Below are 113,816 nucleotides of genomic sequence, written 5' to 3' on the forward strand. Positions count from 1 at the left end.
ACTGTGTGTCCCTTATTATAGTCCTGCACTGATGGGATGAACAGAGGAATCCAAAGAGGGTGGCAGCCTGATGCCTAATCAACAGGACCTGTGTCCAAATGTCAAAGCCCATAGAGTGGATCTGGAGCAACCTGCTGAAATGTTGAAGTCAACACCCAGCTATAAAAACCGGCGAAAGAGTAGCATTGTAAGATGTCCAGGTTGCTTCAGTAACGTCTGTCATGCTGCCAACAAAAAAACAAGCAAATGAGGTCATTTATGGTAAAAAAAAAAAAAAGGCGTATAGGACAGTAACTGGGTTTGGTGAGTTAGGGCTGTTCAGGTCATCTACTGACCTATTTTAGTATCCAAACTGAGATAAACCAGCAGTGTAACATATCAGTGTACACATTTGAGTTTTTTTCATTTCAGTACATCCATAGCAAGAAATATTTCATTACACGTTCCATAGTCATAGATATGTGTTTGCAAGGAGTTGTCTTCTGGAAACATCTCAAAGCTGACAATAGGTTTCTGTGCACCATTGTTTAGAAACTCTGGCTCTGATGTTCCCCTCTCATCTTCACTTTGAACCAAAGCCTGACATGGTCTCACATTTCAGCAGTTCTTTTATAGAGGTTTCCTGATACAACCTGACCTTTCCCGGTTATGTTTTGTTGGATCGAGCCCTTGAGTGTCTACTGGATCGTGAACATGCTCTACACAGCTTTTGAGGAGTCCAGTGCTCCCTGCACATTGAACAACTGGCCAAAAAACTGCCAAAGTGCATGCCGTGGAGCTGACGGAGGCTTGTCCCAGGGTCTCTGAAGGACAGGGCTGTGTTTGAGAAACCCAGACGATGACAGGTGTTTCAGAATTATTCCATCGACTCATCACGCAGAAGACAAATTAATCTTAGTTCTGCAGATTTTAACAAGGCCACAAGCTTGTGAAATCAAAATTTATGACATTATGAGTTTTTCATGCAAATTGAGTTCTGGTATATTTACAAAAGAACTTTTGGTCATTGAACAGTTACGTAGTCAAAACCAAGCTTATCCTCAAGCATGGCGGTCACAGAAAAACTCTTTTTTGCCAGAGACTGAACACATTAAGGCTTTTTTAGACGTGAAACATGGGTCAACTGTTACAAATACCCACCTTTCAATATGACATCAAATAAAAGCACAAGACCAAAGCTATACTAGAAAAAGCAATTTAAGCAGCAATTTAAGCCAAGGGTTTGACAAATAATAATACTGCCCACAAGCGATTGGAAGACAGATGAAGTGTTTCATTTTATTTATTAATTTGTTTGTTTATTTAAATTAACTCACCGTAACTCCTACCAATCTATAGCATATTCCTGCAGGATGTACTGCAGATGCAGCCATGCACATTAGCTGTTAGCAGAGTTGAGTAATTCAGGTCCAGAGAGTAAAAATCCAGTCGTTGTCCCTATCCTAAGGTTTAATCAGAGCCTAGTCTGTGTGCACATGTCTATTCAGTAGTATCATGCAGTACAAAGAACATAATCTGAAAGAAGGCTTCTGAGAAATGATAATTTCCATGTAAAATGAGTCCATTAAATCATCCCCACAACAGTTTAAATTACAACTTTATTCCATCACACACTTAGAGGTTTTTCTTTTTATTAACCTGGCTATGCAGGTGACAGGAGAGCACTATATGGTACAACAGGAAAGTCCTCTCTGAACCGTACCAGCCCCCATGTTTGGGTGGAGAGCTCCACGGCTGATGCCACATCACCAGTTCCAGAAGAATAGACGGCTGCCATGCTTGGCGGGCTGGAGACCACCCTCGATGACCGGGTTGGGCTCGGGTCGAGGCCTTGAGTGGTAGGGATTTTCAGGTAGAGGCCGGCTGGTCTGCACCTTAGTAACCTGAAAAGCAATAAGGAGGGGTACATATTTTTAAATTAGACATACAGTTAAATGTGAGTATGAAACTGGGAACACCTGAAAGCACCCGTTAGCTAACAGGATTCCGTACCCTGACCTGTAAGATCTCACCTTGGACAAGTCACCCAAGCCGGGTCGCTCCCAGCCAAGCTTCTCCAGGACACAGCTGTCAAACTCGTACTGCTGCTGACGACAGCGGCGCAACTCGGTCAGGTTGGAGTAGTCCAGGCAGGTCCAGTACTCTGTGAAGGACTCCGCACAGTTCGTCTTTATCTGCCTGGGAGACAGAGAGCAGTACGGCTCCTCCACAACCACAGCGACACAATGCGCAGATATATAGTCTTCTAAGGAAGTCTATAATACACACAGAATATACATTAACAGCTGCAATCTGACCAGCTCCTTGGACAGGAAAGGAAGTCAACCTCTTACTCACGTTAGGGCTCATTTGATTCATTGATTCGTTTAAATATTATTACCATTTAGTGATTAGTGTGCATTTATTTATGCACTCTCTGACTTTGTTTGGATCAGTTGCTGACTTGTTGTGAACTTACTTAACTTGTAGTTAGAAAGGAGCTTAATGGGGATGACGTCTGGCAAGCGATACCAATACAGCTTCACAAGCAAATGACAGGGGTGCAACAGACCCGAAACGTCATGGCTCAGATTGCATCACGGTTTTAAGTCAGGGATTGGGCTCACAAGCGGATGGATGGATATAACTTTGCTTTCCATTTGTTATGTGTAAACACCTAAAGCAAGGAACTTAACAGGGCCCATTCATATGAACACAAAACTGATTTGTTTCTTTTCCACGTTATATTGAAGTCCATAGAGAACATCCATCATTATGTTTTTCTGTCATATGTCAAGTACACAACTTATTTTTCTTGTGATTTCAACATAGACAAAGGATGTTTTCTCCAAGTCACAGGTTATTTTCTCGAGATCACAAAATAGCATCATCTCTGGAAAACAAAAGTGGTAATTAAACACACAAACAGCGTTTGCCAAGAGAAAGGGGGGAGCAGATTCCACTAAAAAATGCCATGGGTAATGCTACTGAATCCATGCAGTTTTTTTTTTATATTTTTTTTATTACATTCCAGATGAAAATCTATAATTCCTCCCATGTTCTACATAAGGGAGGAATTCTCCCCCATTGTGATAAATGAATTTCAAACACTGAATGAATGTGAATGTCCTCGATGAACTTCTGCAGCATTGCGATTAAGGCAATTACTACTTTAAAAAAAGTAACTGCTACAGTAAAATTGAATTTCACACTATTATGGTTAAATTTTGTGATTAATCCGTGGTTCACATGCCTGACGAAACGGGGGAGTTTGGGATACCGTATCAATCATGGATCAACCACGATCCATTACACTACTAGCAAATGAAAGGATAAAAAAGTACAAAGCTAACAAGGAGCACAAGTCCGTCTGCACAGGCATGTTGAGTACCTGAAAAACTGCAGTGCACACTCGTTGACCTTCCTGCCTTCCTCCAGACACTTCCTGGGATCTTTCTCCTCCCAGCGGCACAGCATGAACTCCTTGTTGGGTTTGTCACACTGAGAGCCATAGTGGTGGGCAGCTGCCTTCAGCACCGCTGATGAAACATTCACCTGTTGCACGCAGAGGTCCATGAGTAAAGTGAATGCACATACATGCACAACTGCTAACATCCCTGTCAGATCCATAGTCACCTGGCCGCCAGACTCCAAAAACACTTCCGTTATTCAAAATGTAACCATGTGCAATTCAGCAAAACATTCACGTTTATAAAATATTTTAATAATGCAAAAGCAACAGACTCAACCTGGGTACCTAATGAAGGATCTCACCTAGTGTTACTCAAGCAACAACACTAGCTGTTGTGTCCCAAAGCAAGGACAGTAACTGCACACAGACTGTTGGTATCTCAAAACTTAATCTCAATCAGCCAATATCACGTGATATTTTGTGCATTCGTGCACGTATGGTTTGACCTGCCGATTTTCATTTAAAAGTCCACTTTAAATGAGGTATGGTTAACATATCCCAGGCAGACAAAAAAAAAAAAGGAGTAAAGCAAACCTGACGGACATGCCCCCCCTGGCCCGTTCTAAACATATGCAGAGATGCAGATGAAGAACAGGTGCGATTTACTGCAGATATTTTCCTTAAGTAGCATTTTTCCTGCCTGTGCACCCAAGGTACAAATACATTTCAACAGGTAATTTAAGTGACATTGTAGGTCTCCATGCCTTGTCCAGTCTTACAGCATAGAAAGTATCTGCTTTTAAGATGCAAATCTTTGTAAAACACAGATTTGAACCAGTGTAGTTCAGCCAAGTATAACGTGAAAGTTATCGTATTACTCTTGACACTATAATGTTTTCAAGTTCACCCTCCACAAGTACATAAGGTGCAGGAATGAGGGCATAATTACACAGGCGGGGGTTCTTTCTTAAATGACTGGTTCTGGTGGCAGCTCGCACAATTAACACATATTCCACCATCAAATATCATCGCTGCGTATAAAGTGTTGAATAACCATATAGTTGGATGATAGATATATCGGTTCTAGCCAGCTAGTCAGGGTTCACATGCAAATACAGGAACATACATCAAACTCGATATTTAACTCGTTGATACCAAGTCCATAAATCTGGCTGGTCGGGTAGCTAACAATAACAATTATTCCACGCTGAATGCTCTTTACACGAAGCTTAGATAATGACAGGACTATGCAAAACGACTAAATGGAGCTTGTTAGCTAATACGGCGCTGGCTAACTAGTCACACATACCTCTTCAATATTAAGCTCCTGTAGAGTGGGGAGCTCTACCGTACCCGGCATGGCGCTAATTATTTATCCCCCTGTACAATAAAAGAAAAATACAACTCAATTAAATTGAGAAAATGAAATATACTCAAGGTCCCCGTTACACAAGAGGACGAAACTTCGTACCGGCGTACAAGGCCGCGAGAGGAAGGTCAAGCTACAGCGCCTGCGCAAGGCGGATATATCCGCCTCCGTGTCGAATCAGATTACTACTAGGAGACTGTGCGCTTATGTCCGCCATGTTGGCTCTGCTGAAATTTAAAATGCATCTGGGACTCAAATAGCAGCAAAAGCAACGTATCTCTACTGTACGTCATCCTCCTACAGTCGTTACAGGTATTGGTCATTTAGTATTATTCTTTTTTTAGAATTGTTCATATTCATATTATTGATGCGAGTATAATGTTTACTACCTTTATTAGAATACTATCATATAATTAATATATTAATATTTGTCACATCGACATTACATATACCAAAAAATTTCAAATATTTTGATGTAGAAGTGAAAAATATACTACCTCTCTGCATTTGAAATCAATAGTTTTTAGTTTTTAAGCTAGTTATTTTTAAGATAAGCCAGGCAAGGGCGTTATGCAAGCTAATATTATGAGGGGGCACAATTTGAGTAGGGGAGTCCTCCCCCCCCCCCCCCAAAAAAAAAAGAAAAGAGAAAATAATGTCACAATTTTCTGTAATTTGACAGGACTGTGGCTTTCTGTCGTTTTTGTCAACAATGTTGATTTTTTTTCCTCTGCCTCTGGGGGTAACAAATGGAATTCAGTTGTTCCGTTTTGCCATCAGCCCTTATAATCATGTGATATTGGTGATAAACACTTTCAGCTCACTGTCATGATACTCACAGAGCTCTCCTTTAGTAATGTTAAATAGCATGCTATGCTATTGAAAGCCAAGACTAGCTAGCGAGCCAGAAGGCTAAACAATCGGATTGAGGCATGGCGAACTTTAACAGGTAGCAACCCACTATCTTGCAAAGCAAACTATGCGTATATTTCACAAATACAATTATGTATAAATAGTTGCAATTAATTTTCGCACACTTCTGAGGAAGTTTATGACGCGAACGCTCCACAAACTACTTCAACAACCTAATGTCTTGCGACATCAAGTTTTTTCTTTTCTTTTTTTTTTTTTTACTCAAGGCAAAGTTCTGAGCGCGCGCATACCTGCTGTTAAGAGGTTCAGAAGAAACCAATACCACAAACAAGGGGGTGTGTAGCTTTTAGAGGTATGATATGTATGACATAATTAAAAGAATACGTTTGACTAATTGTATAAAATGATCATAGATACATAATAATTAAAAGGTAATAAAATTAAATAAAAAAACAACTTCAGATATCAAGTGCCCCCTCAGCTTCAGTGGACATGATGACACAGTGGTTAGCTTTTTTGCCTCATACCTCTGGGCCTGGGGTTAAATTCTCCGCCAAAATTCCATCTGTGTGAAATTTAGATGTTCTCCCATGTCATTGTGGGGTTTCCTCTAGGTACTCCAGTTGTCCCCTTCAATCCAAGAACATGCTAAGGTGAATTAGAGCTGCCAAGCTGTCCACAGGTGTGAATGTGTGCGTGTTCTGCAGTGGGTTGGCACCCATTGAGAGCTGTTCACTGCCTTGTGCCTCTAGATTCTGGGATAGGTTCCAGACCCCCGCAACTTTGTATAGGACAAGTGAGTACAGAAAATGGATGTGTATGGAAGGAAGACCACTGCTGTCTGAAATATCTTGGATATTTCTATTGAAATGTTTTTTTTTTTCAAAGTAATTGATACTGTGTCAGCAATGAAACTGCCTGAATTGCTTGCAATGAAATTGGTAGCATAATTACTGGTACAGGTTCTGTTTCTAAAATAAACCAGTTGATCCACAGGTCAATTAGGATGATCATTTCAGTTGCCCCAAAAGCAATGTTTAAACCAAATTACATACTGTAGGCAAGGTATTTGAGAATTCCGTTGTGTTTTTGCAGTACATGATTTTAATGAAATTCCCAGTATTCTTATATACAGCCTTAAGTTACATTGTCTACATCAAAACTTTGGAATCCTGCAGATAATTTTGGCTACATTGTGATGGAGAGTTATTTATGTGTAGCTTTAGATAAGTGTTATATTGCAATATTTCCTAAGTAATGGTACCTCGCCAAAGAAGAAACAATGTATGATACTGTGAATGTATAAAATATCTATGACAAAATATTTTTTGTTATGACCAAATCCATTTATAGCAAATGAAATTTGAAAATCACAAATTATTATAGTACTCCATAGAACAGTCTATAAAGATGGAAATTTTCTGTGAAAGATCATCTTAAAAATGACATCACCTGAATGTGTTAAGGATGTTTCATTAGAATGGAACAGGTTTCAAGAAAGAGTTTCTTAGAATATTCTGCTACTGTTGTAGAAATATTTCCATTAATCTTAAGCACTATTCTAAGCTTCCTATAATGTCATTATCTAACAAGGCAGACCTAATGCATATTGCACTATGTCTGTTCTCTGTTACTTAAGTAAAACATTTCCAAAACAGAAAATTTCCACATTTTATTTTCAAGAATGTAAAGTGTAACATTCCAAGAATGCTCTCATAACCAGTAATTTTCAGCCAATTAGTGGTTTAAGAAGTTGTGTGAAACACATCAAAACAGAAGGAATTTAAAATGAGGACTTGAAAAATTGGTGGGGACACCCAAGGGAAAACATTTTTTGTTTGGCTCACCTGCTGTTTGAATGTTCTATTCATGTTTTGACCATTTATATATACGTGTGTCGAGCAACATTATTTTAAGAGAGAGTTAGTTCTTTCAAGTGCTTTGAAAGGGCCGCAGAGTAATTTTTGGTTCTCATTTTGGTATTTTTTTCTATTTTATTATTCTTTCTGGGAATTCTATTTTGAACTCCTTTCCGAAATATAGTACTTTTTGCCTCCTGCAAGGGCTAAAACCTTTTCAAGCAATTTCAGTATTTTGATATTGCTACTAACTGTTAACTAATCTACCTAATCTTACTTTAAAAGATTCATTTAATATATGGAGCAAGGCTTAGTTTAAAATGTAATTGATTGAGTCAAGTTAGTGACAAGAGAAAAAATTTAAGTATTTCTTATTTTTATACATCATTATTTAGACATCCTGTGTGTCATATGTGAGAAGTCATTTCATTCTTAAAGCTGCATTACTGAGGATGTTTAAAATGTTCATAATGGTAAGTAAACTGATAACAACTTTCAACCTGGTCTGGGGATAGTCTGTGTCATATTGGAGTTAATCAAACTTTTTGTATTTTGAAGAAAATGTAAAACACATTTTTCCATTGATGAGTGCTTTAACTCTGGGATCATTGATTTGAAGTGAATCGAGTCTGTCAGGTTTTCAGTGAAAATTTCACTCTAAGAGCCAAACGTTTCCTTGCTAAACATGTCAATACAGTTTCAACTCCATACAGTACTGGGCGATGTCATGGACAAGGAATGACTGTGGTTTAAATCTAATTTCTGTGGTAGGAATGAGGTACCCAGTTGAAGAACAGACTAGCTGGAAAAAGATGTAGGAGAACAGGGTTGTCTTGGGTGAAGGAAGGGCTGGACGCCTGAAATATGTCAGGGGAAAAACACAGGCTTTAGGATTTGAGATTTACCTATAACAGCGCTGCATATGCAACAATATCCTTAATAACAAATGTTACATAGCATTTGGAGTCATTTTTTTGCATTTTGTCAGAGATAAATGATACTTTAAAACAGGTGTGGAGACACTTCTGGGTCACAGGCACTCAAACTGAAATGCAGCCTGGTCAGTGTACCTCCCTGCTAAGACCTCATGATGGTTCTTGTATGGCAGAACACCCACATACACACAGAGTCACCGGACAGCTGGTAGCTGGGACAACAGACGGGTCAATGTAATAATTGGAAACAAATGTATCACTTCAACAATATATATGACTGCCATGTAGTCAGTCATTATTCAAGGTTTCAGTGGGCTATATTTTAATGTGAACAGGAATACGGAGCAGTTATTTTATCCTAGTGTTTAGTTAACTTTTAAACAAGATATCACCAACATCAACAGTCTGTGTAGCTTGTATTAAATATTACCGACTGATAGGAAATGGCGGTTTAAAATTGGCCCTTTAAGGCTAATTTTCATAATGACTGTAATTTAGAGATTAAGAAAAATACTTTTTAACGAGGACCCTTTACCCCATTGTCCTGATGTTAAGTCTGCCAGGTGTCCCTTTGTATTAAATCTATTTTCGCATTCTGACGGACCTCATTGGAGAACAGTTAAGCTTTAGTGTTTAATCATGGGCGTCGCCGCCATTAAATCACACATTCAACATAAAATATTAGTTCACCCAGCGATGTTTCTATTGCTTCGCGAAAGAATCCCTTCCACTTGATCGATATGAGAATACACATGCCACTGAAAGACCACTCCGGGTTTTGCAGGAAATGGTATCTAATTAATTAAAAAAAACCCTGGGGGAGGGTCCCCAGACCCCCCGCCAGTGTGTCCCCCCCACATTCAAAATGCTTCTGACGCCCCTGCGTTTAATGGCACTGATTAAGCATATTTCAGATATACTTTAAAAGGTTTATCAATTTGGTTATTGGACTTAATTAAGTAATCAAATGTGGTCTGAGGGCAGATGGCAGTAAAAGTCATTAGCATGCGCTGATGATAATTGCAATCAGGAACTGTGTGATAGTTCCTTACTAAATTCCCGTTGAGTTTGAATAGCAATTAAAAAAAAAAATTCTAGATTGTCGCCCGGCGATCTGGGTAGGTGGCATCGCATTATCTTAAGAGACCACGTTTCATTAGCGGGACCCTGAAAGCCGCTCATTTGGTTACTAAACAGCCGCAAGGTACAGTGGCTCCTGGGGAAACGATATGTTGACAAGGCTTAAGCCATCGTACATAATAGCAATGGAACTTAAAGCCTACTTATAAAAGCAGATTAGGTCTGAGACAGGGCGCTCAAGTGCGTGCAGCTGCAGACTGTGAAGGGAAACACCCCGGCTGTTTCTGGGATTAATGCATCTTTTCACTTTTAACAGCTGACAGCACAATAGCCGTCATCATACGTGTTTGAAAAATGGGAAAACGTGTTGAAATTGCCCGCGTGCAAATGCTTAAAATTAAAGCGCACCCAACAGGGCTTCCACTAAGCTCGCCTCCAAACACTATACCACGTTAACTGAATCCCGCATGCAAATACACCAGATGGTGTATTTTGTGTGTATGGTGTATATGGTTTTGTTCATTTATTTTACACTAAGCATTTTATTTTAATAAATAGGTCTAATATAATAAGATCAAAGGTTTTAGAAAATAGGCCTATAACTTATTTTAAAGCAAGACATATGAGCTTAATATTAAAACTTTATAATACTCATGGGACATTTTTTACATTAAACTTTGAACCTGTGAAAGTTACTCATTTCCCATAGATCAAAAATCTTTCAATGTTTGATTATGATTGTGCGTAATTTACCGTTCAAAATAATGCATCCAATGAATCGCTGTATAGTTACGCACGTATGTGTTCACATTTGAATGTAGAGTTAAAACTCTTCAGTGAAGGCCAGAGTGTATTTAATAAGACGGGTGAGTGCGTTTCTTCGCAAACCATGGCAATGAGATCAGTCCCATCAAGCAGGCTGAAAGTCAGCTTCCACTCTAGAAATGACAGCAGTGACGTCATTACTGGGCACAGTGACCCATGAAATACGCCGAGAACTGTAAAATGAAAAATCCAAAGGCAGTAAAGTTGTTTAATTTGTTTGTATTATATAAGTTGCTGTGATTCTTTTTTATTTATTATTTTATTATTCTCATTTAGTTTTTGTTTCCTATTTGTATACTTGATTCTCTTTCTAGTTTCTTGAAATATTTTGTTATACACTGCATGGAATCTAATTTGGTTAGATTATGTTGAGCCTTCCATACTAGAATTCTTTTTTTTGTACACAAACTAATGCCAATTTGTTGTATTCACTTTTTTTGTACTTAATAATAATAAAAAAAAAAGAAATAGGCCGAGAACTTGCTTACCGCTTTCGATTACTTCCTTCCTGACAAGACGCTTGCTGTTTTGCACTTTGCTGTCTCTCTCAAACAAACCGATCAATCCTAGTGCGGCCTAATTTGCTGGGGAGTGGTGGTGAAGCCACATGGGCTTCGAGGGACACTACTCACAAAAGCACGCATGAAACTCTAGCCTACTCGTGTATACTTCCGCAAGGAGGCATGTGTTCAGTGTATACAGTACTCGCTAATTTTGCTTACTTCGTTTGCAAAATGGAATATGGAAATAGACTGGAATTCCACAATGAATCATTTACATGAAATAATGTTTTGTTTGGTTTAATTTAGTGTTGTACAGAAAATATGGTGACAATGACAGTAAATGGGTTGATTATGATGAAGCCGCTCACGTATTTTTTCCTCCAATAAAGGACCCGCGAAGCCTTGCCTTCAGTCCAGCGGACCGCTGGTTGACAGTGTGCCGTTCGTGTGTGTTGTGGGTCCGCTCTCCCATCCAGCAGAGAAGCCCTGCTGCCTTATTTTATGCTATTACCGATAGTCGCGATCGCCTCTCCATCAGTGCTGGAGCAGTTCACAGCTGAAGTATCATCCACCTTCCGCTTCGAGAGGTCATTTAAAGAATTGCCGCTCTTCTTTGACTGCGCAGTGGTTTTGGCGTTCAGAATGGGACGAGGCAAAGTGTTACCGAGATTAGTTTGATACATAAAAAACCAGATTTCTGAGTCAGAGACAGATGATATATGGTATGAGTCAAAATGCTTCAAAATGGTAAGAAGTTCATATCTGCACTAATCCATTAGTCCTTAAGTGATCAAATTGAATAAATAAATTAGAATATTTAGGAATTCCGAAACAAGTTGTCAGTTAAAATTATTAAGAAATGCCAAACATGTAAGGAAATAAAAGATTGAGTCTTTTTTTCCTATGGACTGTAGACAAGGTTATTTGGGTTAAGTATGAATTCCAAGTAGAATATTATATGTCTCTACTCACATGCAATACAATTGTGTTTTCCCTGCGGAATATGGATATTATGAATAATGGACAACATAAACATTAATTATGGACAAATGCAACTCCTGAGGAATGCCATGAAGCAGTCTGTCATCAGCAGATATCCATGTGATTGGCTCCCTTTTGTATAACCAGCAGCCTAAACCCTGGTGGTTTCCCACTAAGAACAGGCATCTCACCACCTTGCTATGGCTTGCATGTGAAACTGCAGAGATGGAGGAGGTACAGTACAGGGTGTGGAAGGGACACATTGGTCTTGTGTCTACTGAGGAGCCCTTAGAATAAGGCTGTGATATGAGAATCCTGGACTGTAAGCTCAATAAATGGGGAGACCATTTGAGTACAGGCAGGGAAGGTCCACTCCTTTTGGAAAGTTCTTCTCCATCTGGAAAGCCCTTCTTTATCTGAAAAGTTCCCAGTTGAAACAAAACTCCAAAGAGCTCAGCTCAGTCACTGTCAATACAGAGGAGAGTCCTTCTCTTGAGGCAGCTAACGGCTGATTGGCAGCTGGGGCAGGGTGAGGACCTGACGGGGGCGGGGCGGAGCAGTCAGCACAGAGAAGGGTTGACCTGCAGGGGGCAGCACAGGGTCACAGTTAAAGGACAGTGTATCAGGGCTACTTATTCAAACATACCTCATATCGACACATCTGTGGACTGTCATGAATTGACTTAGGATTGATGCCTGCAGTTTTAGAGGTGGTCTGTAATGTTTTTTATTACTTATTATTCACTTATTTTTATAGTAGTGTTTTGTATTGCACTACTCTTTGTCTTGCAGTGTCCTGATTTGTTTTGCACAAACGTTTGTCTTGCATTGTCTTGGGTTGTATTCCACTACTATGTGTCTGATTCTCTGTTGCACCTGTTCCATATCCTGCAAGTGTGCCATAAGAATTTCACTTTGTTCCTTGGAACGCATGTGATAATAAAACTTGAAGCTTGAAATTACGACGGGATAAAGGAATCGAGGAGGAGGATGGGCATGGAGGGGTGAAGCTGCCACTCACTTTCGATGTATCCGTGCAGAGCCAGCATACGTGCTCTCTCAGGGCTGCCAAACGGTAAGTAATGGAAATCCTCGGGCAGACACGGCACCAAACGGACCTGTGGGCTGGGCTGCGAGGGCCTGTTGAACTGGGGGGAGTGCTTTTTGTGCCTCGCCCTGCAGTTTTGAAACCAGACCTAGGACGAATGCAATGGCATGATAAAACACTTTTGTCTGGAATTAATTCAGCGCATACACTGCGAGGCCTTAAAAAGTCACATGATGGAAAGTTGAAGTCACACGATGATGATCACCTGGATGACCCTTCTGCTCAGCCCGGTCAGCTCCGCCAGCTTCTGCAGGGTCTGTGCATCCGGGTTGTTGTCCTGGGCGAACTGCGCCTGCATCACCTATTCGCACACCTGAATCAGTCACACATTGGCGCCCGTGTCTTGCATGCACTAATGCATTCTGTTCAGAGTGAACCACACTGCCCCCTTGTGTTAGCCGTGTGCACGCATGAATAAAACATGCACTCCCTACATCAGCTGGGCAGATACCCAAACAGAGAGTCTTGCACTGCAATCTGTCAGCGGCACCCGTGCACATTTCCAAACGTGCAATAAATCATGCGGCTATCTCTCAACAGCTCTTACGCTGCTGCTCATTCGCACTAGTCGGCACCTGCGATGCATCACTCGCTCACGCACATCCAGTACGCATCCTACCTGCAGTTGGTCCGCTGTGAAGGAGGTGCGTGCTCTTTTGGCTGGCTTGGGCTGACAGACCAGCTCTGAAGGTTCTGCCCCGTCCAAAACGATCCCGTTGCCTGTGTACCGGTAAACAATGCGTAAACCCTACGAGTCGGCCCCCGTTGGGATCCCGGGCGACCACAGCTATCTGAGATGGTCCTTACCGTTTCCAGTTGCACACTGCAAGGTCTCCAGTGTGGCCGCGTAATGGCTCCTGCACAGCACCTTGTCCTCCACCAGGCCGAACTCCTCCCCCGTGGAGAGTTGCCGCTTGCAGGAGAAGCAGGCGAAGCACGCCAGGTGGTAGGCGTGTCCCCTGGCCCTCCGCACCCAGTCGCTCGCGTGGATGTGGCGTCTGCAACGGGCACACCTTGTACCGAACCTACTGCGAGGGAGAAAGGGCAGGGGTTTGTGGGAAATCGTGATGGCTAATCTCCAGCCTCACTGACCCCTTTCTGATTTAGTCATCTGATACAGGGTCACATGAGCCCAGAGTCCATCCCAGGAAACTCATGGCACTAAGCAGGGGACTTCAGCAACAGGATGCCTATCATTACCAAGACACACACTCACGCACTGAGCCCAGTTTAGAGATGCCAGTTCACATTAACTCAAGTTTTTGGACTCATTAATTTATTTAGCAGATGTTTATCCAAAACAATTGGGAAATCAAGGTCAGTCTCTGTTGCAACTGGGGTTAAATCACTCTGCTCTCAAATCATGGGATTTGAACCAGCAACCTTCTGATCATAGGGACAGTATCCAGTCCCATCCTATCCCATTGAGCCACACACTAGCCCCCACCTTGACCAACCGTTTGCACAAAGATTAGCCCAACAGCACCTTTGCTGGCTACACAAACCAGTTTAGGATGGCAGAGTGGAGAAAACTGGACCATCTGTAAGGTCATACTGTAAACCTTAAACATCTGCACACTGTCATCTAAATGTAAGCTCTGTGTTTGTTGCCTATAAAGCCGCAGATGTGTAGTTTTTCTAAACTACAATTCTTTAAAATTATACTAATGTCAGTGAATGAATTTTAACAGATGCTTTCACAGGTGAAAAGGTCAGGAAAAGCTGTTGGGTACTTTTCACAAGGGACTGTAATAATTTTGGTGAAACTGAATTGTATGAATTAATGGAGGGGAAATTGCCCATTTCACAAATTGCGTTAGTATGATGTTCTTGTCTTAAATTTAATTTCAGTCTTCAATTTTCTAATTCAGTAGTCCTTTTTTATGTACTTCCTTCTTAACTAGTACTGATGATGGAATCAATTTAAGTATTTAAAAAGTATTTAATTATTTTGAAAGTATTTAATTTAAAAGTATTTAATTACTCATTACATTTTATGATGCACCAATGGAAGTTCTGAGAAGTAGAAAAGAAATCCATAAATGGTTGTTGGTATCATAGGTGTACCTGGGGAAGTGGAGTGTATTGGGTGCCCACTGCCCAGTAAGCTGTTTCACATTTGTTTCTTCATTGCCCCTTCACTGCCCCTTCATCGCCCCTTCACTGCCCCTTCATCACCCCTTCACTGCCCCTTCATCGCCCCTTCATCGCCCCTTCACTGCCCCTTCACCATGCAACAGCCCTGGCCCAGTGACTGTATGTGATTTGTTTCAGGGGAGTTGAAATCAAAAATAATGTATTACAATTTGCACAAACATTCCCAAAACTGCAGCAATCAAAAGAGTCTTATGTAAAAGCGAAGCACTCAAACACACATTTCCCTGAAAGAGATCATTGAAGACAGAGAGAGCAGCGTCTGTACCGCCTGGCCGAGGGTGTTGGATAGTGACTGGCAGGTCACACAGGATTTGCTGTGACATACATAATATAAAATGGTTCGACACTCTGAGTGGCTTCATAGGAAAAATAAAGCATATTTCTTTTATGTCAGACAAGGGACTCTGCAGGTTATAGTCTACTAACATGTTTCATTCATCATACATTTAGGTTAATTTAATCAAAATATTCATTTAAAGTTCTCTCAGTTCAATCCTTCATGGGACTCGTCAAAAAAAGTCATTACTGGTGCTGTAGTCAAAATAAATTGTGTGGTTTCCTTGGTTTAACCCAAATTACAGTAGCCACACTCATATAGACTATTTTTAACATTATATCTGCATTTATATTTAATTCACTTTTGGCTTAGATTGTCTTTATCCTGTGCTGTTCTTTGAGTGAATTTAAATGATTGGGTTACAATATAATATAATATACAGTAATATAATATAATATAATATAATAGCTTTAAATGTTCAGCCTGCCTTAAGTCATGCTTAGCACTCGTCTCAACAAGCAGGTTACTTGTCCCACCCCAGGAGCATATTACTGGATTCTCCCCATGCCCCCACCTCAACAACCTTCCCCAGAAAAGCAGTTAGCTGGTCATTTTGCGCTCTTTTAATTTGTCCTGCGGATTAATAGGATCGCTTTTGAGAGTTCATGTGCCAATATCTAGTTGTGTTAATAAAGAGTGGAGGACTAAAAGCCCCTCCCTTTTTTGCACACTTCCTGTTTCTGCTGATTTTTGAGCCATAACAGTTAAAGCACCTACAGTGTGGTTATATTACTGCTTCGTCCAATGCCGTGCCTCTCTCTCTCCCTTTTCTACCAATGAGGCATCAGCCGGTCACTCAGACCCAGGCTGCAGCAAAGGTTGTTCTTTGATATACAAAATGCGCCTAATGATTTCTAAGTCAGTAAGTGCTACAAAGAAAGACATAGACCTCACACTTTATGTTCTGATGTTTTTTTTTTGCAGTTCTACACACCTCTACCTTATTGATTCTAATTTTATATATATATACACATAAAAACAGGAAAATATACATAAAAACAGATCTAACCCAGTAGCATGGAGGCAGGTTGTTGAATCTTATTGCACTCTGTGCTGTGTGAGTTTCCTCCACGGATGTCTCTAAATTGCCCATAATATCCAGGATGTTCCCCTTTATTTTATGCTTCCTAGTAAAGGGGGGGTGGAAAGTCTAGTAGAACCCCCCCCCCCCCCCCCCCCCACATTGAACCTATAGACAATAATTATATACAATCGGTACGGATGGTACTTGGAGATTATAACCACTTATGCACTGATTCCTAGGAGAGAGATGCAGGGACCTTTGTGCCTGTAGCCTTGCTATGTCGCTCTCCACTGCTGCCTATAAACAAGGGGGCACCTGAAGCACCGACTATCTGCCTCCTGTGTGGCTGCAGTCAGCTTTGGTCCACAGACACACTGCACCCTGCGTACTGCTGCTCAGTCTAAACACACTTCAGTTTCCTGCAATTACACATCATCAGTTGAGCTGTCAGTCTCACATGAAGAGTTGCCCCCCCCCCCCCCATCCAGACTACTGATCACTTTCTGGTGTACCTCAGTGAAAAGGCCCATCTGGAGTAGACAGACTGCCCCCCACCCCTAAGAAGCATATACCTGCTTTCCCTCAGCAAAGCTCATTCATTGCCATATGCACTGCAGCCTCTAACCTTGCAGAAATACTGTTCCTTTGCGAGTTGTACAATCAGCCCTTTGACTATTATCTGGATATAAAAATAAAAACTGCAAAAAAATACCAATAAACTTAGATCTGTCACAGTCAGCATGTTATAGCCAGTTTTTCAGAGGTTAGGGTCAGGAATCCATGTACCGCAGTCAGAAAACACCAAGTCTGAAGCTGCCAAACTGCAACGGATACAAGGGTGCAGAACTGATTTCAACATGGGTAGGGACCAAATCACCCCCCCACCCCCCGAAACACACAGTACTCCCACAACATCGGTAGGGACCAAATCGCCCCAGAACCCCCCCCACCCCCCCAAACACACAGTACTCCCACGACATCGGTAGGGACCAAATCGCCCCTGAACCCCCCCCACCCCCCCAAACACACAGTACTCCCACGACATTGGTAGGGACCAAATCGCCCCTGAACCCCCCCAGCCCCCCAAACACACAGTACTCCCACGACATCGGTAGGGACCAAATCGCCCCTGAACCCCCCCACCCCCCCAAACACACAGTACTCCCTCAACATCGGTAGGGACCAAATCGCCCCTGAACCCCCCCACCCCCCGAAACACACAGTACTCCAACAACATCGGTAGGGACCAAATCTCCCCTGAACCCCCCCACCCCCCGAAACACACAGTACTCCCACAACATCGGTAGAGACCAAATCACCCCTAACCCCCCTCACCCTCCGAAACACACAGTACTCCCACAACATCAGTGAGGAGATATCCTTACTCTCCATAACCAGATCTACACCCTACAACAATGAGTATATGTCGTTATGTAGCTGATGCTGGTCATGGGACTCGAACCTCCGTGTCTTGGTGCATTTCAGGTACTATGGGCGTCTACTAGCCAATTTATATTATTATTTTTAAGAAGAAGAAGAAGAAGCCCATTCTGCCGTGTGCGACCAGGTACGTTCTCCATCCTGGGTCTCCTTTACCGCCATCATCTGCTCCCTCTTTACCATCACTTAATATAAATTACTATACCTGTTATACTATTTGTAATATAGGCCTAAGTTAAATTAAATTAGTTAAATTTCCTGAAATATTATGTAACTCACATCAGAAAATTTTGGTACATATAAATTACATTTTGTCTTTGATTTCTCCAGAAACAAAATCTCATAAAACATTTATAATACTTGAATAATTGTTGAATAATAATAGAAAAAGATAAATAATTGTTTATTATTTACATACTACTAATATGAATGCAATAATGCTGTTTCCTGTTATTCATATAGAATATTTTTTGGTAAACTGTTTATAAACCTTTCGTAAATACATTATTTATTCAGTGTTAAAATTATGTAGAGAAGAATGTATTTAAAATTACACTTTAGAAATTTAAATCAAAGCAAACAAGTTTTCATTTCTAAAAGAACATTATGTTTTAAGGATGCTAATATTTCCTTTTCATTTTGGTTAAATACATTTTTCATTTTGATAAAAAAAATGTTTGGTATTTGCTGTTTCTTGTGTTCATATTTAAGATCATTACTTTATATACAACTATAAGGTTTAGAATACATTACATTATATATAAATACATTGCCTTATATATAGATACATTACATTATATATAAGCTGGATCAGTACGGATAATATAAACAGCAAAAAAAAAACATTTCAGGTATTACAAGGTCAGTGATTTTATCTTTCAAATTTATGTTCTATTCACATATTAGAATACCATTGATTTAAATTTATACTTTCATTAATCTTATACATGAAAAAAAAAACGTACACACAAAAAATTACGATGTTGTTTAACGTTTTAATATAAGATTATGGTGTACATTAAAATAGAATACACTTTGATATAAAGTAGAATTTAAATTACAGACTATGTTGTGGTTATCACAATATTTCTTAGTTTTGTAAAATATGATCTATAGGGCTATAGCGAACATACTACATTTATATATAATTAAATTAAAACGTCATAAAAAACATTATTTAATTTTGTAAACTATCTTGTGTTGGTGTTACTGGTACCATTCAGCGTCTACTGAAATCAACAATTTATGAAAAGTAAACCAGCTTACGTACGGCTATTTCAGATGTCAATTACATATATAGGCCTACACACACACACACATATACATGTATAAAATAATTAGAGAAGAGCATTTAAAAAGATTTCCACATCTAATTAAGACACGGGCAATGTCTGCACCGGCTATGTAAGTTATTTTGAACACGCTGTATCATTTAAATTATATATGGTATAGACAAGCATATATATTATATATGGTGTAAACAAAGGATGTTACGTTTATTTACTTATTTCACTTATATTAAACTAGCTTCTGGGCACAATTGGGGTTTATTCTCCGTAACTATAATAATACAATCATCTGCATAGTCCAAACAAGTTTATACGCTACACTCAGTGATTGCACTGGGCCGGTAGGCTACGTAGTACTAGTGTTACGGTTTATTTATTTATCCTCCTAACTGGTTACAAGTGCGTTTTACGTATTCCTGCAGATGTGTGATGGCAGATTCCTCAATTTTAGAAAAGTGAAATAAAATTTAGCAAAATTTTTAAATCGTCCATTCACATACTTCAGGCTACTTAAAATATATACTTGAATAGCAATCATTTTTATAAGGCATTCAATTTTATAGTCATAAATTGCTAGGCTACATCACCTTTATAACTGCATACATATTTGTCATATTTTACAAACTAGTGTGCGTCTAATATTTATTTTCGGCCTATTTGCATCTCCAAACTTGACAAATCTCTCATAATCTACCGGTAGGCCTAGTGAATAACAAGGTGAGTACCGTCACTGGCTACAATCTACCAAAACGGAGCGTTTCGCGATCCACCCGGAAACAAGCCATGCATTCAGTTTTACGTCAAAAAACATCAAGAGGAAGCATCGCTGTCTATCACACTCTGGCAGGAGCGCCAGTATAGGCGCTGCAATTTAGGATTAGGAGGACGCACTAATTCCTTTGAACCTATTTTTTACTCAAAGAATCATTTTTAATCGACCAGTCGCTTTTACAGGCCTAATTGATTCGCCTAATGGGTGAAGGCCAGTGGCGTAGGAACGGGAAGGTAGCTAGATATTCTGGAGTCCCAGACAAAATGTCACCTTGGGGCTTCTTGCCCCCGCCCTTACATTACATAATTTTATAAATTTACGTGTTTAAGGGCTTGTAAAGTGCTTGGCTCCCCGAATCTGTAAGGGTATCCATGTCCCTCCGACGCCCCTGCTGGGGGAACGTGTGTCTCTCAATATTTAATTTGCCCATAAACCATCCAACCAATAAATAGACTTTTGTATTTAAATTATTAAGTTGTGCCCCTCCCATTTCAAACTCTCCTGCGCTACTTGTCAAGGCAGATATCACTTCAATCCTGCCTAACAGTCAAACACAATACTTGTATATTCCTAGGCCTATATAGGCTACAGTTCTTATATAATTCTAATATTATTTTATGAATTATTCACATGTCTTTTGGACATTTACTTATTGTATAACAAATGCAAAAAGTTTAGTTTTGTTCTTTATGTTCGGTTTTCTGAACACTGTAATATTGGTTTTGGCCATGTCGACGCACGTGACTTAATACAGACCTAATGCAATTATTCATAGATTAAATGTAATATTTATTTAAAAACAAATATACGTTGCATACAAATTCTTAAATATTACTTATACGTGAGCCCACTCATTCACTGCGGCGTTTAAGTGTGTTTTCTGTGAGTAATACAATTAAAAAGCGGGAACCTTAGCTCTCACAAAGCTGCAACTTTAGGCCGTGGATTTATTTTCACTGAAATGAAAACATTGCTTAATATGGCAGAAATGTAAAACTTACCTACCTGTAATAATCCATTTTACAGTAAATCTCTCTGTTTTTGACGTAGCAGGTGTTGTGCTGACGTAGCGACGTCCTGCAGACCGAACACTCCAGACACCTCACGTGCCAGATCAAATTGTTCACCTGTTCAAAAAAGCCAAAACATTAGTATAAAATATTGCATCGTTCTCCATTGTATGTAATAACTATAGAAATAGCAAAATAATGTGAAGTACTGCTGTTATTTTGCTGATATGCTATTAAAAAAATTAATGTGCTTTGATTTTGTAACATTTCTTTCCGTTAATCGAATGACCAGAGAAACGCGTGAAATCGGAAGCTACGCCAATAATGCGTTATGTGGAGGCCCCGGATTGCCATAATCAACAGTATCCAAAATAGCGTATCAATTTATTTCATTTACAAAATAAAATATTAACTAATCCGGTAATTTTCTTCTGTCGTCTTACCATTTCAATTGAATATTTCTTAGTGATTTAATTGAAAAATGACACGCTTACATTAGCCTACCAAATGCTCGTAGTGAAATACATTCGTGAGAGAGACAGAAAAAGATTTTATTTTTAGTATTCGGCGTTGTTAACGCATAGCCTCACCTGAAGCAGGTATCTGTCCAGGATCTCCAGCCCACAATTCGCACACGTGTTCTTTCCAGTGGACAGCACTGATGAGGTGGATGACGCAGGCGACCATATGGATGGTGTTGACGGTGAACTCGGCGAGGAGCCAGTGTCCTCTTTTTCCATATTCGACCTTATGTATTGTCCATTCGAGTTAGACTGTATTGAGGAAATGCGGGGCATTTAGCAATAGGAAATCCATTTATTTTCTTTCCGTTTACAGATGACTGCAACGTTTCTCTCAGATGTTCTGTACTTGGAGAAATGCTTACCGAAGCGATACAGACGACTGCGATTCTTAAACGACGCTGTGACAGCTCGGTGAACCAATTGCATCTTTGTATTTCAAGCTACGTTTAGTGTTTTGAAAAAGCCACAAAGTACAAAGTAAAACGATAGACTTTAAGTTGTTTCAACAACATGATTAACGTTATATCATTTTGTGGATGAATAAACAATTATAGGAAAAAAATATGTAAATTAAGGTTGATCACAGTCAAAAACCAAGCACCTCGCGACCCTTACTATAGGGTTAGCGGTTGGAAGATCGATGAATGAATAAACCTAGAACGCGAGTTTTTATTGAAAATTAGTTTGATACTGAACTTGGATGAAATGCATTAAGAGGTCAAACTGAACTAAAACCCTAAGTTATATGTTTATTTTTTTAATAGTCGGTATTAAAAGACATTTTAAACACAGCACAATAATAGAATAATATATCGTGTCGATCCGCTTTGTTCATAACCCGAAGAGAGCGCTGTACGCTCTCACTCATCAACCGGTTTTCGGCCACTTAGAGTATATAGCTCCTGGAAAAATCGCTTTCAAGACAAATTTCATGGCAGTGCCTCAAAGCCAAATCATTGGTTTCTCTTCCGGGAATTAAACCTACCCAAATGGATTTATGCAAGCCGTCCAAAAAATAATCAGAGATTTCGAAAACATTTTAAATATTTTTCTTTTTAATGAGCCAATTTAGACGTGGATTGTTTTTTTTTTCCTTAAGCGCTTAACCTCATCGCCATGGCCCAATGCAACCATTGGCTGCGATAAACTACCAGAAATTTAAAATTGTTTAAACACTGAGAAAATGAAAATAGAGTGTCATTTTAAACTGTCAATTATAGAAGGCATCTGGCCGCCCCAAAAGCGCCACAATCTATTTTCAATAGCTGCAATTTCCCTAAACATAGATTGAATTTGAAGAGGATGGATAGGAAGCCTAACTATTCAAATGCCACAAAGAAAAGAAAATACGCCGTTTCAGCTGCAGCTGAGATCCCCGTGCGTAAAAACGAACGAAACCTGAGCTCAAATAAAGAGAGAATAAACTCCTACGTGGTCTACGCGACTAAGGAAGCATTCAAGCTCAACAGTAAGTTTAAAGTCAAGGAAACTCGTGTTTTTATTGATCAATATCTAAACAAAATTAATCTTGTTGGTACCGTAATCAAACTAAGGTTGCTGTAATGCAAATGCATGATTTTATAAGGACAATTTAATTCAGCATAGCTTTTTACAGAGCTGCCAATCATATATTACGTAGAGGGATTTGATTAATTGGTTATTTTCTATAAGAGGCCGTGCAAATCAAAAATGGTGATTGGGTCCGGTATATGTCAACCAAAATTTAACTATCAGATGATAGAATAACTATGATGAAAGAATTACCTGTTTTACAGAAAGTCCTTTCGGGAACGGTTTACGTCCCTCTCGTAGAGGAGCAAGTTCTTCATTTTTCCAAAACATATCCAATACATCCAGTCCAAGCTAATCCACAGCGACGTACGAACTTCTGGACTCCGGGAGGTTACGTAGTTTCGTTATAATGTTGAATAGTAAACGCCAATTGGTGCATTCTTTATATCACAAATACATCGCGAATCCAGATTTAATCCGTGTTTAGAAAGAGGATTGCATAAAAAACAAGTTCCCTTTTAAATGTATTCTATTCTTATTTCAGTAGAAGATCCGCGCACTCAGTGGGCGACTTCAGGAAATTGTTAGTAAGAAGGTATTGCATTTGCGATTGTTCATTCCACTTTTCCATCTGGGGATGGAGTTGCTGAACCACAGGAAGTATTATAAGGACGCGGGATTGGCAGATCTGCTCCCTATCTCCGACAGAGCGCTGGGCTACGATAGACTGATGTGGGGCACGTTCTTTCCACTTTCTTTGAAACCGATTATTTCACGTGGGATGGAGGTGGGTGCTTCGGGGGGGGGGGGAGGTAGCTGAGGTCCTTAAAAACATCGGTGTGTAGTATTCCCGCTAAAACGATTCCGAAAATAATCCGTGAGTGGATTAAATGATCATGTCTATATAATAACAGTTATTACCTTAAATTCAAGTATAGCTGGCCTATTTTATGAATTATAGCATTCATAGGAAACATGGATGTAGCGGAGTGTGCAAATGTTTTCCAGTTCCGTATTTCAGTGACCGTTGTAGAAGAGGGGTAAAAGTTAGAGCCTGAAAATGTCTCGATATTTCACAAATTTCTCATTTCCATCACAAAATATTATATATAACATTTTCTGCGCTAAAATTAAGGACTACTATAACAGGCTTGCGGCTGTAATTTTTTAGCGGAATAACTGACAAAATAATAACTCCTTTGGAATTTCATACGTCTACTCTTTCCGATACAAATTCAAGAACAGCTCGACTGCGGTGAAATGTTATGGAGTGCAATCCTACATATTACACATCGTAAAAGGCATACTTTTAGAACACCATGCTGGATAATGAGATTTATGAAATGTTTAATTGCATGAACCGTATTTACATTTATGCAATTTCTATATATTCATCCCATCCAATAAAAATTTCATTTGCGAGAAGTAGATGCAGTTAATGGGAATTCGTTAAAAGATATAGAAATAAACTGTTAAAATTAATTAGCAGAGGTGACGTTATGGAGACATTAACATGGCTCAGTATATTTCAAATAAAGTTTTGAGATCGAAAGAAGACTGTGCGCTTCGTAAAACTTTACTATTTATTTTATTTTTGATTAAATATTTCTGATGGTTTTTTTCTGATGTATGTATAGTATGCCTATCTGCTGAGAGGAAATACATATGAAATCCGTATTTTTTTAGAAATGGTGAAATATGTCAATAATAATAATAGTAGTAATAATATGTTGTTACTATAACAATAAACCACATTTTATCTATCAAATGTCTATTTTGGCTTTGTTATCGCGATTGAAGCACTAGAGAAGTTACTATAGTTACATTACACTAAATAGCAAAACCCAATGTCACTTTTCAGTACCAAAGGAAAAAAGATAACGACATTATTTAGGAAATTTGCCATGTCTCTCGACATCTAGTCTTTGTATAGTGGCCGACCAATAGTTTTAATTAGAGTTTTATCATTTTTTAAACTAACGTCGAATATTGCATTTTAATAATTAGTTCTAATTTATATTGACCTTTATTGACCTTTTTTGACATAATCTTATTAGGAATCAATATTTTTTGTTTTAAACGACCTGCCAAAAAGTCACTGAGGCAAAACAAAACTGTTTTCCGTACCCTACTTCGCAATTAAACACATTGTTGCACATATTTGAAGGTCTTAAGGTCTATTCTTATAATTTGCACAATCGCAAATCTTTAGTGATGAACAAACACCAAATCGACAGAAGCGACATTTGATTTTGTACGTTGGCGGCGCTTGTTGGGTGGGCGAACGTAACGCAGCGCTCTTTTATATGCATGGAGATCCCAATGCACTGTTTGGGACTTAAGATAGGCTTCGACTGGAAACTCTGATGCAATTCCGTCTTTAAATTTAGTAAGCTCAAGTCATGTTAAAATCAAGAACTTCGTTGATTTTATTAAAGACCCCAAAATTGCATTTTGGTTAGCGCGGTTGGCAAAGGAAAAGAAGACATCAGTGTTCGATTCTCCGCCCCGGCTCAGTGTGTGTCGTGTGCATCGCGTGCCGTCGCGGGGTTTCCTCTAGATTCTCCGGTTCCCCTCCCCACCGTCCAAAAACGTCCTGGTGAACTGGAGTCGCCAAATTGTCAGTAGATGTGAGTGGTGTGAGTGCCCTGTATTAGGTCTCACGTTATTCCTTGCCTTGTGTCCGTTCTTTTCGGGATACGCTCCGGAACACCGTGACCCAGAAATAAACGAGCGTTATAGAAAATCAACGAATGAATGTTACTAATGTGATGCATTTGTTGATTTTTTTTCTTTTTGCATTTTTTGTCATGTACATTATCCTCCTTTAAAGACATTTATGAAGACATCTTTATGCAGTCCTATTATCCCCATCCTATGGTTAAATAAGACAAACTGGTAGTTGGCCTGTCTTAGCCTGAAAAAAAAACAAAAGGAATCTGCAAATGAGTCAGGATTATATGGTGGAATTATGATTGGCCACACTTATAGCCAGGGGCACCATAAAGGGACGATCCCAAGGGCCTCTGAATGGCAGGGGTCCTACAAAAAGTTGTGACATAATTGCATTGGTCCAATGTTATGTGCACTCTGGGATGGGTCTTTACGATATCATCTGACCCAGGGTTTTGACATGGAGGCTGTTTGCTCACTGAGACTCAGGGAGGCATCATACAGTGGAGCCCATGGTGAGGGTGGGCTGGGGGCGGGGCAGACATCATACAGTGGAGCCCATGGTGAGGGTGGGGCGGGGGGGGCAGACATCATACAGTGGAGCCCATGGTCAGGGTGGGGTGGGGGGGGGCAGACATAATACAGTGGAGCCCATGGTCAGGGTGGGGTGGGGGGGGGGGGGGGCAGACATCATACAGTGGAGCCCATGGTCAGGGTGGGGTGGGGGGGGCAGACATCATACAGTGGAGCCCATGGTCAGGGTGGGGCGGGGGGGGCAGACATCATACAGTGGAGCCCATGGTGAGGGTGGGGCGGGGGGGGCAGACATCATACAGTGGAGCCCATGGTCAGGGTGGGGTGGGGGGGGCAGACATCATACAGTGGAGCCCATGGTGAGGGTGGGGCGGGGGGGGCAGACATCATACAGTGGAGCCCATGGTGAGGTTGGGGCGGGGGGGGCAGACATCATACAGTGGAGCCCATGGTCAGGGTGGGGTGGGGGGGGCAGACATCATACAGTGGAGCCCATGGTCAGGGTGGGGTGGGGGGGGGGGGCAGACATCATACAGTGGAGCCCATGGTCAGGGTGGGGTGGGGGGGGCAGACATCATACAGTGGAGCCCATGGTCAGGGTGGGGTGGGGGGGGCAGACATCATACAGTGGAGCCCATGGTCAGGGTGGGGCGGGGGGGGCAGACATCATACAGTGGAGCCCATGGTGAGGGTGGGGCGGGGGGGGCAGACATCATACAGTGGAGCCCATGGTCAGGGTGGGGTGGGGGGGGCAGACATCATACAGTGGAGCCCATGGTGAGGGTGGGGCGGGGGGGGCAGACATCATACAGTGGAGCCCATGGTCAGGGTGGGGTGGGGGGGGCAGACATCATACAGTGGAGCCCATGGTGAGGGTGGGGCGGGGGGGGCAGACATCATACAGTGGAGCCCATGGTCAGGGTGGGGGGGGCAGACATCATACAGTGGAGCCCATGGTGAGGGTGGGGTGGGGGGGGGGCAAACATCATACAGTGGAGCCCATGGTGAGGGTGGGGTGGGGGGGGCAGACATCATACAGTGGAGCCCATGGTCAGGGTGGGGTGGGGGGGGCAGACATCATACAGTGGAGCCCATGGTGAGGGTGGGGTGGGGGGGGCAGACATCATACAGTGGAGCCCATGGTGAGGGTGGGGCGGGGGGGGGGGGGGGCAGACATCATACAGTGGAGCCCAAGGTGAGGGTGGGGCGGGGGGGCAGACATCATACAGTGGAGCCCATGGTCAGGGTGGGGGGGGCAGACATCATACAGTGGAGCCCATGGTGAGGGTGGGGGGGCAGACATCATACAGTGGAGCCCAGGGTGAGGGTGGGGGGGGGGGGGCAAACATCATACAGTGGAGCCCATGGTGAGGGTGGGGTGGGGGGGGCAGACATCATACAGTGGAGCCCATGGTGAGGGTGGGGCGGGGGGGGCAGACATCATACAGTGGAGCCCATGGTGAGGGTGGGGTAGGGGGGGCAGACATCATACAGTGGAGCCCATGGTCAGGGTGGGGTGGGGGGGGCAGACATCATACAGTTGAGCCCATGGTGAGGGTGGGGCGGGGGGGGGGGGCAGACATCATACAGTGGAGCCCATGGTGAGGGTGGGGCGGGGGGGGGGGGGGGCAGACATCATACAGTGGAGCCCATGGTTATCCCAAGCATATTTAACAGACTCAACAAGCTTTATAAAGTGACATGAAGTGAAATCCTCAGATTCCCTGCATCTCCCTCCTCTGCGCTCAGCTCATCCCAAGCTCTGTTTCTTGCAGGCTGTTGTTCCCGGCTCAGCATCATGGTTATTCTTCAGCATCATTTCAGAGACAGCAAGGGCATGTCGGAGACATAGATCCTGAGCAGGGCTGTTCCCGGCCCACTGCGCTCTCCACTGACAGCACATGTACACACACATAAACGCTTATCTACACGCTAAGTTACTGTAACACACATACATATTTAGAGCATACAGTGCCTGACAAAAGTCTTGTCACTCAACCAAGTTGTAGGAACAACAAATAATAACTTGACCTGTAGTTTATCAGTTGGAATCAGAAATGGCTTATAAGAAAGGCAAAGCCCTCTAGATTATGCTTATTATACCAAAATAAAGTTTTTCATCATTCATTGAGTTTTGTCATGTAATTAGGACAGAAGGGTCAACTTTTGCCTGGACAAAAGTCTTGTCATATACAAAAATAATGTAGAAATTATACATATACTTCATTTAGAATACACAAACATGCTACAATAACATCAGAACATAAAGTCATGGTGCCTTGGAAGAAAGAATTAATAACATGTATGACTTCCATGAGCTTGGAGGACCGCATCCATAAGTCTTGGCAATGACTGAAATAACTTGTTGATGAAGTCATCTGGAATGGCAAAGAAAGCAGTCTTGCAGGACTCCCAGAGTTGGTCTAGATTCTTTGGTTTTGTCTTCCAAGCCTCCTCCTTCATCCTACCCCAGACATGCTGAATAATGTTCATGTCTGGTGACTGGGCTGGCCAATCCTGGAGCACCTTGATCCTCGTCAGTTTCAGGAACTTCAATGTGGAGGCTGAAGTATGACAAGGAGCGCCATCCTGCTGCAGAATTTGCCCCCTCTTATGGTTTGGAATGTAATGGGCAGCAAGAATGTCTTGATAATTCAGGCTGTTGATGCTGCCATCCATTCTGCAGATCTCTCGAACATCCCCATACTGGATGTAACCCCAGACTATGATTTTTCCTCCACCAAACTTGACTGTTTTCTGGGTGAATCTTGGATCCATGCGGGTTCCAACAGGTCTCCTGCAGTATTTGCAGTATTTGGTATGCAGTTCAATGGATGATTCATCAGAAAAATCAACCTTCTGCCACTTTGCCACTGTCTATCCTTGCTGCAAGCTGTGGGCCTTGGCAAATTCAACACGCTTTTTTTGTTGTGTTCTTATTAATGCTGGTTTCTGTGCACTAATTCGGCCATGGAGACCACTGCGTGCGAGAATTCGAGAAACTGTTCTTGTAGACACAGCGGTTTCTGGTGACCAGTTCTGATGTCGCTCTGCTGCAGTTGAAAAAGGGTTGGCCCTGGACTTTAGAAGCAACAAACGGTCCTCTCGAAGAGTTGTCTTACGTGGCCTGCCTGACCTGGGCTTGTCATGAACATCACCAGTTTCTTCATATCTTTTTTTAATCCTCTCCACTTGATGTTTGGATACATTAATGACGTCTGACACCTCAGCAGACTTGGTCTGTGGTTGAATCTTTGGCATGTTGTCAGAAGTCAGGCTGCACTTCAAGTGAAGGTCTGGTTTGCTGGGGATCTTTTTATACACACCTGGGATTATGTTAATTGCAGTATTTGTCACAGGTGAACCTCTAATCTGTGATTGGTTGAATCATTAAAAGACATGACAAGACTTTTGTCCTTGCAAAAACAGGTGTTATGGACTTTAACAAGCTGTGAACATCAGGACACTTTTTGACTGTTTCATTTTGCACCCAGTTATTAATGTGAAAGTCCTTGGCATTAAATTGATCCAATTATCGTAACAATTGATTGATTAGAAATAAAGTTATATGCCTTTTTAAGTTACTATGTCCTTATGTGACAAGACTTTTGTCAATGACTGTAGAGACACAGACAAATATACCCACACCACAGTCCGCACTCCTGTGTGTGCACATCGACACGCCTATCACATTGTCGCAACTCTTGGCTCTCTGGTTATAACAGTTTTAACATGTTTCGTAAAATTTCTCTATTTTCATTAATAAGTTATTTCTGAAATATACTCCCTGTCCAGTGCTAGGTTTGGGTGTATGCCCTTTCGCATAGACGGGACTGTCCAAACCTTTGAGTCATTTCTCTGACTCACGCACCCATGGCTGCAGTGTCTGAGCCAACGGTCAGAGGACATGCACTAAGAGCTGCAGTCAGGCTTCCGAATCGGGAACGTTCCGGAAGGCTTGGGAAGACTGGGACACTAGGTGGCTCCAGCAGGCTGATGGAGGACAGACATCTGCTCTGACACTCTAACCTGTTCCTATCGCAAATAAAAACTGAGAAACTCTAAGCTTATGAAAGCCAAGTCTAGGCTAAGTGTAGTTTACATGCTGGGGCATCTGTGTTTGGATGTGAATGTTCGGGAGATCAGGCAGAAAAATTCCGCTGTAATATGGCACAGAGCTGCAGTGGGTAGCAGTGTAACATCATGTCACTGACTCTCCAAAAATGTCCAGCTGGATGAGCTGAAGTCTCTAAATTGCCCATAGTGAGCGACTGTGTGTGTGTTTGTATTCACCACAATAAAACCTTTTATTGCATTTTTCAGGTCCCCACAATATAAACCTCAATTTTCTAAAAATTTATGAATGCAATAAAAAAGATAAAATAGCCATAATTCTGCAGTTAGGGTTATCATAACTAGGATTAGGGGTATGCCCCATAATAGTAGAAATATACGAAGTGTGTGTGTGTTTGTGTGTTGGGGGGGGGGGGGGGGGGTTTAATAAATTAAACATGTTTGGATGTAGACGCGATCTTTTAACATACATGAGCGATCACAACAGGCTGCTCCGTTTATTTTAGTGTAGACAGGATCAGCTTGTATATGTACCTGTATACACTCACTTAAAGGATTATTAGGAACACCTGTTCAATTTCTCATTAATGCAATTATCTAATCAACCAATCACATGGCAGTTGCTTCAATGCATTTAGGGGTGTGGTCCTGGTCAAGACAATCTCCTGAACTCAAAACTGAATGTCAGAATGGGAAAGAAAGGTGATTTAAGCAATTTTGAGCGTGGCATGGTTGTTGGTGCCAGACGGGCCGGTCTGAGTATTTCACAATCTGCTCAGTTACTGGGATTTTCACGCACAACCATTTCTAGGGATTACAAAGAATGGTGTGCAAAGGGAAAAACATCCAGTATGCAGCAGTCCTGTGGGCGAAAATGCCTTGTTGATGCTAGAGGTCAGAGGAGAATGGGCCGACTGATTCAAGCTGATAGAAGAGCAAATTTGACTGAAATAACCACTCGTTACAACCGAGGTATGCAGCAAAGCATTTGTGAAGCCACAACACGCACAACCTTGAGGCGGATGGGCTACAACAGCAGAAGACCCCACCGGGTACCACTCATCTCCACTACAAATAGGAAAAAGAGGCTACAATTTGCACAAGCTCACCAAAATTGGACAGTTGAAGACTGGAAAAATGTTGCCTGGTCTGATGAGTCTCGATTTCTGTTGAGACATTCAAATGGTAGAGTCAGAATTTGGCGTAAACAGAATGAGAACATGGATCCATCATGCCTTGTTACCACTGTGCAGGCTGGTGGTGGTGGTGTAACGGTGTGGGGGATGTTTTCTTGGCACACTTTAGGCCCCTTAGTGCCAATTGGGCATCGTTTAAATGCCACGGCCTACCTGAGCATTGTTTCTGACCATGTCCATCCCTTTATGACCACCATGTACCCATCCTCTGATGGCTACTTCCAGCAGGATAATGCACCATGTCACAAAGCTCGAATCATTTCAAATTGGTTTCTTGAACATGACAATGAGTTCACTGTACTAAAATGGCCCCCACAGTCACCAGATCTCAACCCAATAGAGCATCTTTGGGATGTGGTGGAACGGGAGCTTCATGCCCTGGATGTGCATCCCACAAATCTCTATCAACTGCAAGATGCTATCCTATCAATGAAAGCGTACAGGTTACAGACGTTTAAATGACGTGGGTCTATTCTTACATCCGGTCAGCCTACGCGAAACCGGCGCCCTACCCGCATCCCCGCCAGCTTACAGACCTCCACCCTTTCGTCAGGCACTGTTTCCGTAACACAACACGGCAGACTGTGCCGACAATGCGCCATCCAGCTACTGCAGCAACAATAAAAAGACACCGAAACGCAAGGAAAATCCATGAATCTAGTTGGAAGCGCATTCTGCTGAGACAGGTGATCGGCAAGCGTGACGGAGCCTGGCAGGTCCGTCTGCGGGAACAGTGCCAGGGATGAGTGTCTGTAACTGCGCTGAGTGCATGCAAATGGGGGAGCGCTTAACGCACGTGTCCCTGTCCTACTGCAGTGCAGCCTAAGGGGATAGCAGGAATTTTGCACAGAAAAACATCTGTCCTCTCATTAAATCCGTCTTCAACACCTATAGCCTATATTAATACAATTTTAAACATCTTGCATGTATCTAATGAATATACTCCAAATGTTATGTTTGGAAACAGTTTCAGATAATGACTAAAAATGAATGACTATAGCAATTAAAACTGCTGTCCTTAGATCATTTCTGTGTTTTATATCCTATTGTTAGGCCTCTGTGTCTGTAAAGGATTATAAGCATTTATTGAATGTACTGAGGCTACCTTCACACTGCCAGCCACATCGTTCAATTCCGATTTTTTGTTCAGATCGGATTTGTCTATCTTGACGGTTCACATTAATAAGCACAAGTGACCTGTATCTGGCTGTAATGTGAACGCATCGGTCCTCCGAAACGTCACGCATGCGCACATTGATACGTTTTTACACGGGTGAAAAGCTGGTCGTAATATTGGCACGTTGTGCGGCCATGACCGCTGCGCTGATTCGAGTCTTTTGCCTCTTTAAACTTTGACTTCAGGATCTTTATTTTCCTTTGGCATTGTAGCCACGTTCGTGTCCGCGCTGTGCCATTTCTTTGGCAATTATTTCAAATACTACTCGATTACAATAGGTTCCTTCCAGTTTAGCTTGAACAGATTCATTTCCCCAAATATCAATTAAATCCCACCCTTCTCCATCCTTCCACTGACTGTTATCGCAGCTCTCCTCCATTTTTACCTTCCTGCGCTGCCGGTGCAGGCTGATGTCAGCGCATGCGTATACGCAAAGAGCCACAGGAATTCCGATTTGAGCGTTCACATTCAGGTCGCATGGCTGCGAATCGTATACGTATCCGATTTAGTACCACATATGAAAGTGGCACAAATCCGATATGAAAAGATCAGATTTGCGTGTCCACACAGCCCTGAAAAGATCAGATCTGTGAAAGGCCCCGTTTACACTGCAGGTCTTGATGCCTAATTCCGATTTGTTGCCTATATCCGATTTTTTGGACCGTCTGTTTACACGGTCTTTTTAATTGTGACCCATATCCGATTCGTGTGTTTACACTTGCTATAATTTCACGCATGCTCAACGGGGGTTTTTGCACGACACCGTAGCCAAGACGGACGAACGCGAAATTTGTTTTATGATAGCTTTGCGATGTATGCGAAGTTCGCCGAACAACATCACGATTTTGAGGCGAAGGAGGAGGAAAAGGGCCATCATTGCAGCCGAAATATCCTCGAAAACAGATTTGTTTCTGTAGGAACCTTTAATTTTATCCTGAACGGATTCTTCTCCCCACAGGGTGAGAAGGTAGGCTATTTCAGGCGCCGACCACTGCCCTAACACTTTCCTCCTCCATGTTTCGTGTGTTTCTTGAATGTCACGCTTCCACACGTACTTCCCACGTACGCAGTTTAATGACGTACAGAACGCAATGCCTCAGAAAATCCGATCTGCCTGTTTACATTACAGTCGCATTGGCCCATATCTGATTTATATCTGATTTATTTCCACATATGAATGAGGCCTGAAACCGATCTCGAAATATCCGAATGCATGCGTTTTTTCCCCATTTACACTGTCACAGAATAGATCCGATCTGTGTCACATATGAGCAAAAAATCGAAATTAGGTCGCATTTAACATAGTGTGAACGTAGCCTGAGTAATCTTTTTAAATCACTTTCCATAACTTTTTTGAAAGTTATTTTCAAGTGATCCAAAAAAAGCTTATATTGAAAGACTAAGGTTATATAAAGTACATTATAAATTAAGTGCAAATAAAACGTTAATAATGTTAATAAAATGTTAATAATAATGTTCCTTTCCCATAATGCTTTGCATGCTATTCTGTCTGACTCTTATGTGGTAAATGATGCTCCCAGCTGGCATTTAGTTGCAGTCGCAGCGCACAGCTGCTGAGCTTCACCTCAGAAGGCGACGAGGCGGCAAACAGGGCGCTAAGCATCAGGAAGATGATTGATTGCGTGACGACTGACCACCGGGGCATGTTTGTGCTGTAACACGAACACGCCACTTCTTATTTAGTGTAGGAAAAGGACATTTTTCTAACAAGCTGGATAAACTAATAAATACAAGCATAATAAGTACGAGTTTTAGCGTAGAGGAACAGTACAGCTGTTTGTCAATGCAGCGTGAAACATCACATCTGCTTCTTGTGTCCTTCACAGCCATGTCATTCTAGGAACTTAACACTGCTTCACAGAAGGTGCTGCCTGTAATTTACCTATCCTGTTTCAGGGGAAACGGTTTACACCTTTTTAATCTCTAGAATTTGTGGACCTGAAGTTCACAACCGAGTATTAATTTGGATCCTTTGTAGATCATCTCTGTCAGGTCTACCGCCCTCTGCTGGTGAGCTTTTCTCAGAGCCTTTTAAATAATACTGAATGCTTTATTAAAGGTGAACCTTAACAGTACTATATATATATATATATATATATATATATATATATATATATATATATATATATAATTTATTGTGATTATACAGTAGAACATTGACCTAAAATGAAATGCTAATGTTTTCTCTGTCACATGTGTTCGCCAGCCCCCCAGAATCTACCCGTGTGCTGCATTTTCTCTGCGGGACAGCTACACCCCACCCCCCTGGGGTCCTCGCACCCCCCACCCAGTCACCCCGGGCAGCTGAGTTACACCGTCATTTGTTAAACACAAGTAAGAGAAACAAACTTCTAGCGCTCTCCGTTCCCCACAGGAAACTTGGACATGGACCAGGCTGCATACGTTTTGAAAAATAAATTCTTTTAAGAGTCATTTTGGCTTAAGTGCGCGGTGTAAAAAGGGAAAGAACACAGCTCTGATGGATGAGTTAACCTCTGTCAGCGCCACTAGCTGCTCGGCTAGCAAAGGCTTCACAGAGCGGCTCTCACACGCTATGGACCTCTGTTTTTTAATAGAGCCTCTGGACATACTGGCCTTCATCTTAAAGGAACACGCACCACGCAGCGCTCACACTGCCGGTCCAGCTCGGCCCATGTCCCTCCTCTTCCTCGCTGCATGGGCCCCGGTGACAGAATGATGGATTTTGGGCCTGATAGGTCTGCCGATTGAAATGTTTGGTTAGGCCCGGCGGCAGAACCGGGACGCGGCTCAGCTGCCTTATCTCGTTAATGTAGCACGTCTCTCGCATTTCGTGGCTGCGTGTGACCGCTAGGCCGCTATAGCGGAGCCTTAAAGCAGCTTCGCATGCGCCACTTCGCTTAAACACCGAACGCCCGCCCCCAGCTAAATGCATCAAGTCAAACTTCACGGCTGGTCTCCCAACCGCCTGATCCTGCAGTTTTTTTTTGCCCGAGTTGACCAAATTGGTTAAACCAAAGCAGTATTTCAAGCCACTTAAATATATGGATACAGACTGAATTTTTTTTGTTGGCTATAAAATGAAAGTGCAGAAAAAGGAAAGAAATGACTTGATATGTTTAACATGACCATCTCATGAATTTATATCTTCATAAGCAGTCTTGCTTATGCCCTATCAGTGCTCACACTCCTGCCCTCCTCTTCCTGGGAGATACTCCAGGATCATCCTGATGCTGCACTGGATTAACAGTTAATGGAAAATGGATGGATGGGTGGGTGGATGGATGGAAGAAATGGGACCTGTTTTGTGCAGGTCCAACGTTTCCTCTTTCTGAAATATGTCGGTTTGTGTCTTTTTCCCTTATGGAGGATCTGAATTACCTTTTATTGGTTGTCAGGATGATCATCTCATTAAAACAGCCTATAGGGTGAGGTCTACATGGGTCAGTGCCCAATAGGCAACCATTGCCGGTCCGATGGCATAAAGCAGAAGATGCTTATGGAGAATTAAAGCTCCCGTGCTTTGGAGTTTGTGTATCTCTTCAGTTTGGGCTTAGGTTGCTCCTTCTCTCTCGGATTAACCCGCCGAATCGTCTGAGCCGCATTTTCAGCAAAGTGCCTGCATTCCAGAGCCTCACCATGACCGTGACCCGCGGGTAAAACACTGCCCCTCCATGCATCTCTCAGCCAGTCTGCAGTGTTATCCGCAGAAATAATAAACCAGGACTCCAAAGGGCAAATCGACTCTTTATAATCCCCATCCATTCTGCAGCCTTATCTATTTTGATAAAATATATATTAATTATCTATTTTGATAAATGTATATTAATTTCCTTAGGGAATGCTGGGAGACATAGACCAGGTCCACATCAACATGTGAATGGTGATGTCCACCATTGAGGTCAGGGCATGAAAAATGAGAAGAACGGGGCATTTTTTGGGATAGACTGACTTATTCCCACGTAGGCAGCAACCACTAGGGCAAACACCTGTGACTCCAAAGACATTATTCTCTATCACGGCAGTCCTGATGGGAAGAAAATGGGGAGGAGACGTTTTCATAACTTATATGTGAGTCACTGCTCTGGAAGGTCACAGATTCTGACTGCGGGACACCCGGGGCGGACCTGGGGAGGAGAGCATGTCAGGTTACTCCTGGGGGGGGGGGGGGGGGGGCGACTGAATAATGGATGTGTTCTTGCATTGCCTAAGGCTAATTTATTATTTGAGCATCCCATTGTTTTCACAGGGCTACTGAAGTCAAGGCTCCATGGCTGGCTATCGGCGTGGGGGGGTGGGGGGGGTTACCGGGCTGTTGCTCTGGAGCTGTTGTGTTTTCTCTCCAAACACGCCAGTCCCCACCATGCTCCCCTCGTCTCCCGATAACACTTTTGGGGGTTATCGATGGGGGCAACACAGATTACAAGGCTTTAAATCGTATTCACATTATTTTTTCTAGCAGGATTTGGAGCCATTTTAAATTTTCAAACAGGAAGCAGGACTTTTCAGGAACATAGGGAAGCCTGTCACTTTTTCTGACCGTGAACTTGGCTTTGTGTTCAGGCTTTGCTCAGGGCAGCCCTTTCTGACCATGAACTTGGCTTTGTGTTCAGGCTTAGCGCAGGGCAGCCCTTTCTGACCGTGAACTTGGCTTTGTGTTCAGGCTTCGCGCAGGGCAGCCCTTTCTGATCGTGAACCTGGCTTTGTGTTCAGGCTTCGCGCAGGGCAGCACTCCTTGCTTTGGCATAGATCTGCACATAGCAACAAGAGTGTGTCATGTAATGTGAGCAGGAAGTTTTCTTTGGGTATCGCTGTAGGTTGACGGCAATAACACAGCCGAAACCATGTAGCGACATTTCCTACTGGAGTGGCCTTTGTTTCAGCAACAATACGAGAAAGGTCATGCTCTATTTGAACATTTGAACACCTTCATAGCACTTGTTAGATCATTTCGCACCGTAATATATGTGCTGTATACTCATTAGGCCCTATACTCGCCGTATATCCAATGTGGCGTAGGATGTCTGCACGGTTTTTTTGTTTCATGACCTGCTATTCATAAGAAAAACCCTTTGTAAGTTTAGTGTAAATGCAAAAAGAAATTATTCCCTACTTGTGGTTAATGTTTTTGCCACATTAAAAATAAGTGTTCAAACAGCTGACCAGACTTCCCTGGATATTTTGTTCCAAATATTCGTGGAATGTGCATGCGATTTTCCTAAACATGTCATAATATTTGTGATCATGATAATTTGATTGGAGTGAGACCACTTGATTGATTAGGACACTGCATGAATGGGGTAGCAGTGGGATGACTCAGGACAGTGCCACCCCCCCACCCCCCCACACCTAATTCCTAATGTTTCTGTCACTTTGCCAACAGCTCCAGACTGGAACCTGCACATGAAGGCCCAATTTTCTCAAGATACTGTCGAGTCTACACTTAGGCAAACACTCCCTTAATGAGCCTAATCCATTCTTCTGCACCCTGGGGGGGGGTCTCTCTGTTAATTCATTAATATCAGGTGGCAGCCAAAGGGCATGCTCTGGGGTGAAACATGCTCTGGGGTCGTTAACGAGCAACAAGTGCCAATTAATCGTGTCTCGCCGAGGAAAATATCCGTACGCGGCACAGGAATCATTCCAGTTAAACTTTTTTACCTCGATATCCCAGTGCTGTCGGCAACCAGCTCTGTTGTGAAACAAATCATCCCAACGGAGCCGTTGATAAACGGTTTAATTTTAACATTACGCTGTATTTTTCATCTGTAGGAGAAATGGCTTTTGAAACTTTTTTTGGATGTACAAACTCACACACGTCCAAACATAAATAATGGAAAATAATGAAGCTGTTATTGCTTTTTCCCCATTTGTTAGCATTTAATGTGAACGTTGCACTTTATAGACAAAGTGAAAGTAATACAATGTTGCTGCAGGTTGTGGGAAAATAATCTTTGGAAATCTAGGGTGTACAAAGCTGCAGGCATGTATGATATCTTACAGTCTCCTACCCTGAAGTAGAAGGTCACCAGGTAGTATAGCTCAACCTTCTGAAACCTCTATGAACCTGTAAGCCACTTACACTTGTGGGTCTACAGGTCACATGTGGGGATTGTAACCTGTTCTGTAACAACCGCCTTCTGCTTGTCCGTAAGAATGGCTTTGGGAAAGTGGGGGCTGGAGGGCGTCCCATTTGCTCAGACTGCGGCTCAGACACGACACGGTGCTGCACTGCATTGTGGGTCCAGAGAGAGTTCGTCAGGGGGCCAGCGGCAGACCTGCTCCCCCATGACCCCAACCTGGCAGATGTGCCTCTGTGTGCCTCGCTGACCTCAGCTATCAGACCCCCAGCACACCATGGAGACTGGAGCTCTGAAACTGGATCCACCAATAGTGAGGCGCCCCCACTCCCTACCGCCAATGGGAATGACAGAAGGGACACCTGGCCCTAGACAGAAGCTGCTCTGTCAGTTTGCAACTTTAATTTACAATATTCATGTTTTTCAATACCCATGCAAAGCTTCTTTAATGCATAATTTACCTCTAATGCAACTTCAGTTTACCTGGTTGGATAATTATGAGCAAATAAAGGTTCTAAGTTCTTCTAAAAAGATACTGTTAAATCCCACAGGCAAACAAGCGCATCCAATTAACTCTAATTAGCATTTCCACCTGTCAATCCACCTGTTGATCTCCGTATTTAAGTCCTACAAGCTCGCTGCTCCTGTCGAAAGCCAATCTCATGGTGTCTCCTGAGCAGTTTGTCTGGCTTCTTAGGCTCTTCTGACTCTGCGATCCATGGCTATTCCTAGTTTCACTCTGCCTCACAGCCTTTGAACCTTCCCTATGCGATTTCCTCACTTGTACCATGTTCTCATAGGACTGATCCCCCAGTTATTGAACTCTCCACCTCCGCCATCAAGACCCCAGCCTGCCGACCTCTGTGCCTGTTTGCCAGTTTTACTAATAAACCCCTGGTTTTGGTGTCAGGGTCTCCCAGACTGTTCATTCCTGCATTTCTTTCGTATGTATAATAATGCCGATTCACATGCTACTCTACAATGATACAGTGCCACAAATCTGAAAGATCTCAGCCTGTCAGTGATGCAGCTGGTATCCTTTGGTTTCCCACCATTGAGGCAGCAGTTACAACAAGTCCAGAAGCTACTCCTGTTCCCTCTTATCCTCTAAGAGCAGTCGGGAATGGAAAGGAACACAGCCTAATGCTAGAGCGTGTATTTGCAAGTTATATGTGAAAAAATATACTTCTATTGCTTTTTATTGCCATTGTTTTCTGGTGTATGAACAGGTCGTAGTTCAAAAATATGGTGCTTCCTATGAGATTATGGCTTCTAATCGTAGAATCTCTGTTTTCATTCACTCCTAGTACACCGTATGCACGTTGCAAGTCCAAGAATCATTAGAAATACTCCATTTGCTGTAATGTTTAACAGCAGCTCTCTATCTGAACCCAGTGTCCTGAAAATTATATCCACTGAACCCTTTCTGAAGGGAACAAAATTTCAGCCCCTGGATTTTCAATATTTCTCCCCCAAATAAGCACTTGTCTATTCCATCGGTTATGTTTCACACAAGTTCGAAGAGCAGACAGAGCAGAACATAATCATTTATATGCCAAGGTCTCCTTGTGAATTGCAACACTATTCTAAAGTAAATGTGTTTGGTGTGATAGAGCAGGAACTGTGATTCCCAGAAGTTATTTTCAAGGAGACTTTCCACATATACACGGGAAACAGCTAAGACCCTGAATTCCGGATGCATAACTGGGTTTGCTTCTTGATCGAATCCATCCCAGTCCTCCAGCCTTCCTTCCGCTGGAAGAGATATTAGCACATTCACTTGGACCTGCTGTACACAGGAATGCATTGCAGATAGAAATACCATGTAGTCATTAAATAAACAATCAGGAAAACAGATTGGGAAATATAATGTGTTTTTTTTTCCCAAAGCTTTGGTCCCATATGTCAGCAATTTGTGGGCATTGTGTATTTTGGCCAGGACCATGGGTTCATGATGGATGATGGGGGGGAAAAAAAAATCACAAACCACTGGCCTTAACGCAGACATCCAAATTGCTTTCAGCTGATCGCTTCATTTCAGTGGATATTTATTGAGTGGATTACCGTACACCTCTGTGTTTACCGCTGCCAAGGAGCAAATAGGAGAGGCCAGCTGTCAGGGAGACCAATGTTATTTTTCGTCTTAGTTGGTTAAATACACAAATTTAAACGAGGGTAGTAAGTACAACAACTGATAGGGTCTGGCCACATGGCACCCAGCTATGAAGAGGTGATGGGCCGTTCATTGAGCCTTGAATGGTAAACTCTTCCCATATGACAGCACCATAGACTTGTCTTACTGATGCCAAAGCATCACACTACAAACCCCCAAGGTCAGTGTCTTGAGACGGCAGGCTAAGTCGCATTCAATCTTCTCCCTTGATTACAGCTTAGAAGAACATACAGAAAATGCGAGTGTTTCCATTGTCTGCTTTAGAGTGGGCTGGATCTGTTAGGCAGAAACATCAAAGAAAACGTACATTATTCATTCTCAGATCAAGAGTTTCTGATGATGGCAGGTATTCATGCTCCTGCATTTTTTTTTTTTGTGGTGTGCGTGACCACATCTCAGTCATCTTCCCCCAAACTAATCCCCAACGTTATGCACGGTGTGCTTTGACGAGAAGCTGAGATTCTCTGGCCAGGTCCTGCTAGAAGGCTGTTAGAATTGCTTCATAGAGTGCGAGTCATCCTGACGTAGCTGCAACTGCTGAATGAGCGGAAATGACAGAGCCTCAAGCGACGTGAAGGACGCCAAGGCCTGATAGAGCTCGTCAATGATTTAGAAAACTACTTAATCTAGAAACATACCATTTTCATTTGAAAACTCCCCTTTGATGTCGATGCCATCAAGAAAGGACGTGTTTGAGGTTTCAGAATGTTACTGATTGATAGTAATTATAATGCTTCCCCTTTAGTGTGGTGACCACATATCTGTTTGTCTTCCCTTCTTCCGGGCAGCTGATTGGAGGAGACAGACTCCCAAATGGTTTCTGCATCCCTTTAGTTCATAGAGAAGCTGCTTGCTGCACATGCATCAAGGGGAACACAACAAGACCGCATGTTACTGATAAGACATCATCATCAGACTTAGCTGATGAATTTCATATACAGTTCTTTGCAGCTTCCAAAAATGTCTTCATTCATGACAGGGACACACAAGCATAGCCAGGAATGACTGAATAAGTAAGAACTTGCTTGTGATTTTCTTGGCTTTAGGAAAAGATCATTAGGAATTCCTGGTATGATTATCATTATTTGCATTAATTTCACAGGCTTCTAGGGTCTGTATGTATCATTTTACTGATAGTTTCAAGAGAGTGATTGAGACTTCAGAGCCATTGGGGAGCCCTGTACTTTAGTTCTCCTTCATTTTGCCACCTTTCAACCAATCAGAACACTTGTAACAGATTAGTATAATGTGTTTTAGCACCAGGTTACATTAATTCAGATACACGTCTTGCTTACCACACGCACCGCAATACATGGCTGTTGTTTTGTTTTTTTCCTCCAGCAGCTGCGGCCAACCATATTTCAGCAAGGTGGGGAAATAATTTTCCCCTTTTCTCCAAGCATTGTTTTATCCCCTGTGGAAAATACAGGAAAGGCATTTCGTAACGACTACTGCTGTAAAGCTGCACTATATCAAATGCGACCTGATTGACTGCTTGTGCAGATTATGCCAAAGGAAACACCCTTTTCAGACTGGCACATTTGGAAAAGGGGAGATCAACTACCTATTCAGGTAACTCATCGCGGGAGGAAAATGGTTTCCTTTCGACAGCTCGTATCTGCCTGCGGTGACCTGGGTGACTCCTAAGTGGCAGAGCGCCCGCCCAGTCAGGGTGGAACCCCCCCCCCGGGTGTAAACAGAGTGGCCTCAGGATGCTCCGCTCAAACAGAGGGTCTTTGAGTTCAAGTGGATAAGCTGTCACTTGGAAACGTCTGGATGCGGGGGTCACTGGCATGAGAGGAATTGTGTATTTAGCTTTACGTCGGCCTCAATATCCTGGGCCTGGCACTGATCCCCTGCGATGTACGACCCCCCCCCCCCCATCGCTGACATCATGAGGCTCCCCCACAATGAGTGTTCTGTAATCAATGCCAGCAATCACACAGCCAATGGAGGACTAGGCTGGAATTGCCTTACATGCAGGAATAAGATACTCAGCTAGAGAGTGAGGACATTACCACCTTACCTGTTCAGCTGATTAGGTCAACATAGTTAATTTAGGGATCAGAGTCATTAACCAGCCAAATCTGTAAAGAGGATGAGGTCACTGAAAACAGGTCAGACCTGTATCAGGAATGAGGTCATTAATCCCAGTGAAGTGGTCAAAATCAATATCAGAATGAACAGAAGGAGATGATGTCACTGACTGCATAAAAATCAGGGTGAAAACATACACCCAGCGTTAGCTGTTCACGCTATTTGGGACTATGTCTCTTCCGTTCACTACATTAAAAATGAATTAAATTGAATGCACGATTCACTGCAGCAGTCTTTTCTGAGGTCTAAATCACACATTTCGAAATCCTCATATATAGCAGAGTTTATTTAGCCAATTGAGCTGCAAGCGTGGACACGCCACCCCCTGCAGTCAAGGTCGAGAGTGTGATTGGTTTCTTTAGCTATGGGTGATGGACATACTCCTTGCAGTAAAACATGATATATGTTGCACAACACGATACAGTTGGCTTTGTGCATCCATGAGAGTTTACCACACAGTGACGTAACTAACTAATGAAAACTACCTTTATAAGCATTGAATTCACCCATATTATATCAATATATCATCTGAACAGTGAGTTGCCCTTTTTCTATTGGCTGGCAATCACATGACCCCTGCAGCAACCCAGACCCTAAGCATTTATACACTTGGTAGTTCCTCAAACTAACTCCAGTAGTGTGCAAACATCCGGGTCAGAAGACGCTAGCCCACAGACAGCTGCCCGCCTCTTACATCATAGGAGATTACAGATACATACATGCCCACCATGAAAATGGGCCAGCTGAATGACTGGTCCTGGGAGTGCTGGTGGAAATGGGGGATGGGGCTTCAGCTTAGATGGACAAGACCACCTCTGAAAGAAGAGAAACTGAGAAGAAAAAGAAAAATAAGGGCACAGAGCTTCACCTGTCTTTTTTTCCCCAGTGATTGGCTTCTACAAGCATTGATTGGCTCGAGCCGAAAGCTCATCTGTGACAGTGCGGGATCATGGTGACCCATACCGTAACTGTCCTCGAAAAAGCAAACACGCGACCGGGACAGGAAGTCAACCTGCAACCCGATCCAAAGGAAGGAAGAGGTCCGAAACAGGACTTCAGACCTTTCACCAGGCGTATTCATCATGGGACTGGCCCCAGACTCATTAAGCCACATTGCTGCTCTTAACTAAACATCTTTTCCATAAAATAAATGCTTCCAGGTTACTTACAGCCCAGGTTGTGAACGCATCTGATCCCAATTACCCCAGCGATACTGGGCTCTCCCAGCCCCCTGCTCCGACTGCACCATGGCAACAAATAGGAAGTGTGCTCCAACACAGATACGCATGTTTCCCTTCAGTTAAAAAGGGGAAAGGCATTATTAAATAATTGGTTCCTGCTGTTTTTTTTATTCTTCATAATATTAATCTTGGGGTGACTGGAGCTTGTTCTGTTCCTGGTGTTTTTGGGAAAGGCAGGCTGGGGTGGTTACCTGGATGGCAAGCTGGGCTGGGGGGGCCGGGGCAGGGTTGGCACAGGGAGTCACAGTGCAGGGCACAAGTGCGTAGATAAATGGACTAGAATTTTCTTTTTCTAACGTTGTGGGTCAGCAGCCGAAAGTTGAGACGAATATAGAACCAAAAAAAGGACAAGCTGTGGAACATATGTTTCTGGAGGTTGACAGAAAGGTTGTTGTTGTTGGAGAAGATGAATGGGTGAACCAAGGAAGATCAGAGCCCAGCTGGACTTTCTCATTCTTCTGCTCCAGGGCTGTGGAAGTCTCAGCGCACTAGCAATGCTGGTCCAGGACCAGAACCAGGACCGGAGGAGAGCGGCTCATGCCTGCCCTCACTTTGGGGTATAGACGACGCCATTTCTGGAAAGAGAGACCCCCCCGCCTGGCCCCCCAGACAATCTTTTCAGTGTTAACAAACATACTTTTCATCAAATGACACTGACAATGATTAAACCTCCAACCCAACACTCTACAGTATACCCTGTAACTCATCAGCATTTTGAGCAGAGCTGCCCAGATCTCTCCCTCTCTCTCCAGCGTGTCCTGGGTCTGCCCCAGGTTCTCCACATGGTTGGACATGCCCAAAACACCTCCCCAGGAAGGTGTCCAGTAGGCATCTTAGTCAGATACCAGAACCACCTCAGCTGGCTCCTTTCAATGCAGAGAAGCAGCAACTCAACTTTGAGCCTCGATTGAGCCTCTGACATGCATTTAATCTGTATGCAGAGGAACAGAAGCTCTACTTTGAGTCCCTCCAAAAGGCTCTGACATGCATTTAATCCATAATCTTAATCATTTTTGCAGCACTCAAGGTAATTAAAGGTATTTTACTTTCTTTATATATTCAAAAAATACCATGGTGGGGATACAGTGGTCCTTCCAAACCCCCCTCCAGAATGCACCAAAGCAATTTTACAAGTAATCAAAACCGGAATCCAAGTCCCGACCCCTCTAAGTATAGACCGCTAACTATTTTTCTGTGAGTAGTACATTCTCCTGACAATAATAAAGGGCACTACACCCCCTGGTGGCAACAAATTAAACCTACCAAGAAAATTTACTTCATATGACCTACTTATAGTTTACGTACGTTAGGTAAGTTCTTTAAAATGTGAATATTTTAAATTAATTTTGTCTGGCCAGAATGGACAAATTCCTTAGCAGCTTATTATTATTATTATTATTATTATTATTATTATTATTATTATTATTAAATCATCCATAAGGATAATGTGCTGTGGATTCAGCCAAGCGCTCAGTTAGAAGGTGTTGTTAGAAGGAATTTGAATGTCACAAGGCCGACGTAAAACTTGCCAATTGAAGCTTGCCACTCATCCGGGCTGGACTGGAATTAAATATCAGCCTTGGACTTTGAGATCTCACATGAAAAATTGTGATAAATTGTGCGGAGGGGGACGGGGGGTCCTCCATTTTTGTCCCACTTACCCATTGGCGCACCGGGAAAAGCCCGGTGTATCCGATGCCCACTCCAGCCCTGCTATCCACATACGTAGATGACTGCAGGATTGGAAGACACAATGGCAAGTAAATCGAAAAACACGGACTACAAACAAACCCATGAATATACGCTAGACTGTCCGATATTTAAACCCACTAGACAATAGCGCTGCTCAGCGTGTAATATGTAGACTTGCCACCCATCGATGTAGTTATGTAAGCATCGGTATTGCTAATGCGCTATACAGACAAAAGTATTGGGACACACCTCTTAATCACTGAATTCAGGTATTTCATTCAGACCCATTGCCGCAGATGCATAAAATCAAGCACTTAGCCATGCATTCTGGTTTACAATCACTTGTGAAAGAATGGGTTGTTCTGAAGAGCTCAATGAATTCAAATGTGGTACTGTCATAGGATTCCACCTTTGAAAATAAATCAGTTCATGAAATTCCTTCCCTGATAGATAATCCATGGTCATCTGTAAGTGGTATTATTGCAAAGTGGAAGAAACTCAGCCACGAGACCACGTATACCACGTGAAGTAACAGAGCGGGTTCGCTGAATGCTGCCGCCCACATTGCGTAAAAGTAGCCAACACTCTATTGACTCAGTAACTGCAGAGCTCCAAACTTCCTCTGGCATTAACCCCAGCACAAAAACTGCACCAGGAGTTTCATGGAATGGGCTTCCATGACCGAGCAGCTCCATGCAAGCCTCACATTACCAAGTGCAATGTCAAGTGTCAGATGGTGTAATAGATAGCACACCACCACTGGACTCTGGAGCAGTGGAGTTATGCTCGGTGGAGTGACGAATCATGCAGGGATCTCTGTCTGGCAGTCTGATGAACTGGTCCGGGTTTGGCAGATGCCAGGAGAATGTTACCTGACTGACTGTAGGAGGGTTAATGGGGTTGTTTTCAGGGGTTGGGCTAGGCCCCTTAGTTCTATGCTTCCTACTTTGTGGGAACAGTTTGGGGAAGGTCCTTTGCTGTTCCAGCAAGACTGTGTGCCAATGCACCAAGCAAGGTCCATAAAGACATGATTGGGTGAGTTTTGTTTGGGAGAACTTGACTAACAGAGCCCTGACCTCATATCCGTCCAACACCTTTGGGGATGAACTAGAATGGCGATTGCGAGCCAGGCTTTCATATCCAATATCAGTGTCTGACCTCACATTTGTTCATCTGGATGAATGGGCAAAAATTCCCACATATACATTCCAAAATGTTGCAGAATGCCTTTCCGGTAGAGTGGCAGCTAGTTATCTGCAAAGGAAGCTCCATCTTGATGCCTATGGATTTAGAATGGGGTATCATAATATATATCTGTGTGTGTAGTGTATAATTTAAGCATAAAATATAATTATAATTTAAAAACCCTTAAGTAACACAGAGGCTTCCTGATCTGCACATTTTAAGAAAACCTATCAAGCGCTTCTCAATTTGTTTTACCACACTGATTATTATTAATATTTATGCTATTATTCTTAAAACATAAATAATACTGTGACAATAAATCGACACCAGAGGACGCCAAAAGACTGTGTAAACACAACCCTCCACCAGGAAGCAAAACAATATACTAGATGAAAAGTAAAAGTGAAATATTGAACAGAACAGGCTGTGGAAAAACAAAACAAAAAGAGATTTAACTGAGAAAACATAACAGTTTTTAACACAGAGAATAGGAAGTCATGCTTGTAACCCTGGTATTACTTGTAGTGGGTGATGTAGTGACAGATTACTGCGCAGTGTGGAAAAGTATAGAATTTGATTTTGGCGTTTTCCAAGTCCAGGTAATGATGGATAGAGGAAGGTGTGGGGTCATTAATGACGCAGGGGCCGTTGCAGCTGAGTGGAACAAAATAGCACTTTCTGTTTTCTATGTCCTAAATAGTACGACTTAGGTGGTGTTAGTAACTCGGTGACCAAATAATTAAACCATCCTGCCTACTTAAACATTTCAAAGGAATATATTAGGCCTACATTAAAATTATTTATCAGCCTATTTCTAATTCTAGATTTTCAGCCCAATTTTTTCCGCGTATGGGATGTCCGAAAGTTAATTGCAGAGCCTTTTACGTAACGGTTTACGTCGCAGTTGGCTGTGGGGGAGGTACGACACGTTTCCACGCCTGCCTGTTTAGAACTTACTTTCAAACGCGGTTAAAATGTCAGTGGAGCAGTGACAGCTAATTGATGCATTGATTTGATCATATCTTTCCAATCAGGAAACTACGCGTTTGCTATGTGTACACATATATGAGCGGACTCCATAATCTGCATTGCTTCGCTGTGGATGTGTTTGCTGCAAGTCGCGAGCTTTGTCATACAATGAATCGTAAGTATGAAGGAAAATTAGTCACGTGTGCTTGTACTGTGTCTGACAGTTTAAAATTACAATTAGCGATTTTTGCACTTGCAGTGACCCATCTGAGGTTGATTTGTGCACTTGTTCTGCTGCTATGGCCGTGTCACGGAGACCAGGGGAACACCGCAAAAGCCAGTACTAGTAAGTACCAGTCTTCAGAGGATCACGAAAAAAAATAATTTAAAAATCAGCATAGGCTACTTCTTTCTTTTCTAGTCTGATTGTATGTTTGCAATACTTAAAAGTAGTCGTTTAAAAATCCTGCAATGACATATACTCACTCCACTGAAACGGTCCTCGATGGCTTGGAAGGGGCGTGAGATGTTTTATGAATGACCATTCTAGTCCGCTCGTTTTAAAATAGATTTATTTTAATTATCCGTACGTCTTCATCTATAGTTTCTCCAAAGCAGCATCGCAGTACATGTATGTATTTAAATATTTGAGTTTTACGGCTATCGGAGAGTGTTTCCCTGTATGCATGTATAACGGCGAGATAACTCAAGATTTATCTTCCGTACTTTGGGAAGCTGGCGGAGGTAACGGGGCTGTGCGCAAATGTGAACAAACTTTGGGAACGGTTGTGTATACACAGACGTAAATATCAAGATTAGTAACATAAATATTTTCAAAATAATGTGGTGGTGACTAAGCAAGCAAGTTATTGTCATTTATACAACTACTGTAACAAGATGCTGAATGCATTGGGAGAGAGAGTACCCCTCGAATAAAGAGGCACCAGATATACCTATACGTATATCATAACATTTAGAAAGTATATTAATAAATATATTGTGTACCTGTACGTTTCCACGGAGCAACTTCCTCGTTTCTAGGACCTGATATTTCACTAGTTTTTAAAAGTGTTGGCCGTTAGCAAAGCCTGAATGTTTAGATATCGAAAATGAATTAGAATCCAGGGTTGGACGTGCTTGATTTTCCACACACAGACAGATTACTTAATGTTCCCAAGTCGGGGAAAACTGTACAAACATAAGATAGGACTTGTAACGGGAGTAGACAAAAATGATACATCTCTTTAAACAATGTCTGATAAGATATGGTGAAGATGACTGCGCCCAATATCAGAATATAAACACGTTTTTACTTGGCATTTTAGCGCTCTTTGCAAAAGCATGATTTACGGACAACCCTTTGTTTTATTTTCCGGCCGGATATTCAGTGAGAAATATTTACGTGAATGTGAAACGGCGTTATATCCTTGGCTTTACATGGAAATGTTTGCACGCTTTATTTATCATTTTATAATGCCCGTGTGTATAAATAATTTGGGTTCCTTAATGAAAGAAGTAGATACTTGGACATGAAACGAAATTATGTTTCATATTCTATTTGCATAAGTATAGGAGTGCAGGTAGGCCTACATTGGAATGCTTCTTTTCCCATATCCCATCTTGGCACGCCAATGAACACCAGCCCTCCAATACGTAGAGAGAAGGAGCTCTCAGAGAGAGAAAAAAACGGAAGCATAACAACGAACAGGATTTTCCTCTACTTTTTTCATTAGAATAATATTTCTGCTTCGTAGCCAAGCAAGATATCGTTTAAGAATATATTGAGTAACTTTAACGTACCCCATTGACAGACAAGCTATTTCACCCATAGGAAGAGAAGAAAGTTTCTCAGAAATTACACAACTGCCTGCTGCATGGTTTTAAATTGATTTTCCGTGAATGGCCCCATGACCCATAAGAGGATATGCTGTTCATGCACCAGTAGAAAAAAAACAGTTCACTGACAGTGGTAAACCTGCAGCCTGTTAATCTCTCGTTTATACACTTACGGACAAACTGAACGAGGCTATTTTTAATTATCTTAATAAAAATATGCCTCTGGAGGGGGTAAAGGGAAGTCATATGACTTCCTCTGTGACGTTGTTTTTTTTTTCTCAACGAAATTGCTTTGCTTCTCTGTCCTCAGGAAGCTAATTCATGCCGTTCTTTTTTCTGCTGATCATCTCCATTTAAAGATAACTTTAACTGGTTTAGGTGATCCCATTTTATATTGATAATCTGGGTTCACCTGTTGATTAAAAGCTATACACTGAGAGGTATCTTGCGTTTTTGTGTACATAGAAATAGTTGCCCTCAATCCATCCATCGTTTGTAACCACTTATCCTGTTCATGGTCTCAAGGGATCCGGAACCTTCATTCCGTGCAATCAGTATACTAATACACATAATGCAATCCAACGTCCAAATAATATATAGCCTATCAGTATAATAACAAATGAAAAAACTTTAAAGGCAAAATGAATACATGTAAAGTAAAAACTAAAAAGATCAGCACCTCTTTTTTTTTTTTACTTAATCTCTCATTATGTTTAAGAACTGTACATATTTGCTGATTTTTTTTTTCCTTTATAAGATGTATCTATTTTTGAAACTGTAAAATATGAAACTTCAAAGGAAAACCTTGCTGATGCAAGGCTCAAATTAGAAGCTAGTGTTCAAAAACTGACTGTCCCTTCTGTGTGCATGTTGAGGGTTTCATAGACATACTCTCTGTTATCACACTGGGGAGTGAACTGGCAGTTTACGGTTCCATTTTTGAGTTTAATGTTCAGTGCTGGTGGACCGGCCGAGCGACACAGGTGGCTGCCCAGGGTGCCATCTTCTCTGGGGGCGCTGAATTAGCAAGCCAGTTTCACTTTGTCTTGGATGGTGAAGCTCACTACATCGGCTTCAACGCATATTGGCATTAATGTATATCACAGTAAAACAAAGTTGCTATGCAACAAAGGTACTTTTTTATTTTTATTGAAACCTATGTTCCTGCTTCCACTCTGCAATGAGTAAGTGGGTACAGGAAACGGATGACTATACATACACACACACAAACACACACACGTCGGGTAAACATATCTTTATGGGAACCGCTCCTTCATTTCTATGGGAAAAATGCTAATGCTAACTATGACAACCTTAACCCCTACCCAACCCTAATCATAACCATAAGTAACCAAACAAAAGACAAGAGATTTTGCATTTCTAGTTTTTTCATTGCAGTCACAGATTTTTATTACATTTTTTTATTAAATTGAGTCCCCATGACGGAAAAAAATGGGTATTCATCATGTTGTGGGGACATTGTGTTCCCATAAGGTAAGGTATACCCGCTCACACATACACACACACACACACACAACCATGGAAAAATTATGAGACTGCTCTATATTTTTAAACAAACATGCATATTTAAATCCTGGTCTAATCCTGGTTCTGCTGGCAGAAAGCTAAACTGCAGGCTGCTTCCAGGCTCAAAGTTTCTAAGACAGCAGCACACAAGAACAAGGTGAAGCAGGAGACACTGGGAATGACCAAAAACCAGCCAGGTAGAGGGCAGAAGTGACTCTCTAATGCCAGAGATGACCATTAACTTATCAGCCGGTTTCTTGTGAATCATAGGATGACGTCGAGTGATCTTCAAAAGGAATGGGAAACATTAAGTGCAGGTGTGAAGTGCACTGCTAGGACAGAAACAGGACTTAAGTCCCAAAAAGCAAGGAAAAGGTCTTAATGATAAACAGGGATGAACCAGGCTGCAATTTGCAAAAAAAAAAAAAAAGTATATTATTCACAGACTCATAAAGAGAGAAATGAGCGAAACAAAACTTGTGCTGTGATCTCTTAATTTTTTTTCGTGGCTGTATGTGTGTATGTACAGTGTGTGTGTGTATGTACAGTGTGTGTGTACAGTGTGTGTATGTACAGTGTGTGTGTACAGTGTGTGTGTGTACAGTGTGTGTGTGTATGTACAGTGTGTGTATGTACAGTGTGTGTGTATGTACAGTGTGTGTGTACAGTGTGTGTATGTACAGTGTGTGTGTATGTACAGTGTGTGTGTATGTACAGTGTGTGTGTACAGTGTGTGTATGTACAGTGTGTGTGTATACAAGTTTTTTTTGTTGTTTAATGATTTTGATCAGTTCTGAGCCACTGTGTGAAATGTATGCTGTGTCCCCTCACCACAGCGAACCCCTGCTGCCATTACCCCTGCCAGCACTGGGGGGTGTGTGTGAGGGTTGGCCTGGCCGGTTACCAGTGTGATTGCACCCGTACTGGTTACTACGGAGAAAACTGCACTATTCGTAAGTGAACTTTTTTTTATGTCAGATCATCAAAACAGAAGTCTGTAACTAGGAGTTGGAGAAAGAGAGGTTTGGTGTGAGGAGGATTATCTTGCAAGACATTCCAGAGCCAGGAAGTGTAAATATTCACAAGCAGCACCTGAGTGAAGTCATTCTGCAAATCTGGCACCCACATGACAACCCACGGCTCCTGAAGCTACGTAAAAAAAAACATTGCACAACATTTTGACAGAAAACCAGCTCAGGTTTTCGTGGTATTAATGACAGACGTCTGTTTTGGGGGGGTCACCTTTGAAATGTCCCCTTTTAACAATCTTGCATATATTGTTTGCCCTTGCCTTGCCCTTGGTTCTATTGCTCAGTCAAGATAAAATGTAAAGTTTATGTCATTCCAACCCTTATTGAACCTGTTAATTTAATTCATAATTTTAAATATCAGATTTAAAAATTTAATATTTTAAGAGGCGTCTTTGTATTTTTGTGGGTGGGATTTTCTGTTTTGCTTGTTAGTTTCTTTGTAATCCCCCGTTTAGTTACTTTATTTTTCCATTAGAGAAAGACCGAGTGTGAGGGGTGTGTGGCACAAATACACAAGACAAGCAGAAAATAACAGGCAACAGGTGATCACAATCTGGAAGTAGCACGAGGTAACGAGGGGGGCGTGGCACACACGAGGATCGGACGAGCTGGGCGTGACACAGAGAAGATAAATTTCAAACTATGGCCATGATATTGTTAATAAAAAGGATAACCCCCAGTTTTACTGTAGAAGGATTTAAGAATTTCCACAAGTAAATGTAATATTTGGATTGCAAATAATGTTTTCTTCACCCTTCTTTCTTTCTCCACAATCTTCTCTTTCCACCACTCTGTTGCAGGTGAATCTTGTCCCCAAACTGTACAGGTTTTTTGATGTACTTCTTAGAAAATTCTTACTTAGCATGCATATTCTTTAGCCTAACCTGTGGTTTGCATCTTGTGCTAAACTCCCGTGCAATCTGTTTATGGCCGTCTCAGACACGGCTAGACCTACATCCTGGACAGTGTTTTTGATCCGGCTGACATTTGAAAAGGGGTTTTTCTCTTCAAGTGAAAGTGTTTGTCATCCACCGCAGTGGTCATTCTTGGTCTATGAGGTCATTCCTGTCCTTCTTTCTTTCTCTAATGTACGTAACAGTTGATTTTGGCATGCCTGATGTTTTCTTTCTCTGTTTTTCCACCCTCATAATGGGCTGCTTTACTGGTATCAACACCAGTCTGGTTCTCACATATTTACTAGCCATGTGAGCCTTTTTCAATAGTATGGCAAGTACAGGTGTCTGCAATGACATTAATGAAGCTTCCGTTAAATTTCATTGTAGCATCTGCAATTTCGTTGTATATTTATACAATGACTATTAAAGGAATCTAATCTAATCTAATCTAATCTAATCTAAACCCTGATGAAAATACACACTCAGAATCAGCTCTAGGCCTACTATCAGTTTAATTGTGCAACAACTAAACAGCCAAATGTGGAGGGGAGGGGGACTGTGTATAAAATGGTTATAATTCACCTAATATATGTATGTACATAACCAGCAACTTTACAGGTACAGAGGCTTAGCCTACTGAGTCACATGCTGCAGTTTCTAGGATGAAAAGAAGCACATAAACTGTGAAGGTGCAGAGGTGTCTTTATGGTGTACCCATCAGTGGTACAGCTCCTTCCGTGATCCTCCTAAGATATTTATCTCCCTGTTTGCAGCCGAGTTCTGGACGAGAATCCACCACCTCTTCAGACCCAGTCCAGCTGCGATCCACTACATCCTGACTCACTTCCAGTGGCTGTGGAGCATCATAAACAGAACGTTCATCCGGGACTGGCTCATGCGTGTGGTTCTGACAGGTCAGGCACGTGCTTCCAAGCATAAACACATAGCCCGCTTTTCGTGTGCGTGCCCCAGTGCTTGAGGATACGTGTAGGAGTACGCAACCTCACGTGTGCATGAGTGTGAACCCATATGCAAGCTTCTGTGACCCTATTGTTTAGGAGGAGGGAGGTACTCCGGAGGGCTTGTGAACATGGATGATAAACAGCCATAAAAAAAGTACAATTTTTGGAGGATATGCAAAGGAAACTAGATAACACAGGCACAGCCTTCACTGCATTTGTCTTGGCGAGACATACAACTGGCTCTGTGGCTCAGCCTAGATGGTCTCACAGATCAGGGTATGAACCTTCTTGTTGTTCAGGGTTAGCATTTAAACCTCTATTCTCTACTTTTCACAGTCAGGATTTTACCGGGTCTTGTTGCCGAGTGAGATTCCTACTGACATATTAAAAGGTCTTAATGCCTCTGTTACCAGCACAGCATCTCATGAGCTGTTCATCCTGCACAAATATTTGGATAACATGGATTAGGTTACGGTCCCATTATCTTCCACTGGTTTTTCCAGTGTATGTAGCAGATGTAAATGACACTCCCAACCACAACAACCTAAATAGCCCAATCCCACACAGGACATCAATGTCTTCACAAACCGTCTCCATATCAGCTTTGCTCTAGCAATCGGACATCAAAGGTGAAGGCAAACCATCCATCTTCCAGAATCAGTTATCCAGTCATGGTATTCCAGGAGGCATGCAGGAACCACACGGCACGGAATGGGATGCTGACTCATTTCAAGGGCAATCCCCTTAAACTGTGTATGTTTAGACTATGGAAGAAAACCTGAAAAATCAGAGAACCCACACAAACTATACACACACTCTCCATTCATTTCCATGGGCATAACCCTAATCCTAACCCTAACCCTAACCCCAGCTATGACAAACCTTAACCCCTAGCCAGCCCTAACTTTAACCATAAGTAAATAAATGAAATACGAGACTTCTGGAATTTTTAGTTTTTAGATTAGATTCACAGATTTTTTATAAAATTGAGTTACCCCTTTTGGAGACTGAAAAAATGCCCCCGTTTTTAACCACATCGTGTGGACCTTTCAGGAGAACAGTGCACTTTTCCAGCCTTCGTCTTCCCCCGCATTGTGTCCTTTCTGCCCTTTTGTCCTCTTACGACATCTGTCGCACCTTATGACCCGAAAAGTTTTCAACCAAATCTCAACGTTGTTCGGAAGTCTGGCAAAGCGGTCTTTTCAGTGTCTTTTGAAATGAGTTTTTGCTGGATGGGGTGAACCCATTATTAAAAATGTGAGATTAACACCACTGAAGAGTTTTAAAATGACTGTGAGAAACGAGATTTCACGGTCATAGCACAATATCATTTTTTTCTGGTCTGATCTTCCTATATGAATACCAATCCAATATTTTTCCCCTTTGTCAATTACTAAGCATTGATGACATTTGACATTTTCGATTAACATGGCAAACTACCTGCATTTATTGTTGTAATAGCATTGTTTAAGTATAATAAGAATAGGAAAATATAATAGTAATATATAATATTAAAAGATATTAATAAATAATAAATAAACTAATAAAAGATATGCCACTATGCTACAGGAAGAAATCCACGGTCTACATGATTTACACAAAGTGTAATTCTTCGTTTTATTCAGTAACCACTTTCAAAAAAATAAACAAATATTTCTTGAAGTGCAAATTGTGCAATCTGTTGCCAAATTAAATCATTCTTCTTCTTTCGGCTGCTCCTGTTCGGGGTCGCCAAAGCGGATCGTCAGTTTCCATTTCTTCCTGTCCTCTGCATCTTCCTCTCCTCTGCATCTTCCTCTTTCACAGCAGCTGCCTGCATGTCCTCTCTCACCACGTCCATAAACCTCCTCTTAGATGTTCATGACATATTGCTCTAGCTTTAGCAAAAAACTGATCAATTTTTAAATATAGAAAGTTTTTGTTATTGAATTTTTTATATTTTAATCAGTTATTACATAGTAATTATTCAAATGGGGATGGCACATTATTTGTTCAATCATCAATCTATAGAGCTGGACAATAGCTTTAAAACATGAGGACCACTTCTGTGCAGTTTACATTAAGGTAAATATAGCCAGTCAAAGTCATACCTGCCCCCCTAAAAAAAAGAAAAATTAAAACTTTGTTCACTTAAATCTCCCTCAGTATTGATCCAAGACGTAGTGCACCCAAGCGAAAATTTACTTACGTACTTTTAATATTAAAGATGTAGTATGCTCTTACACTCACAAATATTATGTGTCACTAATGACATATGATTTTATAGGATCTGACTCATTTCAGTATTCTTTTTGGTGCCTAGCCAAACACATGTAGGGGATAAACCACGACATAGTGTGCGGTTATACTAAAAAAATCAAGGCGAAGCGGAGGGCGGCTACCCGGGGTTCGAATGACACAGTGGCTTTCGGGGGGAGCCCTATTTTCCGGTGTGCACCACCAAGTCACATGGACGTACACACACACAGATGCCGTCCCTTCGAAAAACATCATTATAAAAACGTTCAAAACAAGTTATTTTGGCATAAAATTGAGTCAAATTAAAACTGGCCTAAACTGTTTTTATCCCACATACATCATAGTCGCCACGTTAGAATCTCTGAGCAATGGTCTTACAGCTTTCCGCCGTGTTCAGCTGCTCTCACTGTGATTGTACAACAACTAGGCCATCGTTTAACGTTAACAAAGGAAGCCTGCAGTTTGATTATTATCTAAGTTTGATTACTATCGAACAGGCTTTCTGTGTTTCAGTGGTAGAGACTTGGCTGACAGTGATTATGCTAAAACTTTGAGACTGTAGCATGTGTAAAATTTGGAACAGGGAAAGGTGAGGTGTGGGGGGAGGTTCTCTGCTTATCTGTAACTGACTATATTAATTAAAAGTGTAAAGAAAGTTTGCTGTGTGTGGGACACAGGAGGGCGAGACCAGCCAATCAGATTCAAGTCAGAGGCATGGTAAAGTAAAATGTTACATATTATGGATAGTTTAATGAAATTATGCTGCATTTGCACAGGTACTTTGGAATATTTTAGTTTTCTCATACGCCATCATCCCATCTTGCTCTCCTTTGAGACATACACATGTAGAGGTGAGAGCAGGGCGTGGGGTCTGCATCAGCCAGTTAACCAGCTCCCAAGAAGCATTTCTCAGATGTCTAATCTGCTAACCCTCCCCTCCCCCGCCGCATGCAAAGTTTTTTTTTTTTTTTTTTTTTACTTATCTGTGCTTTCTGTACTAATCTTATCTCATCAAAAAACAAACCTGACTCAAGTGTTTTTTTGTGTACTCACATAGTCTCCTAGTGCTGCATCTCGGCACGCAGGCACATTTTACTTGACCGTCATTTCCAGCACCTGCACGCACATCAGCTATGAGGCCATTGCAAATGTGATCATCTCCATAATCATGTCTTTCCTGTCATCAGCAAGATCAAACCTGATCCCAAGCCCCCCAACCTTCAACTCCCGATATGACTACGTGAGCTGGGAATCTTACTCCAACATCACCTACTACACACGCCTCCTTCCCCCGGTGCCCAAGGACTGTCCCCTGCCCATGGGAACCAAAGGTGAGTCCACCAGGAGACAGAGAACTCTGGCTGATTGCTGGACAGTTTGAGCCAAAGACTGCTGTATGTTCTGTGTGTGTTTGTGTGACTGTATACCCATTTTGCTGTTTACTTCCTCTATCACATCAAACCCTTAAGATTCCCAGCTGAATTAGATAGAGGATAATCAGTTCTGAGTTAGAATGCATCACTAGCAGAGCATCATGATAATTATCCAAGCCCAAATACCAAGAATCAGTTTGATCAGTCACCATTAGTCCACCAAAACTTTACAGTATATTTGATCCTGTTGTACCATAAAGCAAAATTCATGATTACGATTAGCGGTGCATCCAGACCGATATGGTACTCATGTACTAATACTCATCCTCCTTCCGATACCTGTAGACGATACTACACGATGACATATCAGCGATACCGTTAACGGGCAAAATAACTGGGACCACAAAATGTCTTCGATGTGGAAGTACTTAAACACAAACGACAAAAACAAAAGCGTAGCTGAATGAAAACTGTGCTCTGGTAAAATATCAAGGGGGGCTTCGGAACAAGTTCATACAACACTATTATTCTAATTAAACATTTAAAAACTAAACACAAAAAAGAGTATGATGGAATTGCCACTAGCAGCACTCTGCAACAACCCATCCTGCAGAAAACACAGAAAAATTAAATATCAGAAGGTACCTCTTGTGCAGCGCAAATGACTAAAGCTCTTAAGCAGTGTATCGTTCTTGACGATCAAGTCGTAATCGTGGTACACAGAGAGCATAATATTTTCTGAGATGGTATGAGGCAGTGCTTGGATAAAAACAGGTGCTGGTACTCCGCTTGTTACTCAGTACCTGTCAGGGTCTGTAGCCTCAACCCCCGCCCTCTGTGACCCTTCCCCATTCGGCCAGCATGCATTGCTGGCCATTCTGCCTTTCCCCCTCTCTGTCTTAGTTCCTAGTCTTCCCTAATGTGTTCCCCCCATTCCCCGGACTGCCGCACAGCATAGTGGGCTGAGCATGTAGCTCCGTCTGTAAATCTGGGGGTCGTGGGTTTCAGACTAGTACATCCCAGTCTCGCCTGTTTGGGATTTTGTTTGCCTTTTGTCCTCCAGTGTTTGTAGTTTTGGTTTTCTTAGTGTTTATTTTCTTTCATAGTTCTCCCATCCGTGTTCCACCCTCCCTGCGTTAGCATTCGGTTTTTTGTTCTTCTCGTATTTTCTATCAGTCTTGTATTTCCAATGTTTGATTAGTGCTTTCTAGTTTAACCTCCCTAGTTCTGTTTCACCTGTTGCTTGTATTGTGTTCTGTTTTGATTGGTTGTTAAGTTAATACTTCTCTCCTGTGTCCTCGTTAGCTCAGTCTGGTTTGTGTATTTAAGTTCTTGCCTTTGTTCATTTCCCTATTTGGTCATTGTGTAGAGTTGATGCTCTGGTTGGGTTTTTTTTCTTTCTGCTCCCTCTGTTGCCATTTTCCCCTTGTTACCTTTTTAGATTTTTTTTTCTAGTTAGTTATTTTTTCCCCCATTTGCTTTTAACCCCTTGTGGTCCATTACTTTGTGCCTTCCTCAGTGTTCGGTTCCCTAATAAGCACCTTTGTCTTGTGAGCCACCAGTGGATGATCTTTTCCTGTCTGTTCCATGTCACTCCGCCATGACAGCACCAGGTGCTGGTACTCCCCTTGGTATTCAATACCAGGTGCCGGTACTCGCCTTGTTATTCAGTACCAGGTGTCTTGGTATTCAGTACCAGGTGCCGGTACTCCCCTTGGTATTCAGTACCAGGTGCCGGTACTCCCCTTGGTATTCAGTACCAGGTGTCTTGGTATTCAGTACCAGGTGCCGGTACTCCCCTTGGGATTCAGTACCAGGTGCCGGTACTCCCCTTGGTATTCAGTACCAGGTGCCGGTACTCCCCTTGGTATTCAGTACCAGGTGTCTTGGTATTCAGTACCAGGTGCCGGTACTCCCCTTGGTATTCAGTACCAGGTGTCTTGGTATTCAGTACCAGGTGCCGGTACTCCCCTTGGTATTCAGTACCAGGTGCCGGTACTCCCCTTGGTATTCAGTACCAGGTGCCGGTACTCCCCTTGGTATTCAGTACCAGGTGCCGGTACTCCCCTTGGTATTCAGTACCAGGTGCCGGTACTCCCCTTGGTATTCAATGCAAGCCGATACTAGGTGCCTGTACTCTAAAGAGAAAAACAAGGAGATGCTGGCACTGTATACTGATGAGTACCAGCCCTCATTCAGCAAGCACAAGTACGAGGTATAAGAAAGAAACAAGTTTGCGAAGCACTGCTTTATTTGGTTTTAGACAGCATGCAACATGTTTTTCAATCATAATTAAATCTGGCCTGCCACTCGTTTTATATCGAGATGAATGAACGGTGATCAGCGCTTCCAATTAGTAAACCCCCCACCCTCGATCGGCAACTTTCGGTGCCTGCTGTTTAGTTGATTATCACTGTGTTTGTTTGTTTGTTTGTGGTGGGGGTAGGGTAGGGTATGTGAGCGGAGTGGAAGGATTTCGGCTGGAGCGGGTGTGAACACAGAGTGTCACCAGCTTACATCTTGAAATAGGTCATTTCTGCTTGAATGTCAATTTGGCTGCTGAGTTCGCCAGACTAAACTGACCGGAGCGGCTGTGAGCGGGGGAAGCGTACTGCTCTGTGAACCATGAGCAGAAATTCTTGTTGCTCCGCTCCGTTCACATGCTCAGATGGGGGAGGAGCATGAGCGATTTCGATATCGGTTATCCTGATATTCTTAAGTTACAATATCTGATAATATTATATGATCTTTTTTTATTATTATCGCTAAGTCTTAATTGATACCGGTAAGTAGCAGAAAGCGAGCATCGTAACGCATACTTTGTGTGAGTCAGTCATTATCAGAAGACGTGTAACATTTAAACTCACAGCCTTGAAGTCCATGCTCAATGAGTGATGCCGCCTTTTTAATGAGTCTTTATCTTGTACTATACATCTTATCTTGTCAAGAAAGTGGTTAGTAAATGGAGCCTAAAGAGCCAGCCGGCCTGAGACAGCAAGAAGCAGATCTGCTCAGGAGGGTGGAGCCTCACGATTAAGGTTTCTGTTTGCCCACCACAGGAGCAGGATGCTGTCTTTGGTTCTCACCCATGTGTGCTTTCAGTTACATTATCGTTTAAGCTGCCTTTTAGCGTCTGCTTGTAGCTGTACTTGTACATCAATTTGATAGCAGCCTTGCACCATCAGTCATCACATTCTTGGCCAAGTCATAAGAAAATGTGGTCTGACAGTTCTGTGGAAATAAGTTTGATCAACTTCCTTTCTTGTCTTTTGAATGAGAAATAAATTTGTGCTTAAGTTTTTTTGGAAGAAAATATATGTATCTTAGGAGTGGTACAGTGGAGCCATTTGTTAGGAGGAAGGGAAGTACAAAATCAGTTGGTTCAAAGCAAAGACTTTCACATAGCTGGGCACTAAGGTTCTAAGCATTCAGGGTGACATAGCTCAGCACTAAGATTCTAAGCACTCAGGTTGTCATAGCTGGGCACTAAGGTTCTAATCATTCATGGTGACATAGCTGGGCACTAAGGTTCTAAGCACTCAGGTTGACATAACAGGGATTGACTGTCTGAGTTTATTTCCTTTCTCTGTAGGAAAAGCTGAGCTTCCAGATGCCCAGCTGTTGGTGGAAAGGTTCCTCCTAAGGAGGACATTCAGACCAGACCCTCAGGGAACCAACCTTATGTTTGCTTTTTTTGCTCAACATTTCACCCACCAGTTCTTCAGTACTCACAACAGCATGGGGCTGGGCTTCACGAAGGGCCTGGGTCACGGGGTGAGTGCTGTCCGCACCCGTCGCTGTCTGTCTCCCTCGCAGCCAGGGCATGTTTACACTGACCTGTCAGGGAGGGGTCTCAGTTCTTTCCCCTGAAGAAACATCACAGATACAGCTATTAATTCCTCCCTATATCAGAAAATTCATTGATAAATGACAGTTAAGGGTCATGGTTTTGTTAATATTGTACCATTCATGTAATGTACAACAAATCTACAAAGTCCATTAATTTCTCTTAATATATTAACTGATTCTTTGAGACCCTCCTACTTGTAAATGTACAGATGAAATGATTGATATACAGTGTAGTCATTAGGTATTAGGACTGTGATGTTTTTATTTGGCTCTGTAAACAGTCAAAATGGATTTGAAATATGCTCTTAAAAGTGCAGACTGTCAGTTTTAATCAAAAGCTCTGAACAGCTTTTTTGGGTGAACTGTGTATGGACTATTTTTATACATATCCCCACCCCCGTAAGGAACCAAAAGTATATGGACAATAGGCTGCTTAGCTGCTCCCTGTGAGTTCCCTGTAAAACCAGGTGAGTTTTGCTACAATGGCAATTCATGCATAATTTAAGATGATTCCTTGTGGTGTTTTTATTAGGAATCTTTTGTTGTTGTTGTTACTCGAAATGAGGAGCAAAGAGGTGTCGATGCCAACAAAGCAGACTGAAGAATCAGAAGAAAAACATTCGTGGTTTTGGTACTTTGAAAAGAAAGAACCTCAGAAATACCAACTTGCCTGGTAGACCAAGGATGGCTACTGCAGTGGATGGCAGAAGAGCACTTTTGCTTGTAAAGAAAAACCCCTTTTCAAATGTCAGCCAGATCAAAAACACCTTTCAGGATGTAGGTCTAGCCATGTCCGGTGATAATCGAAAATAGATGATTGCACGAGAGTTTACCACAAGATGCAAACCGCATTTACGCCGATAAAACAGATATGCCAAGTTGCAGTTTTCTAAGAAGTACATCAAAAAACCTGTACAGTTTGGGAATAATGTCTTATAGACAAGATTCATCTGCACCAGAGTGGTGGAAAGAGAAGATTGTGGAGAAAGAAAGGGATCACCCGTGATCCTCAGCGTACGCCCTCCTCTCTGAAACATGGTGGAGGTAGTTTTATGGCTAGAACATGTTGTATTTATTGGGGTTGACCGGTGATAAAAGCACTATCATAAAATATGAGACATGCAATGACATCTGATCTGCTCAGATTTAATCGCATGCATCAAAACTCTTTGGACTGCACTATGGAATGAAAGAGACCCAAACATTACCTATAAAACAGCCAAAGAGATCTTCAAGGTGAAATTGTGGAATATTTGAGTGAATCACCGGACCTAAATCAGACTGAGCATGTATTTCACTTGCTGAAGACCAGAGTAAAGCCAAAACGTCCCCAAAATAAGTGGGAAATAAGTGTAGATGGCACATCTCCAGGGAAGAAGCCCAGTACCTGCTGATATCTATGGGTGCCACACCTCAATCAGTCATTGATTACAAAGGATCTGCAACCAGCACTAAATATGAGTTGTCTTTAAGATATTAATTTGTCCAAAAACCATTGGTCTCTTAAAATGGGGGGACAGTTTATAAAAGCAGTTATAATTCCTGCACAGTTCAATATAGCTGTCCATAGCCTTTAATTAAAGCTGGCTTTTTGCATTTTAGACTCCCATTGAGTGATTCATTTCAAATCCACTGTGTTGTATACAGAACCAAAATCATAAAAATATGTGTCACTGTCCCAATACTTATGGTCTGTACTCTAAGGCTAGTAGAAAAAAACTCAATTAATGTGAGTCTACACCATGTATGTAGCACTGGGAGGGGAACATTTATTTGTAGTGCTGACCGTGTCTGTCTGTCCATCCTCAGGTGGATGCAGGGCACATCTATGGAGACAATCTCAGCCGCCAACTGAAACTCCGTCTGCACAGGGATGGGAAACTGAAGCACCAGGTAATGGTGTATAACAGTATCAACTACAGGCTTTAGAAGGCCTGTGTTGGTTTTCTATAGCAATGTTTCCCAACCCAGTGCTCAGGGAATCCCAGACAGTCCACATTTTTGCTCCCTCCGAGCCGGGAGGGAGCAAAAATGCAAGTGTCTGGCAGGGAGCTCAGAGGGACCAAAGAACACGAACCGCCTGCGGGTCTCCAAGGACCGCCTGCTGGTCTCCAAGGACCGCCTGCGGGTCTCCAAGGACCGGGTTGGGAAACATTGTTCTATATCATGGACGCCAACCGTGTTACATTACTGTAGGTGTTTGTATGGCATGCAGGTGAGAACCTTCAGTTGCTTCTCATTTGGTGCAGCAGATGTTTCTGGTTCAGATGAGTGGTCCATGCTCATGTTCCTCACTGTGTTTATTTCCAAGATTCCATTTCTGGATCCAAATCGTATATTTATACTGTATGACACAGCTTTGAGTGACAATAAGTTTCTTCTGTTAGAGGAATCATCTTTGGGTAATGGTCTAGATGTGTGTGTGAGCTTTATTAAACTTCATATGTTGTTGCTCTACAACCTATGGTCTGAGACTTTTATAGTCACAAGCTAATGTAATCTAAAAACTAATCTTTGTCCTCTGTCTTATCTGCTTTCTAAATAACTGATTATCAGATATTCTGTACAACTGTACTAGCCATTAACCAATGAGAATTCAGTCTGAATTACTGCCTTATGTATTATGGTCTACTTACATATTTCTGTGGTGGTGCATAACGCTTATTCTGCAAGATTCGGATGAGATAAGGCTTGATATGCAGCCACGCCTTTTCTGATGTCTGCATGCACTTTCAGCTTCTCAGTATCCTAGAATTCTCTCCACATATCAAAAGGTTGACATGCTTTGGAAAATGCCACAGTGTTCTGTCTGAGTACTCCTTTTCATTCCTTCTGCATTACACACACTCTGTTGTTCGTTATGCAACACCTTATGGTACATATCAAGATCTCATTCTCTTTCACTTTCTTACTAAAAATAGAGATGTGAGGCCATAGTGATACCCCACCAGACACCATATCACTTATGGTGATTGTATTATAATACAAGGAATAGCAGCAAATAGAGACCTTCAGAAGTGATATCACACTGTTTCTCATTGACGGGCATTTCTAACTAACTTGTAGACACATATGCACATACTGGCAGATGTAGGAAGTTATTCACAAACCAGTTGCAAGATAGCAAATATCACAATACAAATATACAGCTGTCAAGGAGGTCCAATGAATGTCCAGGTACAAGTGTAAGCAGTGTTGGAGCAGGAGCTACACAATATCTTTCAACAAAGCATGAACCTAACAAAACAGTTATTCAAATCAGCAGAAAATGCAACATTAAAAGCATTCAGGGAAGATTTAGTGGAATCAGTTAGCAGAGGTACGATTTGTTACTGATGATCCGTTACTGTCTCTCTACTGGATCCCTGGCAGTAAGTGTACAGGCAGGAAGTGGGTTTGGCTTTGCTTGCATAGTTTAGGTTATGTGTATGTTCTTAATTGTATAGAAATCCAGGGCTTGAGTTATGTTTACATATGAATGTGAGTCAGACGGAGGCCGGACGTTTTCCAGCTGAGCAGAAGCACGGTGGGCGCTGGGTAGGATTGGCCCTGTAATCTTATTTCTCCCCATGCAGGTGATCGATGGTGAGGTGTACCCCCCAACCCTGACGGAGGTGCCCGTCAGCATGAGCTACCCCCCGCATGTCCCAATGGAGCAGCGCTTGGCCATCGGCCAGGAGGTGTTCGGGCTGCTCCCCGGACTGGGCTTCTATGCCACGCTATGGCTGCGTGAGCACAACCGGCTGTGCGACATCCTGAAGGCGGAACACCCCACCTGGGATGATGAGCAGCTCTTCCAGACCGCCCGACTCATCGTCATCGGTGAGTACTCCCCCTGCAAGGAGGACACCCTCCGATGCACTTTCAGTTTTACTTCCCCCTCGGAGCTCTATCAAGCACACTCGCTGCAAAAGCATCTGAGATACTAATGTACAGTCAACTTGAATCTAGCTAGTATATGTGTGTGTGTGTTTTTTTTTTCCTGAAAGCAAATGTCTTTCGGTTTTAAGGTGAAACCATACGCATTGTAATCGAAGACTACGTGCAACACCTGAGTGGCTACCTGCTAAAGCTCAAGTTTGACCCATCCCTGCTGTTCAATGTCCAGTTCCAGTACCAGAACCGCATTGCTGTGGAATTTAACCAGCTGTACCACTGGCATCCACTGATGCCAGACAGTTTCAAGATAGATGAAGAAGAAATCCCCTATAGCCAGTTCATCTTCAACACCTCCGTTCTGACCCACTACGGCGTGGAGAAGCTTGCTGAAGCCTTTTCTAAGCAGATTGCTGGACAGGTATCATGCAATATCCGTTACTGGTTTAATGACGTCTGCACCCAGACATGAAAAATTCATTGAGGGCATTTCAACTGAATTCTGTCATAGGCACATATATATGTGGCGACAACCCAGCCTTGTCCCTAGCTGGTCCCATAGCTGGTTCTGATGTTCAAATTACTGGAGGATAAAGACCAGATGGGTAGCAATGTTGATCCCAGTGGGGAAATTGTCTTTATTAGACATATAGATTGTTTGAAGGATAGGCTATCAGACATGGGACAGTGCTTTTTAGTGACGTTATAAAACCCAGGGATGGCTGTTATATATCAGTTTGTTCTATTTACAAATGAACTTGTCTAAAATTGCTAAAAACTCAAATATCATGTATTTTAAAAAAGTCTGCAAAAGACCACTTGTAATTTTTTTACCAGTAGAACTAAGGAATAACAGATTGTTTACTTTGGGTTTAAATGTAACTAATATTACTGATAAGACTGGATGCTTCCTGTAATGACATACAGTTGATCATAGCATTAATCAACTATACTGGGAGTGGTAGAATCACTAGACCAGGGGTCTCAAACTCCAGTCCTGGGGGCCGAAGCCCTGTGTAGCTTAGTTCTTTCCCTGTTCCACCACAAATGATTCAGCTCAAGAGCTGTGTGGTAATTAGCACAAGGAGTTGAATCAGGTGTGTTAAATGAGGATGAACCAAAAACTGTGTAGGGCTCCAGCCCTCCAGGACTGGAGTTTGACACCCCTGCAATAAACTGAGCTACTTTGCAGTTGGGTTCAGTGCTGAACACAGTGACCCCTGCTGCTTGAACCCAGGTATTACAGAGAAGCAACCTGTGAGGGTCAACCCTGTTACCATACTGTGCCTTGTCTCAAGGACACACTAGCATCATAAATACAAAGACCCATTTTCTTCTGTTTCTGAAAAACATAAACCCTACAGGACTTCACCATGCAGACTGCAAACCCTGTATATACCAGATGACTCGTCTTTTTTAGCATTTTTGCCTTTAGCGGAAACCTTCACTGCTTCTTGTAACTCTGAAGCTATCGATTTTTGAATCTTTTACAGCATGTGAAAGACAGTTGAATCTTTCGCATTTTTTCTAATTCCTGAAACCCTCCTTTCGCAAGATGCGAAAAAATGTTCTCTAATTAATGATTAAATGGTGATAATGAGCGAAAATGAAATTCACTGTGAGTGAGCGTATAATGTGATGCTTGTCATTATCTGCTATATCACAAATGGAAAGTAAGTAACACAGTACATGGCTGATAATGACCAACTACTCTTTAGTTACAATTATAGTCTATTTTGTTAGCATCATGTATTATTAAACGTATTCAAGTATTCTGCCTATTTGCTGATTTAATGGGTAGCTAGATCCAGCCCTGCTTCTCCCAATTTTTTAAGTCCCCCCCCCCCCCCCTTATTTTACATGCTTTATTGTCCCCCCACAATTCAAAGGCCTGCAGTTCAGAAAATAACACTGCTTGACAGTCCTACACTGGAGCGCTCGGTTTGTCCATTGACGACAGCATTTTCTTCAGATAGGGGGCGGTCGCAACTTCCATCCAGTAGTAACAAAGGTGGCGTTGGCTGTCATCAAGGAGTCCAGGCAACTGCGCCTTCAGCCGTTCAACCAGTACAGGAAGCGGTTCAACCTCCAGCCCTATTCTTCTTTTATTGAGTTGACAGGTAAGATTTCAACTGATGGTCCCCTGCTGTTCATACAGTGCATGTGACACTGCTAGCTAATCCTTCCTTTACAGAGACAACAGTTACAGTTCTCACTGACATTCAGAGGTTACGACAGTGATCACTGAATGTACTGTACTGTGCAAAAGTCTTAGGCAGTCAAAAGAAATGTTTAAAGCAATTTATCTGGGTAGTAAGTGTACTTTGGCTTAGAACAAAAAGGCACAATTTAATGTTAGATCTTATGCAAATTAATAGTAACACAATAAAAAACTAGTAAGAATTTCTTCTGTTCTCCCAAAAAGTTACTGATATCTTGTTGGATGGCTCGATGAACACTGCTTCAGTTCCCAAAACTCTCCTCAGGGGCACCTCAGCCATTCCATGTATTCATTCAGTTTAACCACCAGCTCAATGAATTAGCTTAATTAGTTAAAAAGGTCGGTGAGATATTGATTAGCTGTACGGTGTGCTAATGAATCGAGTCAAAAAATACCTTGGTGTATTGTATGGTTGCTGGAAATACTGGGATGATTTTAGCAGAGGTTTTGAAATGGCTAAGCTAACACACCTTGGCAGGCATAATAGCACAGTTTTACACCAAAATAACGATCATTTAAGCATCATTTTCTTTGACTACCTTAAGACCTTTGCACAGCACTGTATCTCCGGCCATTTCTTGGTGCGCTCAGTGCCTGGTCTGTTTCACAGGCGAGGAGGAAATAGCAGCAGAGCTGCAGGAGCTGTACGGCGACATCGACGCCCTGGAGTACTATGTCGGCCTAATGCTGGAGAAGACGCGGCGTGGAGCTGTGTTTGGAGAGAGCATGGTGGAGATGGGGGCGCCGTTCTCGCTCAAGGGGCTCCTGGGGAATCCCATTTGCTCTCCGGAGTACTGGAAACCCAGCACCTTTGGTGGACAGACCGGCTTCGACATAGTCAATTCCGCCTCCCTAAAGAAACTGGTGTGTCTGAACTCCAAGTGGTGTCCGCATGTGTCCTTCAGCGTTACGGAGAGTCCCGCCGACCCCCCCAGGGACCGCCACAAGCCGTCCACAGAACTGTAGCTATCCATACTGCCTGTTCACACTGATCATACTCATTACTCCAGTCATTCTGACCTATCATACATACACATTCCCACAAACAAACTGCAGCTCTATCTGACGCGTGAATCATAACCCTGACCTGCTTAGGGACAGAGACATGGCACGCACACGCAGACTGTCATCAGCTCCAGCTTTTGGGTTATTCTGTTGTGTCACTGTTGTACCAGTGGGTTATTCTGCTGTGATGCTACACAGGAACTCAACAATGGAAAAAAATCTATGGGAATTTGTCATAAAGTGCGATGCGGGTCTTAAGTAGCCCTAGTGATGTTTGTCATTTTGAAGGATGTTTTTTAATAAAATTGAGACTTGAATGTGGCACATGAATTGATTATCTTAATACCTAGACATGACAGACCAAGCTCTGATGGATGTCATGGGGGGGAGGGGCTGTAATATGTTATTCCCTGCATCGTTCTTGCTGGTTCTGGGATAGCCTCTGGACCCCAGTGACCGTTCATGGATGGATGGATGAAGTATAGCAGAAGGTCAGCACCTAGCACAGTGAAGTGGTCCTTGTCTTGAAATACGTACCTTAGCAATAAGTTCCAGGGAATTGGCAGGTGAAATTCCAAGATGCATAAAAGAAATGAAGAATAACCATTTATCCAAAGCATGGTCACAGTAAGCCTACAGCCTGTTTAGTCCACTCCAGGTAAGGATGCGTCACAAACACAAAGGCCAAGTGAAAGATGCAAAGCAGCATTAACCAGCTGTCTTTGAGCCATGCTGGAGGTTTGGGAAAATGAGAAGAATGACAAGTATTATATACCTTAATGCGCTTAGAACCTTTACATTAATTAGTCTCTAAAAGGCTTAGTTACTGTACAGTGATGTATCATAAAGCAGGCAAATAGCCAAGTTAAGTGTTTGTTGCAGACGGTGACTAAATTGACTTTTATTAATTGAAATGTTAGACTGAAAAGTATTTAATGTGCTGGAAGTCTGTTTATTGGGCAAATCAATCACTAGTGAGATTCACATTTATTTCCTACAAAATTTGGAATGTAGATGTACAGTTGGATTACAAAATTGTGAGGCTTCCTTATTCTGCTTTGGTATATATTTTTAACCATCAACATATTTTTAACATACAATCTATGCTAGATTCAATCCTGTTCCCCACAGCCTACGAGTATATCATATGTCAAATATTCTAAAAGGTATGCAAAACAACATTGCTAAATTCCTCTCCTGCTTTATGTGCAAAGGTATCATCTTCAAAATATGATCCTCAGAGGTCCTTCTGTTTCCAAGTGTCTTTCCATTAATTTTTACACCTGTGTGTGGGATCTTCCTCTCATTATTCAGAGCCTCCCTAACCCCCCAGTAATCTAAACTCGGGGTCAGAGCTTCCAAACCCAGAGAATTCTATCCCTCCCTCAGACGCAGTAGTAACAGTCTGTACCAGTAACACTGATGATTTGTGACTGCGAGGTCCGTTAGTATGCATGTCCCTTTGGTTGGAGTGTGAGAATTAACAGTCAGCTTTTTAGATACTTTTAACAGTAAAAGTCAAGGCGCAAAAGCTTCGCAAAAAACAACTAGGATCACACATAAAAACTGCTATTGCTACTCTAATTAAAGGCACCAGCTACATCATTCAGGAAGTCTTAGCATCCTAATGAAAACAAATTATTTAACAACATTTCATAGTTTGTATTCAGATAAAACTAGAATCTCTATTAAACAAATTAAACAATATTCATAAGTATTTTCATAATACACAAAATACACGTTCCCGCCAAGCATGTTTTCTCAATGCCAAGCATATATTGTGGCCTTTGCTGCCAGGGATGTACAGAGGTCCTTCTTCATCTGTCTTCATGAAGGCTTGCTTTTCTTCACCTGTTATCTTCATTCTTCACCCAGTATCTTAATTCTTGCTCTTCTTTACAAACACACTCGATGCTCTGCAGCCATGACAACAGGCAAGAAACAGATGAGCTAATAAACTGGCCTGCCAAACTACAGTTATTCAGTCGGTGTAACACTTGTCATTTTGCATATTCATCTTCACACTCACCGCACTGCATGCTGGGAGTAACCCGGTCAGATTCTGGGCTGTCAGCCAGTCGAGAGCCTGGGGGAGGGGGTGGCGGGGTGGGGGCTGAGGGGTAGAAATGGACATCCACCGCAACTGTGGTGACGCCCATGGAGATGCAGTGGGAAAGTAGCAGGGGCCCAGAGGCATGTGAAATGTTGACACTATGGCTGACTGGTGTGGTGAAAGCCTCGGAGGTCTGCAGGGTGAGAGATGTGTGAAGCCCATCCTCCCGCAATGGCTTGGGGCTGGCGGGCAGGGGAAGGGGGTCCGGGCACGGCCTCCAGTGCTCAGAATCACCCAGCCGCATGTTGGGCTGGGGCGAAGGGGGGTGTTTCTCTCTTTCCGATCGGCACACCATCTGATTCAGGAAGTTATGCAATTACTCTTCCCTCTGTCACAAAACTGATGGCTCAATCGCACAGAAGGGCCCCCCTCCCCGGGCCTCCCGCACAAACCTGCAGCTCGTTCCGATGTTCAGTGTCCAGCTGTGCTGGGACAGGGGAGGCGGGGGCCGGCTGGGTCTCGCCTGGAGACTCCGTCATCCCCGTTTTAGCACCAGGTGTGGGCAGGGGGGCTCTTGTTCCAAATGCGTCAGGGCTTTGCTCGATGACAGCAACAAAATCATCATCTTCAAACGCCCTGTGGCACGGCAGATGCAGTAACGTGACCGGAGGGAGGAACCCGATTATACAAAACAAAATTAATTTTGTCAATTAATAGTATTTACAGCAACCTGTTCTCATATGTCCTTCTTATCTCCAGACGGCCACCACGCCTGCAAGGGGCACCCAAGCCCCTCTGAGCTGTGGGGGAATTTCTCACATATGTCAGACATCTGAGCTCTCGCTGTTGCCTATTTGTCTAGCTTTAGTGGCAAAGCAAATACGGCAAAAACCACAAACGATGACCTCACCTCCACGTCCTGCGAGAGCAGGGTCATTCTTCTGTACCAGGGAGTAGAACGCCATGGTGATGAAGATGAAGGTGAGGGACACGCCCACTCCAACCACTATGGGGATGTCGTGCTTTTCGAGGGCAGGAAACCAAGACAGAGGATGGTGTTGCTTCACCCTGTGGAGGAGGGAGGGTGGATGATACTGAAAGTCTGCACTGGTGTCAGAGCTCATTATCTGCATCTTGATTTGACTTTGGCTGATTCTTCAGACCACAGTGCAGATCATGCATCATTTAGTTCTGAGAATGCAGCATGTTCACATGGTGAGTGTTATCTTTTAATTTCACTTGCATTATGACCTTGGCAGCCTTCATGACAAAAATTACACTTTAGCATTTCTTCTGGGACACATGTTGTTTTTAACACATTCTTAAATTTGCATTTTAACACATACATAAATATAGAACACAGACATACTGTGTGTATATATATGGTGTAAAACTACAATATCTGTAAAAGTGTTTTAGCTTAACTAGTTCAAGACCTCTCCTACTTTCTGACCAAATAAATAGCTTTAAACATTTTCTTTCACTACCGAAGACTTGGATGCCCCACATCCTGCCAGCGAATCGTGGTCTTCTCTCCTGAGACCACTGTCAGTAGGCAATCTCCATTTCAGAGATGCTCTGACATAGTTGCCTGGCCATAATGATTTGGCCCTTGTCAAAAGTCATTCCTTCTCCATACCACTGCGACTACCAAAAGTTGGCATATATCTTACATGCCTCAGATTTTTAAATGCACTGTTTTTATGAGATTATTTGCATCACAATATTTTGGCTCCACGGTGTACAACATAATGATGTTAATTATAACAGAATGTTTGTAATATACTCTGTACTTAATGGTAAAATGAAAGACATTTAAGGCCCAAACAACATGTGTCTGTGTACAGGGGCACCGTAAGGTGGGGGAAAGTTAGGACGATTCCAATGGCCCCTGAGTGACAGGGGGCCTAGAAGATTTGAAAAATAATTGGATTGGTCAGGACTGGGGGGCCCAATATGCCTTCATGGGGCCCAAAATCTCTATCAACGCCCCTGCCCGTGTAAAGCTAACCTTGCAGTGTCATCACTGGTTCTCATGGGAGCCTGGGACGTATTCTTCCTGGGCCACTCTGTGAGTTCTGTATTGCTGGGCTTATCAGGTCTAGTAGGTCGGTTCCAGTCCTGCAGTTTGGGTACTGTGGAAATTATGTCATCTTTCCGGGATAGAACTGGACCTATGGATGTGGTAAGAGGTTTGGTAGACTGTGTTGGAGCTACAGGATGTGATGTGTGAAGGCCAGGAGCCAAGGAAAGGAGGTTAACGTGTGGGATGTATAAGTAATCAGGGGATGCTTCCGGGGATTGAAACTGAAAGCTGGTGGGTGGAGAATATAAATCAGGGGGAGGAGTTTGATTCTCGGTTGAAAGAGATTGAAAGGTGGTGGGTGGAGAGTATAAGTCAGGGAGAGAAGTTTGATCTTTGGATGAAAGGGATTGAAAGGTGGTGGGTGGAGAATATAAATCAGGGGGAGGAGTTTGATTCTCAGTTGAAAGAGATTGAAAGGTGGTGGGTGGAGAGTATAAGTCAGGGGGAGGAGTTTGATTCTCGTTTGAACGAGATTGAAAGGTGGTGGGTGGAGAATATAAATCAGGGGGAGAAGTTTGATCTTTAGATGAAAGGGATTGAAAGGTGGTGGGTGGAGAATATAAATCAGGGGGAGGAGTTTGATTCTCGGTTGAAAGAGATTGAAAGGTGGTGGGTGGAGAATATAAGTCAGGGGGAGGAGTTTGATTCTCGGTTGAAAGAGATTGAAAGGTGGTGGGTGGAGAATATAAATCAGGGGGAGGAGTTTGATTCTCGGTTGAAAGAGATTGAAAGGTGGTGGGTGGAGAATATAAGTCAGGGGGAGGAGTTTGATTCTCGGTTGAAAGAGATTGAAAGGTGGTGGGTGGAAAATATAAATCAGGGGGAGGAGTTTGATTCTCAGTTGAAAGAGATTGAAAGGTGGTGGGTGGAGAGTATAAGTCAGGGGGAGGAGTTTGATTCTCAGTTGAAAGAGATTGAAAGGTGGTGGGTGGAGAATATAAGTCAGGGAGAGAAGTTTGATCTTTGGATGAAAGGGATTGAAAGGTGGTGGGTGGAGAATATAAGTCAAGAGGAGGAGTTTGATTCTCGTTTGAACGAGATTGAAAGGTGGTGGGTGGAGAATATAAATCAGGGGGAGACGTTTGATCTTTAGATGAAAGGGATTGAAAGGTGGTGGATGGAGAATATAAATCAGGGGGAGGAGTTTGATTCTCGGTTGAAAGAGATTGAAAGGTGGTGGGTGGAGAATATAAATCAGGGGGAGGAGTTTGATTCTCAGTTGAAAGAGATTGAAAGGTGGTGGGTGGAGAATATAAGTCAGGGGGAGGAGTTTGATTCTCGGTTGAAAGAGATTGAAAGGTGGTGGGTGGAGAATATAAGTCAGGGGGAGGAGTTTGATTCTCGGTTGAAAGAGATTGAAAGGTGGTGGGTGGAGAATATAAGTCAGGGGGAGGAGTTTGATTCTCGGTTGAAAGAGATTGAAAGGTGGTGGGTGGAGAATATAAGTCAGGGGGAGGAGTTTGATTCTCGGTTGAAAGAGATTGAAAGGTGGTGGGTGGAGAATATAAGTCAGGGAGAGAAGTTTGATCTTTGGATGAAAGGGATTGAAAGGTGGTGGGTGGAGAATATAAATCAGGGGGAGGAGTTTGATTCTCGGTTGAAAGAGATTGAAAGGTGGTGGGTGGAGAATATAAGTCAGGGGGAGGAGTTTGATTCTCGGTTGAAAGAGATTGAAAGGTGGTGGGTGGAGAATATAAGTCAGGGGGAGGAGTTTGATTCTCGGTTGAAAGAGATTGAAAGGTGGTGGGTGGAGAATATAAGTCAGGGGGAGGAGTTTGATTCTCGGTTGAAAGAGATTGAAAGGTGGTGGGTGGAGAATATAAGTCAGGGGGAGGAGTTTGATTCTCGTTTGAACGAGATTGAAAGGTGGTGGGTGGAGAATATAAATCAGGGGGAGGAGTTTGATTCTCGGTTGAAAGGGATTGAAAGGCGGTGGGTGGAGAATATAAGTCAGGGGGAGGAGTTTGATTCTCGGTTGAAAGGGATTGAAAGGCGGTGGGTGGAGAATATAAGTTAGGGGGAGGAGTTTGATTCTCGGGTGAAAGGGATTGAACGGCGGTGGGTGGAGAATATAAGTTAGGGGGAGGAGTTTGATTCTCAGTTGGATGAGATTGAAAGGTGGTGGGTGGAGAATATAAGTCAGGGGGAGGAGTTTGATTCTCAGTTTGATCCTCAGTTGAATGAGATTGAAAGGTGGTGGGTGGAGAATATAAGTCAGGGGGAGGAGTTTGATTCTCAGTTGGATGAGACTGAAAGGTGGTGGGTGGAGAATATAGGTCAGAGGGAGGAGTTTGATTCTCAGTTTGATCCTCAGTTGAATGAGATTGAAAGGTGGTGGGTGGAGAATATAAGTCAGGGGGAGGAGTTTGATTCTCAGTTGAAAGAGATTGAAAGGTGGTGGGTGGAGTGTGTTGGTAAGAGGGAGGGGATTGATTATCATGGAGTGTTGAATGAAAGAAATTGGGTGAAGAGTAGCGGAAAGTGGGAGGAATTTGATTCTTCGTCGACCTTGAGTGTGAAAAGGCAGGTGGAGAGTACACCTCAGAGGGAGGAGTTTGAAGCTCAGCTGGCTGAAGATGAAAGGAAGGGGGCAGGCCTGGTGCAAAATGGCCTCTACCCAATTCAGACAGCCCTAGAGTCATCTGACTTGCAGTCTTTTCATACACAAGGGCTTGTTCTGAACCAGGGGAGAAAACTGGGGTGGCACGGACACGCCTGTCCCTCTGTGTCACTTGTGCTGTTGCGCTTTCTGAAAGGATAGCAGGTATCCACACAAAACCAGAAGATGATGCAGGGCCTTGTGCAGGGCGGTCAGTGATATCCCTAGGCCGTACTGGGGGGGAGAAAAGGAGAAATAAAAGAAGAAAGTAGGATCAAGCATTTTATTCAATTAGTTAAAGCTTTTTTATTGATTTTTGAACTACATATAATCTATAATCTCACAACTGTAGCCTTCAGAATAGGCTCCTTACCGCTGAACAGGACAAGCGATTACAGAAAATGATTGGATGGATGGATGGATGGATGGATATCATCTATAAAGTACTATACACGCACATTGAGATACAATATGTATCGCATTAACACCAAATCCGAGTGCAAAACAAATCTCAAATTCTTCATCGATACAGAAAATCTTCTTAAACAGTTAAGCAGTCTCAGTTCCTAGAATTGACCTAAATTTGTCTACAGATCCTTGCTTAGACAGAGTTCTCCATGTGGTGTCTTACAGATAATTATTTATGATACACGGATACTGAGTATTTTTCTTTACAGAGGAGGACAAATTATCTGTCATTTCTATACCGCGTGGGAGAATGCTGATTGTGTGCTAAGTGCGAAACCACTGAGTGTTTCAGCCGCTCACTGTTTCACGCTAGTAAAAAAAGAGCAAAGCCAGTAATCTCTTGGTTTAGGTAAATCATTTGGGTAAAACTACTACATCCCACTGATCTGTTGATTTATGCAAATGATTCAGGCAAAACCACATTTGAAAAAGAGTGGATGTCAGGGCCCAGAAACTGTCCTATCATATGACCCTTGTGTAGGATAATTGGGCTCGTCTGAGTTCTGTCAGTATAAAACCAGGCCAGATAAACTAAGTGTAAGACCTTCTGAATTTCTGGGAATATCAGAATTCTGCTATGACATTTTCACTGAACACATAAGACTGAGACCAAGTTCTATGAATGACAATTAAAGTACACAGATGTCAATATTTTGCCATTCTGGTCTGATTCATCTAAATTCTTTAAAAAGGGTGGGGGGGGGGGGGGGGTTACAGCGAGCGAGATCCCCACAGCATATACGAATTATTGTAACCCAGCAGGCTGAGAGGCAGCTCAAGAAGCAGAGCCAGAATGACACATTGTTGATATATGACTGCTTAATCATTTCATTCTATTGGCTAAACCTACTTCAGTTTCAGTTGTAAAATTTGTCATTATGTGTCTCTCTATTACCTAAGATAAAGATTCATGTCATTTTCTGTTTTCAGAGGAGAACATGTAGGCGTTTTTAGACTTGCTCCACTTAATGTGTGACACCCAACTGCCAAAGCCATATGAGACCCCACCCATTCATTTATGTCCATTGTAGTGGACATTTTGTTTTTGCATCTATCTTTTCACTGATGTAAGGAAACATATTTATTCCTGTTGTGCACTAAAGAGGACATGCTGTGAAATTAAAAATAAAAATTTGAAAAAAATCTCAATTGTAAGATGTCTTATTTCCCCCAAAGACAAATAACCTAAAATTGAAGGACATTTTTTTCCTTGGGTCTCAGGAGGATATAACAGAACATGGGGTAATGTTAAGCTGTACACGAAGTTACAATTTTCACTACGTTATCTTGTCAAAAGAGATGATAGCATTTTTTAAATGACATGACACAGAGTGCAACATTTGAAACGCTATATATTTAACTTATGCACAAATTCACATGCAAGGTTACAAACAGAAAAGAAACATGGTGAAGTATATAATATCAATCATGATATTTACATTTAATATGACTAAGCAGATATGAAATGTGCACTGGAGTCATTGAGATGTAGTATATAAACATTAATGTATAATTGTTCTTGGTGCGTAGAACAAACTGGTCTCTTCCCTTATATAGATACATGCTACACTGCTTTCATTTTGACAAATTAAAAACATCCGAAGAACATATCCTACCTAGAGGAGAATGAAATTACTGAACCACTTAGCTTCAATCAAATTATCTTCATATAAACATTTCAATGAAAATTATTTGCTTTATTTTAAGATCTTTCGGCAGACGTATCCTGAATATTTAAAAAGCACTCCACAATTTTGCTGCAAAGGTCAGAAAACCACCATTCATCAGAAACCTGAGAAAGCACATTTCAGTTTTTTCATTCAAATATTTAAGACGATCTCTTCGATGGAAAACTTTACCACCTGCGAAGATCGTATTTTAGTGCATTAGCACCATCCAGTGGCTAAATTAAGAATGACATGCATGTTCTTTCGTCCATACATACCTACGCTCCATATATCTTCTGGAGTAAGCCTGCTGGATCGGAAACCAGGTGACTCCGAAGAGTTGTGTATCTTGATGCTACCTGCTGTCTTCGTGCCTCTTGCTGGTGATTGCAGTTATTACAGATATATATGAGAAAAATGTAACTGATCTACATCACAGAATGCAATACCACTCAAAGCCCATGTAGTGCCCTAGCAAGATTCACCGCCGGCACCCCCTACCAGAGACGAAGTGCAACTGGCTTGCAAAACCTAATAGGTTGACCGGCGCTGACAGAATTTAAAGGACTAATTTCACATACTTGTGACCTCTGGAAGGCTTCCATTCACCAGCATACGGTCAGCCAAAGTCCTGCCAGTTGAAGTGCTGATATTCATGTTCTGCTGACATTTATAATTAGAGAGCAAGCTCTGGAAGGGTGTACACCCCATGAGGGTAGCCTAAAGACAATTAGAACATTTTTGGCAAGTAAAAATCATGAAGTTACAATTAACACCAAACCAGAGGTCCCCAACTCCAGTCCTGGAGACCTACTGCCCTGGTCTTTACCCGAGAACAGGTGTGGCTCATCAGAGGTCAGGTAGGATAGAAAACCTAATGGACAGTAGCTCTCCAGGACCGGAGTTGGAGACCCCTACACTACATTATCTAGCAAAAAGAGACAAGCTAATATCAGAGGAAAGTGAAGTTGCAGAAAACAAGAAAATTTTGCTGAGCACTATGACACAAACCAAGAAAGGACACAATTAATGTAGAATGGACATGAAAATAAACGACGACAATACCTACTGTAGACACTATGCCTCTCTCAGTGGCATCTTCTTCAGCTTTAAACAATAGAGGAGTATGATTAGCTCTAATACAGCTCCGTACTCAGGTGAACATGTGTGCATGCATGTGAGAACATAAAGTAACCAGCCACCCATCTCCCTACCACTTTCCTTGGTCAGAGTCACAGGGACTTTTCCTCATAATGTGCACAGATACAGTGATGACTAAATATGTCTGTATTGCTCTTGTGTGCATGATTATATTTCCAGGACTTGTAGGTAGGGGAAACTCTAGGATTTGATCCTGAAGGGGGGTGAAGCCTCCTGGAAAAATATTGGGCACCACTTCCAGGGTCCCCTACCAAGAAGATGGGGGGGGGGTTCTCATTCTTCATAATAAAATTAGTCAAATGAGGGGTACAAAATGTGTATGACAATATGGGACAGATTGCTAAATAGTTCTTTCAGGGGGGGTAGGGACAAAACATAGGGTCTAGAACTGCCTATACTTGTGGGTAAGTCTATAGAGGGTGAGTATGGAACTCATACACACCAAGCACGATTATGTTGGCTGTCCTCCGATCCCATCCCGCCACGTTTTCAGCAATGCAGTGGTACTCCCCCGCATCGGCCCGCTCTAGCCTGGTGATATTCAGCATCCCGTCCTCTATGGAGATCACACACATACCCAGACAAGGCACAGCCATGGATAGATGTAGGTGTTACATACCCAACCAACAGCTCACACGCCACATGCACACTCTCCCTCTCCTCCACCCGTGCTCACTCACCATCCACGCGGATGCGTGACGAGGAGGAGATGGGGGTGTGGCCTGGCCCTTGGTTCCATGTGTACCTCATGGGCGAGCTCCCCACGGCCTGGCATGGTAGCACTACAGAGACCCCCACAGAGCTGCGCACCTCCCTCGGGAAGGAAATAATGACTGGGGAGACTAAATGGGGAGACAGGGAAGAAGTGAAGGGGACAGTGATGGAAACTCTACAAGCTTATGATTTTCAATCTATGGTTATATCCATAGGAATTTACCGGGGTGCAATTACACCCCCTAGTGGTCAGATGAAAATGTTACATGAACCTCCTCCCATCCATTTCTGGGTCACAGAGGGTCCAAGCAGAAGGCAGGGAATAACTGAGGATGGGGTGCCAGTCCATTACAGGGCATACTCCTGTACACCTATAGGTAATTTGGTGACTCCATGTATGCACACTGCAGGCCATCAAATTTGCAAACTGATCTCTATTTATTAAAATAATTTTGCTTAAAACCACAAATCTTATTTGCCCAGAGATACAAAAAGCTCACTCCTAGTGTGTGAATATGGGAGATGAACCAGGGGATCCCTGAGGGGGCCTCTTTGGGGTCTGGGGCTGGTTACACACCTGCTACACGCACAGAGGCTGTGCCCTGAGCCCGGCCGATGGTGTTCGTAGCGTGACACGTGTAGGAGCCTTCGTCATACGCTTTCACCGACGAAAAGTACAGCGTGGCGTTGCTTATCCTGCAGACACAAGAGGTGGTGAAAGAGGGAGCCCCCTAGTGTCAGCCTCACAAGGACGTCTGAAGGACTATTTAAGATACAGCTACTCATCACTATGCTGCTCAAATTAAAGCCAGTTATAGTCTAACAAAATGAACAAAATGTCACAATATAAGATTTTAATTGCTTTGGTCACTTGTTCATAATATTTTCTCATTTAGACTCCATTGGTCCAAATGACATCACATGGAGGGCTGCATCTGGTGCACTGCATTTGGTGCACTGCATCTGGTGCACTGCATTTGATGCACTTTAGAGGCAGATGTCAAATATGTGACAATGATCTCACCCGAGAGTGACTCTCCCGCCCGTTTGCACCGACCGACCCTGCTTTGACCATGTGATCCTCGGCAGTGGATATCCGGACACTTGGCAATGGAGCGTCACTCTCGAACCCAGCACTGCAGTCACCAACTTGGGCCACAGCATCACGGAGGGTGGGGCTTTCGGGAATGACAGTGCCAGAAAGTGCTCTAATGACTGTTGGGAGCATCAGCATGTGTCCAGCATTCAGTCAGGGAGGGGGTGGCACAGTGCGGGGCACCAGGAGTGGCGGGGGATGAGTGTTAATGAGCTGAGCGTTACAGTGCCACCAACATTGGTCAGGCGGCTGGAGTGAGATTTTCAATTTAAGACAAGTCTGCACACACACACAGACACACACACACACACACATTTACATAAATGTATCAGTTTTATTACCTTGTAAATAGTCTGTAAGGTTTGCAAACTACTCCAATGCTTTTGATGCAGCTAATTTTAGCTTTATAATAGAATAATATAGATTTGCCGTAAGGATCCTTGCGTGAGCGTAAATCAGAAAGCCAAACGCATGACCCTGGTGGTAATGAGCTGGGTGTTAGTAAGGAGACATACCCTGCACATTCAGATAAGCCTTCCTCGAGGACACGGCCCGGGGCAGGAGGCTGTTGGACGCGCGGCAGAAGTAGGATCCTCTGTCGGCCTCCTGTAACCTGGAGGAGAGCAGCACCATCACTCAGCAGACTGTAAAAAGAGGCAACTGCAGAACAGAATAATATATCTCAATGTTCTGGTAAATAAGAGCAGGATGTGTGGTTGGAAAGCAATGAATGAATCGCATTTTTTTATTGCTGTTACATTTTTTGAGACGTGAAATATGTCCATTTATTATATACAGGGTTGTGGGGGTCTGGAGCCTATCCTGGAAGTACAGGGGCAAGGCAGGGAATAATCCAGGATGGGTCACCAACCAATCACACATTCATACACACCTCTGGGCAATTTGGAATCTCCAATTCAACTTGTTTTTGGACTATGGTGGAAAACCGGTTTATTCGAAGGAAATCCCACAATGACACAGGCTGAACATGCAAGCTCCTTATACACAGACCCATGGCAAGGACTTGAACCCTGGTCTTAGAGGTGTGAGGCAACAGTTTTAACCACTATAACACCATGTCAACCCCTCTATTACTGCTTGTGCCCCGCCCCCAAAAAAAAAAAAATCACCAAAAGATGCCAAAAAAGAACAATGAAGATATATTATGCAAGCACTGGTGATTTTGTTTTTACCATCACCAATCCCCATGGTTACCAGCCAGTGACGCACCTGTGGAAGAGCAGGTCTCCGCTGGGCAGCTGGCTGAAGTGCGGCTTCTGGGTAAGCGGGCGGGCATTTTTAAACCAGGTGATGCGTGCAGGGGGGCGGCTACGTGGAGGTTTGCAAATGAGCGTGACCGAGTCTCCCGCCTGTGCCGTCGTGTTAACGGGCTGCTGCATGAAGCTCCACTCCATTTCTGCCGAGAGAGTGACGGCAACTTACAGCGACAACCAGTGCAGTTTGTCACCAAGAGGTCCGCGGCTTCCTGCTTGCTGAAAGAAGGGTCTGCTTTGTACGTGCTGCCAGTCTGTGCCCTTGGGCGGTGGGGAAAAGGGCAGGTGTGTTTGGGCGGTTTCCTCCAAACCTGCTGTCTGGAGATAAGCTGGCTGTGACCTCACTGAGGTCTTCAGACCTCGCGCTTCGCAGTGGTAGAAGCCCTCATCTTCCTCAGACACTTTGCTGAAAGAGAGAGTTTGCAAAGTGGGCAGCCTAGCTAAATATCCAGCAAGCACACCGAGTTATTATGGGAACCAAAGTCAATGCACATTGAGTGACCATGCCAATCGCCTTTCCCCACCTGAAGACAAGGAGCTGACCACTGTTACTGAAGCTCCAGCGAGAGTCATTCTGCAAGGGTACGCTGTTCTTGAACCAGTGCACCATGGGTAGGGGAAAGCCCTGGATGGCACAGTGCAGAGATGCTTCTGTGTCTGTAGCAACAGTGATGTTTTCTGGACCTTTGATGATCTTTGGTGTAGCATGATGCGCTGTGATGAATATATGATACATAAAATAAGTAAATAAAGATAAATGAATCATTACATAAATGTATATATGCAGAAATCTGACTTCTCCCACCTTGCACTGTCAATGTTGCCGCAGCACTCTGCAATCGTATACTTAGCAAAGGATTGTGGGTAACACAGATATATTCCCCCTCATCATCCTTTGATACATCTGCAAGGTATAATGTGCCTGTTGTCTTTAGATGACTGCCCCCTCCATATTGACCCTGGAGACGAATGTACACAGACCCACAAACACAGTGAATATGCATGAAAACCAATAGTCAGCAACACATGGATGAAGTATACACTGACTGGTAGGATACCATAACACATAAGGCTAAACATTGTCAGGTTAAACAGGGTGATGCAGAGACCTAGAGCTCATGCCAAGGCAGCACAGGGCACACGGCTGGGATTAACCCTGGGCAGGACCCGAGTCCATCACAGGGCACAGGCAGGCGCAAACTCATTCATACACAGGCAATTCATAAAAACGTAGAACGGCAAATGAAAATTACGCATGAAAAATACAATTATGTAAAATGAACATACCACTGGAAAAAAAAATTGACAAAACATAAGAGTGGAAAAGCTCATGTTAGAAAATAGAGATTTAAAGTATAAATAACGATGTTTTAATGATTATATGAAGGATTGGTGCCAGGGGTCAGATATTATGTGGCCCCAGACAAAATGTCACCTTGGGTCCCCTGCTGAAGAAATAAAGACCACTGTCGGTAGATTTTGGCAATCGGGGGGTGTCCCCGACAGTAGGCTTTGGGGTCCCTATAAGGTGCAGGGCCCCCAGAATCTGCCAGGGTATCCATGCCAGTCCGAGGCTCCTGACTGCTGCTATACCTGTATCTGATTCCCCTTGGTCACGGGCGAGCCATCCTTCTCCCAGGTGATGTGGGCAGGGGGCCGGCTGTCCCCCGAGATGCACTGCAGGAACACACTGTCACCCTCAGGCACTAGCTGCGACTTGGGGCTGAAGAAGACAGCCTCCATACCTGCTCAAACACGAAGGAGAAATCAGTGGGTCTGAGTCTGCATGTGATTGGCTGAGCGCATGAGCAGAAGCACGTTTCTGCGTGCGGTTTTGTGAGCGTGAACGGACTTTATGTGGCACATACCCGCCTTTTTCACCCTGACAGTAGCTCTGATGCGATCAGTACCATCTTGGACTTGGCATAAGTAGATCCCAAAGTCTCCCTCCAACAGGCGGGAAAAGAAAAGTGATCCATTGGACAGCTGGTGAATCCGTTCTTCAGGACCTGGGAGGGAACTTCCAGAACCACGCTCCCAGTGCACCGTTTCTGCCCCCTTCTGGTTGGGGCTGTACACTGGGCAAGGCAGCACAAGCGGCCCATCTGGCAAACCCACAAGATCTTCTGGTGGAGCTGTGAAGGCTGAACCACCAGCAGGAGGCAGTTACTATCAAGGTACAGGAGAGAAGCTAACAGAGATGAAGCCTTGTGTCAGGTGTTCATATGACCTGAGCTTCTGTTTAACTCACATATTAAAACCACACAATCTAACCAGAAATAATGACATTGCACTGATAGTTTATCTGCCTTTGGCCCAAATGTGTCCTGTAAGACCGTAAAACACAAAGATGGTGGTTGTAGATTCCACTCTGCCATTAAAATAATCAGGTTTAATATCAGCTACACAAAAGGGATTCCTTAGCCTTGCCGTCATTTTACAATCAGTGAGTTGCAAAGATGATTTGCTTAGTTATTCCCAAGTCTCATTAAACTTTGCCAAGAAAGTTTTCCTCAGAAACTACAGACTGACGGTTGCAGATATTTATAGGTATTGAGTGTGTCGAAGCACATTGATTATATAAGAGCTTCTTACTGTGGTGCCTTCATATTCTCAAGCTAAGGAGAAAGTTGGACTATTTGAAAGTTGAACTGACATTCAAATGCCTCAATGGCCTTGTCCCAGAGTTGGTGAGCAGAATGATTGTAAAAGCCAGCAGCACAGGAGCTCCAACAAGAGGAGCAGCAAATGGAGACTGTAAACCAGCAAAATACAAAACATCATTTGGTCAATCCTCGTTCTCATTTAAAGCACCTCAGATCTGGAATAATTTACCATCAGCAATAAAAATGTTAACGAATGTTAGGGTCTTCAACTCCCAGATGAAAAAATGGCTGAAACAAAAGCAAATCTGTGAACACTGATGTTTCATATTAGTTATATTACTGAATTTATACTAATTTCTTGAGTGTGAGTGAGTGTGTGTGTGTGTGTGACTCGATAATTGCTGTTATTGTCTGTTCTTAAAAGTCCAACCAAGGACTAGGTTTGCAAATTAGCCTTTGGCTAGAAAACCTCCGTACAAAACAACGGTTGCATTGTTTTCACATGTCTTTTGTGCTGTCCTTGCTCAATAAATCCAATAAATAAATAAATTTCAACATCTTGGCATGTTCTGCTATGCCAGATGAATTCGTTTAATCTCTTTTGTCTGTTGCGGTGATCAGGTTACATACAGTTGGTGTCATGCCTCTAGTAGTACCATCTCAGCAGATTACAAATCGTTGCTTTTCCAGCATAATATGCAAACTCCCCAGCTCTCCCAGAAGGCCCAGGAGTCTCTAGCAAATCAACAGCAGCTCCCTGGGACCCAGGAATGATGCGCAGTATCTGTGCTTCTGTTATTCAGTGGTGATAAAAATAGCTGGCTGGAAGTTCCCGATAAAATGTGCCAGGGGGAGTATTACCAGCCAAGCCTGACCACTAACCCCCCCTCCCCCCAACTCTCCCAGTTGTAGCTCATCTGCCTCCTTGAAATGAATATGCCATAGATGGCCTGTATTTTCCATCCATTCACACACCATTCACTCACACACCAGTCAGTCACACACCATTCACTCACACACCAGTCAGTCACACACCATTCATTCACACACCAGTCACTCACACACCATTCACTCACACACCAGTCACTCACACACCAGTCACTCACACACCATTCACTCACACACCAGTCACTCACACACCATTCACTCACACACCAGTCACTCACACACAATTCATTCACACACCAGTCATGTATTATGTTTGGCAGATGAATCATGTGACTGTTTTGCTCATGATTATTTGTATCCAAGACAGAAAGACAAGAAAATGATAAGAAGTTGAGTGGTAGAGAGAAGCCAACATGCCAAACAGCGCAGGGCTACAGCAACCAGCATGAAGCTCCACACTCCAAACAGACCCTAGACCCAAGCTGCTGGTTGCTATGGAGCTTCTGAAGGGGACTTAAAAGCCTTTTGTTACATTGAAACTAGCTGAATTAGTATGTGACCAAATTAGGAAAGCAAGGCCAGCAATTACCTGTCAAATACAGGACTCTGCGGGCACTAGGGTGTGTTTGGATGCATTCCTGGAAATTACATTTATGTGCAATACCTTGAAAGTAGTAATGCTTCTATTATTATTAATGAACTTATTGTATTGTTTATATTAGTTCAGATATATAATATTCAAAACTGTCACAGATTCTTTGTTGTAATTGCAGAAATTCACACGCCAAGTTTAACTAGGACACTGAAAAATATCCTTTAGTCTGAAAATTTAGGAGTATGAACATTTTTATTCTGGCCTTTCTGTTTAACAGAAAGATTTTGATGCAGAGAGAGTTGATTCTGCTCTGCAGGGTTTTACTACGTGCTGTGGAGGACGTGCAGCCTCACAAACTCACAGAGTTCCGTCGCCGGCAGGTGCATCCAGAGGAAGCAGGTCAGCACCGCGGCCCTCAGGCATCCCAGCATCTGCTCGAGGCCCAAAGAGGTGAGGAGAGAGATCATCCTGATAGCCTGTCCCAGCAGCAGCCCGTGGGCATGAGAGGTCACCCAGAAAAAGTGCCTTCATCTAAGCAAATGAGCCAGCAAGCTGGAAAACACCAGTACTGCCGTCAGCCCAGAAAATTAAAAAAAAAAATGTCTGGGTAAAGCAGTAAATCATAAATCTGTGTCTTTAAAAAAAATCTCCTGAATCAATCACTGTTCAACCATAGCACAGTGAATGCAAAAAATGCTTCAGGAATATTTTTATCATTCAGCGTGACCACCATGAATTTTAATTATAAATCATAATAATAATTGAAATGGTGGCCGCTGCCTGAAAGCATAATGGAATAATGGGCACCTTGTTACAGTAGCGACAATAAGAAACAAGTTTACTTGCGATACACATAATAACTAAGATACAGTATCACTCATTGCAGCTTGTTTTGGGACAGACAGTGAGAATTTCGCTTTTCGGGGTTTAATCCGAATTGACCTGATGGAGAGAAACGTGCCGCACAGTAAAGACGGCGACTCGCTGCACGTCCCGAGGAGCTGGTCTCACCTCGATATCGCCCCCTCTTCCCGGTGACGGCCCCGCGGTCTCTCCGCAGGTCCCACCGCACCTGCCGTGTGACAGTGCCGTCCCCGCTGCCCTTCTTTCTCTGAATGCTGGTCAGATGAAAAGGACGACCGGGCTTTGTAGTGGGGGGGCAAGCCCAGAGCGGGAGCCCCCCTGTCACGGCCGCCTGCCCTTTCATGCCTGCGATGTCCATTTAAGGTCCGGCCACTCCAGTGCTGTTTCTGAAGCGCCGGCAGTCCTGACCGCGGTGAAGCAGCCGGCGATAATGAGTCGAGCAGCCCCCCCCGCTGTGCCCCCCCCCACTGCGCTCTCCATCAACATGTACAGAGACATACGAAGGGTCAGCTCCGAGTGGCACGAGTGAATGTCTGCTGGACAGAAAACCAGGGAGAAATGTGCACCTGTTTTTTGAAACAGAGAATACCAAACGTTCCCCCATCCCATCTAGTGTGTCCCCCGCCTTGTGCCTCATCCATTGTCTCATGCCTCATACCTCATCCAGTGTGTCTCACACATCAGGCCTCATCCAGAGTGTCCCTCATCTCACACCTCATCCAGTGTGTCTCACACATCATGCCTCATCCAGAGTGTCCCCCACCTCATACCTCATCCAGTGTGTCTCACACATCAGGCCTCATCCAGAGTGTCCCCCACCTCATACCTCATCCAGTGTGTCTCACACATCAGGCCTCATCCAGGGTGTCTCACACATCAGGCCTCATCCAGGGTGTCCCCCACCTCATACCTCATCCAGTGTGTCTGACACATCATGCCTCATCCAGAGTGTCCCCCACCTCATACCTCATCCAGTGTGTCTCACACATCAGGCCTCATCCAGAGTGTCCCCCACCTCATGCCTCATCCAGGGTGTCCCTCATCTCACACCTCATCCAGTGTGTCTCACACATCATGCCTCATCCAGTGTGTCTCACGCCTCAAGTTCCCTGGAATCATATACTGGATAAGCAGTTATGGAAGAAGGATGGGTGGCTGGATGGGTGGATGGATTTTTCTTATTTGCCACTTTTTTCTGACCTTCCATTCACTTTGAAAGTTAATTTTAAATGCTTTAAGTTTAATGATTTAAAATATAGTATATGCACGTATGAATGGATACCAAAGCCTGATTATCACATATGCATTATATCACATGCATTTAAGGTATCTTTACCTGAAATATTCTGCAGATCACTCCAAATGTGTGTTTAATTGCTTGATTAATTAATTGAATTAATTAAATGAGCTGCTCACCAGCATACAGAGTTGGTATAGTGTAGACTCTGGTTTAAATTAACAGAAGCAGCATGGCACCCAGTCAGTCCAATAACTAAGGAAATAGGAGAAAACCCAGCAGATATGATGACCCAGAATTTGCATGTGAGACAGCTGGGAAGGAGGCAGACTTGGGGGTCAATGGAGGGAGGGAGAGAAAGAGAGAGAGAGAGAGAGAGCCACGCAGGGGCTGGGAAGCGGCCCTCGAGGCTGTGACTCATCCTTTGGGGTGCAGAGCCCGCCGGCGCGGCGGAAGCGGATGAGGAGATGGAGGTGCGTGTTTGTTTTGGCGGCCGTGCCGGCCTGGTGTCAGGAGGCCGCTGAGTAGCTCATTATCGATGATGCATCAGCTCATTTAAGCCATTATGAGGCACGTCGCCCATCAAGGACCTGGACTTCTGACTGAAAGGTCGCTAGATTTGAGAGCATGACTATTGTAAAATAATCCAGGAGTAATTTGCATCACAGTTACTCATTTTGTGGGTTCACTCTAATTGGGTAATGCTGATTTTAAATTCAATACAGATAAAACCCATCTTATTTTGACAAATACTTCCACACTTCATATAAACCTGAATGAAATAATATTCATTTACTATACTATTTATGAGAACTATAAAATAATCACCAACATTATCCCTAAAATGCATAAAAACCTGCCATAACACATATCATAACTTGTTCTAAGAAAATGTTCTTTTTTTGTCCATTTTTCATGGCAGGAAAAAAAGAATTAAACTGGTCTTATTAAAATGTAGGAAAAATATTACCAACAATAAAAAAATCAGCATAGTGGGTCATCACACACCTCTGGAAACCGGGATCTCTTCCCTAGTTCTCTGTGGAGATGATGATCTGCCCTATGTGGGTCCTCCAGTTTGCAAAAACATGTTAAGGTGAGCTGGAGTTACTAAGTTGTCCGTAGGTGTGAGTGGTCTGGGTGTCTGTCTGAATGAACCACAGACCAGGCCATCATCGCTGCTTGAGGACCACCCACAATAAACCTGTGCTGAGTCACTCAGAAACGTTACATTACCTGTGGAAATAATCTCTATCTGAAACCTGTGTCTAGACTTTTTGTAATGTAAAATACATTTTGTTTCCACAGCTCACTGTTTCACTACACATAAGTGTAAAAGTAACTAGAAATGTACTGCTGAAATTAATTCCAAATGATCAATTTTATTATTATAAATACACACACAGAATCTGATGGGGAAATAGGAAATACATTACCCAGTTTCCAGTGTTAGACATATTTTATAACACTTGATGGCTGGCTGGGGTTGCTTGGGGGAGAAATTGGTAGGTTTGGTTAGAATTCTTAGCAATTTTTGAAAAAACCCCAGCTACTCCATGTTCCTCAAGCCCTGGAAAGCGACCAAGCCATTAAAATTGCCCCCCACCGGCTCGGAAATGCCACCCCATTCAGGCAAACTGTGAAGAGCACTAATTACCCGAAACTCTATTGGAGTGAAAGGTGAGTGAGCATCACTGCATAAAGTGGACCTGAAATGTGCAGCAGATTCACGAGTTTCTTTTTTGAACATGTGCTTCAATATTGAATTATGCTGAAAACCGTGAACACAACTGACACACTGTTTTCCGTTCGTACCACGAGGCAGCCACCCGACACTTAGCACAATCACTCTATGTCAAACACTGCCATGATTAGCTATGTTTAACTTCATGTTGCCGAATGCAGGAAATACAGTCCTGCTTGGAGAGGGGCCATTTTTAAGATTGCTGTGGCCTTTGACTCATAAACATATGCTGAGCGATTCAGACTGGGCTGGATCCTGGGCTGTACCCACCTGCCTTTCATTTATTTAGCAATTAGCAATCACAACCACAGAATTTGAGTCGTAGCCCCAAAGATCATGATCGCAGACCTACTGAAGTTATACTATAGGACTATTTCTGGTGAATTTACATGCGATATAAGCTGTTATATACCTGCACACCTCAGTTAATAATACTCCCATGTAGCTAAATGTTATTGAGGCTGTCTGGGATGGGTAGCTATGTCAGTTAGCAATGTGGCAGACCCTCAGCCAGAAATCTATAGATGAGTAATGACAGGCTAATGCGTCATGTGCCTTAAAAGCCACTAATGTGTCTGTTTCCACTGTAGGAAAAGCTAATGGAAGCTGGAAAGTAACGCGTCACCATAGGGCAGAAATCCTCTTCTGGCATGTTCTCAATAACTATGCTTAAATCCAAGTTCAGTCACATGCACCATGAATTTAAATTCCAACGATATCCACAGCTTATGAAAATGTGAAGGTAGTAGGCTATTTGGCTTTTTTCTATATCTCCAATTATGGAAGAAATCTGGAAATTAGGTAAACGATACAAGCACAGTTTCCTTATGTAAAAGCCTGTCAGAGGTCCACAGATCTGACACACACTTCACACATGTCCCTCCCCAAGAGATGGAGAGAGAAAATCAAGTCTTTTCAGGTTTATTAATATTTCAGCTTGACTATATATGAGCCACAGAATGAAAATCGTAACAATGAAACCGCAGTATTTGGGGATGTGGCCGAAATGGGGAAAAACACTGCCCTTCGTAGATCAAGAGCAGCGATTTCCAGTCTTTATACAAGAGGAGGAAAAAAAACAAGAATAAAGAGGAGCCTCGCTGAACGGCTTCACACAATGCATTGATTTACATGTCATTGTGTCGTCTAGGGGCTGCTCAGCCCTTTCAAGGGTGGGGATTTTATCAACAGCTGGACAGTCTTGTTCCAGTTTACCTGCACCAAGTCTTTACAAATGTAAATTGACTTTTTTTTTTGCCAGAGAAATCCAGGACAATCAAATGTAGATTTGCACATGAGCGGCGCGGCGTTCGCACGTGAAGGCCATCTTCAGTACGTGAATAAAAGCCGAATTTGCCAATACTGCCAGTTTGCGATGTCAAACGCACAGATTTGTCAAAGCCGAGAGTTGAATCTGGTTTGCAGACGGTTTTTTAAAATGCTAAAATGACTGTATGTTGCAGATTTTATGTTCCATGAAGGCTCAGAGGTTCTGGGAAATCGTAAAGATTTACAAATCTTTAATATGAGCTTTAACTTCTTTTGGACAGTAGGTTATAAAGTGCCATCCATGCAGGCCCGATGCACACTCAGCGGAAATCAGGTCTGGGTAAAAACGGTTTAGTTTACTTGAGAGTGAGGAGACAGAATAACAGCCATGGTCACAGATTATCTTCAGGGAAGAGGCTTGGGGGAGGCAGAGCGACATGGGAGGGGCACAGGGGGCCAACCGTAAAAGGGGGGGCATCCAAAGAGGATAAATGCTGTCACCAGCTTATTGCTATAAAGTGCATAGAAAAATAACAATAATTGGGCCTTGTATACTCATGCAATTCTGGGTCCCCTCCCCTCACCCCAGTTGGCTCTGCACACTGCAGAAAAACAACTTCAAGAACTTCTCCCCTTCCTGTTTTCAACGCTCCAGGACAAGTTCAATAAATTATGCTTACCCAAACAAAACATTGAAATAAGCGCCTCATGGTCTGCTCCCGAAACCGTGTATAATTTTCAGTATGCTGTATTTTCCAAACCGATACATTTTTGTATCTTTTTTTTTTTTACAGATCACATATCAAATGATTTTACCTAGAATAATCAGTCGTTAAAATATTCAAAGTTACTCGGCGCGTGAAGACAAATTGAGGCATTGCATAAACAGACCTTTATTCAAGTGAACGTTCCATTTTGAAAGTGCAAGATGAAACACAAGACTCACTCTCATGTGCACGGTCGCTCAAACTCGTTACTATGACAACACTGGAGGAAAAGCTGCAGTTGAGGACCAGCTGCTGTGCTCCGCTAGCAATGACCGCCGTCTGGGCGCCTATCCAGTTCAGTTTGGCTTCTAAAGAAGTTATTGGGGTTTTTTTTACCAAGCGATTATAAATTATAGTTCCCACTCACTTACTCCATCAATTTCTCCATTTACTTCTATAATTGTGTAGGAATTAGAAAATGGTTTGTCTTTCTAAATATATACGAGCAGATGGGCCAGGAACATATTTTGAGTCTGAAAGATCAATTGTGATTAAAATCCAGACCAGCCATGTTAACAGTATCACAGGTGATGAATAATTATAAGCACCTGTCTTCATTTGATGTCCTCCGCTTCCACAACGTAAAAGGGAATCTTTAGGGTTAATATCAGTCTAATATCTTATGTCATTCTCCTCCATTGGGTGGATACTGCAAGTACAGGTACAGTTAAGAAGAAACATTTTCAGCAACTCAGATCACTAAAAAGGAAAAAACATAGTTTGAATCGTTTTATAGCTCAGATTGCAGAGCCTGACCCTTTCCCACATTTTAAATGTTTCACACTCTTTGATTCGTTGGTGTAGTATTACTATTACACTGATTCCACAATATGCTGCAGTTCTCTTGACAAATTAAAGATTTGTATATATGTAGGGTTAGGTGTAGTAATTGTTTCAACAATCCTCTTAAAGAAACGGCAAATTATATTTTATTTTCTATTAAACTGAGCATGCAATTATTTTTAAAATCATTTTGCATTATTTTAAAGATTAAAATGACATTTTTTGAGTCTTATTTGTCATGTAGGCCACGATCTAGAAGCATTTAAAACCATTTATTCAATTTGTTACAAACTAGTAGGATTTTGCCCATATATTTTGGCTAACGTCACTAACAGAACTACACAATCACTGTATTTAAAAGCCTTAACAAAAATACTACATTTATTTGGAACATTGAAGTGCATTTTGTTTAAAGACACAAGTGGAGTACTTCATTAGAAAAACTACTTTTTCAACCTGCCAACTCATCCCCCTTGAGTATTATTCCCCCTGCAACATGTTTATGACATTTCTTTAGAAAAACATTTACAAATGTACAAATGTAAAAGGTCAAAATAGAGAATCAAAATAAGCCTTTTTTTTCTTTTTAATTATAATGTGCAGGGCAACAGTTAGCTTGATTCTTACAAGCCACACCATACGCTTAGTGTAGCATTAGTATGGAATTTTCTTAAAGGAATACTTCTATTGGTAAGCTACAGTCACTGCAGATGCTCAAAGTATTTCAGACGTGTAAACAGGCAAAGTTAAAAAGGTACCATCGCTGTCCTCAGTGAGTGATAGTTACTGTTGTTGTTACTATTACTACATTTTCACCAGAATAAAAGTTGAGTTCGGAATTATTTGGAATGTAAGAGTCAGAGATGCTGTAGATGGGTGTTCATGAATGATCTCTGCCTGTGTGGCATGGCCTTAAAGAGGGTCAGTCGCGTCACAGCAGGTGGGCCAAGCAGAGCGAGAAGAGGAGGACGCCGTGGGTAAATGGAGAGCACCTGGCCGCTCCACGAAGCTCCTTCCCGCAGAAGGCCTGCTCCAGCAGCTGGTAGGCGTCCGTTCTCTTGCCTGCGGTGGTGACCAACCCCAGCCACGATCCATTAATAGGTAAAAACCTCACGCACAAGGGCAGCAAATACAGATGTTCCTCACTTTACGATGGTGCGATAGCGATCATTACACTCAGTAGTCATGAGACTACTGGATTTTGATCTGATCCCAGTCCAGCGATATGCCGTACGATACTTTCTACTGGTGCCGGTTGATGGCAGCTTTTACGCAGCCACGCTTACAGTCTCTGTAGCAATTGCGAGCATAAACATCTCACCCAGTGTTTAATGACATATCATATTCAGATTTGGTTTACAGTATTTTCAACTTCCGAACATAACCGCATCGTAAGCTGAGCAGCATCCATAAGTCCTTTTTTTTTATATCAGACCAATTTTTAGAGCAGTGTTTCTCAACAAAGTCCTTGGAGACTCCCAGACAATCCACATTTTCGCTCCCTCCCAGCCAAGGGCATAGGTTTTCTTTCAACGATGGTATGGACCAAATCAGCCCAGAACTCCCCACTCCCCACACATGGCACCCCAACAATATCAGTAGGGACACGTCTCTACCATCCATAACAAAACCTATGTCTTTGGTTCCAGCTCCCAACATATCTGAACCAAACTAACAAGAACATTGGTAAAGGTGAGTTGGGAACTGGGAGGGAGCAAATATGTGGACTATCTGCAGGTCCCCAAAGACTGGGCTGAGAAACACTTGCCTAGAGGGTTTGGGGTGTTTTCTTTTAATTCCTTGAACTCACCAAATTCAGACCAGTCATCCCAAAAGTGTGGCTCATTGCTGTCAAGATCAACCGCGGATTCTGTCAGAAACAGAGAGCTGCTGCTGAAAATTGCAAATCGGGAAGGGGGATTTCATAAAAACACCACCGTTCAATGGAGACCGAGCGGCACGCTCCGGGCGGAACTCACCTTTGGAGTGGTCCCACAGCAGCTGCCGCAGCTGCCGCAGCGCTACGCTCAGGCTTTCCAGCCGCTCCTGCAGATACGAGTTCTCCTCCCTCAGCGCGTGGATGGTGTCCTCAAGCTCAGCTGTGACTCCAGGTTTGGGAGAGGTGGACACCACACAGAGCAACAGCAGCAGCTGAACCATCAGCATGACCTTCTCCTTCAAGCCCATGGTCTGCATAAAATATCTAATTCCAGATCAGAAGGTGTTTCCATATAAAAATCGCATATCCCACAGAAACCCGTCCCAGTGATCACTGAGATCCAGAACTGACCATTATCCATAAGCATTGACACATCAATGCTTTTTCTGTTATAGCCCAGAGCAGTTGGGATTTTTGTAGGTTACTTTCAGCAATCAATTCCCTTTTTGCCTCATAGATTGAGCCTAGTTTAACTATCTGGAATTCCTGACTGGCTCCACTAAGAGCACATTAGCAGGCACAGTAATGACAGCAGCGACAGTAAATATCATGGGGGAATTTCATCAGTGGGGTGGAGTGACTCAGTGGGTTAAGGGACATTCAGAATGTCACGGGTTTGAATCATTAATTACATCACTGTCGGGCCCTTAAGCAAAGCCATTAACTGCTCCAGGGACGCTGGCCGGCCCTAAGTTTTCCTCAGTAAATATTGTTTTCTACACAGATTTCAGAATCGAGCATGACTGAGGCTGTCAATTTCTAGCATTTGTAAAAAGGTTTCAGCAAGAATACATTTACACTTCGCAGAAGCCTGGTATAACGTTTTCACTCTTAACCACTACTAGAATTTTTTCGACGCTAACTGAAAAATCTTCAAGTTAGCTAGCAAACATCGGTGGTTAGCTACAGATATCAGGATATCCTGTAGGGAATTATTCAATGCTTTGATGCAATCAAAGAAACAAGAACGGTTCTTAAGATTCAAATTCAACGTATACTCATTAAAGCAGTTATGTTTGCCCATTCAGGTCTTTAAAATCTACAGTACAGAAAACTGCACAATGACTGGAAAAAAGAAAATTTACGCTAGCCTTATAAACCTAGACAATAAACAATCAAGTTTAAAAAATAAAAATAGGACCACAGTGTGCGTGTCAATCCAAACTTTATTGTCACTATTCCTGTCAAACTCAGACAGTCTTGGTGGCCCTGGAACGCTTCTTCTTGACGACCACGGGCTTCTGGCTCTTCAGGATAGCACTCGCACGGCGCAGGGCAGCCTGCGGGCCCCAGAACACAATCAATACCTGGTTCTTCCACCATAATGCAACTCAACCCCATCAGAGCCCAGGAAAATCTTAATACAGGAGTAAGAAAGACACTTTGAAGGAAAAGAAACAGACCCTAGCTGGCTACGGTTGGGCTAAGGCAAGATATTTAAAAATAAAGTATAAATGTATAACAGGTCTCTCTGACATAAGTGTGAGAAGGACACTACTGAATATAAGTGACTATAGCAGAGAAGGAAACAATATCCACCTCAAGAAAACATGGCCTAAAATTATTGTCCTGCATGAAATGGTTCTGCTGCCAAGGACCAGCACGCCCTCATGTGACCCCACCCCACGTACCATGCGCAGGTCCCTCCTGTAACGATTCTTGCGGATGATGTGGCGCAGGCTGCTGAGGGTGGCACGGGAGTTCTTGTTAATGGTGATTCTCTCATAGGAAGAGACCGGTTTGCGCTGGCCTGAGAAACAAGGTGCAGAGAGTCTGTAGGAAAAGCTGCTTGATGCCGATTGCTTTGTTTTTGGTCCCCCCCCGCAATGTGATTACGGTTACAGGAATATTTATATTTTCTATAATTATTTTAAAAACACACCAGTAAATGCTATCAATTCCTGTGGCTCAATCAATGACAATACATCCATGTCTTAACATGCACGCAAGTTTTGCACAGACACATGAACTAAAAGCCCCCAAGTTCCTAAGCCCAAACTGGGTAACCGATAGCATGAAAACACAGGGAAAATGAAACTTTGCAGATGCAGATATGTCTATTATCTTCCCTTTAATCTGAGACTAAGCAAAAGTGCAAACCCCATATACCCAAATGGCACTAAGGTAAAAAAAAGAGGCTGCTGCTGCGTTATCATGCCACAGGAGATCTGCAGCAGGACAAAACCTCAGTACCTGCACGTTTCTTGAGAACAACAACAACTCCCTTCCCATCTGCAGCTGGCTCCACTCCTACAGTCTTCCTGTGCACGAGTCCATTGAAACGGAAGGAGTTTCTTGCCTTCAGGTTGTTGGGTTCCTATTAAAGACAAAAAATATACACAATTCATGAATACAAGTAAAACTCTGCATTCATTAAATGTTTTTTATAAAAAAAAAAAAAAAACCTCAGGATGACATTTAAGATTAAAGCTCTGAACAAGCAACCATGCATAAGCTGGGAGACACCCCAACAGGACTCGATCTCCAGCAGGTGAATTTCAGCGACAGCATGCCGGTGACTTACCGTGCTGTAGGTCTGCCCATTCCTCTTGATGAGGAAGCTGGAGCAGTTCCTGATCACCATCCACTGCAGCTGAGAAGACATTTTTGCACCCCTGAAATGTGCAAATGCGAAAGAACCACTAATTATTTCAAAGCACATAACTACCTTAAAATAAAACTGCGTCTCTAATACAATATTAAAACCTATATCGGTCTATTAAAGCACTATAATAAATATGTTTTTGAGGTTCAGCCATTACACTGCAACTGTAAGCTGACTTAAATGATTGTCAACACTTTGTGCTCTCGAAAATTTTGAAATATGGATTCTCTTCAAGAAAACAGCTCGATAAAATCAAGCGGAAGCAAATACTGAATAACGATGCCCGGCTACGATAAGATACTTGGAAAATTCTCAATAAAACAAGCTATCGCTAATTATTTGAATATCAAATTAAATACATCGCTCCTTTACAAAACAACCACCAACACTAGCGCAAGAAACAACAAAAACGAGACATTGTATAACAAACGATACGGTGGTTCGGAAGTTATCAGACATGCTATATGGAAGAGGCCTAGCAAACAGGCCAGAAACACATGTCATGACTCTACTAACTTCATTTCACCACCTTAACAAAATATTTAAACTAACAAGATGATTAGCGATAACAAAATAGATAAAATAGGACATTTACACGGTGGATCAAACTTTATTCAACGTTTACAAAATGAGTATTTTTAACAAATCAGTACGGTACAAAACACGCCGTACTTCACCTTTCAGCGGTGGAAGAGAGAAAGAAGGAACGCGCCTGCTCCTCATCACCTTCTGTTGAGATCCCTCCGCGGTGCCAGGTTTGTTAGCTGCTCTTATGTCCTCATTTTTGTGAAACTATACACATATAGTTCCTAATGTAATAGTCAATTAAATAAATATACAGAAAATTATTGGATTTTTTAAACCTTTATTTTTTTCCTCAATAAATGAAAAAGTTACGTCGGATGAACATCATTAAAAGAAAGTACGTTCTGCAGCTATGTGAATCGTCATTTTTTTGTGACCACAACGTCATCAAAATGCGTACTGCTTATTTCTGAAGTTTTTTTAGCCACCAGACATAATCTAAAACAATTGTTCCTTGTTTTTTTTTAACTAAACTGGGGGAAGACTTTATTTCTGACGGGACTAGATAGCTAGTTAATATAATTGATATAATCGGTTAGTTGATTGTTTATCAGACACATTCAAAGTAATTCTACCCACATCTTTTTTTTCCTCTGCATTTTTTCCCCATATAATTAAAACTGAAATTTGATAATCTATCTTTATAGCAAAAGAAAAGAATTACAATTACAATCAGTAGTTTTAAGTAAAACATTAATTCAAGTAGCAATAAATTGAAACTCAAATTATAGTTCTAAAAGTCCTGTTCTGAGTTTAAAAATGTAATTGACAAGCAGTCTCATTGGGTGGTTTTTAATTAGGAACACCTTTGCATTAACATAAAACGCCAAACGTGTTTTGTCAAAATAAAAATGCTTAAAAAGAAAATATTTGCAGATATTTTAAACACGGTTTGTCACTGGACTTTCATGAAACCAATGTTTGCGACATTGTTACAGAACTAAGCAAGTGTCCGAAGACTTTCTGCGAGCACCATATTTGGTCAGCTATGTTATTTACGCTTTATATAGCATGATTGGTCATATATTATTTAACACAGACTGCAGGAATCATAATCACCAGAAACCCAGATGATCTTTGGAATTCAGGCAGTGTAACAAACGGCACCTTTTTAAGAGAACTTGTACATGGCCGCAGTCAAGATGTCCTTGCAAATGGAACATTCGCCACTGAGAGTGTGTGTGTTACCACTTTTACTGATTCGTGAGAATGTAAGAAACATTTTCAGTAACTATATACAGTACAACCTTTACCAGTTTGAGTCAAGAATACTGTTACTAGGTAACAGGAAACAGAGGAAGTGTTTAAGAAACAGCTTCCGGATGGCCGATAGGGGGCAGAGGTGACCAGTTCTTAATTTAAGATGGCGACACACATGGCAAGGTTCAGAACCTGGGGCCAAGTTAGAAGGTAATTTTATTATTTGCAAATGTAATGTGTGTAAATCCTCAGAATTAATTTGTGTATAGTGAAGTCTATCTGTCCTATTATCACATACCGTGGAAATGGGATAGCGTACTTGTGAACACATCGCGTAACTATTTTCGATACTATGATTTTGTTTTTGGCACCAAAAATACCCGAAATTTCAAGAATTATTACTAGATATCCAATTTGTAAATTCGTTGCATGCACCATGTATCAAAATTGTACCCCGTGTAATATTAAGCGCAATACATACTATCATATAGTCTATAACACCTCTGAAATTATGTAGTGAAACGAGCACCTATAGTCACGTGGATGCGTGCAATTTGGCCGTAGATTAGAGATGTTGATTTTAGAAGACTATATATTTGTTACGTTCTTTTTAATTATATTCGGTATGGGTTGGTTTTGAATTCGTTTGTTCCCGTGAAGGTTTGGAATCGCAGCCTACAGGCGGTACAGTAGTAGCACCGGCTACCCCAATGTGTCCCTGTCGGCACCGCTGCCCGGGATTCCCAAGCCGGTGTTCGCGTCGGTAGACGGGCACGAAAAATATGAGACTAAAATCACTACACTGGAAAACGGCCTTAAAGTCGCGTCGCAGAACAAGTTCGGTCAATTCTGCACAGTTGGAAGTAAGTGGAGCATGTCGGAATGTTCCCAGTTATGATAAGCTACTTCGATGTAGCTGAATAATTGAGTTTTAAAATAATCCATTGTATGTATTCCTATATTCGGTCCTTATTTTTTCCTGCTTGTATGCTTTCAGTTTTGATAAATTCAGGATCTAGACATGAAGCAAAGTATCCCAGTGGAATTGCACACTTCCTGGAGAAACTTGCTTTTTCTGTAAGTATCCCTATTCCACTATCAAAAGCAAGTTATTTACAATGGTATTGTCAGTGGTAATTTGTGACTGTGCTATATGGTGCTAGAAGAATATTACTGGTCCTTTTATTGTCAAGCAGTCCAGTGATGCTGTGCCCTTTGCATAGTCTACAGCCCAGTATGGCAGCAAAGATGAAATTCTCCTCACTCTGGAAAAACATGGAGGAATCTGTGACTGTCAGGCATCCAGGTATTTCCTGCACTTCAGTCAAATTGGTTTCAGTCACTCTGGGTTGGACAGCTTTGAGGGCATTTCGGTTTTGCTTACAGAGACACCACCATGTATGCGGTTTCTGCTGAAGTCAAGGGCCTGGACACGGTGGTCAGCCTGCTGTCAGACGCTGTCCTGCAGCCCCGTCTCCTGGGTGAGTCCATGCCGCTGGAGCCTCTGGCCCCTGTTCTCTGCTGTACTGTCCTGTGTGTGTGCTGATGTCCTGCGTTGGTGCTGCAGATGAGGAGATCGAGATGACCCGGACGGCCGTGCGATTCGAGCTGGAAGATCTCAACATGAGGCCAGACCCTGAACCCTTGCTGACGGAGATGATCCATGCGGTGAGTCATTGCTGGCAGTCAGGGTCTTCGCTCCTTCCAATCTCATCCTTGATGAACTTGGTCTCGTCGGTTTTGGCCAATCATAAATAACTTAGCCTACTTAATCAAGAGGTTAAGTGAATTGGAACAGTAGCAGTAGATTGATCGTCTTACAGCATTTCTTAGTTTGTATTTCACCGGTGGTGATTGGCAGTATTGTATTGTTTTTAATGCATATTTGACCATTGTGGGTGACATTGTGGTTATCACTGTTCCTACACACATCTGAGGTCCAGGGTTCGAGTCTCTGCCCCGGCTCTACATGTGTGGTGTTTGTCTGTTCTCCCCTTGTCATAGTGGGTTTTTCTGGTATACCCCCAGAGTCTAAAAATATGCTGAAGTGGAGTTGCCAAATTATCTGACGCTGTGAATGATGCTTTTGTGTATGTGTGCGATAGGTTGGTGCTCCATCCTGGGTTGTTTTCTGCCTTGTGCCCGTAGCTTCTGGGATAGGCTTCATACCCTTGCCACCCTCTGTAGGGCAAGTGGGTATTGAAAATGGATGGATGGATTTGACCCTTGTCAAGAGTAGTACCGTTCAATATTTTGGATGGCATGAGAAACCATTGCAATGGGAAAAAAAGCTCTTAAATTGGATTTTAACCCAAATTGTATTATGCATAAATATTGTATTGGGGGGGAAATGGTTACATCATTCATGGATTGGCCTGGAACCAGACCAAAGCAACATAGGGTCCAAGACGGGAAGGTGCTGCAGAGGGGATGGTGCCCCATCACAGGACATGCACACCCAGATATAAAAACCCAGTTTTGTCAGTACTACTGCCCTCTTGTGGTCGGCCCAGGCGGCATTTCGTGGGAACACTGTGGGCCTCCCACGCTTCTGTCCTGCCGAGAACCTGGAGAAGATCGACCGGGACCTGCTGACCACCTACCTGCGCAGCTACTACTGCCCGGAGCGCATGGTCCTGGCCGGCGTGGGCATCGAGCACGAGCAGCTGGTCGCCTGCGCCAGGAAGTACCTGCTGGGCATGACGCCGGTGTGGGGAGCGGGCACACCAGAGAAAGTGGACCGCTCTGTGGCTCAATACACAGGTGGCATCGTGAAGGTGGGCCAGCCGAAGCTGCACTCTGTACCACATTGTACTATAATGTTCTTGTACAGACCAACGGCTGCCCCTTACTCGCCGGTCTTTGGTTGCCCTTTTCAGACCGAGAAGGATATGTCAGACGTGAGCCTGGGCCCAACGCCCATCCCAGAGCTCACGCACATCATGATCGGCCTGGAGAGCTGCTCCTTCCTGGTGAGTGCGCACTTCTGGATCCCCCCTGTGCCCCAACCGCTCATCCTGCTTCCTGAATTGAGCCCCCCCCCCCCCCCTTTCTGACCCATGCGGCAGGAGGATGACTTCATCCCCTTCGCGGTCCTCAACATGATGATGGGCGGTGGAGGCTCCTTCTCTGCCGGCGGTCCTGGAAAGGGCATGTTCACTCGCCTCTATCTCAACGTCCTCAACAGGTAGGCTGTCCTCCTCTTAGCCATGCAGAATTCCTCCCCTGCAGAAGACTGGGGCCATCACCAGCTGTTTTATTTTAATTTATCGTTTTAAAGCATTTTGACTTGCCATGTGTCAGAATTGTGCTGTATAAATAAACTACCCCAAAAACCCTTGAAGGTGATGTTACTTGTCCTTTAACAGTGGGTGGGCTGGAGTATTGGTCATAGGGTGGTCATTTGAGAGTGGATGGATGAATGGACGGACATGAGTTTTGTAATCGAATCATGCTTTACAGGCATCACTGGATGTACAACGCCACATCCTACCATCACAGCTACGAGGACAGCGGCCTGCTTTGTATCCATGCCAGTGCAGATCCCAGACAGGTGTGCTGCGGGATATGGGTGGGGCAGGAGATGTCTAAAGATATGATATACCTGAATCATGACTCTAAACTAAGTGGCAAATAAGCTAAAGTAGACGGCCGACTTCCGTAATGGGTTTTTGGAATTGCTTTCTATGTAAATTGTAATTATTATGATGTAATCTGTGCTTATAATGTATATGTTACAGTGGTACCTCAGTTCTCGAACTCATAACTCGAATTTCTTAAAAGTCAAACCAACCAGTTCGAAAAAAAAATTTACCTAGAACTCGATCTGAATCTCAGAAGTCAAACCGTGAACGCAGACCTAAGATAATTTGTACGCACGGGGAAATGAGTCACGCGGCACGTCTCTCAGCGGAAACGAAGGGTAAAGCTTAAGTCTCAGCCTCGCATTGGCTGTGATAGCATCGTGCATGTTTACACTAGCTGAATACATATATTCAACAGTAAAAATACATTTAGAAAATGATAGACAGTAATAGTAATTATTATTATATAATAAAATACATTTTAAAATAGATTTTATTTTAATATTAATAATAGTACATTTAATTATCCTATTGTTGTGCTGAGCTGGGACAGAACGGAGACAAAGGCGCAGACGTCAGGGTATCGGGGTTTAATTACAGGTAAGGCAGGCAAAACGCAGACGGACAATACAATGACCGGACTGGGGAAACAAACAAACGCAGACTAAATACAATGGACTAATGACAACAACCAGAAACAGCTGATCACACGGGGATTCCACACGGGGTTAACGAGGGGGCATGGCACACGGAAGGAGCAGACGATCGGGTCAGGACACATTGTTGGGATACATTTATTTTCTTACTTTAAAAATTACTGTTTTGATAAATGTGCTTAGATTTGTTTAGTACAGTATATGCTCTTATTTTACCCAGTTCATTTTGTGTTTAAATGCTAAAAAAAACATATTTCGGTGTAATTTTTTGGGGCCGGGAACCAATTAATTGGTTTTCCATTATTTCTTATGGAGAAAATTCGATCAAAACTCGAACTTTTTAGGATTCGATCCGGAGTTCTGAACAGATTAAGTTTGAGTTATGAGGTACCACTGTATTTAGTTAACTTGGCAACATCTTTATACTGAAGTGCTTAATGCATTTGATTGTTATGCCTTACTTTATTGTTTATCATAGCTCTTCGTTATTATGTTTTTCGCTCCAAAGGTACGAGAAATGGTGGAGATCATAACCCGGGAGTTCATTCAGATGTCCAGTGTGGCAGGCGAGGTAAGGCTGCTGGTCCAGTTCAGGCATGGGTCACATGTGGGGCGGGCCAGTGGGCGGGGGCTGACCCGTGGGCTTTCTGTGCCCAGATGGAGCTGGAGCGGGCAAAAACGCAGCTGAAGTCCATGCTGATGATGAACCTGGAGTCGCGGCCTGTCATTTTCGAGGACGTGGGCCGGCAGGTGCTCGCCACGGGTCAGCGGAAGCTGCCGCATGAGCTCTGCCAACTGATCAGTGAGTGAATGTCATATGACCGGGAGTGCGGGAAAAACATCTGTGGGTTTCTACAGGGAACTGACACCCTGAAGGGAAAAAATTGGCGAGACAAGCCAACACCTTTACAATATTTATTAACATTTTATTTAGCTGATTATCAGACTCTACGTAGCTGTAACAAGCAATGGCCTCTCTTTTTGAAGCAGAAATATCTGTGATCTTTGAGTCAGATGATTCGCATTCCTTCAGCAAGCAGCGTATTTCCAGATGCCCAGAATGTTTACAGCCAATATTTAGCAGCAAATCTCTCTTCTGTTAGGGGAATGGGGCCACCTGCTGGTAAGCAGTGGTACAGTATGTTTACTTAATGGTTATTACACACATGTCATTAAATTAGTCGTGGCCAAACGTTTTGAGAATGACACAAGTATTGATTTCCACGAAGTCTGCTGTCTCAGTTTTTATGACGGCGGTTTGCATATACTCCAGAAAGTTATGAAGAGTGATCAGATGAATTGCAATTATTTGCAAAATCCCTCTGTTAACCATGAAAATGAACTTAGTCCCAAAAACCCATTTCCACTGCATTTCAGCCCTGCCACAAAAGGACCTACTGACATCATTTCAGTGATTCGCTCGTTAACATTGGTGAGAGTGTTGATGAGGACAAGGCTGGAGGTCACTCTGTCATGCTGATTGTGTTAGAATAGCAGACTGGATGCTTTAAAAGGAAGGTGGTACTTGAAATCATTGTCCTTCCTCTGTTACCTGCAAGGAAACACATACATCATTGCTTTTCACAAAAAGGGCTTCACAGGCAAGGATATCACTGCTAGTAAGATTGCACCTAAATCATCCATTTATCGGATAATCAAGAACTTCAAGGAGAAAGGTTCAGTTGTTGTGAAGAAGACTTAAGGCCCCCAAGAAAGTCCAGCAATCTTCTAAAGTTGATTCAGCTGTGGGATTGGGGCACCACCAGGGCAGAGCTTGCTCAGGAATGGCAGCAGGCAGGTGTGAGTGCATCTGCATGCACAGTGAGGTGAAGACCTTTGGAGGATGGCTTGGTGTCAAGAAGGACAGCAAAGAAGCCACTTCTCTGCAAGAAAAACATCAGGCACAGACTGATATTCTGTTAAAGTTACAGGGATTGGACTGCTGAGGACTGGGGTAAAGTCACTTTCTCTGATGAATCCCCTTTACGATTGTTTGGATGGAACACCGTGCCGTAAGGCAGAAGTGATAACCAAGTGGCTCAGGGAACAAAACATCGACATTTTGGGTCCATGACCAGGAAACTCCCCAGACCTTAATCCCATTGAGAACTTGTGGTCAATCCTCAAGAGGCGGACAAACAGAAACGCACAAATTCTCACAAACTCCAAGCATTGATTATGCAAGAATGGGCTGCCAGCAGTCAGGACTTGACCCAGAAGTTGATCGACAGCGTGCCACGGCAAATTGCAGAGGTCTTGGAAAAAGAAGGGCCAACACTGCAAATATTGACTCTGCATAAACTTAATGTAATTGTCAATAAAAGCCTTTGGCACTTATGAAATACTTGTAATTATACTTCAGTATACCGTAGAAACATCTGACAAAAGTTCTACAAACACTGAAGCAGCAACCTGTGAAAACCAATATCTGTCATTCTCAAAACTTTTGGCCACGACTATATTGATATTGTACATTTCTACTCCTGCTTCCCGTCTCCCTCTCTCCCCCTCCCTCTCTCTCTCCCTGACACCGCTCTCCTTTCTCCCCCATGTGCAGGCAGCGTCACGGCTGCGGACGTCAAGAGAGTGACCTCCCGGATGTTGCGCAGCAAGCCGGCGGTGGCCGCGCTCGGGGACCTGTCAGAGCTGCCCTCCTATGAACACATCCAGGCCGCGCTCTCCAGCAAGGATGGGCGCCTGCCGCGCACTTACCGCCTCTTCCGATAATCGCTGGGACTGATTGGGGGGTGGGGGGTAGCGCACACAGCACTCTTGGTCCCCTGGAGAAAAGATCGAGTGCAGGGTGACCACCAGGACTGGGTCGTACTGTGCTCCGAGATGCTCAGGGGGATTTAAACACAAGCTGCGTTGCAGGGGACACCTTGTGAAGACTCCACAGACTGGAGGAATGACCCATAACACATAATGTTGTCATTCACAGACCCTTTGGGTTTGCATGTTGCTTGAATAGTGACTGTGACAAGGTTTGGGGTGGGTCTTTGCTGTGCAGACTTTTTGTGTCTAAGAGTTGAAAATAACTCATTAAACATGTGCTATATAAAGCTTTTGCGCCAATGCAATATTATGCATTAAACTGAAACAAGAGATGGAAATATGAAGGGAAAAGAGAAATCCAAAAATTGTCCCCTTGCCCCCTCAAGAATAATCGGGGCACATTCTTGGATTTTTCTTGTCCTTTGGATTGGTCAACTGTAGATCAGAACTCCTACCAGCCCCTCTTTGGTGGTTTGTAACTGGCTGCTGCATGGTTTCTTTGTGTCAACTGCCCCGCCCTTCTCTCGCCTCATTGGAGGAGGAAGACTTGCCTAAAAGACGCACATTACGATCACCCAATCAACAGCTGCGTCCTGATATCGGACCGGTAATTGCTACTGCCCCTTTGCCTTTTATTTATTTCTCGAGGCTTGAAGAATATTTTGTATGTTGGCATGTTAGGGCCAGTTGGTGTGATACCAGAATCATGGGTTGTGAATGCGGACATGCTACATTGATATCAAAACCTGACTTATTATATATCCATCTTTGTCCTTCACACTCATGTGTAAAATGGACTTAAAGCTCGACTATGTCCGCACACACATACGGTGTCTCTCGTTACTTTTGCTCAGAACTATTTCTTTACCTGTGATATTGTCTTTAGGAAGTTGTCGGGATTAAAAATATATATTTTATGTTTTTGTTTTTTTTTATTTGCTGCCTTCTGAAATGTCTCAGGGTGGAGTTTGATCTTGGTTTCTGCAGTTCCTAACGAATGAGGGTACCTCATATTCAGTGGCATGTATCTTTACATGCTGTCACTAAGATTATGACTTCTAGTGGATTAAATTTATATTTCTAAGTGCTCTGTGTACGGTGTGGATGTCAAGTTCACAAAAACCTATTAAATCTAGTTTTGCACCATGAAATCCAAACTTTGGTGCAAAGACATAGATGATTATTTGAACCCCCTGTGTTTGTTGGTGTCATTTGGAGCTGCTATTATCACATAAATACTTTACTCATTAGGTGCTGGTTGAGAGATGAGTCGGTACCAATACAGAAGTGACAAGTTAACCTCAGATGAACTTAACAAGGTTAAAACATCGCAGGGCCCATTTACGATACATGACGGTTACCTGAATTTTTATATAATAGCCTTGCCTGTATATCAGCTAATTGCTGTTTTGTGAGCAATACATTTTTTAACAACATACCCCCAAAAAATGTTGTTGCATGTACCCAATACTTGAGATTTCTGTTGTAGGACAGGAAGGTGAATGGGAGAATGGTCACCCCTGTGTCAATGGATCAATCGCAAATTGGAAACTAAAACAATATATAGTAGGATTTACTTAAGCCCTGGGATTAGCAAGCAGTCTATGATAAAATGAACACAGTGCAATATGAACCTTATTCCTGATAGTGAAAAGTCAAGGGCTTCTACAGCTCCTCACTCTACCCTGTTTATTAACAGACCACCTTTTGCTCTGTAAATAGACGTCTTTGGATCTGCAGAGAAACGGTTCGGGTCCTTCTTACTTGTGAACAATAGATCTGTAAGAGGCTGCATTTGTGCCAGTTTACTTAAGAATGGATAACAAAATATGACCATGTTGCCCTTCTCATGAATACCTGGTTCCTTCTTAATTTAATTTTATTTTATTATATTTTACTTCTATTTATTGGTATTTTTCTTAAAAAAAAATTATATCTATATTTTTCCATTCTAATACTTTTTCCTAAACTATTTTCTTTTTTTTTCCTTTCCTCCCAGTAAATTAATCAGAGCAACTGTATAACCAAGACAAAGCAATTTCCCTTTGGGATTAATAAAGTTCTTTGAATCTTGAATCTTGAATCTTCTTCTCTATCCTCTCTGACAAACTGGGCAGCTCTCGTGATGAAAGCTGGGAAAAACAAGGGGGACAAATATGAATTCAGTGAGTTCTGGTTTAATTTTGTGGTATCTTGGAAACATTACTTGGAATCGCATGACTGATCCATGACCTACGCTAATGTGCTAAAATAAAGCGGCATATCAAGAGGTGTATCTCGTTCATGAAATGGTCACTTGTTTTGCCAGAGTACATGGCAATTCAGATTTTACCTTTGACAATGAGAGAATCTGCTGCACTTGAAAGTCCAAATGCTATTTTTGTTCGGTTTAAGGCTATTCATGAGTTACTATGTCATGGTATCGCTCAGCGCCGTGACTCTGAGCTCAGTGAAGCTATAGAAGAAAAGTATTGCATCACACGTACACTGTTCCAATGATCTAATATATCTTATACGCAGGGTTGAATTTAGGGGGGTGAGAGTCCCTGGGCTAAAGTCATTATTGGGGCCCTACCTACAGTATAACATGCTGCTGCAACAAATAGAAAACAAAATTTGAGCCCCCCTACAACTGGCTTCAGGCCTGGTTAGCCTGTGCATTAGCCCAGCCTTGCTGATATGGTAGAGTAGTGATTCTCAACCCATCGGTCACCAGCCAAGTTCTAAACGGGCTGTGAGGCAGAGTTGCAAATGTAAGCATTTTAAAACTAGCTCCTATGCTGATCCACGATCAGATTTCCCAGCCCCAGTCCTAGAAGTCCTACATAAACAGGTCTTGGGTCTGCAAATGCTTAACGCAAAACTAGTGAACACTCAATCAATCCAAGAAGTCAAACCACAGATGCTTAATTAAAAATTCACTTGCACATCCAATCAGATTTGTGCGATAGGCATTGATTTGCATAAAATTCCGAGTGAACAACGTCAGCACAACCTTCATGGCCAATGACAGAAATTCCCAGCACAAACTTTCCAGATGTCCATATTTAGACTTTTCTGGGATACAACAGAGCAGGCCTTGAAACCTTCCACCCCAGAATGTTCCAGGTGTCGACATCGACCCGCATTGACCTGCTAGGAAGTTGCTGGTGCAGCTCATAAGATCCAAGCAGGACGCTTGGGTCCTGAGCACTGCCATCCAAGAAATTTCTGTAGCCCAACAGAGGGGATGGTGACAGCAGCACACTATGGAAATGAGGACTCTGTCCTTCAGAAGTTACACCATATACACTCGGTTCATTTATATTTTCAAATTTTTTGAACAAACTTGTTTATAAATCATAATCAAAAAATTCCAGTGATGTTCTTTTAAGGATAATCAAGGGATCGCACTTGGTCTGTGTTTGTCTGTCTGTATTATGGCTTATTTTAAGCATCAACTAGCCCCTACATTCACTTGATCTGTCCCGTCACTTTTCATTTCTTACTTTTCTGTCTCTGCCGTTGCTTCTCCTCAAGAAAAGCTGCCACTGAGTCTCACTTTCTCTCCTGGCTGGCATCGTGCTGAGCAAGCATCTCCATCGATTGCTCGGTAATCCTTCTACGCTCCCTTCCCTTCCCCATCCCGTTCTTCACGCGAGGTCTCTTTGCTTCTTCAATGCCCTGTGCTTCAGCTTTGATCGATGTGCATCGACAAAAGTCGCTTTAATACTGGTCTGCTGGGCTACTCTTCAAATTAAAATTCACCAGGCCTTGTTCATCTGAGACAGATATAGTCCTTCATCTTTGAAATGAAGCACACGTTATCTCTCCTTCTTAAGCTTAAATCTAAATGTACGTGTGCGGGATATTTCTCTTTGCTAGAAACATGAAATTTGTTGACCTTGCTAATTATTAGTGCTTCATTAACATCTGGTTGAAGATCCATCGTTATTTTACACAGTACAGAGGAAAAGAAGTATATCCCACAAAACCAAGGATTTCATCAGAAATTTGAGTTGAGCAGCAACATCCAGAGCAAGAACATGACCCCGATTATCCTGTCCGTCCTCAAAGCCTCTGCGATAAGGTAAGATAAAATTTCACTGATCCCCAAGGGGAGATTTTTTTTGTCCAGTAAAATTGTGATATAAAATAGTAATAAACTGCGCAGTAAATTGCAGTTGGTATGAGTGAGACAGAAACATGAAAGATACATAATTTAAGGTGGGTGTAACAATATATTGATGAGTCAAATAGAGTTGGGTTAGGGACATGGAAACTGTTAACGCTGTTCATATCAGTTGTTCATGTTTTTCCATGGGAAGGCTTCTTTTTGAGGCTGCCTTCATGCTGAGACAGCATCTTTTTGAGACCGCTTTCCCCCCGGAAGGCCTCTTTTTGAGGCTGCCTTCTTGCTGAGACGGCATCTTTTTGAGACCGCTTTCCCCCCGGAAGGCCTCTTTTTGAGGCTGCCTTCTTGCTGAGACGGCATCTTTTTGAGACCGCTTTCCCCCCGGAAGGCCTCTTTTTGAGGCTGCCTTCTTGCTGAGACGGCATCTTTTTGAGACCGCTTTCCCCCCGGAAGGCCTCTTTTTGAGGCTGCCTTCTTGCTGAGACGGCATCTTTTTGAGACCGCTTTCCCCCCGGAAGGCCTCTTTTTGAGGCTGCCTTCTTGCTGAGACGGCATCTTTTTGAGACCGCTTTCCTCCCGGAAGGCCTCTTTTTGAGGCTGCCTTCTTGCTGAGACGGCATCTTTTTGAGACCGCTTTCCCCCCGGAAGGCCTCTTTTTGAGGCTGCCTTCTTGCTGAGACGGCATCTTTTTGAGACCGCTTTCCTCCCGGAAGGCCTCTTTTTGAGGCTGCCTTCTTGCTGAGACGGCATCTTTTTGAGACCGCTTTCCCCCCCGGAAGGCCTCTTTTTGAGGCTGCCTTCTTGCTGAGACGGCATCTTTTTGAGACCGCTTTCCCCCCGGAAGGCCTCTTTTTGAGGCTGCCTTCTTGCTGAGACGGCATCTTTTTGAGACCGCTTTCCCCCCGGAAGGCCTCTTTTTGAGGCTGCCTTCTTGCTGAGACGGCATCTTTTTGAGACCGCTTTCCCCCCGGAAGGCCTCTTTTTGAGGCTGCCTTCTTGCTGAGACGGCATCTTTTTGAGACCGCTTTCCCCCCGGAAGGCCTCTTTTTGAGGCTGCCTTCTTGCTGAGACGGCATCTTTTTGAGACCGCTTTCCCCCCGGAAGGCCTCTTTTTGAGGCTGCCTTCTTGCTGAGACGGCATCTTTTTGAGACCGCTTTCCCCCCGGAAGGCCTCTTTTTGAGGCTGGCTTCTTGCTGAGACGGCATCTTTTTGAGACCGCTTTCCCCCCCGGAAGGCCTCTTTTTGAGGCTGCCTTCTTGCTGAGACGGCATCTTTTTGAGACCGCTTTCCCCCCCGGAAGGCCTCTTTTTGAGGCTGCCTTCTTGCTGAGACGGCATCTTTTTGAGACCGCTTTCCCCCCCGGAAGGCCTCTTTTTGAGGCTGCCTTCTTGCTGAGACGGCATCTTTTTGAGACCGCTTTCCCCCCCGGAAGGCCTCTTTTTGAGGCTGCCTTCTTGCTGAGACGGCATCTTTTTGAGACCGCTTTCCCCCCCGGAAGGCCTCTTTTTGAGGCTGCCTTCTTGCTGAGACGGCATCTTTTTGAGACCGCTTTCCCCCCGGAAGGCCTCTTTTTGAGGCTGCTTTCTTGCTGAGACGGCATCTTTTTGAGACCGCTTTCCCCCCGGAAGGCCTCTTTATGAGGCTGTGTTCTCCTTTCATTTGTAAAGGCACTTTAATGTCCGTACAGTATGAAGGTATGAAATAGCCTGATCTCAACCTGGCTATTGCGGTCCTTGCAATATGAGACCTGCACATGCATAGCCTGCAATGTCAATATTAATATCACATATCACCCAGTCCTATAATATACTACAGCCAGTACAAAACACCCCTCCTCACCTTGTGATGATGTCATTCTGCACCAGTACTGGTTCTCCGTTGGTGCAGTGGAAAAGCTCCCTAATGTGCCCAATCTTCACCACGGAGGATCCGCCACTGGCTGTTCCAGCAGGGGACCTGTAGATGGTCCCCAGTTACTTTTTCCCACTACAGCACTGATCCAAGCAGCTTGCACGAGAACTTGAGTTTGCATCTTTAGTCTATCTCATGCTGTAACTTTTGGCCCTTTGCCGCTGAGGCTGAAATTTGCTCTTGCCTGTCTAGCATTTTTTTCAAAAATCTGTTTACAGTTGGGATGTATATTCAGAGACTCTGAATGGTGAATGAAGTTGTGGTCATTAAACATCATTCCAAACATCACCGTACACACCAGAAATATAGCATGTCACCAAGAAACCCTTCCAAACTTAGTTAGAAAATGCTATATATTTTTATACTTGTGCTAAACATTTAAAACGCATTGCTTTAAAGATATCTATCTTTCTGTTTGCACTGAAATGTTCAGTGTATGTACAGTAGTAGAGTTTGGTCTTCTGGTCTTGGTAGTTACATTGCACTACCACAAGAGGGTGCAACAGGATTATAGAATTCCAGCACGCAGAAGGACCTTTTTGTACTCATGAGTAAAACATGGAGCCATTGAAACTTCAACCAAATGATAGTAGCAAACATAAAGTTTGGGAAGAAAAATGGATTCTTCTTAGTCAACTGGAACTTAAAATTTTATGAGATCCCACCTCTTTATAATACAGTTAGAAGTTGGCTCGCTGTTTTTTAATGTCAGTTATGGGAGGCTTGCCAGCATTTCTTCCGTTACTGGCCTGTAAACAACTTGTATTGTTGTGTTCCTTTGAAGACCATCGTTCTGAATCCAATGTGGATCTCAAAGGGGGGGGGGGGGGGTTGAGTGGTCGTTGATGGTCATGTGTCAGGACTCTATCTCAATACACCTGGACACAGTTTGTTGAGACAGCTGCTTTCTTAATCGTTCGCTCAGTTGTGTGAACAGTGGCTTAATTTGTTGCTAGTCAAAACACTGTTTTGATTTCTTTTTAACCTTTAAGCTAGCTGCAAAAAAAAAGTAGAGAAGTTGTGGGTGTGTTGTGTTTTTTCTATACACAAAGCAGCAGTTTACCCAGTGAAGGGAATTCCTGACCTGCAGTGAAATGCTGTGAGAAGCTGAACGTGTGCAGACCTCAGGAGTCAATACTACAGCTGGCGTAGGTGTTTACTGACAGCGAACAGGCTGAGGTGTGTGAAAGCTGCATAACATTTCGAGTCACGCCCACAGTATTTGCATTTAATAACTATCGCATTTGCATTGCAAGCAGCTGCTTGGCTGCCACTCTCAGGGCAGGTCAGGTCAGGTTGGGGGGCATGCGGCTGGTAACCCCCCCGGGTCCAGTCCCACACTCCAGAAATGGGCATCCAAGCATCTGCCGCAGCCAGGTGTTACGTGGGCGTCCCCTCGGCCTGGTCCAGCCGCTCCCGGTCCTCATCAGTGTTAATTTCGCAGAGGTGGAAATTTCAAGTCCAGAAAGTACAAATCCTAACCAAGATTTTGTTTCAACCAACCAGTTGAGTACTCTGTGACTCTTTATGCTCAACTGGTTGTTTGAAAGTAAATAATGGTCTGGATTTTTACTTTCTGGACCTGAAATCGCCACCTCTGTAAATTCGTCAACGAAAATTTTGACGATATGCATTCGTCATTTCATAACTAAATTGTAACGACAATGTAAATTAAATGATG

General features: G+C 42.9%; 6 protein-coding genes and 1 long non-coding RNA gene across 12 annotated transcripts; 2 read left to right on the forward strand and 5 right to left on the reverse strand.

Moving 5' to 3' along the window:
• Positions 1 to 1,584: 1,584 nt before the first annotated feature.
• On the reverse strand, positions 1,585 to 4,934 carry ndufa8 (NADH:ubiquinone oxidoreductase subunit A8). The gene is made up of 5 exons (XM_023792256.2): positions 4,863 to 4,934; positions 4,701 to 4,771; positions 3,371 to 3,534; positions 2,013 to 2,178; positions 1,585 to 1,883 (listed from the first exon to the last, which is right to left on the reverse strand). The coding sequence occupies exons 2-5, from the start codon at positions 4,749 to 4,751 to the stop codon at positions 1,746 to 1,748; spliced, it is 519 nt and encodes a 172-aa protein (XP_023648024.1). The 5' UTR covers positions 4,752 to 4,771; positions 4,863 to 4,934; the 3' UTR covers positions 1,585 to 1,745.
• Positions 4,935 to 10,868: 5,934 nt separating this feature from the next.
• LOC111833711 (LIM/homeobox protein Lhx6-like) lies at positions 10,869 to 23,707 on the reverse strand. 2 transcript variants are annotated; one of them, XM_023792264.2, is made up of 8 exons: positions 23,242 to 23,707; positions 21,544 to 21,726; positions 20,949 to 21,070; positions 13,732 to 13,949; positions 13,544 to 13,644; positions 13,130 to 13,225; positions 12,838 to 13,012; positions 10,869 to 12,397 (listed from the first exon to the last, which is right to left on the reverse strand). In XM_023792264.2, the coding sequence occupies exons 1-8, from the start codon at positions 23,317 to 23,319 to the stop codon at positions 12,318 to 12,320; spliced, it is 1,053 nt and encodes a 350-aa protein (XP_023648032.2). In that variant the 5' UTR covers positions 23,320 to 23,707; the 3' UTR covers positions 10,869 to 12,317. The 2 variants fall into 2 exon arrangements, with proteins under 2 accessions (XP_023648032.2, XP_023648031.2); XM_023792263.2 differs by having other exon boundaries at positions 13,732 to 13,952.
• A 17,609-nt stretch (positions 23,708 to 41,316) lies between these two features.
• Positions 41,317 to 42,270, reverse strand: LOC111833722 (uncharacterized). The gene is made up of 3 exons (XR_002835822.1): positions 42,201 to 42,270; positions 41,535 to 41,749; positions 41,317 to 41,433 (listed from the first exon to the last, which is right to left on the reverse strand). It is a non-coding gene; the product is annotated as an uncharacterized lncRNA (long non-coding RNA).
• A 5,767-nt stretch (positions 42,271 to 48,037) lies between these two features.
• Positions 48,038 to 69,215, forward strand: ptgs1 (prostaglandin-endoperoxide synthase 1). Its single transcript, XM_023792281.2, has 11 exons — positions 48,038 to 48,255; positions 48,340 to 48,426; positions 52,280 to 52,396; positions 54,144 to 54,284; positions 57,758 to 57,901; positions 61,536 to 61,717; positions 63,602 to 63,685; positions 65,368 to 65,614; positions 65,803 to 66,089; positions 67,641 to 67,788; positions 68,500 to 69,215. Exons 1-11 carry the CDS (start codon positions 48,177 to 48,179, stop codon positions 68,853 to 68,855), a joined length of 1,872 nt encoding a protein of 623 aa, XP_023648049.1. The 5' UTR covers positions 48,038 to 48,176; the 3' UTR covers positions 68,856 to 69,215.
• Positions 69,216 to 69,825: 610 nt separating this feature from the next.
• On the reverse strand, positions 69,826 to 87,239 carry LOC111833710 (hemicentin-2). 4 transcript variants are annotated; one of them, XM_072705065.1, is made up of 23 exons: positions 87,113 to 87,239; positions 86,463 to 86,653; positions 83,881 to 84,156; positions 83,606 to 83,757; positions 82,818 to 82,971; positions 82,537 to 82,726; positions 82,324 to 82,418; positions 81,969 to 82,155; positions 81,254 to 81,351; positions 80,667 to 80,820; positions 80,220 to 80,338; positions 79,609 to 79,770; positions 79,371 to 79,484; positions 78,837 to 78,874; positions 78,349 to 78,487; positions 78,046 to 78,147; positions 73,577 to 75,866; positions 72,959 to 73,324; positions 71,858 to 72,015; positions 71,678 to 71,747; positions 71,400 to 71,583; positions 70,924 to 71,302; positions 69,826 to 70,810 (listed from the first exon to the last, which is right to left on the reverse strand). In XM_072705065.1, the coding sequence occupies exons 2-23, from the start codon at positions 86,566 to 86,568 to the stop codon at positions 70,791 to 70,793; spliced, it is 5,553 nt and encodes a 1,850-aa protein (XP_072561166.1). In that variant the 5' UTR covers positions 86,569 to 86,653; positions 87,113 to 87,239; the 3' UTR covers positions 69,826 to 70,790. The 4 variants fall into 4 exon arrangements, with proteins under 4 accessions (XP_072561166.1, XP_072561159.1, XP_072561163.1 ...); XM_072705058.1 differs by having other exon boundaries at positions 72,959 to 75,866; XM_072705062.1 differs by having other exon boundaries at positions 72,959 to 75,866; positions 86,463 to 86,532; positions 87,113 to 87,238.
• An 8,613-nt stretch (positions 87,240 to 95,852) lies between these two features.
• Positions 95,853 to 98,037, reverse strand: rpl28 (ribosomal protein L28). Its single transcript, XM_023792258.2, has 5 exons — positions 97,987 to 98,037; positions 97,229 to 97,319; positions 96,898 to 97,021; positions 96,336 to 96,454; positions 95,853 to 95,984 (listed from the first exon to the last, which is right to left on the reverse strand). The coding sequence occupies exons 2-5, from the start codon at positions 97,307 to 97,309 to the stop codon at positions 95,895 to 95,897; spliced, it is 414 nt and encodes a 137-aa protein (XP_023648026.1). The 5' UTR covers positions 97,310 to 97,319; positions 97,987 to 98,037; the 3' UTR covers positions 95,853 to 95,894.
• A 1,145-nt stretch (positions 98,038 to 99,182) lies between these two features.
• pmpca (peptidase, mitochondrial processing subunit alpha) lies at positions 99,183 to 108,185 on the forward strand. 2 transcript variants are annotated; one of them, XM_023792284.2, is made up of 13 exons: positions 99,183 to 99,304; positions 99,755 to 99,957; positions 100,092 to 100,171; positions 100,318 to 100,400; positions 100,481 to 100,575; positions 100,662 to 100,762; positions 101,608 to 101,871; positions 101,974 to 102,066; positions 102,163 to 102,281; positions 102,557 to 102,647; positions 103,843 to 103,905; positions 103,992 to 104,136; positions 105,892 to 108,185. In XM_023792284.2, exons 1-13 carry the CDS (start codon positions 99,258 to 99,260, stop codon positions 106,059 to 106,061), a joined length of 1,554 nt encoding a protein of 517 aa, XP_023648052.1. In that variant the 5' UTR covers positions 99,183 to 99,257; the 3' UTR covers positions 106,062 to 108,185. The 2 variants fall into 2 exon arrangements, with proteins under 2 accessions (XP_023648052.1, XP_072561179.1); XM_072705078.1 differs by lacking the exon at positions 99,183 to 99,304 and having other exon boundaries at positions 99,819 to 99,957; positions 100,483 to 100,575.
• The last annotated feature ends 5,631 nt before the right edge of the window (positions 108,186 to 113,816 follow it).

The sequence above is a fragment of the Paramormyrops kingsleyae genome, chromosome 2 (assembly GCF_048594095.1).
Source record: "Paramormyrops kingsleyae isolate MSU_618 chromosome 2, PKINGS_0.4, whole genome shotgun sequence".
Taxonomy (NCBI): Eukaryota; Metazoa; Chordata; class Actinopteri; order Osteoglossiformes; family Mormyridae; genus Paramormyrops; species Paramormyrops kingsleyae.

What these genes read in the sequence shown, in the direction of transcription:
- ndufa8 (XM_023792256.2), bottom strand. Translation starts at nt 4,751, where the DNA reads ATGCCGGGTACGGTAGAGCTCCCCACTCTACAGGAGCTTAATATTGAA. An exon ending in AGGAGCTTAATATTGAAGAG is followed by an intron (nt 3,535 to 4,700) that starts GTATGTGTGACT and finishes TGCGTGCAACAG; the next exon opens with GTGAATGTTTCATCAGCGGT. An exon ending in TGTGCACTGCAGTTTTTCAG is followed by an intron (nt 2,179 to 3,370) that starts GTACTCAACATG and finishes TCTGTCTCCCAG; the next exon opens with GCAGATAAAGACGAACTGTG.
- LOC111833711 (XM_023792263.2), bottom strand. Translation starts at nt 23,319, where the DNA reads ATGTTTTGGAAAAATGAAGAACTTGCTCCTCTACGAGAGGGACGTAAA. An exon ending in AAGGACTTTCTGTAAAACAG is followed by an intron (nt 21,727 to 23,241) that starts GTAATTCTTTCA and finishes TCCTCAATACAG; the next exon opens with TCTAACTCGAATGGACAATA. An exon ending in TCACAGCGGACCAACTGCAG is followed by an intron (nt 13,226 to 13,543) that starts GTAGGATGCGTA and finishes GTGTGCGAATAG; the next exon opens with GTGATGCAGGCGCAGTTCGC.
- ptgs1 (XM_023792281.2), top strand. Translation starts at nt 48,177, where the DNA reads ATGAGCGGACTCCATAATCTGCATTGCTTCGCTGTGGATGTGTTTGCT. An exon ending in CATGCGTGTGGTTCTGACAG is followed by an intron (nt 54,285 to 57,757) that starts GTCAGGCACGTG and finishes TCCTGTCATCAG; the next exon opens with CAAGATCAAACCTGATCCCA. An exon ending in CGCCCGACTCATCGTCATCG is followed by an intron (nt 65,615 to 65,802) that starts GTGAGTACTCCC and finishes TTCGGTTTTAAG; the next exon opens with GTGAAACCATACGCATTGTA.
- LOC111833710 (XM_072705058.1), bottom strand. Translation starts at nt 86,568, where the DNA reads ATGATCTCTCTCCTCACCTCTTTGGGCCTCGAGCAGATGCTGGGATGC. An exon ending in TGTCAGGGTGAAAAAGGCGG is followed by an intron (nt 83,758 to 83,880) that starts GTATGTGCCACA and finishes GTGTTTGAGCAG; the next exon opens with GTATGGAGGCTGTCTTCTTC. An exon ending in GGAGACCTGCTCTTCCACAG is followed by an intron (nt 81,352 to 81,968) that starts GTGCGTCACTGG and finishes GCTCTCCTCCAG; the next exon opens with GTTACAGGAGGCCGACAGAG.
- rpl28 (XM_023792258.2), bottom strand. Translation starts at nt 97,309, where the DNA reads ATGTCTTCTCAGCTGCAGTGGATGGTGATCAGGAACTGCTCCAGCTTC. An exon ending in TGTTCTCAAGAAACGTGCAG is followed by an intron (nt 96,455 to 96,897) that starts GTACTGAGGTTT and finishes CTTGTTTCTCAG; the next exon opens with GCCAGCGCAAACCGGTCTCT. An exon ending in ACAGGAGGGACCTGCGCATG is followed by an intron (nt 95,985 to 96,335) that starts GTACGTGGGGTG and finishes TGGGGCCCGCAG; the next exon opens with GCTGCCCTGCGCCGTGCGAG.
- pmpca (XM_023792284.2), top strand. Translation starts at nt 99,258, where the DNA reads ATGGCGACACACATGGCAAGGTTCAGAACCTGGGGCCAAGTTAGAAG. An exon ending in ACCTGGGGCCAAGTTAGAAG is followed by an intron (nt 99,305 to 99,754) that starts GTAATTTTATTA and finishes GTTCCCGTGAAG; the next exon opens with GTTTGGAATCGCAGCCTACA. An exon ending in CCAGTGCAGATCCCAGACAG is followed by an intron (nt 102,648 to 103,842) that starts GTGTGCTGCGGG and finishes TTCGCTCCAAAG; the next exon opens with GTACGAGAAATGGTGGAGAT.